This window comes from Porites lutea, chromosome 2 (assembly GCF_958299795.1).
Source record: "Porites lutea chromosome 2, jaPorLute2.1, whole genome shotgun sequence".
NCBI classification, from domain to species: domain Eukaryota; kingdom Metazoa; phylum Cnidaria; class Anthozoa; order Scleractinia; family Poritidae; genus Porites; species Porites lutea.
The window spans coordinates 34,488,557-34,631,158 of record NC_133202.1 but is presented as its reverse complement, the minus strand read 5'-3'; the positions used below and the strand labels follow the sequence as shown (position 1 = coordinate 34,631,158).

At 39.8% G+C, this 142,602-nt stretch overlaps 11 protein-coding genes across 12 annotated transcripts in view; 6 read left to right on the top strand and 5 right to left on the bottom strand.

The window, feature by feature from the left end:
* Positions 1-10,841, bottom strand: part of LOC140928452 (uncharacterized) — a 24,611-nt gene extending 13,770 nt beyond the window's left edge. Inside the window, exons 1-9 of the mRNA XM_073378205.1 lie at positions 10,287-10,841; positions 7,764-7,850; positions 6,726-6,865; positions 5,944-6,069; positions 5,279-5,401; positions 4,407-4,575; positions 3,809-3,904; positions 2,094-2,206; positions 1,270-1,324 (exon numbers count right to left, since the gene is read on the bottom strand). Coding sequence (XP_073234306.1) covers positions 1,270-1,324; positions 2,094-2,206; positions 3,809-3,904; positions 4,407-4,575; positions 5,279-5,401; positions 5,944-6,069; positions 6,726-6,865; positions 7,764-7,850; positions 10,287-10,683 — 1,306 coding nt within the window. The 5' untranslated portion in view covers positions 10,684-10,841. The remainder of the gene's footprint in view (positions 1-1,269; positions 1,325-2,093; positions 2,207-3,808; positions 3,905-4,406; positions 4,576-5,278; positions 5,402-5,943; positions 6,070-6,725; positions 6,866-7,763; positions 7,851-10,286) is intronic.
* A 22,558-nt stretch (positions 10,842-33,399) lies between these two features.
* LOC140926098 (protein C19orf12-like) lies at positions 33,400-33,825 on the top strand. The gene has a single exon (XM_073375894.1). It carries the CDS (start codon positions 33,400-33,402, stop codon positions 33,823-33,825), a length of 426 nt encoding a protein of 141 aa, XP_073231995.1.
* Positions 33,826-70,386: 36,561 nt separating this feature from the next.
* On the top strand, positions 70,387-70,812 carry LOC140926097 (protein C19orf12-like). The gene has a single exon (XM_073375893.1). The coding sequence runs from the start codon at positions 70,387-70,389 to the stop codon at positions 70,810-70,812; it is 426 nt and encodes a 141-aa protein (XP_073231994.1).
* Positions 70,813-73,488: 2,676 nt separating this feature from the next.
* LOC140928446 (protein C19orf12 homolog) lies at positions 73,489-74,587 on the top strand. Its single transcript, XM_073378199.1, has one exon. The coding sequence runs from the start codon at positions 73,563-73,565 to the stop codon at positions 73,983-73,985; it is 423 nt and encodes a 140-aa protein (XP_073234300.1). The 5' UTR covers positions 73,489-73,562; the 3' UTR covers positions 73,986-74,587.
* A 2,629-nt stretch (positions 74,588-77,216) lies between these two features.
* On the bottom strand, positions 77,217-86,253 carry LOC140928445 (N-acetylglucosamine-1-phosphodiester alpha-N-acetylglucosaminidase-like). The gene is made up of 8 exons (XM_073378198.1): positions 85,371-86,253; positions 83,707-83,835; positions 82,374-82,573; positions 81,754-81,801; positions 81,186-81,296; positions 80,907-81,038; positions 78,641-78,743; positions 77,217-77,539 (listed from the first exon to the last, which is right to left on the bottom strand). Exons 1-8 carry the CDS (start codon positions 86,183-86,185, stop codon positions 77,371-77,373), a joined length of 1,707 nt encoding a protein of 568 aa, XP_073234299.1. The 5' UTR covers positions 86,186-86,253; the 3' UTR covers positions 77,217-77,370.
* Positions 86,254-86,319: 66 nt separating this feature from the next.
* Positions 86,320-100,570, top strand: LOC140928444 (E3 ubiquitin-protein ligase TRAF7-like). Its single transcript, XM_073378197.1, has 12 exons — positions 86,320-86,870; positions 87,366-87,469; positions 90,564-90,667; positions 92,255-92,530; positions 92,809-92,953; positions 93,418-93,522; positions 94,721-94,798; positions 95,664-95,750; positions 96,720-96,855; positions 98,570-98,718; positions 99,864-99,983; positions 100,278-100,570. Exons 1-12 carry the CDS (start codon positions 86,393-86,395, stop codon positions 100,302-100,304), a joined length of 1,809 nt encoding a protein of 602 aa, XP_073234298.1. The 5' UTR covers positions 86,320-86,392; the 3' UTR covers positions 100,305-100,570.
* A 2,216-nt stretch (positions 100,571-102,786) lies between these two features.
* LOC140928443 (tubulin beta-4 chain-like) lies at positions 102,787-105,581 on the top strand. The gene is made up of 6 exons (XM_073378195.1): positions 102,787-102,858; positions 102,955-103,063; positions 103,170-103,280; positions 103,636-104,093; positions 104,560-105,054; positions 105,433-105,581. The coding sequence occupies exons 1-6, from the start codon at positions 102,802-102,804 to the stop codon at positions 105,541-105,543; spliced, it is 1,341 nt and encodes a 446-aa protein (XP_073234296.1). The 5' UTR covers positions 102,787-102,801; the 3' UTR covers positions 105,544-105,581.
* A 2,572-nt stretch (positions 105,582-108,153) lies between these two features.
* LOC140928442 (tubulin beta-2A chain-like) lies at positions 108,154-115,093 on the bottom strand. Of its 2 annotated transcripts, XM_073378193.1 has the most exons (6): positions 114,659-115,091; positions 114,409-114,517; positions 114,161-114,271; positions 110,760-111,217; positions 109,735-110,232; positions 108,154-108,380 (listed from the first exon to the last, which is right to left on the bottom strand). In XM_073378193.1, exons 1-6 carry the CDS (start codon positions 114,713-114,715, stop codon positions 108,189-108,191), a joined length of 1,425 nt encoding a protein of 474 aa, XP_073234294.1. In that variant the 5' UTR covers positions 114,716-115,091; the 3' UTR covers positions 108,154-108,188. The 2 variants fall into 2 exon arrangements, with proteins under 2 accessions (XP_073234294.1, XP_073234295.1); XM_073378194.1 differs by lacking the exon at positions 114,161-114,271 and having other exon boundaries at positions 114,659-115,093.
* Positions 115,094-116,447: 1,354 nt separating this feature from the next.
* Positions 116,448-121,417, bottom strand: LOC140928440 (tubulin beta-4B chain). The gene is made up of 6 exons (XM_073378192.1): positions 121,281-121,417; positions 121,103-121,211; positions 120,889-120,999; positions 118,754-119,211; positions 117,153-117,647; positions 116,448-116,650 (listed from the first exon to the last, which is right to left on the bottom strand). Exons 1-6 carry the CDS (start codon positions 121,335-121,337, stop codon positions 116,540-116,542), a joined length of 1,341 nt encoding a protein of 446 aa, XP_073234293.1. The 5' UTR covers positions 121,338-121,417; the 3' UTR covers positions 116,448-116,539.
* Positions 121,418-125,353: 3,936 nt separating this feature from the next.
* Positions 125,354-129,175, bottom strand: LOC140928439 (tubulin beta chain-like). Its single transcript, XM_073378191.1, has 6 exons — positions 129,014-129,175; positions 128,829-128,937; positions 128,584-128,694; positions 128,014-128,471; positions 125,907-126,401; positions 125,354-125,744 (listed from the first exon to the last, which is right to left on the bottom strand). The coding sequence occupies exons 1-6, from the start codon at positions 129,068-129,070 to the stop codon at positions 125,631-125,633; spliced, it is 1,344 nt and encodes a 447-aa protein (XP_073234292.1). The 5' UTR covers positions 129,071-129,175; the 3' UTR covers positions 125,354-125,630.
* A 2,232-nt stretch (positions 129,176-131,407) lies between these two features.
* On the top strand, positions 131,408-139,543 carry LOC140928438 (nudC domain-containing protein 1-like). The gene is made up of 6 exons (XM_073378190.1): positions 131,408-131,722; positions 132,583-133,087; positions 133,547-133,817; positions 134,115-134,268; positions 137,697-137,822; positions 138,784-139,543. The coding sequence occupies exons 1-6, from the start codon at positions 131,453-131,455 to the stop codon at positions 139,192-139,194; spliced, it is 1,737 nt and encodes a 578-aa protein (XP_073234291.1). The 5' UTR covers positions 131,408-131,452; the 3' UTR covers positions 139,195-139,543.
* The last annotated feature ends 3,059 nt before the right edge of the window (positions 139,544-142,602 follow it).

Below are 142,602 nucleotides of genomic sequence, written 5' to 3'. Positions count from 1 at the left end.
TTCAAGAGAAACAGTTAAGAGAATCAGAAAAATAATCACTAAAGGGAAAATGCGTTGACCTTTGAAAAAATTCCCTCGACCAACTGCTTAAGGAAATATATAGAGATCAGTCGGTAGAATTTGTATGGTATTGGAGCTTTTAAAGAGGGTTAAGTGCCTTCACAGAAAAGCTACGTCATGCAGGCGTAACCTGGGGGGGAGGGGAGGCACTTCCTTATAAGAGGCTAAAAGGGATGTGCTGCTGGATTGGGTTGCATTTTCACAACTGGATTGACTATAATAGGGTTGCATTTTCAATAGAGTTTCTAGAATGGGGTTGCACATTTTCAGATTTTTGGGGTAAGAAAGTTCTTCATACTTTCCGTTAGCAAACGTACCACAATATTTGTACTGTAGGTGAAAAGTGTTCTTCATTCAATTTATTAAAAAATGGGCCAATTCATCTTAGGATGACCTATTTAAAGGATTGATAAGGTAGATACATAAATAACAAGTGACTAAGTCAGGATCGCAAAAATTACATTTTTACCCAAAAGTGACTAAGATGGGGTGTACAATTGGCCACAAAATAGACTATAATGGGGTAGGGGTTGTGAGAGGCCAGCGGCACATACCCAGCAAAAATTAACCAAGAAGCCCACCCCCCACACTGGGAGGTGTTACCAGACGAGTATAATTTTAGAAATTTATGTGAATCAGGGATTAGCTTGGAATACTGATAGTAAGATTCAGAATTTCTGACAGAATTTTCTTATTTGATTGGAAATATATAACAGTGATACATTAATTTACATAAAAAATTCAAGCTGTTCTGTATCTAGTGAAGTCAATGGTAGTGTCTACAAGATGTGAATAAAATAACCCTTTTAAGCCCTAAGAGTAATCAGTATGCATATTTCCCCTTGTTAGCAATGCTTTTTAGAGCGGTTTTCATTTGAGTGTCGAAAAGTAATTGGTTTTGCACTTTCTACACGATGCGATTGGCTTAAAAGATTCGCGCCACCTTTTCATCCAATCAGAAGTAAGACCAAAGCCAATTGTGACGCGCTTGCATGCATTTTCCCGCGCTTTGCGTCAGCCACATGTAATTACTTCGAGTTTTGATTGGTTGAATGTATTGTCTGTGTCCTATGTGATTGGCCAGAGTAATTACTTTGGTTTTGGTTTTACGACACTCAAACGAAAACCACTCTATCACACCCATTACAAGAATTGAGGACATGGTCACACAAGATTAATTAAACTGATACATCAACAACTCTAAAATACCTGTAAGTTCTAAGACCACTAACACATCTGCCATAGGAAGAATGGCTGCAAGGTCCTAAAACAGTATAGAAATGTAGTGATAATTCAACTCATGATTTTATTGTATCTGTACTTTTCATTATACTTTTAGTTTTATTTTCTTACATACCGATTAGATATGAAAGGGAATAAACAAAATTTCATAGTTAGAACAGGGGAAGAAAAAAGTCCGGAAGCCCTCCATAATGACAATGTCATGAGTGGATGAGAAGACCCAAGAACAATGAGGGCAAAGGAACAGCAAAGAAACACTGTAATGAGCAAAATGTCCATCCAATAGCTGAACTGAGTCAACAAAGTACGAACAGTGAACTGATCTCACCCAGCTATGCAAGGCAAAGGCAACTAGGTCAATTGCTGTATCTATAACAAAAAAGGCAGAAAGCCAAAAGGCCAAAGATAAATAAATATTCTAAGAAATATGCTGAGCCCACAATCTAGGGCAAATAATGGTGTTTCTTATGGTTGTTGACTTGGTTAGGCAGGGATGTCATTAAGGACCAGGGGCTGGGGATTTTCCCCTGCTATTATGAACGTGACCCCCCCCCCCCCCCCGGGCTACTTTTGTAGGAAAATAGAAGAAAAATAGAACCAAACAAAATCCCTGGTTGTTGGATTCCCTGTTGACTTGCATAATTAGCCCGGCAGGTTGAAATTTTAACGACAGCCCTGGTTAGGCAAATTCAATCTTGTCTTTTGTGCCTGATCATGTACTGTATCTCGGCTTGCTCTTACCAACAGAATAAACAAACACCTTATCTGATTGAAAAGTAAAAACAAGTTACCTTCATTTTAAATTTTCCAGGAGGATGTAATGTATCTGAGCGTAGAGTTCCAGAATTTAAGATCACACAATCAACTTCTGTGACATTATGTATGATATCTGTTATAAAGTTTCCTGTAACACATAAAGGAAAACTTGGTTTTAAATGTAAAACTAAAACATGAATATAAATAATATTAAAAAGAGGCGACTTTTTAAAACATTTAGCTATAAAGAACTAGATAAAAACTTTTCTTCAAAAACATTTTACTTGATAATGACGTCCAAGAATGTTGAAACATCGTACATTTTTTTTACTTTTTTAAAATTTCTTTAAATGTTTTTAGCAAAAGATCCTTTAAGGTATCTGCACAGGCAAATTTTGCACATTTTTGCATCATTTTTAGTGGTTGTTTTATGGATAATATCTATATGTCACTCCATTGACAGTATTCCTCAGTTCTTGAGGAACTAGAATATATCAAAATAAGCTATGTTATGTCACCCAAAAGGTGTTAATTTAATTACCCCCTAGGGTGGCACGGAAAGAGAAAAATCAAAATTTCAGAAGAATCCTTAGAGTTATTGTTAAAAAAGAAATGTAACACAAATAAGGACGTAAGATAGAATAATTCTGTGTTTGACCACGACACAGCTCCAATTAATCCAGCCTCTAGGGCACAATTTGCTATTTTGTAATTTGACCCATATTTTGACATCAATAACTCAGCTGTACGGCAATTCTAACCTTTAGTCAAACACAGATCTGTTCACTAACATGCTGTTTGTGTATTTGCCAAATTTCACGAAGTAATAATGATCCATTCCTCCAAAAAACTGGTTCCCGTAAGTCAAGGTAAATCAGTCACGCGGTAATTAACGCTTTTCCAGTGTGAAAAAGCTTATTTTCTTCTCAAAATCAACTGTTTTTCCTCGATACTACCATCACAGACCTTCTTGCCCGCCATTTTGAATCACCGCTGTGTAAAATGCTTGTGGAAGCCTTGATACGTGACCAGTTGCTAGGTGTGACGCATTTCCAGAAGAGGCGTTACTCAGTGTCAGCTTTAATGCAGTGAAGCGCGCCGAAGTATGAAGATTGAAGAAGAGTTTTATTCAAAATTGAAAAGAATTGCTTCTGTAAAGTGAAAGAAATTGGCAGAAAAACAGACCAGAGGATTAGGGGCCAAGAAAACGTTTTACTCTCCCGGCAAAATTGTCAGAAAATATCAGGTGAGAAGACACACCGATGTAAAAAAACAATAATAAGCCCTGGAAAACGGAGTGTATTTCAAGAACATAACAAATTTTGACAAGAAGCAAGTAATATTAGTCACCACAGCTTTAACAGAAGCAAGAAAAGTCAAGTTGGACACACAGCGGCTGTAGTTTGTCAATGAATCCAAGCAGTGAATAGATTTTGTTCAGCCAATCAATAGAACTTGATGCTGGAAAGAGGAGTCAAATTGCGCTCCTGCCGTCCTTTTCCGTAGTAACGGAAATGAAAATTTTTCTTTAACTTCCGGTAAATCAGTCAACTTTTGAGTAGATTTTCTCTTAAATGCCAAGGTATATTCAAAAAAGAACACCAGATATGCATATTACATCATCTGAACTTACTGTAGAAAGATTTTGAGGGCAAAATAAAATGTTGAAAATTTGCCTGTGCAAATACCTTAAGGAAGTAAATGTACGGCCAATAAACTACCATAATAAGACAGGAAAATGTATGTTTACCTAGATTTGTTTCTTTATTTCTTATACTGGAAAATCTGCCATCTAGTTCAACCTCTAGTTCACCAATAACTTCTTCCATCATCTCATTCATTACACCTAATTGAATCAAAGAATAATGAAGCCTGAGTAAAATTTATCATGCATAGTCACTTTGCAACAATGAATAATCACCCAAATTTGGGACACACTGTTAATGTTAGGTTTCCCGTGTACTAGGCCCAGTCTGCGCTGAGGTTTTGTCATTCGACATTAGGTCAAACCTCGGAATACACGTGCTTTTATCGCTTGTTATTTTCGCCCTTATTTTTCGCATAAGGATCATTTAACTAGACTCACAATGAAGGAATAGAACATTACGAAATCATTACAGATATTGCAGCAATTTTCAAGGTTACGGACACGGACACTTGCTTGTTTGTAAGGACTTCTTGTACGGTATTGTATCATTTCGAACAGTGTGCTGAGCATAGTTGATCAGATCAAATTATACATGGAATTGACACTTAATTGACGGCTGTTACATGCACATTTTAGTCAAGAGCAAAAAAACAAAAACTCAGAATACAGCAATGTAATAATAATATCATTTCCAACTTACCAACAAACTTGTCAACAGTCAGTTTAACTTCTGGGTCTTCTTGTATATCACTAGTTATTTCAATTCGCTGTACATCTAAACCAAAAGTGTTGTCATCATTAAAGGAGACGGTAATGCAGCTTAGTTCTCTGAAGTCTGTACCACTCTTTATGACCTGAACACCACTGATCTTTGATTAAAAATAAGAAACAGGAACAATTAACAAAACTAAGAGACACCGCTTACCATGCAGTTTTTCACAAATTAGTACAAATTCAATTGTAACTGAGAGTGCATGAAAAAGGGAATTTCCTGCATTTGAGCGGATATGAATTAACCAGAAATAATAAAAATATTTTTGCCGCACAGGAGCAGTGGGGACTGTGGCGGTTTCAGTTGAAGTGCAGCATTGGTAGAATGGAGTGCTGTAAACAGGACGCTTATGACATGGGAAAGCATTCTAGGCTAACACGTTTACCCCACATAATTTTTCATTTATTTACTTTTTATGTATTTAATTTATCAAGTGTCAGATTGAGTTTCACCAGGGTTTAAGCTTGTTTTCGTTTGTTTACGAATAATTGTTTTGAGTTTACCGTGCTTTGTTGGTATACATGCTTAGAAAATGTGAGCAGAGACGTTCGAGCTGTGCAGCCTTTATAGGCTTTTCGGAGCATGAGCCATGGATCCCAATCAGATTTCCTGCCATGTTTTTTCCCCACTGGGTTTTTTTTGTCCGGGAGATTTTTTCTGGCCTCTGTTCTTACAGTATTTTTTGTAAAATTTCTACACTCTGAATCAAGAAGTCCCTACCTGGCCACCTTTACTGGTGCAATTTGCATACAGTGGATGCAAGCGTTTGGAGAGGGAAACAAAGTTTTCTAAGTCAATACCTCCTGTGAAAAGTAGTCATGATCATGTCCACCAAGTATAAGATCAATTCCAGTAGCTTGCTCAGCTAAACGACGATCATTTGGTCCTCTCATATGTGTTAGGGCCACTACAAACTCAGCACCCTAAAAGACAAAAAAATATATTAGCAGTTGCCCATCATTATTGTCCACTTAACTATGTTACTTCCAAATTCGTTGCTTTGCTGGGTTTAAGCCAGACATTGAAAACTAGCCATCCAGAAGGCAATATTTCCCATTAAATTATAAGAGATTAAGTGAATTTTCCTTGTATTTCTTCCAAGAATGGGCGTCCATACGATGGCTGGACACCCTTCTGGCTAAAATCTTGTGTAAATGGGGACAAATTACATGAACAGGACAAAGAGTTGATCCAAAAATGAAGACAAAAGTCAATGCAGTTGTTGATATTTCATCCTTTTAATTATCATTAGGGTAGCAAGTACTACACTCAAAAAACATGATTATTGCAAAATAGACACCATTATCTGGCTGTGGTGCATTTTGGGTCCCAAAAGTAGTTTTTAATAAGCCATATGTGCATCACATAGCCTTCCCACCCTCTGTACTCAGCACCAAGAAAAACAACTGACATTAAAAATTGTAACTTCCAAAGAACTTAAAAAAAATTAGAGCCTTTTTCTTACCTCTTCTCTTAACTCCTTTGCCAGTTTTGTCCCCTCTGTTACAAAATCCATGTAAGTAACTTCTTCTCTATCAACTGTTGCTAAGGTAACAAGCCATTCCTCTTCAACCAAACCAATAAAACCAATCTGAACAAAAAGTAGTAAATGTTTTGTAAATGGGAGTGATGTTACAAAACCAAATCCACCATATAGCAAGGGCAAATCTGATTGTGAATAATCATACTATATTAATCATAACTATGAAAACTGTGGATGAAACAAGGTATAAAGTAAGCTAATCAAACCATCTTGAGTATGTAAACATTAAACTTGCTTGGTTCAATCCGTACTGTTTGAACCAAGAAGTGTGTGGATCAAATGCTAACTTCACACAACACATCCTTGACATTTACTAGAAACATCACAAAGTTAAAAGCAAAGCCTCGTTTGTGGGGTCTTTCATGTACATAGCTAAACCAGTAAGGGAACAATAAGAGGGAGGGGTGACAAACAATAATTTAGTTAATTGTTTTTTGCGAACAATATGTTACTATACTATGCTATAATACATTTGTCTCACCACAAGTATTAACAGTGAACTTATGCAACAGGATGGCAGAAAAGAGAGGATAGGAAAATGTCTATGTGCGACAACATGACATGATTTTCTCAATCTTCATTTACAACCTTGTATTGGATTTTACAAAAACATTTGTTTAAAGCACAAAACAAAACTATTGTCACACTTGTCACACAAGTGTCCTATTGCATGACTTCACTAGTAACAATTATGCTGAACCCACCTTTCTCCCACCCCACTCAATAATCCGTTTGACCTCACCATTGGCCAACTGCCTTCCGGTCATATTGTCAATTACATTACTTAATAGCCATGGACATTTGGTAGCATTACGAAACTCCACAAGCTCATCAACACCAAAATCTGTCAAAAAAGTAACACCAATAAGAAAATAGAAGGATGAAGACTGCAAAACAGTCTGTCCTTTTACGTATTCGAGTAGGTGTGAACAGTAAAACAAAAGGTCCGGAGCAGGCTTAAAATAGAGAGTGAGACTGGGGTTCTCTTGCCTCAAATGTGCCCTGAGTGAGACTGGGGTTCATGGCAGTGCGAGAGGCTAATCCACACTTTGTGTTCAGGAGACTCTGATGCTACCCTAAAATGATTTCAAGAAAAAACCCCAACTGTTTTGCACGCTATGAATGATGTGGCTTTAAGCAGCAGCACATCAGAGAGTGCGGTAATAGAGCAACCAGGGTCCAGTTGTTTGATGGCCGAATAGCACTAACCCAGGGTTAACCCCGTAGACAAAAAGAATTAACCTGAATTTGCTTTTTAAGCTTTCATATCTAATTTCAAATTTCAAACTAACCCTGGGTTATCTTAACCAGCTTTGTTAACCCGGGGCAGGTTCTTTACTTTTGATTGCAGGGTACCATACATTTGATCACTGTCTTCTAGATTACAAATCTTAGGTCTAAAGACATTGTTACACAAGCAATGTTCTGTGCAGCTAGTCCCACAATTTTGTTGTACCATTGCAAGACCAGTGATGCAAGAAGTTGTCAGTAAAACACGCTCTAAAATGAACATGTTTCAGAACAATGTTATAGCAGTGCACAGTGCAAACAGTATTCTATTCTGTGCAACAGCTGCTGTATAAAAAATACTGCAAGACAGGTTCATTTCAAGAAGTGTTTCACCAACCACTATTTTGTGCAACTTTTGTGACAACATGAATGGTGAGACAAGCTCAGGAAATTGCCAAGTATTAAGAGCATTAACTCTCAAGACTTATAGAACTTGACTCGCTTTGACTTACCAAAGTCATGATTACCAAACACAGCAATATTCACATCTAGAGCATTTAAGATTGGAATCATCTGCTTGCCACTAGTCACACTGCTCACTGATGAAAAAACAGATGAAGAGAGACACGGTGTTCAGGAAACAACATGACAGAAAGGCTTAAACCTGGACCAATAGATCCAAAGTTTGAGTTCTTCATGGTTCTGCCACCAGATGCCATCTCTCCAGATGGGAAGAAAGTCTAAGCAGGGTCAGAATTGGGTGAGTAATCAAGTTTTTATTGAGTAAGTCGTGGTAAGATTCACTTTATTGTTTTTTGTTTTTTTTTTTTAACTAGAAGTGAAACCCCTTATATTCCCTAACAAATTTTCTTTTTAAAACATGGAGAAAGCAGAGGTCTTAGGTGGGAATTTTCTACCCATATCTCCAAATGTTTTAGTGCAAACTTGCTTTTTTAAATGATATGGGCCAATCATAATTTTCAATACCCTATTGTAGAACACTCTCATCCCAGAGCTTCCAGGGGTTTTATTAAGGCCTGGTTAAGACAACAAACTACTCATGAGCCAAACCTAAACATTGGATTAAGAACAGCAAAAGTTTGGCGCCTGAATCAATTAGGAATGCTTGTTTCAATATTTGGAATGGCTCAGCTGTTCTTTCCATCTAGCCTAGCCAGGAATTTCAACTAGGAACAGCTTTAATTCAGACGCCAACCTTTTCCTGTAATGAACCTAATGCATAACTAATTTATAACATATTTTGCAACCAGTTTCACTGAAAAGAGCATTTTTCTCCTTTTGAATTTTTCTTCAGCTGGAATTAACTACCATTATTATTCATTCAAAATATTTCCCAAATTCTGATTGGCTAAAAGCACACGCATAATTCACCATAACCAGCTACTGATGACCAAATTTGGAAGAATTATGTGATTACTGAACCGATGACATCAAAAGTGCAGCTTTCTTGCAGGTTAATGCAACTTCGTCCCCGGGTCTTCTCAGTTAACAGTGAATTGTTTTTGGTTGTGAAAACAAAAATGGCGGACATGTCACTCGTTTCAAGAGTAAGAACTAAACAAAATAATAGCTAAAAACATGACAAGAACAGCAAGAAGAAAACTCAAAGGGTGACATATTCTATTTGGAGAATATTTGTGGAACTGAACAACCCTAAACGTGCACTACCGAAGATGAACTTAACATCGATGGAGGTAAGCATGTTTTAACCATGTTTTTAAACTAGGAATTATTTTGAATGAGTAATAAAACTACTGAATTTGGTTTTCGTATCATATGAATAATAATGGAGATCTTGGAGGGTGTTATCTGCATAATTAGTATTAACAGCGCTATATAAATGAATTTTATTATTATTATTATTATTATTATTATTACAGCCTACGGCCTCGATGGGTAACATTCTCCTCGATCTCCATAATTCTTCATAAGATGCTCAGCCTCATTCATTATTATTTGTTATTATTCATTCAAAATATTTCCCCGATTCTGATTGGCTAAAAGCACATGTTTAATTCACCATAACCAGTTATTGATGACCATATTTAGAAGAATTTTGTGTTTACTGAGGGAATGACGTCAAAAATGCAGTGTTCTTGCAGGTTAATGCAACGTTAACTGAGAAGACCTGGGGCCAAGGTTGAGTTGTTTTGGTTGTGAACTTGAAAAATGGCTGGTATTTCACTTCTTTCAGGAGTAAGAACAAGGCAAAAAAATAACTAAAAACATGACAAGAACAGCAAGAAGACAACTCGAAGGGCGATATGTGCTATTTGGAGAATATTTGCGGAGCTAAACAACCCTAAACGGGCACTATCGAAGATGAACTTAACATCAATGGAGGTAAGCATGTGTTAGCCATGTTTTTAAACTAGGAATTATTTTGAATGAATAATAAAACAATTATTGAATTCAGCTTTCATATCATATGAAGAATTATGTAGATCTCGGAAGGTGTGATAACACCCTCCTCGATCTCCATAATTCTTCATAAGATACTCAGCCTCATTCATTAATTGTTAATTAATTAACATCAGCTTCTGAATCAGTTCAGCCAGTCTAAATAATTTTGGTCAGTTCATGAAAATTCCGGCACCTGATATATAGCCTCCCCCACAGACATTCTTAGGCGTGCGTGACGCACGCCTAAGAATGTCTGCGGGGGAGGCTAACACCTGAACAGCACCTAAGATGTTATATCCTGTTCTACGAAACTGTGGAAAATGGATAGCTCCAGACAGGGAGTCCTGGAATCACTTCCCCTTTTATGGCCGGCACACACATACCCAGGGAGAAATGACCGCCATTTGTGAGTTGGAGAAAGTAAAAGGAGGAATTATTTCATTTTCATAAGCACTAAAAGCAAAGGTTAAGCTTTACAATATTGCAAAGCAAATGTGCATTTTCTCATCCACTTCGACCAATTTACTTCTCATGTAATGTATTATGTAAGACTTTATTGACTTATAATTTGTACAGCTACGCATGAAAATTTGTCAACAAACGATACTCACTTGTTGAAGGGTTCAAACAGTCCCCGCTGAATACAATCAAGGGATTGAGATATCTCAGGCTCGCCACCTTAGTAGCAAATCTAGCCGCTCCTCCAACAGGCTCTTTATCCCGGGGCTCAATGTTATAAACATCATTGAAATGCAAAATGGTCAGCTGTCGCGATTTCGACCCTGTAGTCCTTTCCGTCCCACTAACACAGCTGTTCTTCTGCACACTAGCTGTTCTTTTATCGACAACCGCTTCTTCAGATTCTTGAGAGGCACTATGTGGTTGTTCCTCTGATATTTTCTTGCTTGGGACCTTCGACGTGTAGTTGTTGTCAACAGGCGAAGGATCCACATGTGCATGGCGATTCTGTTCGGTGGCTGACGCCGTGTTACTTGAGCCGCAACCCATTTCTTTTGCATTAGATGAAATCGTGGAACAGCAGATGAATCATTGTCTGTCAAAAAACACATTTAATTTGCCAAAGCTCCATGGCAAAGTTTCCTCTTCCTGTCAGCCAGGTTTTCAAGCCTCTCCCGGTAAAACCTGTCCCGTCTTTCCCTTTTTGACGGAGGTTACAGAGCGCGCGTAGTTCAAATATGCCAGTCATTACTGTGTCTCCATAGCAACCACTTGGGAAGAGGTCAAACATCTCCCTCAATTTTTTGTCGTAAAACAAACTTTTTAAAAATACTGGACCCTTTCAGTGAGGTAATAAGACTTTTACAGCAACTATGATAAAATATGTGGGTTCCTGGTATCTCCACCTAAGCACAGCCCAATGACCAATTTGAAGAAATAACACACTGCACTACCAAAATCGAATACACCACACGGAATAAATATACCGACTCTTGGAGCCTCTTGTTTCAGGGGCACCCAACGAGAATATAGTTCAAAACCACTTAAACATTTAACTTAAATATAGCATTGTTAAACGTGTTTTAGTATTTAAACGGTGGATATGGGCATATTTTTATCCCCTATAAACTTTTCATCTGTTCGGATTTCCTAGCTGAAAGTCTAGTGATCCGAAAATTATAGGGATCAAAACTTACCTGTTCGAAAATTTCAGCCAGAAAAAAGGCTCCCGAAAATTCTAGGTGACCTTTTTAGGGTAAAAATCCGTTGAAAATGGGCAATTTTACCATTTTTTAGATGTTCGAAAATCCTAGGAGAAGCAGGCAAACAAGAAATTTTACAACAAATGTTCCGAAAATTCTAGATCTCAAATCGTCTTCCGAACAGATATTTTTCCGAAAATTGTCGTTGGGTGCCCCTGTTGTTTTGTAAAGACCCTTTTTTATCAGCATTTTGGGGCTCCACATTTAAAGAACATACTAAGAACACATGAGAGTCACTAGAGAAAGTATATATTTTGACAACATTCTTTAAAAACAGAACGAACTCTGGTAAGATTTTAAAATCACTGCACGAAAAATTGGATTTACACCAAATTTACTCAGTGCAAATTTGGTGCAAAAAAGTGCAAACTGATGTTAAATAAAAGGCAAAGATGGTAAATACCGCATTTGCCCTAAAATTTACACCCCCATGTAAAGTGGCAAGCAAATGCGGTGTTTACCATCTTTGCTTTCAACTTCCCCCTAGTTTGCACCTTTTTGCACCATATTTACACTGAGTAAATTTGTGTAAATCCAATTTTTCGTGCCGTGAATTGAGTCTGGGAAGACTCTCCGCAGTCGTTAAGGGTTCGTTCGTCACGCATTCATTTCTAACGAACCCCTAAGGACGTCAGGAAGGCTAGAGTCTTAGCCTCCCACGCAGGCGTTTTTAGGAGAGCTCGTGGGAGGCTACTAGAGTCTGGGCAGATCCAAAAAAATTTAGACGGGCCTCAACAGGTCCCCTGTTGTTCGTACACTTACCCAGCTAGCAGAGGTTTCCTTCCGGCATGGTTTTTAGCCTTTACGGAAAAGAAGTTGGCGTCCCTGACATTCGCGTGATTGACCAGCTACGCGTTCGACGTCGCGAACTTCGTAACTAGGCCTTTCCAGATTCTGCTCGGCAACTTTTTGGCAACTTTTAGGATTTTGAGCAACTTTTTTGTCAAAGAGCATCTTCTAGCAACTTCTTTTCGGAAAACTAGCACTTTTTTTGATAACTTTTGGGCTATTTTGGGCAAAATGCTGAATAACCCCTTTTCTTAAATCAACAAGCTAAAATTCTCTTGGTTAAAATTCTTAACATCTTTCTAGTAAAACTCATATTTTTACCCTTTGAAAGGGTATCATGTGGAGGTGGTAATTAATTTGGGTGAATTTGGGTAGCCTCAACCTCGTTCCCAGGGCTTCCCTTCTCGTGAGGGGCGCCCCCAACGAGAAGGGAAAAGCCCCGGGAACGGAACCTGTGGACTGTGTGTAAACAAAATGGCGGACGACACGTTGTCTTCCGAAGACGAAGCAGCTTTTCGTTTCTGGTAGATCCAGACTGTGAATCTGTGATTACATTGTTAATTGTTATCGCGCGAAAACAACAGTTAGCTAGATTTGTAAACCAGATTGTTAAACTTACTGTCTAACTTTCTGTAACTAGCCACTTAGATTCAACTAAAGGTTGCCTAATTTGTTGTAACTAGTTACTTAGTTGTACCTTAATGTTGGTTACAAAGCAATTGTTACTAAAATTAGACATGCTGTCTTAAAAATACTCGAGCAACTTTACAAAATTTTTGAGCAACTTTTGAGCAACTTTTTGGTATATTTCTCAGCAACTTTTTAGCTTTTTCGGAGCAGAATCTGGAAAGGCCTATTCGTATACGTCAGAAAGCTGACTTTCCAACATATTCTTCGGGGGGCGTTCTTAAAGACACCCTAACCGCTTATAGGAAAGAACACAATACCACCACAGTGCTATTGGCCATGAGCAAGATACTATAAAAGCTGAGAAAGGTCTAGAAACAACGTCTTAAATAAACTCTGAAAATTCCACTGCCCACTAGCAGAACACTTTTAACACTTTAACTTCCACCCAACAAAGCAAAAATGTTTAGGGCCATGTTTATCATCCATCATTGTTGCAACTATATTAAGAAATACTTTTATTTCCTTTCTCTTGAAACACGATATCTTTATATGCGTGTTATAATATTTTTTTTAAAGTTCATATTGCTCATGTTTTTCGCGCTGTTAAGTTATTTATAACTATCGATCTATCTCGTCATGAGATTATCAAAAAAACAACCGTGAGCCGTGAGGCTTGAGATCTGTAAAGGCCGGGGTAGCCGGGACACACTAGCCGACTAGTCGCTGCGACGCTGCGACACGTCGCGGGGACAAGTCGCCGCAACAATTCGCCTTGTGTGACACGGTTAATTTTATGAAAATCATTGTCGCTGCGGCAAAATTTTGTCGCCGCGATCAGTCGCACTAATCGCGGCGACAAAATTAGCGAAAGCAGCGTTGTCGCACCGTGTGTACACTTCCGGCAACAAGTCGCTGCGACAAAATATAAATGAAACAATGAGAGAACATCATATGGTCAGCCATGTTGAATTAGAAAGCTAGTTCACATTCCTCTTCACACGAGATTATAGCCTGCGTAGCAAGCGTTTCTGTGCGCTTTAGCAGAAAAGAACGAGAGTCAAGGACCGCGTAGCCTGCATGGCAGGCGCAAAAAGGGGAGGGGAGGGGGAGAAAAGCACCTACCCCTTTCGACGCCTGCTACGCAGGCTGAAGACCGCGAGAAAAGTGGCGCAAGTAAAAGAGCGGGTCTCGTTTCATTTCTCGCGCGGCCAAAACCGAAAGTCCCCTTCCTAGGTTTTTCTTTGCTCCGAAACTAAACGGAAACGCTTGCTACGCAGGCTAACGAGATTACTGCGTGTGCACCGAACAGACGTCGTGTCGCAGCGACTTGTTTTGCAAGTAGTACACACGGAGCAACTTGTCGCTGAGACCTGTCGCTGCGACTTGTCGCCTAGTGTGTCCCGGCCTTCAAAGACATTTCATAAACAAAGCACTTCTGAACATTTAGGCGAGATCCCTCAACGGGTTGTGATTTCGGGCTAAAACCGGAAGACGTCTGTTTTATGTCCTTTCTAGAAAAGGAAATCAGCCAGAAGGGCAATAGAAAGCAGGAGGGGAGGATTTTTTTAAAAATCAGAATATTCTCGAAATCAATTTACACTACGGTTCTCGGAAAGATCGAATTTTTGGGTGAAAATATCAATTGCGGGGTCATCACCTATATCCTGTTTATTTTAGTCTTGTGACTCACTCTTAAAATACTGGTTATTTATTGTAATTGTGTTTAAAGCTATACATACAAACGAAGCTGAAGCCAGATGGCAAAGAGAATAAAACGCTATTACAAGCTGGTCGTGTTTTGGTTCTGCATTGCTACAGGTATGTAATAAGTAAGCTAAAGTTGCTGTCATATGTGAATTTAAGTCTTTAAAACGAATAGGATTGCTAACTGGTAGGTAAACAACTGTCTTTACTCGAAATTATTAAGAACGGCCGCCGATCTTTCACGGAAATATTAAGTCATGTATCCAACCTGACTTAGTGTGTGCCAAACTTTGAGGAAACTTGAAAATTGTCACCGATTGTCAAGCTGATTCCAACCACGGAGATTGAATTGTTTCGATGAAATTGCCCCTAATGCAACTTATGAATTTTCAAATGGTGGTATCGATATTCCAGTTCGTGGATTGATTTACAATGAAGTTCAAGAAAACAAAACTTTTCCCGGAAAATTAAGATGACTAGGTTAGCCTTTGATTCCTAGACATGTCTGAGCAATTTTCATTTTAACTTACTAGTACAACCAGCGTTTCATTCAAAATTGATCAATTACCAAACTGAAATCGTGCAGTGGAATTTTGCGAATTTTCTGAAAGCACCCTACAATGTCGAAACCCTACTCAAAACAAAGTTTTCAGTAAATTAAGAACACAGATTTCGTGGAAAGAAACAGAGGCCGAAAACAATATTGGACTAATGCAAAAAGCTGTATCACAACTGCTATAACAGAAACTTCAAGCGCTTGGATGACTTATTCAGCCTTTCATTGCCGAAGAAAAAGAATTAGTATATAATTTGCGTAGGAGAAGGTGTCACCTTCCTCAGATAAAAACGGAGAGATACAAGAAAACTTTTGTAAATAGACTTGTTTTTAAATATAATTTAGCTTAGTATTATTCTATCTTATATTACTATTGTATTTTATCGTGTATCTTTTAATACATTTTCACGGTAACTTAGAATATGTATTTTTATCCTTTGATTGAATAAAGACTATTATTATTAAACGGATTGCAGCTGGAGTCTAAAAATTTGCTTTTAATGAACAAACTAGCATAAATCGTAGATTATAGTGCGTCGCCTCCGGGCCTCCCATACATTACCTATACGGGTATGTGCCGCGCAACAGGGTCGTGATTTTGGTATCCATTTCAGAGGCGTTTTCTAGAACGGGGTATAAAAAATTGTGGATCACGGCTTTATCTTCTGCTTAAAATTGTTGCTGATTATGAAGAAGCATTTATTTTATGTACAAGTCGAACAAATAAAGAAATATCTTTTTAAAAAACAGGGCTATTTCAATTGACAAACTTTCTAGAACGGAGTATAAAAAATTGGCCCATTTCTAGAACGGGGTATCAGTTTTAGGGCGAATTTCTAGAACGGGGTATAAAAAATTGGCCATTTCTAGAACAGGGTATCAATTTTAGAGGAATTTTTGTTTTAGAACGGGGTGCCAATTTGGAGTCCCGGGCGGCACATACCCACCCAAAAAATACCCAAGTGGCTCCCCCCGGGGGCCATAGGAACTGTAGAGAGACTTTAGAGACTTTATTTTATGAGGGTAACACGTGACAGTAACTAACATTACTGATGAACTTGTGGGGTATGGGGAGTTGATTTCTCACTCTAAATAATTACTTGTGGACGAAATCCTGTGGTGTTTTCATTGAAATGAAACTTCTGATTCTTTCTCTATTCGTTAGCAATTATCCTTTCAAATTTTAGAAAAAGCGACCGATCCGCGAATATTTTAAGGTTTTGTTTTAGCAACGTGACGAAAGGTAAACAGATTACGGGTAAGTTTGGGCCTTGCGTTACGCAATGATAGATGTCAAACAGATTCTTTTCACAAAATTCCTCCGAATTGCAAAGTATCCTCTCAGAAAACAAGAACATCATTCTAAAAGCTTATCCCACGCAAAAAGTAGGTTCTGGGGGTAATTTTGAGAGTGGAAAACACGTCTCCGACCGAAGGTTTGATCACGCCACGTAGAATACTAATATGATCACACAACAACTGAGACGCTAACCTTTATTTATATGAGACATTGGTGTCACCAGCTCGATTTTGATTGGCTATAAGAACGCAGATAATTCATGCTTGCTTTGTTTCTCTTACGTCATACCTACAGACAATAGTTTTATGCATGCAGAAGTGACGTCACCTAACACACTAACCAGCAGTTTGATCAGTTTTGTCTCTGGGGTTTTGTCATGGCGGAGCTCAGCTCAGGAAAATTGCATGATAAAACAATTACTGGATTCAGTTTTCGCATGATAGCGATGATTATCAAGGCCTCAGTTTGTGTTATCCGCCTCAGCCTTTGGCTTTGGCAGGTATCACAAACTTTGGCCTTGATAATTATCGCTACCATGCTCAACCTCATCCAATAGTTGTTTATTATTTGACGTGGATACCCTTCACAATTGCCATATAAGCCATCCAGATGTCTTCGCTTGGCTCTAAAGAAGCTCTCTATATAATTCCCTGTTTTTCACCCTCCAGCATGGACGCCATTTCGGTCTCGCTCGACGGTGATCTTCGGCAAATCAGAGAATGATATCATTTCAACCGATGCCGATAAAAACTGGCCAGTGATTGGCTAATTGCCATATCTCGTTCCTGACCAAGTTTCGTGTCAATCAGAAATGCCTCCGATTTTTCCAACCTCGTTTCCAGGGTTTCCCTTATCGTTGAGAAAGGGAGGCAGAGAAGAGAGACCCTGGAAACGAGGTTGCGATTTGTCCCCGAATGATTAATCGGCATATGTTATTGTGACGTTTCAAAATGGCGAAAAACAACCGCTCGGCATGCTGGATGCTATTGAGACGCGAAGATTTGGAACCGACTGACGACCTCTTTTCTCGAGTTCTCACGCTTGGAACATGAACACAAACAGAACTCCCAACCACTCACTTAGGAAGCGTCTCCTACGTCGACGCAATAAAGAAGCCTCGCCTGTGATCTGTTCTGTGTAAAGCACGCAGGAAGAGAATAGAGCACCGAGTGTAGGGGAAACACGAGACGCAGTGGCGAGGATCCACAAGATTGTCGGAACTATCGACCAACAACTGTCCTTCCAGTGGTTAGTAAGGTGATCGAGCAGCTACTTAGCGACCAGATTTCTAAGCAATTCGACAGCCGTCTGGATCCCCGAATTACGGCATATCGTAAACGCCACAGTTGTGAAACAACATTGATAAGTCTTATTGAAGCGTGGAAATCAGCACGTGATAACCAGCAAATTGTTAAAATCTTATCTACCGACTTGAGTAAGGCTTTTGATTCGCTTCATCCGTCCTTAATGATCAGCAAATTAAAAGCGTATGGTTTTAATGACGAACTATGTGATCTACTTCGATCTTACCTGTGTAATCGATTGAACCGAGTGAAACTGGGAGCTTTCAGAAGTGAATGGAAGCGTACAGATAGGGGTTGTCCACAAGGATCGGCCCTTGGCCCATTGTTATGGAACATCTTTCAAAACGATCTGACATACGTAATAACTTCGCATCTCTCTATATACGCGGATGACCATCAAATGTTTGAAATAGCGGGGAACCTGAAAATGGCTGACACCAATCTTATGAGGAATGCCAATAGGGCCTCCGAATGGTACGCTAGCAATCTGCTACAAGGAAACCTGAGCAAATATCAAACTATGACTTTAAAGCATAACAAAACAGAAAGTGACACTCCATTACACTTTCAAGGAAACACCATCGAATCCTCTGACTGTCTTAAGTTGCTAGGGGTCACCATAGATGAACAGTTGAATTTTAACACTCACATTAATGAAATATGTAAGAAGGCGAGTCAAAGAGTAGGTGTAATGTTAAGGCTTAAAAAACTTGTCCCTACCAATGTTAAATTAACTCTGTATAAATCAGCCATATTGCCTTACTTAACCTATTGCCACCTGACTTGGCATTTCTGTAGTGCTACCGACAAACGAAAGCTTGAACGGGTCCAAGAAAGAGCACTACGCGCAGTTTTCCTAGATAAGCAATCAAGCTACCAAGCATTGCTGGACAAAAGTGACCTAACGACTCTTCAGAACAGAAGACTGCAAGATATTGCTATCCTTATGTATAAGGTGAAACACAAACTATGCCCCATCAAAATATCCGAGCTATTTCACGCGCATTGCTCACCCTACAACTTGAGGACGGCAGAGTTCGCCATTCCCAGATTTAGGACCAGTAAATATGGTAAACACTCGCTCACCTACCTGGGACCAAAGTTGTGGAATAAGCTGCCAAGCGAAATCAGAACTCTCCCATCATTATTTAGTTTCAAAAATTGTATTCGTAAATTTGATCTAGGTGTAATGATAGACGACGACAATTGCTCCAATTGCGTCCTTTGTAATTCTTAATCTTTATAAATCAATTATTTCATTAGTTGATAGTTAGTAGGTTTTTTAACTATATTATATTGTTAGGTAACTATAATTGCACCCTTTGTAATTCTTAATCCTTTGTAATTCTTAATCTTTTTAAATCAATTGTTTCATTAGTAGATAGTTAGTAGGATTTTAACTATATTATATTGTTAGGTAACTATATTATATTGTTAGGTGTCCCCAATTAGCAGAGGGGTTCTTAACCCCATCGGCTAGACATTCCAAGACACATTAATAAAGTTTATGTATGTGTTTTCCCTACTTCTTGAGTGCTCTGTCCGCTTCCTGCGTGCTTTACAACAGAACAGATTACAGGCGATGCTTCTTTATTTGTTTTATGATAAAGAATTGATTAATTTCATCACGTATTGGGCTAAAATATTTTCGCTAAACTTTATTGTCCAAATCATGTGAGTGGCGTCGGTCGTTCATCACGGCTGTACTCTCATAAAGCACGCTGTTTTAACCATTCAGAGTGCGCGTTATATCGAAACTTTACAATAAATGTAAGCTATTTTCTCTGCCAAAGCATTCTGTAACTTCCAAGAAGGCCAACATAATGGATGACAGACACTACAGAATTCGAGGGTACAGCCGATCCGATCCAGTGTTACTGCAGCAACAACACGGCTTGATTTATCGCAAGAAACAAACCCGAAAAAAGAAACAAAAAAGTGTCTTTAATTTACTTAAGTGGGATAATCAACCGACTTTCTAGTAACTTGATAAATCTGAACGCTGGAAAAATGAAACATTCTTTCTTTCTGCCTAATTTGAGAGAAATACTTGAAAATTAAGGGAGGGCAGAAGACATCATTTCGTTGTACTCCACAAGACACCCACCCTGCCAGCAGGGCCTCCCTAAAATTCGCCAAAGAGCGAACAAGAAGAGGCTCGGCAGAAATAGTGTCGAGTCTTTTACAGTGCAACAAGCCTTACCGTGGTCACCCAACAAACTTTCACATTTGACAACCTACGTGTAAATACAAGGAAGGGTTACGTTTTTACAAACGTTGGCCGTGTAGCACTTATATTTCAACAGACTTAACTGATTAGAGTGTAATGCGAAGTGTAACTCTTCCTTATACTTGTACATGTTCATTGCCGTAACATCCTCAGTTCCCGCGGCCGGCTCCCGTCTGACCTTGTAGCTCAGTCGGTAGAGCAGCGGTGATCTAACCCGAAGGTCGTGGGTTCATCAAGGCGACCGTTGCTGCGTGGGGTGCCTCAGGGGTCTGTACTGGGCCCACTGCTGTACCTTGTCTACACTGCGCCGATTGCTGATATCGTCAAAAAGCATGACTTATTATACCATCTGTACGCTGATGACAAGCAACCATATATTTCCAATTGTTGTGCTGATCTTGATGAGGCAAAGTTGCGTATTGAGTGCTGTGTTGAAGAAATCGACCACTGGATGTGCAAAAACCTATTGAAACTTAACCAAGATAAAACTTAACTTGTTGTTATTAGCTCCAAATTTCGAAATAGACCAACTCTTGAATATGTTCGGGTCGGTGATGAGTTCATTGCTCCTAATTTGTATGTACGTAACTTATGACGCGCCATAGGGGACAAAAATACTTGTGTGAATTTGTGTACAACTTGTGTGAATTTATACAACTTATCCTTGTCGAAGATAACTTCCTACAATACATTTACAACTTTGCTGTTAGGTCTACGACTTTCAGCTTCATTTACTTTACTTCTGACAAAATATGTACAACTTGTTTGTCACACAAACCAGTTATCGATCTATTCACACAACTTTAACTTGTAGACATCAAGGTTGTTTTGCAATTTAATTACGACGTGTTGTTTACATGTTTGACTTACGGCAGTTTTTATAACTCACCTACGAAATACACGACTTAGCATTGTTTGAGTACAACTTACTCTATGAAATATAAAACTTCTTCCACATTTTCTTCCTACTTGTTAACGATTTCAATTAATCGTCACGATCGATTGGTTTCATCAAATCCCAACATTCTTTGCGCGACTTACAGAAAAAGAAAATGGCGGCTGAGGCGGAACTGGAAAGGGCTATTTTCACTCTCCCATCTTTGCTGTGTGAAATGGAACGCCATCATTTAACTGACAACATCAATATGTGTGGATTGTTTGCAAGAAGAGGGGAGGACTTTGTAGGCTTACTGAGAGTGTGTGCGTCGTTGCTAGCAGTAAAAGGGGGCGGTAGGCCTACACGACTTTTACCTCATGCCAAAATGTTGCTTATTCCAATAAAGTTTTTTCTCTCTGCTGGGTAGATTATGCTCTGGAAGGTTCTACATTTTCACCGGGCAAATGTGATTTTACCCGAATGTTTCACAAGGTCATGACAAACATATCGATTTACTGTAGTTATTATTTCTGGTCGGCAGGATTTGCCCTCTGATATAAGCGCATTTTCCTTGACCTCTTTTGAAGCGTAAAGCTTTTTTTCTTACGGCTGAATAAGGTTTCCAATTTTCTCAAATGTGCCTTCTGGATCTGAATAACTAAGCGATTTTCGTTAGTCGTGAGTGTAATGTTTTTCTGCAACGCTGTATCACGCTGGGCCCAGCTCGTTAGTTTTCTCTACAGAATGTTATATTATCACGAATAGTGATTTGCAGATCCCAAATTATAAAAATGAAGTGCAGCTTAAACTGAAGCTACATCAACTTACTATGGATAACTGAATTGTGACTCAGTAAACTCCAGCTTAGTGTTTTTCTAAAGATAGTGTGAGTCTTTTGACTGGAGCGCGTAGTTCCTCCCTTGGTAATAGCTTTGAATAAGCTTAACAGTCTTTAAACTGTTTTCTTATTTGTCCCCTATGGCGCGTCATAGTAACTTAGGAGTCATTATGGACAATTGCTTTTGCATGGAACAACATGTAAAAAAGATATGTAGTGAGGCAAACTACCATCTCAGGAATATATCAAAGATCCGCAAATATCTCACCCAGGACTCTGCTCAAATTCGCATCCATGCTTTCACTAGTTCTAAGCTTGACTATTGCAACTCACTTTTATATGGTATTCCAAAATACTTAGTTTGTAGATTACAGCGTGTTCAGAATACGGCGGCTCGCATTGTCACGTTAACAAGGAAGTACGATTCGATTACCCCAAAAATGTTCAAGCTACACTGGCTCCCCGTTCATTCACGTATTATTTTTAAGCTCCTGTTATTGGTCTATAAAGCACTCAATGGCAAAGCACCTTCTTACATTTCTAGTCTCCTGAGCCATCGTAAGTGCTCTCGGTCTTTACGCTCTAGTGGGCAAGAATTGCTCACTGTGCCAATGGCTAAACTAAAGACGTATGCAGATCGGGCGTTCAGCATTGCTCCGCCAAGGCAATGGAATAATTTGCCTCTTAGCATCCGTAAATCTCCATCAATCGCTATCTTTAAGAGACATTTGAAGACTTATCTTTTTAAAGAAGCCTATGGTTTTTAATTCTTTTCTTTTTTTTTTTTAACTTTCATTTTTTGTATAATGTATATATAAGCTCTGTAACTATTTATCTCGGTATTTTATTATATTTTTTTAGTTTTTAAGTTCTCTGTTAATCTGATCATTGTAAAGCGCTATGAAAGAGTATCTGAATAGCGCTATATAAATTATTGTTATTATTATTATTATTATTATTATTATTATTATTATTATTATTATTATTATTCAATTCCCACCCTGGTCAGAGTTTTTCTCTGTCCTGGTGTGGGCCCATTTCCATTAGTAGGGCTAACGCTCACATGGTTCATATGAGGTACAAAACTAGCACTTCACATTACACTCTAATCAGTTAAGTCTACGTGTAAATACGTCAACTCAACAACCCATGCAACGGCGATCAACTTACAACCGTACGAACTTTGCAAGGAGGCGTGACTGACAATGAAATTCGCACACCCTCATTGGCGGATAATTTGTAAAGAACTTTGTTTGATGGCCACGGTAAGGCGCGTCGCACTGTAAGTCGCCGTAGCCCAAGTTTCTGGGATATAGTCACCTCGGTCAAACCGGTAAAGGCAGCGCACGGATCATATTTTTGACAAGGCGAAGGTCAAAATCGAGCCTTCAGTACGAAAATCAATATGGCGTCGAGGAGTGCGAGCGAGAGTTGGCCTGGCTTTGAAACGTCTCCAAGCAACGGCTTGCGCATACTCAATAAAGACTTTACGTGATTTCTGTAGAGTCCTTTCCTCCTCGTCCAGTTAAGAAAGGATCTGCTGGCAGGGTGCGAGACACCCAACATCTGTTTCGACTTTCGAATTGCTGGACTATCCCTATAACTCTTAAGGGTGTTGATGTCGCTCTTCGAAACTCGATCCTTGCGTCTGTAGGGTCGAGACCTCCTCGAAAGAGCTTGGTCGCAGGCTAGCATTGGACCCGGCTTTTTCAGGCATCTTTCGCAACTGTACCACTTACTCATTTCTCTGTGTTGATATTTCTGACCTCCGCAGTTAAAATGTGTGATATTTCACATCAAGAGAATAGGGGAAAATCCCCCAACATTGGCCCTGTCCCGATGAGAATTACTTAAATTCAATTTTTTGTTAGCATACTTCGAAGTTATTTCAAGGACGACACCTCACAGGTCGCTTGGTGTAAGAGTTGACCACGTGGCCATGGGAACAAAATGACCTTCGCAGCATGGGCGCAATCTAAAAATAAATTTCAATTAATTGTCAAGGGGAGAAGGGAATCGCTCCCTTACCTCATATTCTCAACCTCGTTCCCAGGGCTTTTCTCTGCCGAGAGTAGGGCGGGCTGGAAAAGACCCTGGCATCGGCTGACAGCTGGTTACGTGTTATCAATGAATATTTGGAAGGGTACTAATTTATCTGATCCGCTTGATCCTTGTTGGCTGTTGGAATTCAGGGCAACATACATTATCATGACCATTTGGATGTTGTACGGATATTCCAATTTTTCTGTTATTCGAAAGGGCCTGCTAATATTTTCGATGGCGCAGTCTACTCCCAAAAACATGTATATAAGAAATTCAGTGTGCCGTCTTTGTAGTGGTGCGTACAAAGGTCCCCATATGCTTCGTATTCTGGGCAAAACTGGCATCAACATCGGTGACAACATCAATACCTTAAAGCATATATTCGAAGCACTTAAACTGAAGAGGCTTCAAACAAAACGGAGGAAATTTACCGAGGTTAATAACCTATCCAAGCCGACAATTATTCGAATCTCGAATTTCATATAAAACTTATGACACCCAAGAACTTGGTCAACACCAGGACCTCCCTGTTCGAGAGAGACCGAGGTTGTCACCGTTATTGAAAAGTAACCGTGTTAAAATGGGTGCTGAGACGTAAATACTGTTCTCTCAGCGCTACTTGTAGGCAGTCTGCAAATGTCGAACACCGGTCTTTTGGCAAGTCTTTGCAATGTCCTGCTTGTATTCGGAAAAGCTACTGTTAGGTCTACTTAGGCCTAAAACGTTATTTAATCTCAAAACCCAACCTTTGTCGGTTAGTGTTCAATGTATAATGGACTACTAACCCCGAAAATCTTCTGTTACGAGTTAAAAATCGACTCCAGTCTTTCTCGAACAAGATGGTCCCGGTGGATGGAATGTAATGTCGACCCAAGATTTTCGGGTGTCGAAGGAACACGTGACCAGGCGATGCCAGGGTCTTTTCCCGCGTGCCCTACTCTCGGCAGAGAAAAGCCCTGGGAACGAGGTTTCTCATATTCTCTCGTTCATATGTATTCTCTGCTTTTGCAGGATATGTCACCGAGGGAAGGAACTTGTACCTTTCACGAACGGGCGAGGACAACGGGTCATGTGATCAGAAGAATCCCTGTAACACTATTCGATGGGCTGTTACTTTGGCAACATATGATGATCTAATTTACTTAGACGGCACAAACACCAGTAAAAATCCATACACGTGTGATTCAGGAACGTCGCATCCGGGTATTTACATAAATAAGAGTCTGTCTCTGATTGGATTTGGCGATCCATTGCCTCGGATACGATGTTCTGGTGGATCATTTTTGGCATTCAACGGCTCTGTTGATGCCCTACACGAGATCAGAGCAAACATATCAGGTATTATCTTCGGCGGAAGTTTTTTGACTTTCCTGGAGTCTTCCGCTTACATCCAAAATTGTAAATTTAATGACAGACAAGAAGGTGTGAAGTTTACAATACATAAAATGATAGATTCGAGCCTTCATATCAAAGATACGATCTTCTCTGAAAACATGGCCGGCATCTCTGTTGACTTGGCTCACACCAATCAGGATATAAGCTTTGATTTAACTTTGGAAAATGTTACACTTATTCATAACCAGTTCAGTTCCAAAGGTCTTATATCCCTGAACATGAAAAATGGCAACCACATCATCCACTTTAAGGATGTGACATTTATTGACAACTCTGCATCGGGATACCAAAATGAACCACCTACTGAATGCATTGTTCAAAGCACACGGGCTGCTGTAACAATTTTCATCGATTCCAGCCATTTTCAAGGTCAACAAACAAGGTTATTCGCTATCAGTGGATCGAACATTTCACTGTTCATCCATAACTCCAGTTTTGTTGGATACGAAGTTGGGCCGGCATATGGAAATGGCGGAGTCGTATATCTAAGCGGAGAAGACCATCCTGAACAAAGGGCCATGTTCCATGTAGGCGTATCCAATTCAACCTTCGTTAACACGAGCGCGACTCAGGGTGGTGCTATCGCTGTTGACTCCATCAACGCTTGCAATATCAGCTTTCGAGATAGCATTTTCACCGGAAACACAGCTTGGGCAGGAGAAGGCGGAGCCGTGTTTATTGGCTCCTCAGGGTCGGTCTTTCATGATAATAAAAATCCAACCAACCGCACATTTGGCGAAGCTCTGAGTGTGATAGAACCAGATGGCTGCTATATCACAATAGAACGCTCTACGTTTTCAAATAACGGCGCATCCTCCAATGGCGGTGCAATCTCCGTTTTTGCAAACAGCCCAGCAACTATCATCCTTCAAAACGTGACAATGGAATCAAACAAGGCAGAGAATTTCGGAGGAGCTATATACGTCAGTGACGCTGGAGATGGTAAAGGCGAAACATTTGGCAGCAAGGAATTATCAAATCTCTGCAACATCACGGTATTACTCTCAGTATTTTCGAAAAACTATGCGCGCAGCATAGGCGGTGCCATTTCGATATCTGGGGAAAAACCTATTGTTCTAATCCTTGGAAATGTGACCATGGAAGCGAATAGCGCCAGTTATTCCGGCGGAGCTGTTTACGTCGACACTATTCTCTCGCTGAAGGTTCACAAGTCTTTCTTCTATAATAATACCGCACTTGGTTCTGACGTCACCGTTGGAGGAGCAATAAGCATAAAAAACGTGAAACCTTGCAATGGAACGTCCAACCTTACCATAGAACACTCAACGTTTTCAAATAACAAAGCAAACCATAGCGGTGGTGCTGTTTACCTTCGAGCTAACGCTCAAAGTGTTCTAACACTTTTAAACTTAACCATGGAATCTAATACAGTGCACTTCTATGGAGGAGCCGTCGCCGTCAACGTAGGAGGAACAAAAAGCAAGTTTGTTCCAGCCATTGTCATAAATAACTCAACGTTTTTCAATTGTTCTGCTAAACAAGTCGGAGGTGCGTTTTATATGCGGGCTGATGGCATGACAACAGTAGAAGTTAAGAGATCTCGGTTTGTGGAAAACCACGCCTCCAAATACTATGGAGGAGCCGCAGCTATTTTCGTAAATCAAGAAAACAGTGGAGGGGCAAGTCCCTTGTTGTTTGAAGACACGACATTTGAAAAAAACGCTGCGGTTTTTGGTGGCGCCGTGCATTTGAGCAACGGAAATGCAACATTTCAGAATTGCACTTTTCTCAACAATTTAGTACAGGTTTTAGGCGGGCATATACACACGGACGTCCAATCAACAAACCTATTCATTTGGGATTGTGTTTTCAACCAAACTTTATTTCAACTAGGAAATGAAAATTACTCTGCAGGGGCTTTTTTTATTGACACACAGAGCAAAGGATCGCTGAGTATATCTAATACTTCCCTGACCGCCAACTATCCTGCAAATCACGATGTTCTGATAAGAAAAACAAATGGCAGAGAAGTCAGTCTCGACAATCTGACAACGTTGACTTGTCCTGTAGGAAGTCAAATAAATGTACTTTATTTTCAAATTAAACTCGAAGGTCAAAGTTCTGTCACCATACTTGAGGTTCAATGTTTAGCATGCGAAGGGAATACCTACAGTCTGAATCGCGGCCGCGCCTTTGGCCTTCACGAAGGACCAGAATTTCCCTGTCTTTCTTGCCCATATGGAGCAAATTGCACCCAAAATATAGTTGCTGAACCTAACTTTTGGGGTTTTAGAGAAAAATACAATCCATCGACGCTGAATTTCATCACGTGCCCCCATGGTTATTGCAGCTCTCCCCAGAAAGCAGACTTTCCCAAATACGACAGTTGCCAGGGTAACCGTTCTGGTATCCTGTGCGGACACTGTAAAGAGTCTCACACGGAGACACTTTACTCCACAAGCTGCGCACCATCAAACGAGTGTAGGGATCACTGGATTTGGCCCGTGGAATTGGTTTATGTATCAATTATGGCATTGCTCTTTACATTTAAGCCTCCTATAGTGCCCTGGATCAAGCGCCAGATCCTGTGGTTTAAAAAATATGAACCAGCCAACCAGGATGAAGATTTTGACCGTGGTTATTTAAAGATCGCTTTCTACTTTTATCAGGCAGCAAACCTTTTACTCGTCTCCGATACAACCCTGCACATTCTCAAAACTGAAGTTTGGGAGCTTCATCGGATTGTTTAACTTTCAGCACAATGTCTCACCAGTGTCAACTACAGGAGTGATCTGTCCCTTTCCTGGACTCAATGCGGTAACTAAACGGTTACTTTTGGCTTCTCCTGTCTTTGGGACAATGCTTATGATAGGTGTCTTCTACATGTTGCATTGGGGTAGTAAAAAGATTCAAGGCCGAGAAGCACCGCCTGTTGGTCCCTATATCGGCGGTATTTTACAAACCATACTGCTAGGTTACGCAACTTTGGCGTCCATGAGCTTTGACCTGCTAACCTGTGTTCCCATTCGCTCAGAGAAACGATTGTTTTACGACGGAAACATTGCCTGTTTTCAGCCTTGGCAATTCCTTTTTGTGGCATTTGACTGTGTGTTTTTTGTGCCATTTTTGTTTGTCTTGATGTGGGGCTCCTTCAAGCTGTACAGAGGAACCGTTTCCGTGGCAAATTTCCTCCTTGCTTGTTGTTTACCTCTACCGATTTTGCTTTACTGGGCATACATCGCCCTTATTTATAGAGCGCGACCATTAGTCAGAGTCGGAGAACAGCCAGCAGGCCAGGCGTCAACCGAGATTTCCGTGGAAAGGGTTCTTTACGACCCTTTCAAGAGGCCAGAAGAGGGAAGCAAGCTTTCCTTGAGCTGGGAAGGGGTTATGATCGGCTGGCGGCTGATTCTTATTGTGTTAAATGCTTTTATCGATGATCCTCTGTCCCGTCTTCTCGTCATGACTTCGTTTTGTGTACTGTTTCTTCTGCACCATTGCATCGCTCAGCCGTTTCGTGATGATGTTGCTAACACAGTGGAAACCATTTCTTTGCTGTGTGTTGTGCAGTTGGGTTTAATTAACACGTTTTTCGCATCTTTCCACTCGCTTGGTGTCCCTCTGCAGGGCTCGAATCCCTTGACCTCTTGGACGAGTGCCTTTCAAGTAGTAGAAATGATAATTCTCGGTTTTGTACCAGCGGTTGCCTGCCTTTTTGTAGTTGCTGCTATTTTGTCGCAGGGTGGTCGCCTTCTTGTTGTGCTTTATCAAACAATCCGTCACTTAGCGAAACTTTGCTACAGCAGGCTATTTAGGAAACAGGAAAACGAAGAGTCCCCTCTCTTGGTCTAGCAAGCAACGATTTGCAAGCAACAGTATAGAGCCTACCATAACGAGAGTGCTGTCTATGTCCTCTTAAAGTCAAAATGCATATTCTCTCAGCCGTCTTTCTATGCATTAATTTTGTTTCGGTACCAATAAGGAGAATCTGTTCCCAAATAAAAAAATTCATTTCACTTGACCGTTTATAATTGTCATGAAGGGTATGTTTGATTAAACGGTGATATTGTGAAAAGAAATTAGATACCAGACACTCTAATTATAAGTTGTTAAGTGAACAACGATTAGCTTTACAGCCTTTATTCAAAAAGGCGTTTTTTTGCGATGGAGAGGTGATTACACTCGACTATTCGACAAAATATAATTTTTTTTTCGGTGCCATCGTTAATTCTTACCGTTCAAGGAATTCTCAGTGGAAACAAAGTAGCTATTCCTATATCCTATTGTGAGAGTTTAAGAATGCCCATGGACACACAAAAAGTAAGTAATGTATTGATTTATTCCCCAAAACAAGCGGACGTCCGAAATCATCTTAGAGAAAGAACTTTTAGCCGCCATGAGACTTTGTGATGTGTGCGGTGTATAAATCCTAGTTTTCAAGTAATAAGCCGATGGACAGACAGACAGTGCCAAAATAGTTACCTATCTATGAATTGTATTTTCTACGTGAATGTTTAATGAAGTGTAGTGTTTGTTTAAATTTCTGATCCAACTGGTTAAGTTTAAATCAATTTGAAATCTTTAAATCTACACGTTTTTTTTTTCAACTCGCGAGATCATGCAGTCAAACTTCAATATGATTGGTTAATTTCGTTACACCTGTACCAATTGGTTGGAATTTAGCAGCAATAATGTACAGTATTATTCACACAAGCAATAAAGATTGGATTTCCCTCGGCACAGATGCACAGTAGTTTGTGTAAGTGGTTTTTTCTTTAAAATGGGGGGACGGTTTTTTCCTTTCGGAGTTGCCGTCAATGTTCGAGAAATCGCCTTAACATAAGTTTCAGTGAAGCCTCAAAAGCCATTTTGGCAATTGACCACTCCAGAAAACACTATAACATACCATAATGTTCTTTGTTTGTCAGCCCAAAATATTGCATAAGGATTGTTTTTAGTTTCTCTTGGGGCCATTTTAACTCCCAAGAGAAACTGAAGACAAAGCTTATGCAAAATTATGGGGTGACAAACAAAAAGTATTATGGTATGTTATTGTATCTTCTGGAGTGGTCAATTACTGGGACTATTCATTTACATACTTCTTGGCAACTGTGGTAGATCGCCCAAGAAAATGACGGTGGCAGCGTACAAACAGGAAAACCCCAGTCAACCAACTCTCATAGCAAAACATGACTAGGTACATTTTTTATACAAGAAACTTTTCATTTAGCAACTTAAAAAGAAAACTTCAGTTCATTTGAAATGTCTCACATTTTTTGTCATACTCGTTCATTTCCATCAATGTTGCAGTAAACAATCCTACAGGCTACCTAACAATCCTACAGAAAATGGTTAAATCACTGTTGCACTATAAACACAGGAAGCCCAAATGTATTCTAAGAGTCACCAAGATGAAACAGGGTGACAAAGATAAATTAAATGTAAGTAATGTATTGATCTATCCCCCAAAATAAGATTTTAAAGTCTTGCTGCAGCAACATTAGTGTTAACACTTCTGTGAGGAACACAACTGACTCTTGAAATGCAAGTTTAGCCTGCCTGTACATCCCTCAAAGATTGATGGCAAGATTGCAATAAGTCTCTCATCATAGCTTCACAGAAGGGTTTAGTGCAATTCCACTGTCAGCATCAGCATTGATGTTCCCCTCTTTCTTCTCATGCAGGTTCTCATTAACTTCTCGTTAGTCTTCTTTCTGCAAGATAAAAGAAATGTTTACGGTGCTTGTATTCCAAAACTTAGTCCATCGCTTTCCTGGGGCGGCAAGCATCTGCATCTTACAACATTTGACTTAAATAATATTGTGTGGGAAAAAGAATATACACTTTATGACCCCAATAGACCACTTTCGATATATTAAAATTCAGCTTGATTTTGAGGCTTAGAGGACACAAACAAGAGAAATGAATAATCATGTTCATTCAGTTTCCTTTGTTTGTGTCCTCTAGGCCTCGTTGCCAAGCTGAATTTTAATATATCGAAAGTGGTCTATTGCTCAAAGGGTGAGCAAGACTATCCAGTGGTCAAGTGAAGCTATGATCCTCACAGTTATGAATGCAATTTTAGCAATTGCAGGGAGAAGCCTGAAAAATTCAGGACTTTAACGGGGTTTGAACCCATGCCCTCACGATGCCGATGCGGCGCTGTAACCCACTGACCTATGAAGCCACTGATGTTGGGAGTGGGTCAATTGTCGATAAGTCACAATCAGTGGATAGCATTGAAGGCGCACTCTGATTGGCTACTCAAACTCCGAATATCCTTTGCTATTCACCTCCGAACAACTTGCACAGGATTTGCGCCTAAAACTGTTGTAATTGTTGCAGGAATAAAAGAGTTAAAATCACCTTTTTGTGCAACTATTCACCTCAATGTCAGGTGGCTAGTGGTGGGTGGATATTTACCAAGCCGCAAACTGGCCCTCTCAGATAGTACGTGCGCTGTGATTGGCTGATTCAGCGGGCCGTATTCTACAGTACGGCCCGCTAAATTTGAAATTTTTGATAAAACATTCTCTAGCGAGTTTTTCATGTCATTTATGTTTCGTAAACTTGTAAAACTGTTTCAGTCTTGAAAGCAACTATTTTTAAATAAATTTTTTTAAAAAAGCCAAGAAGATTTATTCATTTTTCAGATTTTGACGCGTAATCCTTGTGGCAGAGTTGACCCTTCCGCTTGACTAAAGTAGTTTCCTTTCCCAAAATCCTGATTACCTCAGAGATGTAACAAATATCTTACTAACTCGTATATTCATCCCTTCCCGGGAGGGATGAAAGACGAGCTCCCCTAAAAGCGCCGGTTTTAGGAGGCTAGGGTAGCTTCCCCTAAGAACGTCTGCGGAAAGGCTAGAGTCTGGGCATATCAAAAAAAATTTGACGGGCCTCAACAGGTCTCCCGTTGTTCGTACACTTGCCCAGCTAGCAGAGGTTTCCTTCCGGCATGGTTTTTAACCTTTACGGTAAAGAAGTTGGCGTCCCTGACATTCGCGTGATTGACCAGCTACGCGTGTGATGTCGCGAACAACTTCGTAACTACTGAACTAACAGGGTAATATTCCCTGTACGTCAGACAGCTGACGAACCAACAGAGGGTGCTGGACGTTGAAATAGGATCTTTCACTACCCCAGTTTTTGAAACCAACGGCGGGATGGGAGCCGACTGCAACTGCTTTCTCAAACGCCTAGCCGAGAAGCTCTTAGAAAAGCATGAGGAACCTTATCACATTACTATTTCTTGGATTAGAACATTGCTTTCTTTTGAGATGTTAAGGTCGGTACACGCATGCGTAAGAGGTTCCAGGACGCCTTTCCGCAAAATTCCACAAGGGGATTTCATTGAAGACTGCCGCTTAAACGTTAGCCAAGCGTGTGTCCGCTAATTTTAGAAAGTGATAATGGCGTTAGCTTGTAAATTAGTTTGCGGATCTTTTTAATATTTTTATTTCATCAAAATTTTAGTTTACTATAGTGGAATGTAAATTGGTCACATGTTAATAAAGATTTTTGTTTATTATTATTATTATTAATCTAGGCTATTCCTTTATGGCTGCCGGTAAAGCTCAGTGTGGAGGGGTGCAGGGGGGGGGGGGGGGGGGGCTGCGGTGGCGACGCGTCTGTACACAGGCTGAATTTGATAATAAGCGAGCCGAGATTCGCTCTGACTGTGTTGGTAAGTTCCTGGTCATCTCTACTCTTCATAATATTTCATGCTCAAATTGAGAATAGTAAACAAACTTGAAAATTTCAGTCCCAATACGAAAATCAGTCTTTATAAATGGAAAAAAGAGTGTACCCGTTTGTTCAATTTTGGCAGTCTAGTCCCGGCTGGGGTTATACTTCTTGTTACAATACTTAAAGAAATTTTCCTGCTTATTGATCACGAACTACTGCCTTGAAAGTATAGGACAATAAAAATACCGTTCGTAATGATGAAGCAAATTTTTTCTCAATGAATCAAGCACAATTTTTCAGGTGCTTACACCTGGGCACCAAGTGATGGAGACTATCGAAGCTGGGAAAGGTTTAGAAACAACGTCTTAAATAAACTCTAAAAATTCTAACATAAATCTACGAGGTCAGAATATTTTAAGTTAGCTGTGACTCCAAAATATATTGGTACACCTGTGACAAAAACCCAGAAGACTCTGGGTACGAGGCAAAGCATGTTTGACAAACCGCCCTACACAAAACCTGCCGTCACGTGTCACTTGTAAGTGCTCTCCAATCAGTCAATGAAAACGCATGACGATTATCCGTCATTCAATGACGTGAGAAGCAACAACCAGAGACTGTCAAATTACAGCCAGAACAGAAGTTTAATACTTCAACGGACTACTCGGCCGTTTTAGGAAAATCACCATGCCCGTCTCACAAGAGGACTTGGTGAGTCTTTTGGCCATAATAACAAGCGAACATAAGTATAAAGTAACAAACAGCAGTAGTAGAGTCAAAGGAGGGCTGATGACGGGGATAGGGGCTACAGTTGGTGGAGTATGCGGAGGGCCTGTTGGTCTTGTCGTCGGAGGTCTTGTTGGGGGATCTCTAGCCGCGTGGAGGGGAAAGTCTACCCCGATACCACTGGATCAATATTTGATGGATATAAACAAGGAGCAAAGGCAGGAGATGTTCACCTACATGAAATATCTGATCGAAGAGTGTAAGGTACAGAATTTTGTTGCTTTAAACGCCAAGGTTGCGACGGATCCCGAGCTGAAGAGACGTTTTTTGGATGTGCTTTTGTGTTACTTGAAGGTGGAACTAAAATTGAATGTCACGGGTGGTTGAGAGGAAGTCCTGAATGAAGATGCAAAAGCTTTTATTAAAAGCCTTTACTAAAAACGAGCGACAACTGGCTGAACCTTGAAGGAAAAGCGACAAATGTGAAGCTACTGAAGTTTTAGGAAGTAGCCATATATATGCGTACGAGAATTTATATAGCAAAGAAAGCTGAGTGGCATTTTCCCGAAAAAAATAATGGTTTCTCAGTTATTTTGTTGTTGTTTACAAAAGCTAAAATAAAACACTGGCGTTCTTCTCTTGGTGGTCTTAGGAGAAAACAGGAACATGTGGCAGATTTAAATACGCAATCTAAAGTTAGTATTAACTTTCTGTCGTAGACAAAATAATAATGAATTATCTTCATTTAAAGCTAAGATCGTTCCAGATAAATTTAAAGCCATTAGATTATGACGAATCTTTTGTCTCCCTAAATTTTGAATACGTCAAGTTCTTCCCTTTATTTCAATTTAAAATCTTATTTTCAAACGCAGCAATATTAATTTACATGTGGTTCTATTAGAGAACATATCACAAAGGGATCTATCTTTGCCGGTAACTTTTCATTTCCATGACATCTCAGGGCATCAGTACCTGGCCATTTACTTTGAAGCGTACGCAGTGACAGCCATTTTCACATTGAAATCTATTCATTGGTAAAAGAAGCATAAAGCGAACAAAATGTGGATAAGGAATTGACTCCTGCCGGCATGCTGCACGGAAGGGGACGATAAAACGTAGTAATGTTGAGAAGGGCTTTAACGAGGGGTGATATGATCCAGACAGTATTTCTGCTGAAATTTAAAATGATTGGTCGTTTTAATTATATATCTTCTTATGTTAAAATAACAAGTTTGCCGCTTTATAAGCAAAGAAAATTACAAATATTATAACACACATCAGAAAAGAGCTGGTGAAAATGATCCGAGAGTATCGTTGCAATAGAAAATAAATTCACAAGGAAATAACTGATTAAGGAAACAAACTGCCTCCTTCACATCATGTTATGAAGAATAAGTCTATTTTCAACAAACCGCGGAGTTATGTATAGAACTAGTTATGATTAGAACTGGGTCAAAACTTAATGCTTAAGTTTCGTTTACAAATACAGCAGCTCAGTCAACGTAACTAGCTAAGCTAAATATAAACTGAAATATTTAGCCAAATAAAAAAGCGTTTCCACTGTTTTTAAAAAAGAACAATCATTTAGAATCATTAGAATGTCTCTAAATTGACAAAGAAATCAGGAAGTGGGGATTTTTATAGAGAAAGAAGGGCTAATGCAGACGGGAAGATACCATTTCCAAATTCTCTGGACCCTCACCTTTCAGTTTTTAAAAGACATTTTTGACAAAACAACAAAAAGCCCAGTCAAAACTCTGAGGGGTACTTAAGTTGAATTAAAAATTGATTCCAACATTCATTCATTTTGATGTACTGTTAAAGAAAAGTATGAAAAAATCTTGAACAAATACATTGACCTGATGGGCAACCTTTCCCAAAAAATAACTTGTAGATATCTTATATATGAAGACTGCATAGTATCAATGGCTTCCAACCAAAGTGCATTTTCACTTGCAACCTTAATCAAATTATATTACAAAGTATAAAATAAATAAGTCTAAATAAATAAATGAAAAATTACACAATATTTTAAAATAAATAGCAATATTGATCCTTCTCCTCAAATATGAAATACAAGTATGGCGATTTTTACACCGAGTCTACACTGTACATGTATTCAATAAGGAAAGTGATAATGAATATTGTCACCTAGCCTGGTGATCTGGGGCCACTCAAAGGATGTTATTCAGTAACATATACTGACAGGTCCTTTACCCCGCGGAGCAAGAAGAGGAATGAAACTTCAAAACATCCCTTAAACGGAGACAGTGACATCTTCTTGTTTGAATCAATCGAGGGATGATAGAAAAAGCAAGACAAGACCTCGAAACAAACATCAGATCATCAGACAAATCAGAGTATACGATCGAAGCAGAAGAAGTCACAAGTAAATATATCCCACGAAGCGAGCGTGACGTCATACGTTTACGAAATCCGACCGAAGATTAAAGGGCCTTTCGACGGATGTTAACGAGTGCTGACCCGCTGCGACACGTCGCGGTGACAAGTCGCTGCAACAATTCGCCTTGTGTGACACGGTTAATTTTATGAAAAACATTGTCGCTGCGGCAAAATTTTGTCGCCGCGATCAGTCGCACGAATTCAAAGTGGTTTGAATTCGTGCGACTAATTGCGGCGACAAAATTAGCGAAAGCAGCGTTGTCGCAGCGTGTGTACACTTCCGGCAACAAGTCGCTGCGACAAAATATAAATGAACCAATGAGAGAACGTCATATGGTCAGCCATGTTGAATTAGAAAGCTAGTTCACATTCCCCTTCACACAAGATTACTCCGTGTGCACCGAACAGACGTCGTGTCGCAGCGACTTGTTACTTCGGCGGAGGGCGAACTAAAGGATTCGCGATGTTCAGGAATGTATCAAAGTTGCCATTTTTTGACAAGATTGGGCAAGCAAAGTCTGTAGGTTTTCGGTTGTATTCGGCTATTTGACGAAGCGAGAGCCGAATTAGTTCGAGATATCTAGAGATCACTTCGATTTCTTTGATATATTCTTTAACTTTTTCGAGGAAGAAAGAATTATTATTTTGGCTTTCCCGGGGTTTGAACCGACTCACCTGTGTGACCCGTCAGATCAGAGGAGACTCTAAGGGCGCTTTCCAAAAGTTACAACTGGCCGGCCGGACCATAGCCGGACCAGTCATTTTGACAATGAAAAACGTGCTTTTTCTCCAAGAGTTGTTGTTGAAACACCATCTTCTTCATGCATTCTATTAAGGATTTGACTGATCTGGCTGGATAGTCTTGATTAAAGGTGAAATTCTCATTATGACTGGAATGGTCAGACCGGTCAGTTCTGACAAATGGAAAGCGCCCTAAGTTGAGGGATTAGCCGATTGCGCTACTGCGACCCAAGGTAGTTTGGGACTAGTTTCGGGACAAGATTGGGCGTGCAAGTTGGGGTTAGGGTTTGGGTCATCCCTGCGTGGTTTTATTCAAAACTGCAAAATCATCTTATCAATAGTAAAATATGAAATAATGTGTACGAATTTATCGGTCTAGCAAAGGTGAGGGCCAGAAGAAAAAGGCAACTAAACCACAAGAAATACTTAAAGCAAGTAAGAAAGGTGGAAGATTGGGGCGAAGGCGGGTCGATTGCTTGTTCAAAGGATAAGCGGGGCAGCTATCGAAGATTCGGCTTGATGTCAGCTTTCAGACCGAGAGGATTAACAAAAGGTTACACCCTCTTATGAAGGGTCTCCGCGAGATAATGAGATCGAGGCCAAGCAAATTTACTGCGAGTGGCCTTATCATAGGAGCTCGTGATTATTACCCAAAAGTAATTTTACTTTTCGTCTTGTGATTCTCATGCGATCGTAAACCATTGTGAGATAATTCAAAGTTCACATTCGAGAACCTCTAAGCCTTTGACGCCGCAATCGACCCCCCCCCCCCCCCCCCCCCCGCGAAAAAAAAAAATCCATGCATTGAAGAAATTGGAAGGGGAGACATAAAATTTTTTATTTGGTTCCAAATAAACTCATTTCATAAACAAAGCACTTCTGAACATTTAGGGAAGTTCCCTCAACGGGTTGTGATTTCGGGCTAAAACCGGAAGACGTCTGTTTTGTCCTTTCTAGAAAAGGAAATCAGTCAGAAGAGAGGCAATAGAAAGCGGAAAGGTAGGGTTTTTAAATCAGAATATTCTCGAAATCAATTTACACTACGTTTCTCGGAAACATCGAATTTTTGGGTGAAAATATCAATTGCGGGGTCATCAGTAGTCTGCTACACAGCCGTTTTTAGTGTCGTCACGCAACGCTGCATTGCGCGACGACACTAAAAACGGCTGTGTGATTCATCAGCTATATTTTTAGCCTACGGTATGTCCTGTTTATTTTAGTCTTGTGACTAACTCTTATAAATACTGGTTATTTATTGTAATTGTGTTCAAAGCTATATATACAAACGAAGCTGAACCCAGATGGCAAAGAGAATAAAAAGCTATTACAAGCTGGTCGTGTTTTGGTTCTGCATTGCTGCAGGTATGTAATAAGTAAGCTAAACTTGCTGTATTAAATATGTGAATTTAAGTCTTCAAAACGAATAGGATTGCTAACTGGTAGGTAAACAACTGTCTTTACTCGAAATTATTAAGAACGGCTGCCGGTCTTTCACGGAAATATTAAGTAATGTATCCAACCTGACTTAGTGTGTGCCAAGCTTTGTCGAGAATTGGTACAGTCTGCATGCAGAAATACGCTGTTTAAAGTTAAACGCCATGCCGTGCTTTTGAATGGCCGACCACGAGGAAACTTGAAAACTGTCACTGATTTTCAAGCTGATTCCAACCACGGAGATCGAATTGTTTCGATGAAATTGCCCCTAATGCAACTTATGAATTTTCAAATGTTGGTATTTTCAAATGTTGGTTTTCATATTCCAGTTCGTGGATTGATTTACAATGCGGTCAGTATAAAACACGGACTGCGGACTGCGGACTGCGGACTACGGACTGCGGACTGGGTATAAAATACGGACTAGGTATAAAACGCGGACTGGAAAACACGGACTGGGTATAAAACACGGACAAAGTATAAAACGCGGACTGCGGACTGTGGACTGGGTATAAAATACGGACTACGGACTACTTTGGTAAAAACGGTGCTAATTGGTTCTAGGTAAGGAAAAATAAGATCAAAAGATCGCTAAATAGCAAGACACGTGAATTAAAGTTGTAAATACTCCTATAAATCAGTCTTGGTGGAGGTGTGTCGCTCGGTTCTCTGAATCATGAGCCGGGTCAAAATGCTATTTTCTTCACCCATTTTTAGACCTTGTCTCGGTCTCTAACAATCATGAAAGGGGTCAGGATCGGGGGTGGTACTTCCTTATATAATGAAAGGGTAGGAGTTTTGGGCCTTTTTGGTCTGAAAACACTTTGCCCGTTTTGGTGTGGAATCGGGTATGGTTTTCGAGGGAACAACGGGAGCGTACATGAATGGACGGATTTATCGTTTCAATTCCAAATGAATAAGAACGAAATAGAAATGTGCCAATTCGAAATGTATTTGGAGAATTTTTTTGTTTCCGCTCTAACTTGGTAATGATGACATAATTTCTGCCTAATTAGACCTAAACCGTTACAGGCTCTGAGATAGTTGGGTCCGCTGAAATGAGAAAGCGAAAACACGAAAATAAAACGAGTGAGAACTGGCGAGTCTCCCCAACTATCTGAGAGCCTGGAACAGACTAAATTAGGCCAGGTCCGAAAATGGGTATGGATTTTAGAGATGTGGTCTGAAAACGGATGTGGAAAATGGCATTTTTTGGTCTGCAATAACGTCAGGATTCGGAGAACCGGGCACCACACCCCCACCAAGAATTCCCAGTGGTACCACCTTCCGGGAATCAGGAGCAGGGTGTAAATCATGTCATCATAATCATCGCTTAGAACATAACGTTGTATGACTCATTTCGGTTATTGTTCACGTATGTGAGTAATCCCTCCCCCCCCCCCCCCCCCCCCCAATACTGCTTTTGTGCATCGTGGAATGCCCTACATTGACCTTCTCGTCTGAGTTCTTCATTCAGTCCTCATATTCCCAAGCCTTTATTTGAAACGGAATTGTGACATCCGATAAGAATTTTACTGATCTGACTTACATCAATACTATTTTTTTTAAATTCGCTGCTTCTTATTGGTTTAAAACTGCAAATTGAAATCTCTTCTAACTCCCTCCTTTTATAAAATTCAGAGATTAATTTCAGTTGCCTTGAGGAATGGGCATGACCTTCCTTCTCCGTGGGAAGAATAGACTTCGTGAGGAATGTTAAAGCTGGGACTACTGTTTTTGCTAGTCCGCTTTCCATTTCTCTCGGTTTTACCTTTCTAAAGTCGTTTTTATATACATAGTCTGTAGTCCGCGTTTTATACCTAGTCCGTGTTTTATACTCAGTCCGGAGTCCGCATTTTATACCTAGTCCGTATTTTATACCCAGTCCGCAGTCCGTGGTCCGCAGTCCGCAGTCCGTGTTTTATACTGACCGATTTACAATGAAGTTCAAGAAAAAAAAACTTTTCCCGAAAATTAAGATGACTAGGTTAGCCTTTGATTGCTAGACATGTCTGAGCAATTTTCATTTTAACTTACTAGTACAACCAGCGTTTCATTCAAAATTGATCAATTACCAAACTGAAATTGTGCGGTGGAATTTTGCGAATTTTCTGAACAGTTGTCTGAAAGCAGCCTACAGTGTCGAAACCCTACTCAAAACAAAGTTTTCAGTAAATTAAGAACACAGATTTCCTGGAAAGAAACAGAGGCCGAATGCAATATTGGGCTGATGCAAAAAGCTGTATCACAACTGTTATAACAGCAGCTTCTAACGCTTGGATGACTTATTCAGCCTTTCATTGCCAAACGGATTGCAGCTAGAGTCTAAAAATTTGCTTTTAACAAGAATACGCCCGAAGGCGTTAACGCGGGATGTGTTGGTGTAAGCAAGAATTACCGGTATGTTGAATGGCAATAGAAAGTTGAGAATTGTATCAACAACAAATGTGTGCAGGAGAGTCGGAGATGTTCTCTTAAGGACTAATACACTAGAAGACGAGTTACATACAAGGGTTCCTTTGCTACTCAAAACAAAACGTACATCAATAGTACCAACATATATGTTAAGAGTATGGGTAGTTCGGCTAGAATTTGCGTTCCCTTTACTGATGTTGTCCAAAAAATGCACTTCCACATTTAACAATAGCATGTAATGTATCATACTTCCAATAACTACAGGGCTGCAAGGCTGTGCTCTTGGGAAAATTTCAGGGATTCGGGCTCCCAAGCATTTTAGCTGGGGTGCCCAGGCCTAAAAGATCTAGATGGTCGCCCAAATAAAATTTTCAGGAAGCCCTGCGTTATCCCAAACAAATTATTACCTAAACAAGTCAAGCAGAATTTTGTGAATATTTTCTTCATGAAAAATCACATCCTTTGACCTCCTGAGCGTGCGAAAAAAAAAAAAAACCCGCAGAACACAAGTATTTTCTTTCTATATTATCGGTGAAATGTTCAAGACAAATGAGCTTTTTGTGGATAGCTATACTTTGACCGCTAAATTTAGCTTTTGCGTGTTTAATTTATTTTTAGTACGGAATACGCAATGACTTGTCACGAGACGAAAGACAATCCGAGACTTGTAGATTTGTACCCGTTTCTAAAACATCACAACAATAGTGGTATCTTTTCTTTTTTGTGCATCGGATTTTACTGGAATAACAATCTCAAGTTATGTTTTAACCTCGCAGACACAGCAGTAAAAAACAGGTAAAAATATATTTACTGAAAGGGGCTGTGTCATGGCAGTCCAGTTCTTTTTGTTCAATTTTGCCAATTACTCGCCCTCAATCGCTATGGAACTTAAAGTAAGCAAATAAATTACATATAAATGACAAAATCAGAGATCCGAGACAAACAAGTATGTCTTCTGTGTTTTATTTTTGAAGTTGGAAGCAGCAGGGATCAACTTTGAAAAACTGTTAGGCTAAACAGTTTTCAAAATCGCTAATTCCGTGGGATGCCTGTGGCGCTCCCACGGTAAAAATCCGGTTCCGTTGTACCCAAAATTGCAAAGCCAGCCAATAGGATTGCCTAAAATCTTTATCGATTATCTCTTCTTCCAAGCCGACCAATCAGATTGTACAAAATCTGTATCGATTTTTAATCGATTTGCTTCCTCTGAGAACGTTGACATCAGCACGTTCCTTGCCAAATTTGTCGCGCTAGAGTTTTCCCACTCGTGGTTTAGGATGGCCTGTTAACCAGCGAAATCCTTCGGGATACTGGCAAGTCACGAAAGGCGACCTAAACCAAATTATTTCTTTCCTTCATGATTCTTTTTTGTTTGGGTCTAGCTTTTTCATAAGGTTTTAGTAGCGTCTGGTTGCGGGCCGTGATTTCCAATAGATAACAATTATTCACCGAAGTGGAGGTGGCTAGTCCTGGATATTTACCGAACTGCGAAGCAGTGAGGTAAATATCCACGACTAGCCACCGACACTGAGGTGAATAATTGTTTTAGTATATACTAAAACAGTGAGATCATTGAGCACAAAAATGATGATTTTTAACTCAAATACTGTTGCCAACGATTACAATTTTGGCGCGTAATGACCGGGCGGCTGCGGCCGTCGCTTTATTCTTGCCGACAATTAAAACTTTTCAAGGCATTTGTTTAGCTCTTGCGGGGAAATTTCTTCAAAAGGAGTTGTGAATTCTTTCTGTATTTAAAATCATTCTATAAAAAAAGATTATTAAATTTAGTTTGAAGCTTATTTATGAACAACTCAACTAAATAAAGTAAGCAAGACTTAAACTTAATTTGCATTTGTAAACAAAAACTTTTTCACCAGTTTTATCGATAAATTAGTGTCAAAAAGACAAAGCTTTACCTGTTAAAACTTCCAATCCGAACTTCGTCACCTTCTTCGTGTATTTCAGGAACAGCTTGCTTGATTAGTTGTGAAATTTGTTTGTTTGTTTACGGCAGAAAACCGGGAAGGCATTTTGCTCGCAACTTACGCGAGTTTGGCGTTGCTTGCTCGGAGGAACTGGAGGTGAATCAGTGAATAGTGCAGGATATTCACTGATTGGGTAGCCAATCAGAGCGCTCGAAAAACACTATCCACTGTTTTAGTATATACTAAATTTTTTTATTCGGAGTTCGCCAGTTTTTGCGGAGCACAGCTAGAATTCAGTTTTTTTCTTTTCTTATCGAAAACACCTTGACGATGGGAGCTTAAATCGCGTAAATTTCAACTCGTACCCTCGACGATTGGCGGTGAAATCGCGAAATAATGTCCTCGTCGATCGACGACTCGCTCTCGGCATGGATTGGACTTCCGGATGGGACACGGATCAGGAGTGGACCTTAGTAAACTTATTATACCTTGGAATCAGGGATAATCATTGGAACTACGTTACTTTGAGACCTTGGGAACACATTGCAATTAATTTTTAACCGTATCAAGAGCATCTTGCAATATTAAACTTTATCTTGGATTAAAACATTGTAACTTTATCGAACTTTGTAACCCTCGGTTCGACCCTGGACAAAGCAAGCGGATGTTTTGTTTTGTTTTGTTCCATTAACCTAAAACTACAATGTTTATTTCTCTTTGAAAAAGTTACCTGTGGCAACTTACTACCAAGATATGACGTATCTTTATACATATAGTTCCTGTTCAGGTTAATCAGAGAGCATTATGCCATGTTCTCCATTACTTGTTTCCGTTAACATTCCAATTTAAGTTACACTGGTAAACCTTGTTTTGATGCAAAATAACTTCTTTTTCTTATCCAAATCGTGCTATGAAAATAACTACATAGCGATAGATCAAAACAAGATCAACTCCATCCTTGCGACCACTGACAACTATAAACAGCTTGCGTAGCAGGTGTCGAAAGGGGTAGGGGATAGGGAGGAAGCAAAAAGGGGATGTGGATTGGGGAAAAATTGTAGCCTGCCACGCAGGCTACTATAAATCAGTCATAAGCACATTAAACCAACCTATACAGGTAATCTACTCATCGATGCTCATAACATGACACATCTTTCCGGTTTCCCTAATTTTTCCAAATTCAGATTGAACGCCATTATGCTTCCATAGACCAACGCATTCCACGGAAACGACCTTAGGCGTCTTGTTTCAATCCGTTTCAGTCTTCTTCAGTTTTGCCCATCCGTGGCATCTGTTGTTTCTGTTATGTTATTTTAACCTTCCTTAAAAGTTTTAAGCGGTTATTTTTATGTTTCTCTTAATTTAACAGTCATTTTGTAATTTCCTAATTTGGCTGAATTTCGTGACACAGCTCCTTTAACCTCAGAGAGGGACTCCCGTGTTTATTCAGCGATTTTTTAAAATACAAAACTATTGTTTCGGGTCGCCGACCGTACTTTACGCCTGTCAGAGCAAAAGTAACAATTTTTTTTTGAAAACTAACTAATGAACCTTCCTAATTTGAAGAAAAAATGTTAATGTTCTTTTGAAAAGTTGTTTAAAGGGCCTTTTTACATGGAGTGGGGGACCCCGGTCTAGTGGGGTAGGTTTCTTTGGTTTTCACGCTCTGGGGGACACAAAACAAAAGAAACTTACCCCACTAGACCGGGGTCCCCCACTCCATGTAAACAGGGTCTTAAAATCGAAAACTGTGCAGCTTGTCACGTTCATGGTCAAGGATTATATTATTTTACATGTGAATTCACGTGCAACGACCTTCGAAAACTCTTTGAACATCAACGCGCGCCCGCCGCCCGATTTAACAACATTTTCTTAAAGTTTTTTTGATAGACATGCTACAAACAAGTCGACCTCAAGAGTTTCTTAGCGAGCGGAGCGTCCTTTTTAGGCCGCGAAGTGACCGAGCGAGCTACGTTTTCGCAAGTAATAAATTCTAACTTTTTGACTGTAAGAGCATTTCGCCCCGACTGGGCGACCTGGACAATGTTTTCAGTCGCCCGAGGCCAAGTCTTGCGCCGTATTAAGAGCACGGCCTTGAGTCTTCGTCCTCCTATACACAGTGAGCTTACTTTTCCCTCCTTTGCTGACGCAGTATCTTTTTTCGGCTTGTGCAATCCAGCCTGACTTGCACGTGCTTCGACGTTGCAGCTAATAAAAATCCACACAATTTTTCGGGACGGGCACGGGATACGGGAAAGTTAAAAAAGCAAGGCAATTTTTGACTCCCAAGAAAACGAAAGGAATGCGCTACCGAATTTAAGACGCTGGCTGACTACGTCATCCCGTGTAATGAACAAACTAGCAGAAATCGTAGATTATAGTGCGTCGCCTCCGGGCCTTAGGCAACTGTAGAGAGACTTGAGAGACTTTATTTTATGAGGGTAACACGTGACAGTAACCAACATTACTGATGAACTTGTGGCCCACTGTATAGGTTCCGAGTTATGGGCAGTTGATTTCTCACTCTAATTACTTGTGGACGAAATCCTGTGGTGTTTTCATTGAAATGAAACTTCTTATTCTTCCTCCCTTCGTTAGCAATTATCCGTTCAAATTTTAGAAAGAGCGACCGATCCGCGAATATTTTAAGGTTTTGTTTTAGCAACGTGACGAAAGGTAAACAGATTACGGGCAAGTTTGGGCATTTGGGCAGTTACGCAATGATAGATGTCAAACAGATTCTTTTCACAAAATTCCTCCGAATTGCAAAGTATCCTCTCAGAAAACAAGAACTTCATTCTAGAAGCTTATTCCACGCAAAAAGTAGGTTCTGGGGGTAATTTTGAGAGTGGAAAACACGTCTCCGACCGAAGGTTTGATCACGCCACGTAGAATACTAATATGATCACACAACAACTGAGACGCTAACCTTTATTTATATTAGACATTGGTGTCACCAGCTCGATTTTGATTGGCTATAAGCAAGCAGCTAATTCATGCTTGCTCTGTTTCTCTTACACCATACCTACAGACAATAGTTTTATGCATGCAGAGGTGACGTCACCTACTGACACTAACCAGCAGTTTGATCAGTTATGCATAATAAAACAATTTCTGGATTCGGTTTTCGCATGATAGCGATAATTATCAAGGCCTCAGTTTGTGTTTTCCGCCTCAGCCTTTGGCTTTGGCAGGTATCACAAACTTTGGCCTTGATAATTATCGCTATCATGCTCAACGTCATCCAATAGTTGTTAATTATTATTTGAGCGCGGCCCAAATAGAGTAATGGAAACGGCTTGTTTTGATGCAAATGTGCAATAGGCACGCAATTCGTGCTAACGTAAACAAACAAGTAAACAAGCGAGGCGAGGCGAATGTCTGCAATGCGAACGTCATTCAACACTACATATTCTCCTGTATCGTTTTCGTAAAGTAAACCAAAATCCATAAAACCTGTCTTCGGAATTTCACGCAAACTGTAGTTTTTTTAAATCCTCAACACTCCCTGGCGGATTCATAAAAAAAACCACTCTTCTAGTATCTCCAATTTGGAGTGTAGCTAAATGTCGTGGGTCGTGGGCCGTGGGTGTGGGTGTGGGTAAATGTCGTGGGTAAAAAAAGTATAGAAAAAAAGTGATAAAGTAAAGTAGTTGAAAAAAAGAAAAGAATAGAAAAAAGGTGTAAAATATTAATTTGTGAAACGAATATCTCCAACTCCTTGATTGCCTTTTTCGTCACGGCTTCTTCGTCCTCTTCCTGTGGGACTTGGCTCCCCTTTCATAACATCACTGTATAAAAGACATTTTGCCGATGACGATCTATCCATACCTGAGCTATCCCCGCGAAATAAACGAAACAGACGTAAATATGCCTGCAGTTTGCAGGAAGTATGGGACAGCTCTGACTCGCTGAATGGAAATACCGTATTTATTCGAATAAGCGCCCAACCTCGAATAATTGCCCACCTCGAATAAGCGCCCATTCTCAAGGTCCAAAAATTTAATAAGCGCCCAGGGCGGTTAATCGAATAAATACGGTAGCTGCTCACTATTTATCTTTATTCGATCTACAATTCCAATGATCAGTGGAGATTTTTTAATATGATGGAATGCGATCACCGTGAGAAAGGGAAGGGAAAAGGACAATTTTTAGGTATTTCACATTTTTGGATAGAAGTTTTAGGTCTCTTACCTTACGACGGAACGACCTTCATTCCCAACCTTTCAAGTTAAGGCGAGACTGTATGTATATTTTATTGCCGTACGGAAATACAATTTTCTCGATTACTTTTTGTTTTGTTTTGTGTACAAACTCTTTGCTGTAACGATTCGAAATTTCACTCCTTAAACTGAAAGGACGTTACAGTCACGAATGTTGACATCTTTGAGAAAAAGCAGTTCAGTCTCCAGTTTTTGTATAGCCTGTTTCAGGTTTACATAGTGCACAGAGTTTCTTTTATTTTTCACCTAAATGTCTTTGTAGTGTCCGTTTTTACTAGAGGATTCACTTATTTGCTTTGCTGACCGCGGGGAAGGGGAATAGGACTGGTATGTACGGGGAGATTTTCGCTTCATGAATTTTACAACTTTTTGCTATTTATTTTTTTAATTTTAATCTTTTTTTGGAAGACTTTATTTTTTACCCACGACATTTACCCACACCCACACCCACGACCCACGACCTCTACCCACTACCCACGACCCACGACATTTAGCTACACTCTCCAATTTGAACTTGAATTTGCATTGCCATATTGACACAGGCGGAGTTTAAAAATAGAATACGCTCCCACGAAAATCCTGAAACTTAGACAGCACGTGATCAAAACATGTTCGTACGGCGCCAAAAACGTTGTCAATTCCACGACAGAGACTAACCGACAACGTTTCAGTGGCCAAATCTGACAGGTTGAAATGTCAAACTACGAGCAGAATTCGTCGCGCTTCAGGGATGGTAGGCAGGTCCAATGATTTTGATCATTTGGCGACGGTGGTTCGAGGAACGTATTGTTGAAGTATGTCGTCGAGGGTTAAACTTACAAATGCACACACTGTTCGCGGTAGGCCCACACGGAAATAACACTGAGTGTTTTCATAATGGCTGGTCCGCGAACTCAAAGAAAAACAAAGGAAATTGTCAAGACATTTAAAGACCATGGACCTCATAGACGCAATAACAAATCAGAATTTCAAGAGTGTACGTGTAAAATCGATAAGAGTTTGAACAGAAGAATGTGTATCAAGTTTGAGAGTCGCAAGATTTGTGTAGCTGGTAATCAGTGTGACAAAAGTGATTTTGATTTTCACAATGCGGAACACAAGGAGTTGCCTGTGATAAAAATCTCTTCCGATGAAGGAAGAGAAGATTGTCAACAATTGAAACCAAAAGGGACTCGGGCTTCTTTGGGAACTACTGTGATAACGGTAACAATTCTTCTTATTCTTTCAATTTTATTTAGCAGAGTGACTGTTAATGTACTTTTTTTTGTTTTGCGCGTTGTGTTTTTCATGTAATTGTGTATATTGTTATGCGGTACCTGTACGATGCTCGGCGTCGGGATTTTGCATTGTCAGCAAGTTTTGTGTTAAGTGTTTTGATGCCAGTGAGGTGACGACAAGAAAAGGTAATGAGTCAATTGTACAGAAGGAAAATTGTCTTGTGGAGGAAATAAAAGAAGTTAAATTGAGATCTCGTCGTGGGAAATTTATTGATAACAGAACTTACAATCCAGTTGAATTAACAGCGACGGTTAGGAAATATCGACCATTGAGTAGCAAGTGATGAAAAATCGATTTCTTTCATTTTTTGTCCGTAGATAGCTTTTAAGTAGATAAGTTATCTGATGTAAGTTGTTCTCGCAAAAAGCCTTTTATTTTCGTGGTCGTAGTCTCAAAATGGCCGTATTTTCAACCCGAAATTTGCTAACATCAACTCTCCTCGCGTTCGCAAATGAAGGCGCAAGGAGAAATTTGGACACTTTTCATCAATAGAACAACTCTTCTTCTTTCAATAGAAGGTATATAGAAGCAATATCGAGACTCGTTGAACTGACATAATTCAAAAACGAACAACAGGTTTTACGGTGACAAAAACTTTAATTTAGTAGTTGTTTTCTGCGACATCATTCTTCATGTTCAGTATAGCTCCAAATCTTCCCAGTCCTCGTTTATTCACACATTTAGACATTCATCTAAAACATACCTGAGAATTCGCTTGGGTTCCCAAAAGCAGCCTCCAAACGAAAGCATCGAAGTCGGGTAAATATAGTGAAGCGTGACCAAAACAACTTACTTAACGGCTCCAAGCAGTTCCTCGATCGGAAAGTAACAAGACGAAATATCTTCCAGTTCCGTCATCCTTAGCGAATTACTACTGTTAAAGTCTTTATTTTTCGTTAAAAAGTGAGTACCAGATTACTAGCGCGTTTGATATTTTTCTTCTTCAAAATACTGTTGGCACCGAAAATGTTACTCTTTCAAGAATTGCGGTGCGTTACTACCGTGATTCCGTGACTGTCATTTTGACGGCACCGTCTCTTCAAACGTACGTTTATGTCAGGTGTTGTTACGGAAGAGATTGTCACGCGGAGTCGCCGGCTGGTAGGGTTCAGTGTTTCAAAATGGCTAAAATGGACCCAGTTTCACCTTTTTACTCCACTCTTTGATTGAAATAAGCAACTTTGCAATGGGGAAACCTACAAGAACTACGAAAAACGAGCCTTTAGGCTGTAAGTTTCTACTTTTGTGCATTTCGAAATTTGAAGTGTTTACGCAATTACCTTCGGCCTACCATGAAAATTCCTGAACTTCGATGGTGTCTTACAGAGATTTCCTTCAATAACCCAAGCGAATTCCCAGGTATGTTTTTAATGAATGTCTAAATGTGTGATTTAAATAGCATGAAGAGAATTTGGAGTTATACCACATGTTAAATATTGCCGTCGATAATGAGTAACGAACTTAAGTTTTTGTTATCCTGAAAACCTATCCCTCATTTTTGAATTATTTCACCACGACGAGCTTCGCTATTACCCTGAAAGTATGTTCTAGTGGAAGAAAAAGAATTTTTCTGTTCGTGGAAAGTGTCCAAATTTCTCCAAACGGCTTCGTTTGCGAACGCGAGGAAAGTTGATGTTAGCGAATTTCAGGTTAAAAATTAGGGCAGTCTGAGACTCCGACATCGAAAACCGATCTTCTAGTTTTTCTTACAAATAAGAGGCTTTTGGAGGAAACAATCTACATTAGGTTTCTTATCTACCTAAAAGCTTTCTATGAAGAAAAAATGAAAGAAATTCATTTTTCAACTCTTGCCACGAAATTAAGATTTTGGTCGATTTTTCCTGACCGTCGCTCTTAAATAAGGTTAGTCATTTTTCTCGACGCGGTCGTGCACCTAGCAGACTACCGATGAAGAAATTGAAAATCTTTGTCAAAGAAAACACGTTAAGTGAGAATTCTGAAAAATACACCATTGTCTAAAATTCATTGTTACGTTAAAAATAGAAATGGTTTATACTTAAACCGGAACAGGAGTAACTGTAAGAGCTTGTAAGAGTGTGAGGTATGTTTTTTCGATTTTTTACTAAGAGCAAGTTCAAAAACAAGGGAAGGTTTATCTGTCGTCTAAGCATAAAAGAAGAGGCTATTTAGGTGGGGTGTCAAGGTATCAAAGTAGGGTTTGTCCCTCTGTACATGCAACTATCCATTTTATAGTGCTTACAAGAGTTTGATTCACGGGGTTAATTTTGGCCAATTTAAGCTTCTACTGATATCGAGAAGAATCCAGGACCTTCATGTGGCGTAGATGCTACAAAAACGATTCATGTTGCATACTGTCAAGGAAACGTTGTAGTATTTGGGGAAAATGCGGAACAACAATGTGTTGCAATGAGTTTGTGCGCTTTAATTTACAGTAAGATAAGAAGGATTACTTCAGTCAATGATATGATTCAACAAGAATCGCCGAAAGGCGATTTTAACTGGGCTGCATAGGGGCTATTTTTTCTGAGGGGAGGGGGCGGCTATACACACTCAGGCTACCATAAAACCTTGTCGGCAACCATTGCATGCAACAGAATCTCATGTGAGACTGAAACATAAACTCATTCAGAACATTGTACCCTTTTGAAAGACTTTCGTAACCAAAAAAAAAGAGTACCATTTTTAAGTGGGGGCTGTATAATAACTTTTAAATTCCACCATTATGAATAAAAATAAACAAGTTAGCCATTAATTCTAAGCAGGAAACAATTTGCATTGTTTCCACGCACCCCTCCCCCAATCCCTCTGTGCCCCAAAATATAGCGTGACAGTATAACGTGACTAATTTGACGTAACCGGAAATTCCAAAAATTGTTGTCCTTCTACGAGCATAAAATGCGACAGACTGAGCTGATTTACACTAGACAGAAATATTGTATTGTATGAAAACCAGAAGTATACTAAAACAGACAGTTAACTGCCCATTGATCCCGCCTGATCCAGGGGCCTCACTGACTGCACGGAGACTTTACTGCGCTTTTCACAAACATGCGAACTCTAAAGTTCAAAAGCCACCTTCACAATTGTGTTTATCGCTGCCGTCAATCATAATTACGATCACAAGCAACGAACCTTGAAACAGAGAAACACACAAAACGGATCGAAATCCACAAATCACAAACCATGACCTTTTGAACCCGTGAAGTAAAGTTTTGTTTCCTAAGAGGTCCGTTAAGATGATTGACAGCAGCGAAAAGCGCAATCGTCGGTTGGCTTCTGAACTTCAGAATTCGCATGTTTGTGAAAAGTGCGATCCTAATTTGCGGTCCACAGTCTACAAGAAAACGCACTATTTTTTCCACAAGATGAAAAATGTTCAGTTTTAAGATTTTCCTCATGGTATTTTTCTCTAACTTAAGGGGAAAAAATCAGGGGGGGCTAGCAACGGCCTTTGATCTTGCCGCTTTTCGGCTTTCCATGATCGCCCCAGTTAAGAAATTTGTCAATCATCCGAAAACTGTAACGAGCATGCGCGGAACGGGTTGGGAAAACAAGTTCGTCTTAGCAGCTTCTTCGCAGCGATTCTGCAGTGTGAAGTGAAGTTGCTTTTGGTCCCGTTGGTCATTGGTTTCTTCGTTTTGTTCCGCGGTAATGTGGAGCTTACGTTTTCCTTTCTTCTGGTCTTGCGTTTGTCATTAAATGCGGCCCGGTTTACTACGGTAGGAACGAGACCAGTGAACATGTTTCTCGATGCCCGACCTTTTGATGATTTGTTTCTGTTTAGACGACCCACGAATCGCAAGAGTAAAAGAAGGACCAACCCTCCAATACGTATGTAGAAGAGTTTATATTTTCAATCGAAAGGCTCAAAATTAATTCTTCGTGGTATTAAAAAAAGTGCGGTGACTGGCATGTGGTTGAGAATAAGAGTTGTCAGAGTTCGGCTGAGAGTTGTTTACGGCTTCCCGCCTTTAACTTTTAAGACGACAAGAAATGATGATTGAGATTCTCAGTTCTACATCCTTGATTGTGAACTTATCCTGGCAGAGTTGCGTTGGATGATTGAGTGGCATGGTCAAATCTCGTAGTTCATGTATTTCTTTATGTACTAGAAGCTAAATAAATTTTGCCAAGAGATCATTCTCTCTTGATTTTGCACATGTTGATATGCTTAAGTTCTTTTCTTCGTGCGATTTAATTTAAACTTTACCGTAGTTTCTAACAAATGAATCTTAGGCAGATGAAAGAGTAATTATCTTGTGTGTTTGGAATTCTCTTTTCATGACAGCAGTTATTACACTGCCTTCAGTTTGAGTCCTAATTCAAGTGTGTTTTGTTGCAAAAAAAAGAGGGAAAAATTATAAATTTTAAAAACTACACTACCCCTTGGACAAGATGATGGTTTAAAAAAAGATTAGCTAAGTTCAGAAAATAAATCTTCAAGTTTGCATGTTTTGACAAGGACTACATCAGGCTAAATATGCTTCCAAGGGAATGTATAAAGTCAGGAAAATGGTGACATTTCTATTTTTGCCTTTCCTTTGGCCACGATGATCAGTTTTTGCCATACAGTTGCAGGTACTTTTTTACACTTTTGGACATCAACCTGCCAGGTTAGTTTGTGTCTGTATAAAAATGTAGTTAATGAAATCAAACCCTCTCAACTTAAAAATTACTTTGTACTAGTGGATATGCAAAACACCAAAGGATGTCTTGGGAAAAAATGTAAAATGATTATTAAGATAATATTATTAATTTTGTAGTCAACAATAACAGTTAGAAACTTGTGTTGAGGAAGGCAAAAACATTTTTCAGAGACCATAGACCTTCACTGACTTTGCAGTTAAAACAAGTGGTAAAAGGGTATTAAAATGATAAAAGGTCAATTTTACCTTGTTTATTTTACTTGTAAATCAGATTCATAACTTACACAAACAATTGAAGTTGTACATTTTTCAAGGTCCTTCTGATTCTCTTTATAAACTTTGCAAAACATTCAATTTTATTTTTTCTGTTTCTTGTACTTCATTCCTTTGAGGGATTTTCTCAATGTATACTGAGTATACCCCTCTCTGATGTACTCACTCTTATTAGCAACTGGATTAACCTCTTGTCCCCACACTCAGATTCAAGTATAATTCAAAACTATCGGGTAATTTTTGTACAAACAATTTCAAGGAAGTACTTAAAACCGAAGTCACTATCTAATATAAAACTACTAAATACGGTATTGCTGTTGGAGCTATTTATTGATTATCACTCAAACGATATTCCAGTGAAGGTTTTGAAGATTCAATAAGCCCTTCCCTGCAGCCTTTTGATATTAAAAGTAGCTTATACTGACAGACCCGGTGTATGTGAAGCAAAGTGATTGGAACCTTTAACCTGGCTTTTACTAAATTAGCCCTGTATTCAGTATTTACGCCCACAAATATTTGTTGTGGCTCCCGGTGTACAAACAAACTTACGAACAGCGAAGTACAAAATTGGTTTAATGAACATTCCCATTTGACTGTTGCAATACTCATACTATAATGAGCTCGTAGTAATGTTTAGGATAAGGGAGAGAGTTCTTAATACCACCGTAGGTGAAAAAATATATAAGAGATGGAGCAGGCTGCCCTGAGGCTGGTCGCTCGAAAATTCACGAAGCTTATAAATAACTGAACTTGCCAAGGTGCCGAATCACTATGAGCGAAGTCACTCATGAACTGTTCATACATCACGCCTCCTGATGTCCAAAAATTTCATGAAAAAAGTTCATGAAAACCTTTTCTTGATGTTTGGACGCCGTAAAACGTAAAACCGAGCAAAAACTCATCATCTTTCCATGTCCGCATTCTCCGCCTTATACCACTACATGAGAAATTTCTGCAATTTGATTGGCTTAGAGCAGTGGTATTTCAGCTTAATTTGAAATACCTACATGTGGAAATTACAAACCTTCTGTGGCTAGTAGTATAAACAAATAATAGCATGATTTGTACGTGATATTAGGCATAAATACTACTTGTGATATTTCAAAATTGTCTCAAATTTCACTCGCCTAAAGGCTCGTGAAATTTCGTATAACAATTTTGAAATATCACTCGTGGTATTTATGCCAAATATCACTACAAATCATGCTATTACCTATACATATTTGTTTTGAAGGAAAATTGGTACTCAGTCTCACTCGGCCAAATTTCTTAACTGGGGCGATCATGTAAACTCGGTTCCAGACCTCGCTGCCAGCCCCCCCCCTGGATAAAATCCTTTGCATTTTGAGACCTAAAAAAGTTTAAAGATTTCTCGCTCGCATGTTGCGTTCACCAGCACGCACTTCAAACAATGTAAATAGATGAAACGATCGATAACATATTTTTTACCTGATACCGATGTGAGTTAAAAATTCGCTCCAGTTCTGTTTGTCTTACCCAAGACTAACTTTTCTTCATGGAAGATAACTATGCCGCTTTATAACTCGTCCGAAGTTTTTGTGCCAGCTAAACAATATGGAAACACTATTCACTGTGACTCCTTGGATATTAAAAAGACTGAACGTGACGCACTATTATGCCTTTGTTTACTTCTGATCACATCTTCAAGCGAAGTCTCTCTTTTCAAGCGATTCATCTCAATGCACAATAATTGACCCTTATATCAGTTAAAACCCTATGGCTCATTTATGTTAATGCTGTTTTTGCCCCTCACATTGACTGTGTTCGTTCGTATTCAAAACACCTTTACGAAAATAAAGGTCGTATAAGTCATGTGTGTTATGTTTCGAGATAAATGGATTATACGCCTTTTTAAGTTTCCATTTTGTAGTGGCTTCAGTTTACATCTCCATAAAATGGTAAAAGAAATATCAAGAAACATCACGAGAGCTGAAAACTTTCAAAGGCATGTTTCTGAAACTCGCTAATGCTGACATCAATATAGCGTGCTTGCTGAATGGGCGAAAACGCAGAATTGTGATCACAAGATCATGTACAAATTTAATGATAAAAGCTTAGCAAGATATAGATACAAACAAAAGCAAACCCCCTGAAACCTCGACGTGGGCTACACTTGTATGCTCTACTCAGTCACCAAACCTTGTCATTAATAGCTCCCATTTTCCTCAAGTCGCTCTCTGTGAAGCTCCCGGACGGGATGTCCCGGTGAAGCTTTAAACTTGTGTGCGAAATTCTCAGAGTCCCTATTTTTGTCCGTGCTTTCTTTATCCTCAGTATCCGAAATTTAGACCTCCAAAGTGGCGTGTGTTGCATTAAATAGAAGGAAATATTTAAAGGAAAAGCCAGTCTTCTAACATGGTAAAGTTGTCACGTCCCTCGCTCATGGGCGTGCGTAACATCAGGATTTATCTGCCATTTATCGGCAACTGAGTTGTTCGCTTCACTGACTACGAAGGCTTACAATCAAGTCTTCAGCCATAGTGTCGTCATCTGGTGAAATACTTTGCTCATAAATTGTGCTTCTTAATTGCTCATGTACTACATCGATCGATAATTCTCTCTTTGAGTTCACTAAGCAGCCACGGCGTTCCAAACCTGACGCTCACAGTCATCTTTTAGTGTGAACCTACCGTGAACGGCGTGTCGGTTTGAATGCAACGCGAGCATCTCTCTGAGTTTCCCAGGGCCAACATAATCTAACTGACTTAAATTCGAAAAATAAAAAAAATTATAGAGTGACTCCCATGATCGAATCACTTCGAACAACGCAAATAGCTTTCTTCAGGTTCGCAACACCTTGTGGGTTTTTCAGGGGGAGCGGAGGCGAGGTACAAATAGTATCCGTGTAAGCCTCCGTGCAAGAGAAACTCATATGAAACCATTTGTGAGAACATCGTTTCTCGGTACCAGACCCTCGTGTCTTCCCTCCCCCGGGAGGCCGTTTTTCGCCGCAGACGACCGAAAACCCATTTTATGACTGGGCCGTACAGGCAGCCCATTAAATAATGACTGTTGGTAGCCATATTCTAGTCTACCATTGCTCACAAGACAATCTATGTTAATGTTAACAGAATTGCCAGAAATGTTTACAGTGTTGAGCGATTTTTCCAGCTTGAATACAGTGAAAGTTATACTTGTAACATGCATGGTGATGTCAGAATTGAGGGGTATCACTACTGTATGCCACTTGAAACACTCTTGGCTCTGAACTACAACTCATTCATTTTAACTGTCGGAATTATTGGTGTTGATTCTCATGCTAGAGATGTGTACTGTTAACAGTCATAGTCAAGGTACATGTGTATTGTTGGAAAAACCTTCCATGCATAAATTAATACAATATTTTCAGAGTCTATATACATGTAGAAATGAGGGTATATATGAGCTTAAACGTGTACATATTGCCAACATTGAAGATGATCTTTGTTCAAGCAGTGTTGAATACAGTAGCATATCAAATGTTAATAGTTTGTACAAATGTTGTTGTAAACAGCACTGTGCTATAGCAGTTTATACAATGTGATACTCTGTTATTAATTCATGTGGACTCTGGACTTCAGGAACTTTATCTGCCTTTGCTAGTATTGGGAATACACAGTACAATGTGATGGGTGTGAAAATACATATTATGCCAGTTGATCTTCCACATTTTTAACAAAAGAGAATATTCGTGTCAAAATTTTTTCAATGTGCAGTCTTCATTTGATGGAAAACAGTACGTTTGTAAAACATGTCACTTAATACAGACATTTTCTATCAACACCTCAGTGCCACTATTAACAGAGTTTGACTCTATTACCAACATCCAATAAAAACAACCTCATAGAAACCTAGTAACTACCTCACAAACTAGACCCACCATCTTAGCAATCAATTTCCAATATAGATCCATGCCTACTACTTAACACTTCTCAACTAACCCCTCAAATACACAATACCACTGCACTACCCACATATCCCTCACACACATAACAAACTTCACATACGCGAACAACAACTACGCCCAAATGTACGCTCCCACAGCGTCTTGTTTGTCTTGGATACCCTTCACAATTGCCGTATAAGCCATCCAGATGTCTTCGCTTGGCTCTAAAGAAGCTCTCTATATAATTTTTTCTGCGATTTCGAGAAAAATTCCCTTTTTTTAACCCTCCTGCATAGACGCCATTTCGGTCTCGCTCGACGGTGATCTTCGGCAAATCAGAGAATGATGTCATTTCAACCGATGCTGATAAAAACTGGCCAGTGATTGGCTAATTGTCATATCTCGTTCCTGACCAAGTTTCGTGTCAATCAGAAATGCCTCCGATTTTTCCAACCTCGTTTCCAGGGTTTCCCTTATCGTTTAGGAAAGGGAGGCAGAGAAGAGAGACCCTGGAAACGAGGTTGCGATTTTTCCCGAATGATTAATCGGCATATGTTATTGTGACGTTTCAAAATGGCAAAAAACAACCGCTCGGCATGCTGGATGCTATTCTGACGCGCAGATTTAGAACCGACTGACGACCACTTTTCTCGAGTTCTCGCGCTTGGAACATGCACACAAACAGAACTCCAAACCACTCACTTAGGAAGCGTCTCCTACGTCGACGCAATAAAGAAGCCTCGCCTGTGATCTGTTCTGTGTAAAGCACGAAGGAATAGAATAGAGCACCGAGTGTAGGGGAAACACGAGACGCAGTGGCGTGTTTTCCTTACTTCTTGAGTGCTCTGGCCGCTTCCCCGGGCCTCTTCCTATGTGCTTTACAACAGAAAAGATTACAGGCGATGCTTCTTTATTTGTTTTATGATAAAGAATTGATTAATTTCATCACGTATTCGGCTAAAATATTTTCGGAAAACTTTATTTTCCAAATCATGTGAGTGGCGTCGGCCGTTCATCACGGCTGTACTCTCATAAAGCGCGCTGTTTTAACCATTCAGAGTGCGCGTTATATCGAAACTTTACAATAAATGTAGGCTATTGTCTCTGCCAAAGCATTCTGTAACTTCCAAGAAGGCCAACATACGATAATATATTCAAGATCTCTGACTTTCCTACAGCCGATCCGACCCAGTGTTACTGCAGCAACAACACGGCTTGATTTATCGCGACAAACAAACCCGAAAAAAGAAACAAAAAAGTGTCTTTAATTTACTTAAGTGGGATAATGAACTGACTTACTAGTAACTCGATAAATCTGAATGCTGGAAAAATGAAGCATTCTTTCTTTCTGCCTAATTTGAGTGAAATACTTGGAAATAAGGGAGGGTAGAAGACATCATTTCGTTGTACCCCACAAGACACCCACCCTGCCAGCAGAGCCTCCCTAAAATTCGCCAAAGAGCGAACAAGAAGAGGCTCGGCAGAAATAGTGTCAAGTCTTTTACAGTGAAACGCGCCTTACCGTGGCCACCCAACGAACTTTCACATTTGACAACCTACGTGTAAATACAAGGAAGGGTTACGTTTTTACAAACGTTGGCCGTGTAGCACTTATATTTCAACAGACTTAACTGATTAGAGTGTAATGTGAAGTGCTAGTTTTGTACCCCATATGAACCATGTGAGCGTTAGCCCTACTAATAGAAATGGGCCCACACAAGGACAATGGCAAAGCACCCTCTTACATTTCTAGTCTCCTGAACCATCGTAAGTGCTCTAGTGGACAAGAATTGCTCACTGTGCCAATAGCTAAACTAAACACGTATGGAGATCGGGCGTTCAGCATTGCTGCGCCAAGGCAATGGAATAATTTGCCTCTTAGCATCCGTAAATCTCCATCAATCGCTATCTTTAAAAGACATTTGAAGACTTATCTTTTTAAACAAGCCTATGGTTTTTAATTCTTTTCTTTTTTTAACTTTCATTTTTTTATAATGTATATATAAGCTCTGTAACTATTTATCTCGGTATTTTATTATATTTTTTTCGTTTTTAAGTTCCATGTTAATCTGATCATTGTAAAGCGCTATGAAAGAGTAGCTGAATAGCGCTATATAAATTATTGTTCTTCTTATTATTATTCAATTCTACACCCTGGTCAGAGTTTTTCTCTGTCCTGGTGTGGGCCCATTTCCATTAGTAGGGCTAACGCTCACATAGTTCATATGGGGTACAAAACTAGCACTTCACATTACATTCTAATCAGTTAAGTCTACGTGTAAATACGTCAACTCAACAACCCATGCAACGGTGATCAACTTACAACCGTACGAACTTTGCAAGGAGGCATGACGCACACCCTCATTGGCGGATAATTTGTAAAGAACTTTGTTTGGTGGCCACGGTAAGGCGCGTCGCACTGTATGTCGCCGTAACCCAAGTTTCTGGGCTAGTCACTCCGGTCAAACCGGTTAAGGCAGCGCGCGGATCATATTTTTGACAAGGCGAAGGTCAAAATCGAGCCTTCAGTGTGAAAATCAATATGGCGTCTAGGAGTGCGAGCGAGAGTTGGCCTGGCTTTGAAACGTCTCCAAGCAACGGCTTGCGCATACTCAATAAAGACTTTACGTGATTTCTGTAGAGTCCTTTCCTCTTCGTCGAGTTAAGAAAGGATCTGCTGGCAGGGTGCAAGACACCCAACATCTGTTTCGACTTTCGAATTGGTGGACTATCCCTATAACTCGTAAGGGTGTTGATGTCGCTCTTCGAAACTCGATCCTTGCGTCTGTAAGGTCGAGACCTCCTCGAAAGAGCTTGGTCGCGGGCTAGCATTGGACCCGGCTTTTTCAGGCATCTTTCGCAACTGTACCACTTACTCATTTCACTGTCTTGATATTTCTGACCTCCGCAGATAAAATGTGTGATATTTCACATCAAGAGAATAGGGAAAATCCCCCAACTTTGGCCCTGGTCCGATGAGAATTACTTAAATTCAATTTTTTGTTAGCATACTTCGAAGTTATTTCAAGGACGACACCTCACAGGTCGCTTGGTGTAAGAGTTGACCACGTGGCCATGGGAACAAAATGATCTTTGCAACATGGGTGCAATCTAAAAGTAAATCTCAATTAATTGTCAAGGAGAGAAGGGAATCGCTCCCTTACCTCATATTCTCAACCTCGTTCCCAGGGCTTTTCTCTGCCGAGAGTACGCCGGGCTGGAAAAGACCCTGGCATCGGCTGACAGCTGGTTACGTGTTATCAATGAATATTTCGAAAGGTAATAATTTATCTGATCCGCTTGATCCTTGTTGGCTGTTGGAATTCAGGGCAACATACATTATCATGATCATTTGGATGTTGTACGGATATTTCAATTTTTCTGTTATTCGAAAGGGCCTGCTAATATTGTCGATGGCGCAGTCTACTCCCAAAAATATATATATAAGAAATTCCGTGTTCAGTCTTTGTAGTGGTGCGTACAAAAGTCCCCATATGCTTCGTATTCTGGGCAAAACTGGCATCAACATCGGTGACAACATCAATACCTTAAAGCTTATATTCGAAGCACTTAAACTGAAGAAGAGACTTCAAGCAAAACGGAGGAAATTTACAGAGGTTAAGAGCCCATCCAAGCCGACAATTATTCGAATCTCGAATTTCATATAAAACCTATGACACCCAAGATTTTGGTCAACACCAGGACCTCCCTGTTCGAGAGAGACCGAGGTTGTCACCGTTATTGAAAAGTAACCGTATTGAAATGGGTGCTTAGACTTAAATACTCTTCTCTCAGCGCTATTTGTAGGCAATCTGCAAATGTCGAACAGCAGTCTTTTGGCAAGTCTTTGCAATGTCCTGCTTGTATTCGGAAAAGCTACTCTTAGGTCTAATTAGGCCTAAAACGTTATTTAATCTCAAAACCCAACCTTTGTCGGTTAGTATTTAATGTATGATGGACTACTAACCCCGAAAATCTTCTGTTACGAGTTAAAAATCGACTCCAGTCTTTCTCGAACAAGATGGTCCCGGTGGATGGAATGTAATGTCGACCCAAGATTCTTGGGTGTCGAAGGAACACGTGACCAGCCGATGCCAGGGTCTTTTTCCGCGTGCCCTACTCTCGGCAGAGAAAAGCCCTGGGAACGAGGTTTCTCATATTCTCTCGTTCATATGTATTCTCTGCTTTGCAGGATATGTCACCAAGGGAAGGAACTTATACCTTTCTCGAACGGGCAAGGACAACGGGTCATGTGATCAGAAGAGTCCCTGTAACACTATTGGATGGGCTGTTACTTTGGCAACAGATGATGATCTAATTTACTTAGACGGCACAAACACCGGTAAAAATCCATACACGTGTGATTCAGGAACGTTGCATCCGGGTATTTACATAAATAAGAGTCTGTCTCTGATTGGATTTGGCAATCCATTGCCTCGGATACGATGTTCTGGTGGATCATTTTTGGCATTCAATGGCTCTGTTGATGCCCTACACGAGATCAGAGCAAACATATCAGGTATTATCTTCAGCGGAAGTTCTTTGACTTTCCTGGAGTCTTCCGCTTACATCCAAAATTGTAAATTTAATGACAGCCAAGAAGGTGTGAAGTTTACAATACATAAAATGATAGATTCGAGCCTTCATATCAAAGATACGATCTTCTCTGAAAACATGGCCGGCATCTCTGTTGACTTGGCTCACACCAATCAGGATATAAGCTTTGATTTAACTTTGGAAAATGTTACCCTTATTCATAACCAGTTCAGTCCCAAAGGTCTTATATCCCTGAACATGAAAAATGGCAACCACATCATCCACTTTCAGGATGTGACATTTATTGATAACTGTGCATCGGGATGCCAAAATGAACCATCTACTGAATGCATTGTTCAAAGCACACGGGCTGCTGTGACAATTTTCATCGATTCCAGCCGTTTTCAAGGTCAACAAACAAGGTTATTCGCTATCAGTGGATCGAACATTTCACTGTTCATCCATAACTCCAGTTTTGTTGGATACAAAGTTGGGCCGGCATATGGAAATGGCGGAGTCGTATATCTAAGCGGAGAAGACCATCATGAACAAAGGGCCATGTTCCATGTAGGCGTGTCCAATTCAACCTTCGTTAACACGAGCGCGGCTCGTGGTGGTGCTATCGATGTTGACTCCATCAACGCTTGCAATATCAGCTTTCGAGATAGCATTTTCACCGGAAACACAGCTTGGGCAGGAGAAGGCGGAGCCGTGTTTATTGGCTTCTCAGGGTCGGTCTTTCATGATAAAAAAAATCCAGCCAACCGCACATTTGGCGAAGCTCTGAGTGTGAGAGAACCAGATGGCTGCTATATCACAATAGAACGCTCTACGTTTTCAGATAACGGCGCATTCTCCAATGGCGGTGCGGTCTCCGTTTCTGCAAACAGTCCAGCAACTATCATCCTTCAAAACGTGACAATGGAATCAAACAAGGCAGAGAATTTCGGAGGAGCTATATACGTCAGTGACGCTGGAGATGGTGAAGGCGAAAGATTTGGCAGCAAGGAATTATCAAATCTCTGCAACATCACGGTATTACTCTCAGTATTTTCGAAAAATTATGTGCGCACCACTGGCGGTGCCATTTCGATATCTGGGGGAAAACCAGTTGTTCTAATCCTTGGAAATGTGACCATGGAAGCGAATAGCGCCGATTATTCCGACGGAGCTGTTTACGTCGACACTATTCTCTCGCTGAAGGTTTACAAGTCTTTCTTCTATAACAATACCGCACTTGGTTCTAACAACGCCACTGGAGGAGCAATAAGTTGCAATGGAACGTCCAACCTTACCATAGAACACTCAACGTTTTCAAATAACAAAGCAAGCTATGGTGGTGCTGTTTACCTTAAAGATAACGCGCAAAGTGTTCTAACACTTTCAAACTTAACCATGGAATGTAATACAGTGCACTTCAATGGAGGAGCCGTCAGTGACGCTGGAGATGGTGAAGGCGAAACATTTGGCAGCAAGGAATTATCAAATCTCTGCAACATCACGGTATTACTCTCAGTATTTTCGAAAAACTATGCGCGCACCGCTGGCGGTGCCATTTCGATATCTGGGGAAAAACCTATTGTTCTAATCCTTGGAAATGTGACCATGGAAGCGAATAGCGCCAATTCTTCCGGCGGAGCTGTTGACGTCGTCACTAATCTCTCGCTGAAGCTGAAGCTGAAGGTTTACAAGTCTTTTTTCTATAATAATACCGCACTTGGTTTTGACAACGCCACTGGAGGAGCAATAAGCATACTAAACGTGAAACCTTGCAATGGAACGTCCAACTTTACCATAGAACACTCAACGTTTTCAAATAACAAAGCAAACTATGGCGGTGGTGCTGTTTTCCTTCAAGCTGTTGCGCAAAGTGTTCTATTTGTTCCAGCCATTGTCATAAGTAACTCAACGTTTCTCAATTGTTTTGCTCAACAAGTCGGAGGTGCGTTTTATATGTGGGCTGGTGGCATGGCAACAGTAGAAGTTAAGAGAGCTCGGTTTGTGGAAAACTACGCGTTCAAATACTACGGAGGAGCCGCAGCTATTTTCGTGAATCAAAAAAAAAAAAGTGGAGGGGCAAGTCCCTTGTTGTTTGAAGATACGACATTTGAAAAAAACGCTGCGGTTTTTGGTGGCGCCGTGCATTTGAGCAACGGAGATGCAACATTCCAGAATTGCACTTTTCTCAACAATTTAGTAAAGAATTTAGGCGGGCATATACACACGGACGTCCAATCAACAAACCTATTCATTTGGGATTGTGTTTTCAAACAAACTTTATTTCAACTAGGAAATGAAAGTTACTCTGCAGGGGCTTTTTTCATTGACACACAGAGCAAAGGATCGCTGAATATATCTAATACCTCCCTGACCGCCAACTATCCTGAAAATCACGATGTTCTGATAAGAAAAACAAATGGCAGAGAAGTCAGTCTCGACAATCTGACAACGTTGACTTGTCCTGTAGGAAGTCAAATAAATGTACTTTATTTTCAAATTAAACTCGAAGGTCAAAGTTCTGTCACCATATTTGGGGTTCAATGTTTAGCATGCGCAGGGAATACCTACAGTCTGAATCGCGGCCGCGCCTTTGGCCTTCAAAAAGGACCAGAATTTCCCTGTCTTTCTTGCCCATATGGAGCAAAGTGCACCCAAAATATAGTTGCTGAACCTAACTTTTGGGGTTTTAGAGAAAAACACAATCCATCGACGCTGAATTTCATCACATGCCCCCATGGTTATTGCAGCTCTCCCCAGAAAGCAGACTTTCCTGAATACGACAGTTGCCAGGGTAACCGTTCTGGTACCCTGTGCGGACACTGTAAAGAATCTCACACGGAGACACTTTACTCCACAAGCTGCGCACCATCAAACGAGTGTAAGGATTTCTGGATTTGGCCCGTGGGTTTGGTTTATGTATCAATTATGGCATTGCTCTTTACATTTAAGCCTCCTATAGTGCCCTGGATCAAGCGCCAGATCCTGTGGTTTAAAAAAAATGAGACAGCCAACCAGGATGAAGATTTTGACCGCGGTTATTTAAAGATCGTTTTCTACTTTTATCAGGCAGCAAACCTTTTACTCGTCTCCGATACAACCCTGCATATTTTCAAAACTGAAGTTTGGGAGCCTATCATCGGATTGTTTAACTTTCAGCAAAATGTCTCACCAGTGTCAACTACAGGAGTGATCTGTCCCTTTCCTGGACTCAATGCGGTAACTAAACGGTTACTTTTGGCTTCTCCTGTCTTTGGGACGATGCTTATGATAGGTGTCCTCTACATGTTGCATTGGGGAAGTAAAAAGATTCAAGGCCGAGAAGCACCGCCTGTTGGTCCCTATATCGGCGGTATTTTACAAACCATACTGCTGGGTTACGCAACTTTGGCGTCCATGAGCTTTGACCTGCTAACCTGTGTTCCCATTCGCTCAGAGAAACGATTGTTTTACGACGGAAACATTGCTTGTTTTCAGCCTTGGCAATTCCTTTTTGTGGCATTTGACTGTGTGTTTTTTGTGCCATTTTTGTTTGTCTTGATGTGGGGCTCTTTCAAGCTGTACAGAGGAACCGTTTCCGTGGCAAATTTCCTCCTTGCTTGTTGTTTACCTCTACCGATTTTGCTTTACTGGGCATACATCGCCCTTATTTATACAGCGCGACCATTAGTCAGGGTCGGAGAACAGCCAGCTGGCCAGGCGTCAACCAAGATTTCCGTGGAAAAGGTTCTTTACGACCCTTTTAAGAGGCCACAAGAGGGAAGCAAGCTTTCCTTGAGCTGGGAAGGGGTTATGATCAGCTGGCGGTTGATTCTTATTGTGTTAAATGCTTTTATCAATGATCCTCTGTCCCGTCTTGTCGTCATGACTTCGTTTTGTGTACTGTTTCTTCTGCATCATTGCATCACTCAGCCGTTTCGTGATGATATTGCCAACACAGTGGAAACCATTTCTTTGCTGTGTGTTGTGCAGTTGGGTATAATTAACACGTTTTTCGCATCTTTCTACTCGCTTGGTGTCCCTCTGCAGGGCTCGAATCCCTTGGTTTCTTGGGCGAGTGCCTTTCAAGTAGTAGAAATGATAATTCTCGGTTTTGTACCAGCGGTTGCCTGCCTTTTTGTAGTTGCTGCTGTTTTGTCGCAGGGTGGTCGCCTTCTTGTTGTGCTTTATCAAACAATTCGTCACTTGTCGAAACTTTGCTACAGCAGGCTTTTTAGGAAACAGGAAAACGAAGAGACCCCTCTCTTGGTCTAGCAAGCAACGATTTGCAAGCAACAGTATAGAGCCTACCATAACGAGAGTGCTGTCTATGTCCTCTTAAAGTCAAAATGCATATTCTCTCAGCCGTCTTTCTATGCGTTAATTTTGTTTCGGTACCAATAAGGAGAATCTGTTCCCAAATAAAAAAAAATCATTTCACTTGACCGTTTATAATTTTCATGAAGGGTATGTCTGATTAAACGGTGATATTGTGAAAAGAAATTAGATACCGGACACTCTAATTATAAGTTGTTAAGTGAACAACGATTAGCGTTACAGCCTTTTTTTTCAAAAAGGCGTTTTTTTGCGATGGAAAGGTGATTACACTCGACTATTCGACAAATACATAATTTTTTGGGGGGGTGTCATCGTTACTTCTTACCGTTCAAGGAATTCTCATTGGAAACAAAGTAGCTATTCCTATATCCTATTGTGAGAGTTTAAGAATGTCCATGGATACACAAAAAGTAAGAATGTATTGATTTATTCCCCAAAACAAGCTGACGTCCGAAATCATCTTAGAGAAAGAACTGTTTGCCGCCATGAGACTTTGTGATATGTGCGGTGTATAAATCCTAAACCATAAACCATAACGCAAGACGCTAGGATTCCTTTACATGAAAAGTTTTGAGAGTGATTTTAGAACAAATTTGGGTCTTACAGTTTTATATTATGAAGTTTTAGTCAGCAGCCTTGTTATTGCTTTAAACTCGAGTGCTTTGAAATTATAGTTTAGGCAGATTTGTAGTTTTCAGTAATAAGCCGATGGACAGACAGACAGTGCCAAAATAGTTACCTATCTATGAATTGTATTTTCCACGTGAATGTTTAATGAAGTGTAGTGTTCGTTTAAATGTCTGATCCAACTGGTTAAGTTTAAATCAATTTGAAATCTTTAAATCTACACGTTTTTTTTTCAACTCACGAGATCATGCAGTCAAACTTCAATATGACTGGTTAATTTCGCTACACCTGTACCAATTGGTTGGAATTTAGCAGCAATAATGTACAGTATCGTTCACACAAGGAATAAAGATTGGATTTTCCTCGGCACAAATGCACAGTGGTTTGTGTAAGTGTTTTTTTTTTTTAAATGGGGGGAGGGTTTTTTCCTTTCGGAGTTGCCGTCAATGTTCGAGAAATCGCCTTAACATAAGTTTCAGTGAAGCCTCAAAAGCCATTTTGGCAATTGACCACTCCAGAAAACACCATAACATACCATAATGTTCTTTGTTTGTCAGCCCAAAATATTGCATAAGCATTGTATTCAGTTTCTCTTGGGGCCATTTTAACTCCCAAGAGAAACTGAAGACAAAGCTTATGCAAAATTATGGGGTGATAAACAAAAAGTATCATGGTATGTTATGGTATTTTCTGGAGTGGTCAATTACTGGGACTAGTCATTTACATACTTCTTGGCAACTGTGGTAGATCGCCCAAGAAAATGACGGTGGCAGCGTACAAACAGGAAAAACCCAGTCAACCAACTCTCACAGCAAAATATGACTACGTACATTTTTTATACAAGAAAATTTTCATTTAGCAACTTAAAAAGAAAACTTCAGTTCATTTGAAATGTCTCACATTTTTTGTCATACTCGTACATTTCCATCAATGTTGCGGTAAACAATCCTACAGGCTGAACAATTGCAACAACAAATGGTGAAATCACTGTTGCACTATAAACACAGGAAGCCCAAACTTATTCTAAGAGTCACCAAGATGAAACAGGGTGATAAAAATAAATTAAATGTAAGTAATGTATTGATTTATTACAGAGATAAAGGGAGAGGGCATAATCGCAGGCTATTTATCCCCCAAAATAAGATTTTTAAGTCTTGCTGCAGCAACATTAGTGTTAACACTTCTGTGAGGAACACAACTGACCCTTGAAATGCAAGTTTAGCCTGCCTGTGCATTCCTCAAAGATTGATGGCAAGATTGCAATAAGTCTCACATCATAGCTTCACAGAATGGTTTAGTGCAATCCCACTGGCAACAACAGGAACAATAAGCTTTGTTTGCATGACCATAACAAAGTTTTACAGTATTGCAAACGCTACTTGAAATTAATCATTGATTCCTTGTAAATTAAATATTTAAAATAATTTGAAACTTATTAATAATTGTTTACTTCTAACCATCAGTAGGATTAATTATTCCGGAGATAAGTTTGTCTCTCAATTCAAAGCAAGTTGATATAAATGAAATTAACTGGATGTTAATAAAATAGTCAGTAGAATTCATCAGATGTGATAATAAGGACTCATGTGATTGTAGTCGTAGCAACGGTATTTTAGGTTCTAGTTTAGAGAAGAACTGGCAGGATCAGCATTGATGTTCCCCTCTTTCTTCTCATGCAGGTTCTCATTTACTTCTCGTTAGTCTTCTTTCTGCAAGATAAAAGAAATGCTTATGGTGCTTGTATTCCAAAACTTAGTCCATCGTTTTCCTAGGGTGGCAAGCATCTGCATCTTACAACATTTGACTTAATTAAATAATATTGTGAGGGGAAAGGAATATACACTTTATGGCCCCAATAGACCACTTCGATATATTAAAATTCAGCTTGATAGTGAGGCTTAGAGGACTCAAACAAAAGAAATGAATAATTATGTTCTTTCAGTTTCCTTTGTTTGTGTCCTCTAGGCCTCGCTGCCAAGTTGAATTTAATATATCGAAAGTGGTCTGTTGCTCAAAGGGTGAACAAGACTATCCAGTGGTCAAGTGGAGCTATGATCCTCACAGTTATGAATGCAATTTTAGCAATTGCAAAGAGAAGCCTGAAAAATTCAGGACTTCACCGGGGTTTGAACCCATGCCCTCACGATGCCGATGCGGCGCTGTAACCCACTGACCTATGAAGCCACTGATGTTGGGAGTGGGTCAATTGTCGATAAGTCACAATCAGTGGATAGCATTGAAGGCCACTCTGATTGGCTACTCAATCTCCGAATATCCTTTGTTATTCACCTCCGAGCAACTTGCACAGGATTTGCGCCTAAAACTGTTGTAATTGTTGCAGGAATAAAATAGTTGAAATCACCTTTTTGTGCAACTATTCACCTCAATGTCAGGTGGCTAGTGGTTTTACCAAGCTGCAAAGTGGCCCTCTCAGATAGTACGTGCGCTGTGATTGGCTGATTCAGCGGGCCGTATTCTACAGTGCGGCCTGGTAAATTTGAAATTTTTCATAAAACATTCTCTAGCGAGTTTTTCATGTCATTTATGTTACGTAAACTTCTAAAACTGTTTCAATCTTGAAAGCAACTATTTAAAAAAGCCAAGAAGATTTGACTAAAGTAGTTTCCTTTCCCACTATCCTGATTACCTCAGAGATGTAACAAATATCTTACTAATTCGTATTTCATCCCTTCCCGGGAGGGATGAAAGACGAGCTCCCCTAAAAGCGCCGGTTTTAGGAGGCTAGGGTAGCTTCCCCTAAGAACGTCTGCGGGAAGGCTAGAGTCTGGGCAGATCAAAAAAAATTTGACGGGCCTCAACAGGTCTCCCGTTGTTCGTACACTTACCCAGCTAGCAGAGGTTTCCTTCCGGCATGGTTTTTAGCCTTTACGGTAAAGAAGTTGGCGTCCCTGACATTCGCGTGATTGACCAGCTACGCGTGTGATGTCGCGAACAACTTCGTAACTACTGAACTAACAGGTTAATATTCCCTGTACGTCAGAAAGCTGACCAACCAACAGAGGGTGCTGGACGTTGAAGTAGGATCTTTCACTACCCCAGTTTTTGAAACCAACGGTGGGATGGGAGCCGACTGCAACTGCTTTCTCAAACGCCTAGCCGAGAAGCTCTCAGAAAAGAATGAGGAACCTTATCACATTACTATTTGTTGGATTAAAACATTGCTTTCTTTTGAGATGTTAAGGTCGGTACACGCATGCGTAAGAGGTTCCAGGACGCCTTTCCGCAAAATTCCACAAGGGGATTTCATTGACGACTGCCGCTTAAACGCTAGCCAAGCGTGTGTCCGCTAATTTTAGAAAGTGATAATGGTGTTAGCTTGTAAATTAGTATTTTCGGATCTTTTTAATTTGCTTATTTCATCAAAATTTTAGTTTACTATAGTGGAATGTAAATTGGTCACATGTTAATAAAGATTTTTGTTTATTATTATTATTATTATTATTAATCTAGGCTATTCCTTTATGGCTGCCGGTAAAGCTCAGTGTGGAGGGGTGGAGGGGGGCGACGCGTCTGTACACAGGCTTAATTTGATAATAAGCGAACCGAGATTCGCTCTGACTGTGTTGGTAAGTTCCTGGTCATCTCTACTCTTCATAATATTTCATGCTCAAATTGAGAATAGTAAACAAACTTGAAAATTTCAGTCCCAATACGAAAATCAGTCTTTATAAATACAAAATACAGTGTACCCGTTTGTTCAATTTTGGCAGTCTAGTCCGGGTTGGGGTTATGCTTTTTGTTACAATACTTAAAGAAATTTTCCTGCTTATTGATCACGAACTACTGCCTTGAAAGTATAGGACAATAAAAATCCCCTTCGTAATAATGAAACAAATTTTTTCTCAATGAATCAAGCACAATTTTCCAGGTGCTAACACCTGGGCACCAAGTGATGGATATATAAAAGCTGAGAAAGGTTTAGAAACGACGTCTTAAATAAACTCTGAAAATTCCAACATAAATCTGAGAGGTCAGAATATTTTAAGTTAGCTGTGACTCCAAAATATATTGGTACACCTGTGTCAAAAACCCAGAAGACTCTGGGTACGAGGCAAAGCATGTTTGACAAACCGCCCTACACAAAACCTGCTGTCACGTGTCACTTGTAAGTGCTTTCCCATCAGTCAATGAAATCCGTCATTCAATGACGTGAGAAGCAGCAACCAGAGACTGTCAAACTACAGCCACAACAAAAGTTTAATACTTCAACGGACTACTTGGCCGTTTTTAGAAAAATCACCATGCCCGTCTCACAAGAGGACTTGGTGAGTCTTTTGGCCATAATAACAAGCGAACATAAGTATAAAGTAACAAACAGCAGTAGTCGAGTCAAAGGAGGGCTGATGACGGGGATAGGGGCCACAGTTGGTGGAGTATGCGGAGGGCCTGTTGGTCTTGTCGTCGGAGGTCTTGTTGGGGGATCTCTAGCCGCGTGGAGGGGAAAATCTACCCCGATACCACTGGATCAATATTTGATGGATATTAACAAGGAGCAAAGGCAGGAGATGTTCACCTACATGAAATATCTGATCGAAGAGTGTAAGGTACAGAATTTTGTTGCTTTAAACGCCAAGGTTGCGACGGATCCCGAGCTGAAGAGACGTTTTTTGGATGTGCTTTTGTGTTACTTGAAGGTGGAACTAAAATTGAATGTCACGGGTGGTTGAGAGGAAGTCCTGAATGAAGATGCAAAAGCTTTTATTAAAAGCGTTTACTAGAAACGAGCGACAACTGGCTGAACCTTGAAGGAAAAGCGACAAATGTGAAGCTACTGAAGTTTTAGGAAGTAGCTACATATAAGCGTACGAGAATTTATACAGCAGAGAAAGCTGAGTGGCATTTTCCCGAAAAAAATAATGGTTTCTCAGTTATTTTGTTGTTGTTTACAAAAGCTAAAATAAAACACTGGCGTACTTCTCTTGGTGGTCGTAGGAGAAAACAGGAACATGTGGCAGATTTAAATACGCAATCTAAAGTTAGTATTAACTTTCTGTCGTAGATCAGTAATAAAGAATTATCTTCATTTAAAGCTAAGATCTTTCCAGATAAATTTAAAGCCATTAGATTATGACGAACCTTTTGTTTCCCTAAATTTTGAATACGTCAAGTTTTTTCCTCTATTTCAATTTAAAATCTTATTTTCAAACGAAGCAATATTAATTTACATGTGGTTCTATTAAAGAACATGTCACAAAGGGATGCATTTTTGTCGGTAACTTTTCATTTCCATGACATTTCAAGGCATCAGTACCTGGCCGTTTACTTTGAAACGTATGGAGTGACCGGCATTGTCACATTGAAATCTATTCATAGATAAAAGAAGACCTTAAGTTTACCTAAAGTATAAAGCGAACAAAATATGGATAAGGAATTGACTCCTGCCGGCATGCTGCACTGAAGGGGACGATTAAAAAAATGTTGAGAAGGGCTTTTACGAGGGGTAATATGATCCAGACAGTTTTTGTTTTGACATTTACGATGATTGGTCGTTTTTAATTATATATCTTCTTATGTTAAAAAACAAGTTTGCCGCTTTATGAGCAAAGAAAATTACAAATTAAAATATTAACACACATCAGGAAAGAGCTAGTGAAAATGATCCGAGAGTATCGTTGCAATTCCTTAGAAAATAAATTCACAAGGAAAAAACTGATTAAGGAAACAAACCGCCCCCTTCATATCATGTTATGAAGAATAAGTCTATTTTCAACAAACTGCAGAGTTATGTATGGAGCTAGTTATGATTACAACTAGGTCAAAACGTAATGCTTAAGTTTCGTTTACAAATACAACAGCTCAGTCAACGTAACTAGCTAAGCTAAATATCAGGTGAAACATTTAGCCAAATAAAAAAGCGTTTCCACAGTTTTTAAAAAAGAAGAATCATTTAGAATCATTGGAATGTCTCTAGATTGACAGATACGCTGACACTATGAAATATAGCTGTATGCGTCTCCTAGTGATAACTGCAAACAAAAAAAAATTCTAAGCAAGTACTCTGTCACTTAGTTTGTTCAGGATGGTATGCCCTGAATGAATATAATTCTTGGCCATAATTATCACTCAGGGCTTTGCATAGAGAAATATCCATACAAGAAAGGGCAAATGCCGTTATACTACGCTAGAGTAGGGTCTTCTTAATCAAGTCTCAGCCATGCCCAGAATGTTTAAATCCTATAGGGGTTTGATTCTAACTTGTTCGTGGGATTAGCCAACCCAGTAATGAACGTGACGGACTCCGTTGAACAACATGATGCGACTGATTTGCCATCTCAATGGTCTAATAAATTATAACAATAATGGTCAATAACATTGGACTCTGGCTGTTCAAGAATGGAAAAGACCCAGGAAAAACAGCCATCGAGCCTCACTCATGCAAGCTCTTTAAAGAGATGCTCTCCCGCCTCCGTATTCTACGAAATTGTTAAAACTCAGGGGCACCCAACGAGAATATAGTTCAAAACCATTATAGCATTGTTGATCGTATTTTAGTATTTAAACGGCAGATATGGGCATATTTTTATCCCCTAAAAATTTTTCATCTGTTCGGATTTCCTAGCTAAAAAATTTGGTGATCCGAAAATTATAGGGATCAAAACTTACCTTTTCGAAAATTTCAACCAGACAAAAGGGTCCCGAAAATTCTAGGTGACCTTTTTACGGTAAAAATCCGTTAAAAATGGGCAATTATACCATCTTTTAGATGTTCCAAAATCCCAGGAGAGGCAGGCAAGGAAGAGATTTTACAAAAAATGTTCCGAAAATTCTAGATCTCAAATCTTCTTCCGAACATATATTTTCCGAAAATTGACGTTGGGTGCCCCTGAAAACTTGTTTCCTTTGTCCCCTCCAAGGAGCTACAAAGCTTGTCCCAAGCTGCGATGCTACTTCCCCACACAGTAGACTTCCTATAAGTCGATCTCACGAGTTTGTTAGCGAGCGGTACGAGCTTTGTTAGGTCGCGAATCGACCGAGCGAGCGACGAAGTGTCCGCGTCCACTCCACGCAAACGCCACAGCAGCAGTCCCTTCCCTCAACCTGGCCACTCGATCGCAGACATGGAACTTATTCCGCTTGAATTTCAACCCACTTTCAGCATGTCACGCCGAAAGGCAAGAGAAGCGTACCTCATAGAGATAGAGGCTGTCACCAGACGGTCTGAACCGAAGGAATGAATATTGAACTTTTTCTATTGCCATTCTTATTGTATAATCATTTACCTGTATATTATTCTATCTAGTATTTATATAAATCCAAGCTGCTAGTCGGTAGGGGGGCTTATCACGTGTTACCGGAAGTACTGTGATAGAAGGCCAGGTGGCATGATTCATCAGGGGAATACCCGGAAGATCTTTTCGTTTTCGCGGAAGGTGACGTCGTGCTTCTGTTTCTGAACACACTGCTATCTCCAACAAACATGCCTGTGTCCGCGGTTGAGCTACAGCGAGTTATGGCCATTTTGGCCGACGAAGATGAGCTAAAAGTCACCGTGAAGAACGCTGCGTATGGTGGAGTTGTAGCTGGTATAACAACTACAGTCGGCGGCCTTTTGGCTGGCCCACCCGGGCTTATGATCGGTGGTGCTGTTGGTGGACTCTTGGCTTACAACACTACAGGAAATTTCAAGCCAGTCTCTGCTGTTATTAAAGACATGAATGCCCACGAAAGACAGCTTCTCTACGACACCATGAAGGATATTATCGACAATTTACATATTGATGATTACTTGGCGCTCATAGCTTTTCTGAGCGGCGGCCCTGGATTGCTTGTGCGAGAACAGCTAATGGCTAGAATGGCGTCGTTTTTACGCGATCAGATGCGCCTTCAGATGGCTACATAATGAACCGAAATTCAATACGGGGAATTCAGCTTTACCCCTAGAAAGTTTTCTGTTAACCTGTTTACTAGAGAGTAGTGGAAACCATATTGAATTTTAGTAGAAGTAGCGAGACAGACCGTTTATATGGCAGAGATCCTTATTTCCTGTGTCACCTTGCGACCCAGACATCAGTGGACTTTGCCTGAAGACAGACCAAGGTTGGGTGACTCTGGTGGATTGTGTTTCGGTTTAAAGAACTCCGGAAAGAACTACAATTTTTGACGACGTAGGGATTTAACAATTAAATGAAACTTGATAATCAATCTCTTTACAGCACTGTAGCTTTCCTATTGTTCTTAAGGGAACATTTGGTTTACGTTTGAAAACACGGCTGTATCGAAAGGAAAACAAATACTTTTTATCGGCCTTAAATAATGTAGATTTCCTGTGATGTCGTAATATTTACATTGTGTATTTTTTTAAATGCATTTTGAAATATCAACGATGTCTTCATAGTAATATATTCACTTTCAAGAAATACTTTGTTGTAATGTAGACAATGTACAAAATAGGCCAAATTTTACTACTTTCAAGTTTATCTAATAAAATCTTTTAAGACAGCAGCTGTCAGAAATAATTTAACTGACAAATAATTATATATGTATGGGTCATTGCCGTAAAATTTCAACCAAGCGTTGTCATTTCTTTAAAGCTGGCACATCTCTAAGGTCTATACACAGTCATGCTTTTAATGCGGGCTTCACATTATGGTGAAGCTATCACAGGCATAGAGTGAGATTTTGAAGGTGTACTGCAGTACTCACAGGAAAAAGACTAAGGGGGGTTCCCGGGACATGGTCTCCCAGGAAATTTTAAAATGTAGGGTCTTGGAAATGCTATTTCCTCCTTTTTCCGCAGGAAATTTTCAGTTATTAAATAAAATTATGACAAAAAGCAGTAGTTGTTTATTTAACCCATCTTAAGCAAGGGTTATCCTTAAGGTACAGTTGTTACTGCAATTAAAAAAAAAAAACAGGAAAAAAGGGTAAAACACCATCAAGGAGGTTACAAGCAAAGGGCGAGACATCTCAGGAAATACTTACCCAAAGACACCAATCTAATGCAAAAAATTTATCAATCATTCTGATTTAATGATAAAAATACTTTCAGGAAATAATAAAAAAAAATTGTAGGTGTACCGGTACGTGCATAAATGGATGCTATGCTTGTGGCTATACACATGGGCATAAAGACCAGATCCTGAACTTAGGTTAATGTAAGTATGTAAGTGTATAATAGGGAAATAGTCTGTAAAGGATTTTTTTTTACCGTGGCACATTCACTCACTTTATGCAACAGATACCAATAATGCCTCATCAAATTCTGCAGAGGAGAAAGACCAAGAAGAGAATAGGAAAGGTCACATTCACTTGATTCCCATTCTCCACTATAAAAAGCTTATTTGAAAGAAGGACTGGTGGCTAAGCAGTTAACACCTTAAGCTTCGGATATGGAAGTCTGGGTTCAAGCCTTACTGTTGCATTGTTTCTTCAGACAAGATCCTTTTCTCCATGACGTCTCTTTTCACCCAGGGCCCAGTTTTTCGAAAGGTGGATAACACTATCCAGTGGATAACACAGTTGGTTTCCCTAACACTTATCTGCTAGATAGTTATATATCCAGTGGATAGTGCTATCTAGCATTTAAACAACTGGGACCAGGTGTATAAATATTGTGTACTGTTGAGGGTATCACTGCGATGGACTCGGATCCCATCCAGGGGAGAGTCTGTATAGGTGCTTCATGCTACAGTCACCAGGATAAGCTCCTGGGCCCAGTTGTTCGAAGGCCAATTAGCGCTTAACCCAGGGTTAAATTTAACCTGGGTTTCTCTTTCTTGTGTTCAAAAGGATTTTCTCGGATAATTTTCTCTGTTATATTTAGAGCTTTCACTCATCAAGTTTTAGACAAAAAGAATTAAAATTGAAATGCTTTTTAAGCTTTCAAATCTGAATTCAAATCTCGCACTAACCCTGGGTTATCTTAACCTGGCTTTGAACAACTCGGCCCTGCTGTGTGGGCCCACTGATGGCCCAATGACTCTTAGTGCCTTCACCTTACCTTTTGATTATAAATTTTATTATCATTCCTCAGTTTAAAATACCTTGTCAAATCAATACAGGTAACTTACCAATGGGAATTAATGATGTTTCTACTTAAAAGTAGAAATATAAATATCACAGATTTACTCTTACTACTGGTATACAATGGTTACTATAGCAATTTAAAAATTCTACCCTAACTAATACAATTCCAACAATGACACTACGTTTGATGCAAAAAGCACTGTACTCTCTTCAAAAATGTGAAAATTAAATACAAATTAATGTAAACCCAGTTTAAATAATGAATTCGGGTTTCTTCTTTTAATTTAACTTAGTTTATCATTAAAAATGTACCCAACTATGTGCTGCATTTGAGACTTCTCAATTAGAAGCTAAATACCATTAATTCTTCCCTGTTCTCTCGACTTATGGAATGTAAACAGTTTTAGGTGATAAACTGTTCCCTGTGAAACAATGTTGATTGTCTTTCTTGTATGTTTGTATGTTATTTTCATGTGTTATTTTATCCTGATGAAGGTAAACATGTATGAAGAAGGAGGAGGCAAAAATTTCTGCCAGTGTATACCGCCTGTGGCAATTATAATGAAACTAATCTGCAATGAAAAAATTAAACCCTGCTGTTTTTCTGTTCAGTCACTAGTATATAGATATGTTACAGGTCAAACTAAATATTCCTGAGTTGATTCTCATTTTTGTTTGTCTCCTAGCCCTCATTCTTGAATAATTAGGCCTAGGACACCAAGAAAATTAAATCAACCTAGGTTAAAAAATTTTAACCTGAAAATAATTTTGACCTGTAACAGATACATTCAGGGAGTGATAATTCCAAGTAGTCAACTAGTGTGCGTCAGACATAAATCACAGGCCCCCAAAATGGTTGGACTGTATTGCACAACAGTTACAACAGTAGCCATAATACTGTGTTATTTTTGCAACAGTGGCTAGACTGTACTGTCCAACAGTAGCTAAACTGTACAGTCCAACAGTAGCTAAACTGTACTGTCCAACAGTAGCTAAACTGTGCTGTCCAACAGTAGCTAGACAGTAAGACTGTATCGACCAACAGTGCTAAACTGTACTGTCCAGCAGTAGCTAGACTGTATCAACCAACAGTTGGTAAACTAGCTACACTGTATCGACCAACAGTGCTAAACTGTTCTGTCCAACAGTTGCTAGACTGTATCAACCAACAGTAGCTAGACTGTATTTTCTAGTTTGTGAAACAGTATCAATTTTACAGTGTTGCAACTATCACTGGTAATGACTGCTTGTAGGGTTCTTCACAACTCATTGTCATCATCGCTGAAAAGCAGTTGTCTTTCTCCCATCCTGCTAGTCCAGACTGCACTTCTTGAGGCTTGGTTACAGGCAAGGTATATCAAAATCAAATTAGCCAACAGGCTGATACCACAGAGGCTTATCACTGCTATAAACCACACAAACAGCTTGCTAAAGGAAGGTAAATAAACAGAAGAAATCAGCTTTACTACCAAACAATTACCACAATGATCAAAGAAAACAAAGAAAAAGCTTTCAAAAAGAGGACAACTCATCAGCTTGCTTTACTAAGTAATCCCAGTAATGAAGATTTATGGAAGTGGTGTGGCTGAGCAGTTAGTGATGGTTTTGCAATCCAGAGGCCCCACTAGATTTGTTCTGGGTAGTCTCAAGTTCAAATCCTCAACCCCCCTTGTAAAATGACTACACATGTAACTGGTCTACCTCCAGCCAGTTGGCATCCTTAAAATAACAATAATTTTCATGGTCTATTTGTATCATTTTCGTTTTATCACCCCCGGAAAGCTCCACAAGAGGCAGTGGCGGGAGAGCATTTTCAAACATGAAGGGGGCGTGGGGGGGGGGGGAGCTCATCTTCCACTCAGCCATACGCATGCCCTTACTCAGATTTTCCAAAATGCCCTTTGTGTTGTTCTTTAGCACAAGCAAACCTCTTCGCCCCCTCCCTGCTCCGCCGCCTATGAGAGGAAAGAATTATCAAGTATTTTTATTGTTTATAATTCACAATTTAAGTCAGCCCATTAGGTTGAAAGTTTGTTTAGTAAAAAAAAATCTATTAACTTTAAAATCATAATAATGGAGGGACTGACAGGTCCGACTATAATCCATGGTCTAAACCTCTTCATTTAAACATTCATCTTGGTTCTCTTACATCCTCTAAAGCTAATTTTAGTTAAAATTAAAGGATCAAACGATTCTGTACTGGAGGCAATGAATGGTAAAGTCCACAACTTGCCATGACGCTGAAACCTGGCATAAAAACTCTTGAGACTTTGACTCAAAAAGTTTCATAAAAGACCAAATAAAATTCACAAAGAAAGAGAATTTGAGACCAGTTACAATATTATTAGTTACAAGAGTTTGAGATTGTGAAAAGGTTATGAGTCCAAGGATTTTCTCGGTACCATTTGCCAACCCTTGTAGTATGTCAATGATGCAATCATCTCATAAAAGTATGATCTTTAATACAGATATTTCAAAGACCCTTAAATGGGTCATCTGGCATAATAAAACAAAAAAATCCAGGAATACCTAAATTCCTTTTCCACGGTGACGACTTTTTCAGTATTGGGCTGTTTAGCATTAGATGTTGAAAGTAACTTGCTCATTCGTAAATCTAACTGGCACTGCAGCCCTGATGATAAAGGAGACATAATAATAAGTTCTTGACATACGAAAACACAAATTTTCTTGAGGATAATAATGATAATAATATTACTAATTGTATGTCTTTATTTCATAGAATAAAAAGACATATTCTGTGTTACAACAACTATTCAGAAAAGAGCCAAATGTTACAAATACGAGATAGGGGATCCATATTCCCAGTTGTCCAGTTGTCCCAGACAACTACAGTCTTGTACAGACGATTAAGATAACTTTGAAAGTCACCTTTTGGACGAGTGAGGTTTTGCTCAACCACAAAATCTTTTCAAAAATTCTTGTTTGATTTTATACACTTTCCCTGTGTTCTGATTACTTATCATCCACTTAAAACTTTTGGAATAATGGAGAACAACCAGTAGCTTTTGTCTGCAATGAAATCATAAGTTTGGGCTCTACCTTTGATGATGCAGTAGATTTTCTATGAAACTATCGCAGGCTCAGTTTTTGTGACGTACTGCACTCAGAGGCCATTCGAAAACATGACAGCACACTTCAAGATGTAGCGTTTTTTAGAAGGCGTTTCGTCGCCTTCAGTGGAAAAAAAAGGTGAAGCAGAGGCCGGTGCTTTATATGCATCAACATGTAGCGTTTTTCAGAAGACGTTTCGCTGCCTTTGATGGAAAAAAAAGGTGACACAGGAGCTGTTGCCTTATATGGGGGAAAACGTAAGTGCATCATCTTGCCTTCAAAACAAACTGACCAACCATGGCTACTTGTAATAAGTAAATAAACTGTGTTTAGCACCTGTTGTACTTAACAGTTTAGTTAAACCCTTTCTTAGTAACTATAACAGAAATAACATGCTAATCAGAAATTTTCAAGTTGCAACCAATTTTTTCACAATTCTTTTATATAATTCTGCACTTTTGCCTGGGCATCCCAAATTGTAACCAGGCAAGTATGCCATCAGGCTTACTTGCCCAGCTGACAACTGTGAGGAAAAATGAACATGGATCCCTACTTGATGTAGATAAAATGACAAAATAAAAGAATTTAAAAAATTATAAATAGCTAAAATGGTAAAATGACATCATGGTAAAAACTTTAAAAATAGATAAAGAAAAAATCTAAATAGCTAAGTTATAATTAAATATTAAACGATTAATTTTATTGTTCATAAACCTTTGGGTGTTAATTTTCAGCCTTAGAGAAGAACTACAACACAGCTGGTAATTAGTCTCCTTTGCTTTGGGAAGCATGTGATAGAGAGCATGGCCTTCCGACCAAGAAACTTTGTTGTAAATTCTTCTGTCTTATTTTTCTAGGAGCTCGCGGATGTTAACATTGCAAGAAATATAATACGCTTGAAGCGTCTATTCAGAACACATTGCACAGTTGAAAGTTCAGCCTTGGAGGCTCCAAATACTGACAAACCATGCACTAAGTTTGGCAACACTATAGCTTTAAATGGGTTGTCTATTTCTAACTGACTGTAACCTTCGTGCATAGAGATCTTAAAACACGGAGTCCTTTGTTAGCCTTAGTAAACATCTCCTTGACGTGGTAAACAAAATGTGAGTCTTCCTGGAAACACACTCTGAGGATTTGCAATTTTTTACATCGCAGTATATCTGCAGTAGGTAGATAGAAAGCATATACGTTCGAACCCTTCTTGAGAAAGGTGAGTTCTTTGCACTTTATTGGACTGCAGGTCATACAGTTGATCCGAAACCACTCCATGAACCTGGTCACCAGATCTAACGACCTGGGGCAATTATAGTTGAATCATCGGCATATTGATATAAAAAAGTAAAATTATCCTGAGAGATCTCTAAATCATTTAGAAAGATTTTAAAAAGATGAGGGCCACTAACAGTTCCCTGACCGGTGCCCTTAATGACCATTCTCCATGACCCCTTAAAAGTGTTATGTATCACTCTCTGTTGCCTGTCTTTTAGAAAATCTAAAGACAGATTTATAATATAAGGATCAGTAGGAAGCTTCTCTAATTTTGCAGCTAGGAAATGCTTAACGGAGTCAAACACTTTATTAAAGTCCATAGTGTAGAGACAGACAGCTATACAGTCTGGGTTGTCCAAATACTTCTGAATTGTGCAATAACGCGCCTGTACAATTTCCACCCTCTCTGTAAGCAAAGGATGGATATGTATGCACTAGTTTGCCGACTTACATTTCTGAGTAGCGTTGAGCAGGGTATTGTTGTGTGCAGAAAGACATTCACCAGTTTCTGGATCACAGTTGCACATGTTAGGGCAATCACAAATCATTGAACAATTCTGTCCATAACTTCCAGGAAAACAGCCTGATAAATTTAACAAAATAGCAGATTACAAATAATGATAAAAAGGACAGAGATGATGACAATGACAATGAAAAAATAATATTAATGTACAACCCATAGAGAAGGACGAACCTGCTAACATCTTTGCCATAATTGAGTCCAGCCAGCCAGTCCAGCCTAAACTACAACTACATTCTCCATTGAGGCGGTTACACGTTCCGCCATTCAGACAAAGACATTCCCTGCTGCAATTTACTCCATACAGGCCTGGAGGGCAAGCTGTAACAGAAATCAATATCATTATAATGCTCACTGACAAGAGTTTCTTAAAAAAAACAACTCCTAAAGTATAATACTGTTCTCATAATGATGCAACGATCTGATAATTCCTGGGATAAGGACTTACTAGTTCTTCATTAAATCAAGGATGCCATCTTCTAGAGATTTGAAGTCAGTCAGTTTTTTTCTTTCATAGCCTCTGTGATAAACCTATTAACCTAAGACTTCTCGGGATATGCCTTTAAGTTAATGCCCGCCACGATACAAACTTGATAAAATTTTGTGACTTTAAGGAGCAATATTTTTGTTTGCTTTAAACATATCACTTTCTAACTTGGCAAGTTTATTTAAAGTATAAGGTGCTCTTTCTGATAGTGTTAATGAATATTAGCTAACTGGTCTTTCTCCACACTTAACAAAAAAACGGGTAGAAGGGTCTATTGTTGTCAAGACTAACCTTCACTGCAATTATCCCCTCTCCAACCAGAAAAACACAAGCAGCCATCTACAAATTTAAAGAAAGAGATAACATGACTTGTAAGGTCTCATTAAGAGCAGAAAGATCATCACATTTTCACCTAGCAGCTCATTATGAATTGCTACTCTCAAAAATAGAGGCATATATAATAAATTATTATTGTCCTGCAGTAAGAGCTTTTAATCACAGCAATAACCTTACTGGCATTTTTTTAGATCTGTTGACTCCTTGACGATAATTCCTGTATTGTTTTTTACCCTCTTTTTTGTTTACAGCATCATAATACATCACAAGCATTCCAATAATTGCTTGCATTGGGCTTGTCCCTGCATAGAATTTCATTTGTTGGCAGCATTTTATTAATATATTTTTCCCTTATACACATAAGCTATATTTTTGTGTGGCAAGGCATTCCCTCTGAGAAAATCAATGATGCAGTAGATAGAAACTTCCATGCATAACGACAAAAATTACTACTACAGGAGAAATGTTTGAACATGATGCTTTCATATACCACTCAATGGAGATTGCAATAAGACACATTATTCAGGATAATTTTCAAACTGAGTCCACATAAAGTATAGCCTGTCTTGACTCACCTTGTTGAGAGCACACTCCATTTGATGAACAATTATTTTCTTTACACTTTACTACATCACAAGATTCTCCAGTCCACTGACTGTCACAAACACACCGTCCCATCACACACTGTCCATGACCATTGCAGTTTCTGGGCACACAGTCGGGCTCATGTGCACACACAATTGTGGTCACCTGTCTTGGGCAGTTGAACTTACCACTAGAGATAACAAAAAGGGAGAGCTGATTTTTTTTAAAAAAGAAAAGGTTCTTAACGAAGAAGAGAGAAGAAAGAAAGCAAGAAAGAAAAGCTAACAGAATCATTACACTTGATGGTGGAAAAGACAAGAAGTTTAGCAACCTCTCTCGTAAGCAACCAGCTCTACTTATGACCACCTTTGTGAAACCCTGTTTGAACTGTGACTTAAACTTTGTAATGAAAAGCTCTTGTAAACGTCCTCTCCCGTAAACGGCCCTGAACACTTTTGGGATTACCCAACTGGATTTTTCCTTTGTTTTTAAGCTCTCGTATGTGACCACTCAGACTTGATAAAACAGGAACTGTGAGTTTATCAAACAGCTTCAAAATCTACTGATGTAGATCAACTCATTCTTGCACTAATTTTTAGATTTGGGGTTATTAATTTTTGGTCTGAAAAATTGGACGTAACGTATAGTTGTATTTATATATCATGTATAAAGACACTCATTAAACATTAATTTTCTTTTGTTCTTTTCTATGAATTATTAATGTATTTTGAAGTTCTTGTCAGCTACCACCCTCTATTGTTTTGCCGTACGGTCGCTTATGAGAGCTCATTTTCGTAAGTGACCAGCTCTAGTTTTGAATTTCCGAGGTGGTTGCTTACGAGAGCTTCGACTGTATATAAAATCTCACAAAAATCGATCACTGATGCTTGGCATAAACAAAATCACAGCCAAAACAACAATGCTGCTCTAAATAAAAAACCTACCAACTCTCCACGTTAATAAATTTATTCTTCTTAATTTAACAAGTCACAGTTTCAAAGACAAGGGCAATTTGGTTGTTTACAATAAAGATCGTTGAAATTTTTTAACTCCAAGCAACCATGCGATCACCCGTTTTTGTACATTAATAATTTTATTTGCTGTCACTGCACGACTACGATGTGAAAGTGCCTAATTTCATATTATATGGAGAACGTGAATACAAGACAATGACCTTCTCTCTCTTTTACTGAACCTTGAGACAGTCTTTTAGAATTCAGTTCCAGAAAAATTTGCTAACATGTAACAGGTTTTACTCAGTGACCATTTTTCGCATCTGAATGATAGCAAGTAAAAAATGTAACACTTAAATGAAGCACTTACCATTGATCTGAAGGATAATTGACAACAGTTCCATTCACCACCATTGTTGAAGAGCCTCCACCATCAAGGTTTATGGCATTTACGAGACCAAATTTTAACAGAAGATCAGCAAAATTGTACAAGTCGATTCTTTCAAACAATAAAATAAAATACTTCATCAGTGCATTACGGCCATTATTGTGAACTGCTGCTTATAAACCCTGGTCTTATATATTTTTGTAAGGGTTTAGGACGGCTTCTAAACAGAGGGGCTTATATTCAATAGGGCTTTTTATACAAACTGGAATATAAAAAACACTCTGAAACAAGCTAAAACAGAGCAAATCAAAATTTATTTGCGTTAAATCAGTACTCGACAATTACTTTTTTGGACACTAGGCAATGAGCTAGCAAGTGAAATAAATCACTTGCCCAAGAGGACAAGTCACTGGTCAAAAAAAAAAAAAGCCCGGAAAAAATACACACAGGGAGTAAGGAACCACTCAACTCCTTCTGGTGTCCAGTCTATAAACTATATATTTTAAAACGAAATGCAAATGAATAAACACTTGCTGTGTTATCTTTGTTTGTTTTCAATTCTTTATTAATACATTCAATTCATTTCATGAAGGTCCAACTTTAAACTAGTAGAGACAAAAAACAGAAATTTTCTGTTTCTGTGATAAAAGCATAGTTTGAATTTCCTTATCTCTTAGCGCTACTGTTCGAGTACACACACCGCCACAAGTTCCACAAGACATTTTTTTCGCTAATGAATCCCAGCTGAGGATATGTTTCTTTCAACCTCCGGAGATCTAGAAAACGATCTAGAACGACAACCTTTTGCATCTCTTTCTCTTCAGACTGTGTGAGGTCCTCTGGCAAACAACGAAAATCTGCTTAAGAATAATTGGCCATTGAAGGATGCCTTCTCTTACATGTGCGCAAAAATTCCAAAATCAGGCGCACCTGTGATGGATTTCACCCAGCTCAGGCATAATTCCATTTCCAACATGGCATCCGTTTTGCGAGTCAATCGTACGATTAGGTTTTACATTTAACACTCAAGCTATAGAAACTAACTACTGATGAAGCGTATTAGAAAAAGAACTTCCCAAGCTACAGAACTTGTTTAAAAATTAATTTTCTCTAGTAAAGTAACTGGTCTAAGGGCTAGTAGGAGCACATGTTTACAAGCCCAGCATGAAGTTTCACTAGTCTAGTGGACTAGCGGTAGTGTCGAGCACTGCATTACCTGATTTCTTTATTATTTTTATAATTTTAAATAGTTTTTGCAGTGTTCTTCATGACCTATTCATCATACCAATCACTACCCTTTATGAACTGTATAATTATTGAAAAAAATTGAAAATAATCTCCTCCAATTATTTGGGAAAAAAATGCTAAGAAAACTGTCAATGAGTGATCATAAACTTTATTCGTTAGGGAAACTTTACCCATGCTTACTTTTTAGTTTAGAATAGTAAATGTTGATTTTCTTTCACAGCAATAAGAACATTAAGGGATTGTATTTCTGGTTTCTTGAAATTCCATGGCAACTGAACTTAGTGAAAAGAATCCCTCTAAGTCATGTGATTACCACCAGACTAGCTTCTATTCAATATTCTTTTTTCGCCAATTAAATAAAATTATACGATTATCAAGGAAGGAAAAAAAATTCTTACCCTCGCTTCTTAGTTTTTCCATCTACCTGCACCATCACCACTCGCCCTTGGCTATCATGACCAAGCGCTGTTCTGGCCGACAAAACACCCGCAAAAAGGTCCATAGGTCCTGTCTCCTCCGTGTCACGACATTCTGCCTTTTTGCTCTCGTTTACATAACTAGATCCATTTCTCAAGAGCCACAAAACACCAGAAACAAGCTGAATAAAAGGATTTTCTTTCCGAAGAACGTCTTCCTCGGACAAATATCCTACAACAAGTGTACCGTCCTGCCGGATTCCGAAATTAGCATTTTGAACGCCGCCAGAATCTTGTACTTTTCTCCCGTCACTGAAAATATTTCCATAGCACATGCCGTCCCTAGTTCTAAACATTCCTCCATTCGTAGAGACGAAACAATTTCTCTGCTTGCCAGTTTCGGCGACAGTCGCTCTCGTAAATTTACTACAGCCTCCGACTTCTTTCGGTTCTAAAACAGAGATGGTCCTTATCGGATCCTCCACCGTTACAATGCGTCCTACCACATTCAACGTTTTGCCATCTCTGTTAAATTCGTGGTAGAAATTTTTAACTTGTACAAAAGGTTTTTCGGGGTTTAGGAGTCTGGAAACATTGAATATTTCGTGGGTTGTGTTGCCACGTTCAATCGGTTGGCAGTCCCGTACAAAGCGATGTGTTCTTTTCGTTCTGTAGTAATCCTTGTATGGCGTAAGGATGTCAGCTACAAAAGGATCTTCTGCATCTCCATATAATGTAGTTCCCATGGTTAGAAAATAAAGTAAAGTAGTAACAAAATAAACGTAAAGAACTCTCATCTCCTCTGTTTGTTTGCTGTTGGAGGTAGTTCATAGTTCATGCAACTTTTGCAAGAAGTTTGCCAATATCTTTTGCGCCCGTGGAGAAAACGTCAGCGGTAAAATACACCAACAGCTGATTGGTTGTGAATGCGTAATCAACCTTCCTCGAATATTTCGACTGTCAAAATAGTGTGCAAATCCGTCTGATAAGGTTTCCGGGCGGATATGTTGCCTACAAAGTTCGTCGTTCAGCCGTCCGAGTCTCTTAAATGCCCAATTTGTAGAGAACTATTCGAGGATCCGGTTATTTCGACTCAATGTGGGCATACATTTTGTAGAAACTGCATTCGAAATGGCGTCTCACTCACCGGAAACTCGGGGACAAAATGCCCCTTGGATGGTACGATTTTACAACGGTTTCATTTGGTGTCGAATTTAGCCGTGAAAGGTCAAATAGAGGACCTGCAGATCTACTGTAGGCATGGTTTAACGAGATCTGATTCGGAAGAAGATTTTGAAATAGACTTAACTGGTTGTCAAGAAAGAATTTCTTTTGGCAAGCGAATCGAACATGAAGAAGCCTGTGGATTCGCTCTAGTACCCTGTCCTAATAGCTCAAACCAGTGTGGGAAATTTCGGCGGAAAGCTTTGGACGATCACCTTAAAGACTGTGCTCAGTACCGTTGCCTTTACAGCGTAAAGGGTACGTGATTTCATTTTATTAAGGTTGTTCCTTTGACGCTGTTCAACTCAAGTATCGTTAATTAAAATTAAATGCCGCCTTTTCATTCTGTGTTTTTTTCTTTGTGTAGAAAGTAAGCTCAACTCAGTTCATTATTTATACATTGAAAAGACATCTGCTCTTTTGAAAGGTGATTTCAGTGAACAACTCATTTTAACACTGTTGGAGAGGTTTCATTTTCATAAGCTTGTTGTATATTGTGTTATTAAAATGATTGTTCCAGTAGGTGCATTTGTGCCGATGAAATATATTAGACTGTTAATCCTCGTCTTAAAAAATATTCAGAATAAGAAATCCACGAAAACTTTTGTCTTTTAATCACTTGTCTGCCCGTTAAAGCTTTTGACATGCGAAAAAAAAGCAAGCAAACAAAACAGAAAAAGCTGTACATCATATCCCAATTTTGACAACTGATCCAAGCCGTTATAAGTTAAAAAATGGTTGTTTCTCTTGCAGGATGTGAACATGTTGGTACAAAATTGAATGTGGATGAACACTGTAATACTTGTCAATACAAAAACAGTGCAGATCCTCCAAAATGTCAAGCTCTCCATTCTGGGGTAACGTAATGAATGTTGACAATTAAGTGCAATTTTGTTGGTCTTTAACATTTATAGAGAAAGTATCCTTAGCTCAAGTCCTTTTCCATAAAGCGTGAAAAAAATCATCCTTGAATAGCCTGATTTGAGCCCAGATTACTAAGAATAAACAAACAAGAGTAAATTTCACATTATGTAGTCCTTCATGCAGTCATTCTTCACAGTATGTAACAAAAACAAAGTTAGGCATACAATCGTGGACAAAAGTCCAACGAGAAATTCACATTTGTGGCCCTTTTTTGTCTAAAAAAATTGCATTTATTTGTATTGAACTCTAGCTAGAAGGGAGGGATGACTGGCACTAGTTTCTTTCTCTGACATGCACTCTATGCAACTCATTTGCCATGTGCTGGTACAGATGGTAGCTTTGCTCGCAAAACATCCTGCCCAGCCCTAAACCCAGCAACAGGGAAGTATGTTTGCTACGATTACCAACAGCGCTAGCGTGAGGGTTGCCACTTTGCCTCTTCCTGTAAATATGATCATGTTTGCATCAAACCGCAGTGCTTGGGAACCCACTCACAATGGCAGCAACAGTCTGCCACTGCTCAAGACCCCAAATACTGAACCCACACTCAACTGCAGAGCTTTCTCCTAATAGTACTTTGACTTTAGAACTTAGCAGGAGATGTCTTGACCACATTGTTAAATGCGGGGACTGATCCCGTCTAAAGGACACCACATCCTGCAGAATCTGGGGAAAATTTACCCTACCCATGCAGAGCCCTTTTTAAATTTTAAGCAGCAGCCCCAAGCAGCCAAGGTCTCCACAGACTTAGTTTTTGAGACCCCAGCAATATAACTAACCAGTGACCTGGACATGGAATTTATCCTGCCTAGTCCCTGTACAGCCTGTCCCAGGCCTTCTTGGTCAATGCATTTTGGTTACATATCCGCGACGAACAGCCAAAAACTCCTTTGGACCACATGACCCGAAACGCATCGGCCACCCACAATAATGAGGCCTAGGGACTAGGCAAGAATCTAAGATGCTGTTAAAAATGGATTTCAGCTCCTTTCTCCTGATTCAATGATTTCATATGCATTTACTTACAACAATACGTCTGCTCTGTGGCCTGGAGTGAAAGATCAAATTAAAGCGCAATTAGTCAAGGGTCTCCAAGAAGACCACTTTTCTATAGCAGACAAGGCCAACATGCCCATCATCATTTAAATGCCTTGGAGTTGTACCAAAAAAGGACTGACCAATGAATTACAAATGATCATAGACTGTAGCCGACCCTTAATGATGAATGCTAACTCATATAATTATGGATTTAGAACACTACAAGTATGTTGCTGTTGTTGATGCAGCAAATCACTGTCAACCTGGTTGTTGGTTGACCAAAGTTGACTTAAAACATGCAGGCCTACAGAGGCGTTGGCACACAGTCCGACAGCTGGTGAGTTATAGGAATGTTGTGGTTCTTCAATGAGTCAAACACCCACCTACCTCTATGATAAGCATCTTCCTTTTGGAGACAGGGTCTCATCGCCTCACACAAATGATCTGTTGTTTGATGGCCCAGAGAGGGTTGTATACTGCGCTGGCACATCTTGATGACGTCCTCATCATCGAACCAACCCAAACTCAGTGCAAAGCAGCTTTTGACACCCTGTTAAACTTACTAGTCAGAGTCTCTCAGTTTCACTCTCAACTTGACCAAAGTTGTCTACCCTGCCCAATGTCTGATTTTTCTCGGAGTTGAAATCGACACTGTCAACTGTGAGCTCCACCTCTAACTGAGTTGTTATCCCTTCTCAAAGGAACAAGCTCAGAACATAAATGTACCTAGCTTCACCTCCAATGACTCCTTGGCAAGCTTAAATGGGCAGCACGTGTTGTTCAAGGGGGCTGCACACTTCTTAGGCATCTTGTTACCTTGGCAAACTTGGTTAAACATCCGTAACATCACGTCTATCTAAACCTAAATGTGAGAGCCAACATAATGTGGTGCGCCTGTCTCCTGATGGCACACAACTGTAAAACTTTGTTTCCCTCAGCCATCTCAGAACTTCCTAGAACAGTGCTTAGTGATGCCTCCCTGTCTGGCGGGGGTGCCTACAAGAAACAGACTGGGGCTGTGTCAACTGGGTCTTAGATTACCCATCTCTATGCTCTCACAAAGTCAATTACAAGGAGACATTTACCATTGTTTTAGCTCCACACCATTGGGCACCTTTATGGTCAGATCTTAAGGTATTCTTCATCAAGACAGAGAGTCAGGTGGCTGCAGCCATTCTAGACAAAGGCTCAAACTGTTGCCCGGTGATCATGGGCTGGATTCATTGCCTGTTTTGGCTTAAGAAGTATTACAACTTCAGTTTGTTTGTCAAGCACATCCCAGGAACAACCAACTCCCTCACAGATAGTGTTTTACCCCTTGATCATGTGTACCACTGGCCAATGTTCCAAGCGTGGCTCTCCACATCCCCTGGATAGAATGACTTTGAATCTCACATGCCGCCATTGTTTCTTGCTCTCCTTGGATCCAAGGGATCAGCAGCAACTTGGCCATGAAGTCACCAATTTCCTATGTCAAACATATGCACCAAGTCCACCTAAATGAGTCAAATGCGTTCACACCTATCCTTTTGTGTATACTACGGTTACCAACCTCTCTCAGCAGTAGCATTAACCCTTAATTGCTAGGCAGCTTTCCTAGCAAGGACACTTTCAGCATCCTCCATACCAGCTTGGCTTGCATTCTACACCTTGAACATGGTCTGACTGACCCAACCAAAAACAATTTTCAGCTGGCAACTACACTTCGAGGAATCAAGCCAGTGCCAAAGGTTTAACATTCTTCCAAAAGAAACCAATTACACCCCAGATCCTATTAGCCTTCAAGAGTCACTTAAATTTGGATAACCCTTTGCATACAACTTTCTGCACAGAAACTTACAATACTTCTGTCCCAAGGTAGTCATTTTAGAAAGATTCAACATGACTGCCAAAAATTAGCCTGTTACACTGCCAGAGCGGCTCCAGAGGGTCTAAGCTTTAGCATAAGCCATTTTGAAATAAAACTTCCTGTTGTTTATTTCTTGGCAGTCTTCTGAAGAGTTACGCTCATCAGTACAAGTTCTTTCAGAGCGAGTTTCGTGGCTAGAAAACAATCAAGATGCTCTGATGACACAAGTTGAACAATGTAACAGGTACTTTTCCATCTGTCTTTTGATGGAGAAAATTTTGCGATGTGTATAATTATTTGTATTAATAGTGATAAATATAAAAACATTCTTTTAAATTAATAGCAGCTTTAGCTACAGTATAGAAGAGGACAACAAAAACTGGGATCGAACAAAACAACTGACAGATTTCCCTATGTTGAAGTTTCTTTTGCCAACTCTTACAGCAACCCTGTTTGAAGAAATTGTTTGGGTGAATAATCTATTAAGAGCAGTAATAAGAGAGCCCCAGAGGAATATCTATGAACCTTTAAAGATAATTTACACTAATTTTGTGAATAAAATAAGTAGCCAGCGCAAGACAGCTGAAAGCTGAAACTAAAGATTTTACGAAGAAAAACTAAGGAATTGACTCCAGGTGCCATTATAGGCACAATCCATCCCATAAGGGATGCGTTGGGTTGATAAAGTGATGGAGATAATTGAATAATTTTGAGGGAGGGAGACGGTAAGATGATTTAGAAAATGTGTTTTATTGAGAGGAAAAGGGGGCTTTATTTAATCAACAAACCTAAAAATGGCCTTTTACCAACTTTTTCACCTGATTTTACATGAAATAGACAGATTTGGTTGTTTTATGCTGAAAAGTGGATTTTTTTCAAAAAGCTTGGTCCTTTGCTTAACCCATTCGCTCCTGGAGATTTTGCCGAAAAACGCGTTTTGAAGCTAGTCGAGTGGTTTTCTGGTCACTGTCGTGCTATAAAGAGCTAAAACTTACCACAAACTGGTTTACAGGTCGAACACTTCGTAGCCTTCTGATCCAGATACAAAATATCAGCTTGCAAAGTTCGGGCATGCGCAGAAAGCAAAATTTCGACATAGTTTTGGGTTTAAAAGTGACACAGCAGTCTTGACTTTTACTTTTCGCTTTCTTTCCTCCCTTCTTTTTTTGCTTTTCTTGCCTCATTTTTTTTTCTCTTGCTGGGCATTTAGTAGGCTTGATTTTGGTGGGAAGAGTTTTTAGGAAAGCTTTTAGGATCTTAGGATTAGGCGAAAGGAAAGGTAGGTGGGTAATGGAACAAGATTTTCATGGAGATTTTCAGGTCAATGTCACGTGGTTTTTTACTTGTTTCTCCGGTGCCCTTGACTGAATTGTGCTCATTCTGGTATGGTTTGAAAGATCTCTTCACTCTGCACAAGTTAGTGAAGAAATTTGTCCTTGACAGTTAAAACTGATGACGTGAAAATGGGTAGAAAGGACCTGGATCCGCACGGGCGGTTACGGGCGGTTCAGGGACGAACGGGTTAAGAGGATACTTTTTGAGGTGGTGAAACCTAGTTGGCAAGTTACTGTTTCATGGTCAAATAAATTAATTATTGTTACTTTTAATGTGGCATCCCTCACTGAGACTCTGTCCTCATTAGGGAACCCTGCTCTAATTGTGCTGCCAATGTTAAACAAAATATATGTTTTTTTTATTATTATTTCTCATGTCTGGCTCACAATTTTGTAACATTTAAGCAAACATTATAAGGAAAAAAATACAAGATCTAAGTAAGTGGTAGCCCAGTGGATCAAGGGTTAGGTAACCACAATTCTGTATTTTGCTTTAGTTCAATTTCCAGATTGTCTGAAACAGTGGAAGACTTATCGTTCCAAGTAGAACAACTTACTGTCATTCTGAAGCGATCATCACTTTATCGTGAAATGTCAGTGACATCCATTCCAGACACCATAAACAGCTCACAGAGCACAAGTCCTGATGAGACTGGCCAGCTTTCTTATTCATATGGCCATAAATCCAGACTCAAGCCTTCTAACATGGTATCATCAACGCATCATGATGCTTGGAGCATACCCTGTGTCTTCAAGTGCATTGGTACATTAAGGTATGTTTCTGGGTCTGCTTGCCCTTTGCCACACTGTTGCAGGAAGCCACTCATGCTTATATTGGAGTTACAAGAAATGCCAGCTGCTTATTGGAAAGAGAAGGGGCTTGATTAAATTTTTACAGTCTAGCTGTTAACAAAATTATAACACCTAAAAGAAATGGTTCCATAGGTAATCTGCAACAACATATACATTTTTTTCAATTTATATAAAAATGCAAAAAAGTGTGGATGACACACAAGTTTTCACAGTAGCTGACACATTGTTTATCTTTCAGAGGTCATCGTGGAAGCATATGGTCTCTGGTCTCCAGGGGCCATCGTCTTTTTAGTGCCGGGGGAGATCAAGTTATTAAAGTTTGGAACATGGAAAATGTGCGGCTGGCAAAATGTACTGAGGTCCTTGAGGGTCACAGTAATGATGTGAGTTAAGTAAAGAAATTTAAATTAAGATATATGTTTGGGAACCATCTGTTTCTCTTGTAGTTGTCTGGCAGTGGCCAGTCACTGCAAATTTAAGTTACATGTACTGTATTTCCCTTATTAAATGCTGGCCCTATAAGAGCGTGCTTATGCTGCCAATTTGCAGGCTATTCTTCATTAGGCTGATATTTCTATCGAATGGAAAGCCAACATGGAAAACAACATTAGGCTGATTTCCAAAATCTCTAGTTGTACAATAATCTTTTGAAAATCAGGCTGTTTTTTTGTATTTGTCGTATGTAATATTCCTTGTAAAATTGAGCAGAGAAATTGTACTGTGTAATGGGATTAGTGGTTATGAATTACAGGATGTATTAAACCTATATACCTCTGCAGTAGTAAGGAGATATTTTAAGTAGTATTTGCACTAACAGTAGACATAAACAGCCTTCTTTTTTCTTCAGATTCATGCCATGTGTATTGGAGGTGGAAAGCTGTACAGTGTGGCATCTGATCAGTCAATAATATCTTGGAACTTAGAAAATTTAACTCTGCATAAGAGAGTAGAGGTATTGTCAGTGGTGTTTTGACGTCCTTAGAAATGCTTTTGAATGGAAGTACAGTCCAACCTCTATATATAACTGTTTAAAAACCCAATATCCACACAAAACTCCTCATTCTGGTCTCCCTACATTTTTTATAGAATTAATCGAGAGAATTTGATATGAAATCAGAGCATTTTTCCCTTGCTGATCACATTATTAATTATTGCAACCTTTTCTCTTGATACTGTAATTTATTGAAACTGTCGGCAGGAAACTGATATTAAGGGCAAGTGACTCCTTAATAGAGGATCACCAAATGAAAGTGTTTGGCATGGAAGCATCCATGGGGTGGGGGGGGGGAGTACTTCCTTATAAGAGGCTAATGGGGATGTGCTGCTGGATGGGGTCGCATTTTCACGACTGGAGTGACTATAATGGGGTCGCATTTTCAATAGAGTTACTAGAATGGGGTCGCACATTTTCGGATTTTTGGGGGTAAGACAGTTCTTCATATTTACGGCTAGCAAACATACCAGATTGTTTGTACTGCAGGTGAAAAGTAAAGTGTTCTTTGTTCAGTTTAAAAAATGGATCAATTCATAAAAAATAGAAAGTGACTAAGTTGGTATCGCGAAAATTACATATTTGCCCAAAAGTCACTAAGATGGGGTCTACAGAGATATATCTTTGTCTTTGAAATCTCAACATCAATGTCAGAATCCTTGCTCACGGTTATTGTGTTGCCATCTTTAGTCTATCCTTACTTGTAACTTGACTAATCAAGCAAGAAACTGAAAGAATTGAATGATTTTGATAATTCCTAGTATTTTGGAGTAATTCACTTAGGGGGGCATCTATTAGACGGGGCGTTCAATAGAGAGGGGCATCTAAAACAATTTTAACAATGTATAGGGGGCGTTTATTTGGAAGTGGGCATTTATTAGGTCATTTACGGTATCCCAGTACTGTAAGTTATGAGTCACTATTGGTCACTAAATGAATATATTAATTATATTTATTAACATGTTTCTGATTGATTGTTGATAGTGATGTTGGTTTTCACCCTTGCCATGTAGGCTTTTTCACTGGGTACTTTTGTTAAAAAATCCCCTCTTCTCCAAATTAATACAATCCACTGGCTTGTTCAGAAAAAAACAAACAAACAAACAAACACACAAAATGTGTTCATTTCTGATTCCTGTTGTGTTTCTTATTTTCTCAGCATGCCCACGACAATATAATCTGTGCTATAGTTTACAACGGAAAGTTTCTCTTCACTTCCTCTCATTCTTGCATCAAGGTAAATATGCCCCAGTATTCTATTCTAGGGGGTGGTGTAGGTAAGAGTCCTTAGGGTACTCTAGAAGGTCCTGAGCAGGAATCGTTTTATCATGCTTCAATTGGAGACAAAATCAGTTGAGATACTTTGCCCTGAAGGGGCTTTATGATGTTTTACTGACTTAAAAACGGGAAAATACAGCTTTTCCTCCCCCATCCCCTCCATGCAATGTTGTGCTGCTGTTCAACCTACCTATAGAAAACAACAAACACCTTAACTTTGAATGGAGGGGAGGGGGAGGGGTGTGGATTCCTTTGTTCTCTGAAGTTACCCTTTCAGAGCTACAATCTCTGGTTGTAGGTCCTATTAATTTTGCTTTGCCTTCCATTAGCCCCAGTAGGCATTTTGGTGCTATTAAAATATATGAATAATGTGCTGTGTGCAAAGTTTATAGTCTAACGTCTCATAAGCAGGTGCCTTCAGGACCAGGCTTATAGGTGTGCTCTTATGAGACGTGTCCGTTATTTTGAATTTTGCGGAGTATAAAAAGGATGGCCACGTCCAAGAGGTGTCCATCAATGGGTGGTTAAAAAATGTAGAGTTTTGCTGGTGAAATTGCTCAAACTGAAGTTTGCTGTTTGCAAACAGTAGTTGTCTGTAAGTGGTAGCTTGACTGTATGCAATGATTTCTTGGGATGCCATGTGAAAAAATCGATTATGAAAGTAAATTTAATTTTGTTTATCCTTGTATGTGCAAAAACTAGATATCTTTATTTATTATTATGCTAATTCATTCTAATGTCATGACTTCATCAGGGCTGTTATGATGAATTAACAGACTCTTTCTTTTGAAATTTTTACTGACTTGTTAGTGTCTTATTTAAAGGTTTGGGAAGCATCTACTCTCCAGGAAGTACATAAGGTACCAGACCTTCATCACTGGGTCAGAGCACTTGCCTTAGATGTCAAAAGAGTGAGTTGATATTCAGTAAAAACAGCTGATCCTCCATTAAGCGGCCACCCTCTATTAAGCAGCCATTGATCAAAGTCCCAAAATAGAGAATGTATAGTCTCGCTTACGGCAAACAGCAAACGTCAGATTCATGTTGAGAAATTCTCAGAATAGAAAATGAGCAGATAAAACAGCCCAATACAATTCTTATGGATAAAACTGGCGTGAATCTACCAATTTTTGTGTAGTTATAATGGACAGTAAACGGTGATGTGAGGGAAAACTCGGTCCGTGGTCCGTGGTACATGTGGTAAATATGACTATAAATCTCTCTAATAATTGTAGAAAAGAATAATGTAAATTAGACCTATATTAAGCAGTCACCCTATTGCTTCTTTTTTTTCAGAATAAGCTAATTTTTCTGCTAATAATGGTTATGCTTATTTGTGAAAAACCTCTTTTGAGAGGCCAACCTTCATTAAAGGGATGCAGTCAGCTATGGTACCGTGCTGACCTGGACACTACTTTTGTCAGTTTGAAAAGAGTTTACCTCAACCCGAAATTTCCGATACCCCAGGTTCAACTGCTTACCCTCTTTGACTGTTTATGGATATAACGGTGCACGTGAACAGTTTACAGCAAAGTTAAGCATTCATCCCAGTTGCGGATCCAGACCTTTGGATAAGGGGGGAGGGGAGGGGGGTCATCCAGACCCTGAGATAAGGGGGCTGTCTCCAAAAAAATTATTTTTGGCCCTTGGGGCCTCAGTTTGGTCTAAAAATAAGGGTGCAGTGGGGCCCCCGGGCTCCTCCCCTGAATCCGCCACTGCATCCAAGAAATCCAGCCGGGTGAGCTGCCTGTAGCCGTATTAGGAAGAAGAACTTGGGGAAGAATGCATGATGGGCTAAAAGATCAAAAACTTCACAAACACTATTGCATGTGCATTATTTTTTATTTGTTATTCTGTATCTTTTTTCCAAAATACTCCAGGAAAAACTTTTCAGTGGTTCTCACAACTTAGTTCATGTATGGGATGCCACAGGATCATTTGGTCTCCGTGGAACCATTGATCATTCATTTGGCTCAGTTTACTCACTGGCTGCTACTAGACAATTTATAATAGTTGGTAAGTTTTTCCTTTTAGTAAGATGGCCTCTGTTCAGCAAAAACTGACACCGTTTGCGGATGGACTTATCAGGCATTTCCTTTCCGCAAGAAAGCAGTGTGTGTGATGACCAAAATTATGAAAACTAATGATTTGGAGGTATCACATCCACATAATTGTTCTTCGTCCACTCGACCATTCCTGATCAACTGTAAATTTGAAGCAATCCCAGCGAGAACCAACAACAAACTCAAGCCACATGTGGCAGTGCCGGATCCAGACCTAGAGATAAGGAAGGGCAAAAGGGGGGGGGGGGGGGGGTGCAGTCTCCCTGAAAATTGTTTTCGGCCCTTCGGTCCTCAGGTTTGGTCTAAAAATAAGGGGGGGCCTCCCCTGGATCCGCCACTGTGTGGTATTCCGTTTGGGATACTGAGCAAGCTTTGCTCCCTGCCTATTACCTTGTAGGGGTCTAAACACGTAGATGCATGTGTTATCAAAAGTCACGTAGTTAGTAGTTACATCCCAGGGTGAAATCAAGGTCTGAAGGAGTAGAGGTGGGGTGATCGTTTGTGCCACTTGCTCTGCGTTGTCTTTATAATGGGTACGAGTGGCGTAACAGTGAATGTAGACCCGGGACGGACTCTCACGTAAAAGTGACGGGCATGCTTGTTGTTTTGCTGAAAGATAGAAATTGCATATTTTGGTCTCCCTTAGGGTGTACAGGACCAAATGCCACTATATTTTACCGTAAAGGAATCACTTAGGGTAAAAGTTAAAAAGGAAAAATGCCGTCATACTGTGTTGGTGTATTGCCTCCTTTAGGGGTAAAATAACGACCGAACCCCTCCCAGATTGGTCTCCTCTAGGGATTTATAAAGAGCCCTTACGAAACTACGACGGCGAAGGCAAAGGGAACGTCTAAGGGCCTGTTTACATGGAGTTGGGGGACCCCAGATAGGTGATGTAACATGTGGCGGGTCACACCACCTATCATGTGATCATCATCGAATTAAAATGAGAGATTATATGGGCAGGCGGGTTACCCCACCTAAGCGGGTTACCTCACCTACCTGGGGTCTCCCAGCTCCATGTAAACAGGCCCTAAAACAGAATAGTTTTTATGAGCAAAAGAACAACTCTGCACGTGCATCACGCTTTTTGTACATTTCTTTGCCGTCCCTGCCCAACTACTACGTGAAATGACCAAATTTTGAGTTGACTTGAGAACGGGAACGGCAAGGCGATAAATTTTGCTTTCTCTCTCTAAACTCGGATGCGGTCCCCTCCCTTCAGTTCTAACTTAACTTCCCGACTTTCAAGTGACTGGGTGACTTGGTTTAAGGGCGAAAAAGTTTCAAAGGACGCGAAGTCTATTTTTCAGCGACGTTTTCATTGGTGTCGCCGTTTTCGGATCATAAGGTCCCTAATTAAGTTATCCAACGAGCATCTCTATCACTTTTACACAATGTAAGTCACCCCTTCCCCCAGGAGTGTAGCCCTGCAATGCGATGGACAAGCCTCCCGTCCAGAGGCAAGAGGGAGCACTCCTGATTGCTTGCTACTAGAGTAATTGCGCCTCCTACGAGACTCCACATTTTGCAAAAAGTTTGTAAGCTTCTTGATGCATTTTTGACATGTTTTGAATTTCAGCATCAAGGGCGTTTGTTGCTTCTCCCTCCTTAAATGAACCATATTTAGCATGATTGTTACCAATATTTTTTTATGATCTCCACAGGTACGTACAACCAGAACATTCATGTGTATGACGTCAACACGTACCAGTATGTTAAGGCGCTTGTTGGCCATATTGGTACAGTCACTTCTTTAGTACCGGCAACCACAGGAAAACTGCTCTTCTCAGCTTCTTACGACACCACAGTGCAGGTACACTCATATTTAAAAGAATGCGATTAGCTGAGACATAACGTCAATGACGACGGTGAGTGCAGATCTGAAAAACAATCTGACCAATGGGAGAGCGACAAACTAAGCACCGGAAGTGCCGTTAAGGTCTTTCTGCGCACTTTCACGTTCTCATTTGACGTTGCTGCCTAATATGTCTAATATGGTATGCGAGCACGCTTTAATCGCTCTAAGGGTGATAAAATTTATGCCAAAATAGCGTATTTTTATTTAATTTGCATGTAGCCCACCTCTTCGGTGCCCAACCACATAGAACTTGCATATCACAGGATAGTATCTCATAAGAAAACTAAACATGTGTCAAAGCTGCGCATTGAAAAATGATGTTTTCCTCAATAATTTTTTTTGTTATTTACTTCGTACAAAGGTAAAGTTTCATCACAAAGTTTATGTTTAAGCCTTTTTGCCGATGAACACAACTCCTGCTGTTCAAAATGAAATGGTATACACCATTTTCCCTCTTTCCTTGGCAGAAGGTATCATACGACATTCCATTCTTATTTGTTCGTTCATCAGCCTTCCTTTTTTTGTTTGTAAATAAGGATAATATTAGTAAATTTCTATTTGATGATTTAGGTTACCTAAAAAACATTTCTCAGCATTATTTTAGCATTTTGAAAAAAGATGGAAAAAAGACGGGAAAGATAATATACCAGGCTTAAGATAAAAGTAAAATGGCAGGAGTCGAAGTCAGATATGCTATCTAACCAAGCTGTCAAAACAAATGGCAGTGAAATGAGGTGTACGTGAAAATGTCGCCGGTAATACAGAGCTTTCTACGATACCGAATGAAGAAGGACATATGACAAAAGTCTTTCTTCTGTTACGGTCCGTTAGTAACACAAGCGACTTGAAAAAAAGTCTGAATCTCACTAGTCCTTGTGCTCTACTACTACGCTACCGGAGATTTCACTTGTGGGAGCTAAGGCTGTGGAACTAAGTTTGTATGTGAGAAACATCCTGTATACTACTTATACTGGAATGTCGATAAGTCGCACATGCGTAAGAAGGATAACTACTAATAATGGAAGGCAACCGTTTTTGAAACGAAATTGAATGGAAGGCCTGTGTACCGTCCGCGTTCTCAACGTTGTCTTTTGTTTAAGGTTTGGAATCTGGACACCATGTTACCCATGCAGACTCTTTCAAGACATGAAGGGAGTGTTAACTGTGTCGTCATTCACAAAGATTTGCTACTCTCTGGCTCTGAAGACATGGAAATCAAGGTTTCTATATTACTAAAAAATAGAATTACTATATTGCTAAATGTCTGTCTTTTCTCAAAATCCCGTTTGGATATTTTGAACGGTCGATAGCCCTCCCTCCCGAAATCCCCATTGCCAATCGAGGCAGGATATGTCTCGCCAGCGCGCGAGGGGTAGGGAGATTATAATCTTTTGTTGCTTTCGCTTTTCTTTCTGTTGGTTTTTTTGTCTTTTTAAACTCCTCCCCTGAGATGTCTGTTTTTGTTTTCTCTTGTTGGCGCGATTATAAAAATTTTTCTTGTGTCTTTCCTTCAGGTTTTCAAGTACTTCAAAGCGGAGTAAACCTAATAATTTATGAGATTCTTTCAAAAGCAACAGGAGCATGTAAGACTAAGAAAGACAATGCTTGGTGGCTGGATTATGCTTGAACAGAATAAGGTGGCAACATTTTCAAACTTCCCGCGGAATAAAGACTATTGAGTCAGACGTTGTCTTGACTTTTTTATAGCTCATTGCAGTTTAAGTTAAATGAAAAGAAATCTTATTTTAATATTTTATTTTATTTTTATAATCAAAATGAGTAACTCAATAAACACTCTATGGAATGTCTGTGAATGATGTATTTCTTAGACTACGTTCTCACGCCCACTGAACGAAGTTTCGACCGGTTGAAAATTCGGCATCCGTTTAGGTGTTCCCTTCACATGGAACCGACTTAATCGTACAAAAATTTAAACGCCTAGCTGTTCAAATTTCCCAGTGTGAACTGGGGAAAAATATTGAATGGTCCCGTGCCAACGAAGTGACCGGTCAAATTTTCTTCCGTTCGAAAATTCGTCCGGTGCTGCGTGAAAGTAGCGTTAACGTAATGTTACACGGGACCATTTGCAACGACGATTTTTAGTGCGATACAGCGTCGCAACATTGTTGCGACATTGTTTCGAAAAATTGCAACATTGATCCAACATTGCAACGCTGTGTTGCGCTAAAAATCATCAATGACGTCAATACGAATCGTCCTGTGTAACATCACCTTTAGACTGCGAGCAGTCTCTCTTTTCCTACAGATTTAGTGAGGGGAGTGCACGCCTTCAGTCACGCGCGTGGTCATTTGCATGTATCGCGCAATTTCCTCGATGGACCAAGAAAAAAGTGAGACTGCTCGTAGTCTACATCACCTTTAGAGCAAGCTGTTTATTGAGAGTAATGTGAACTATCTTCTGCTCCGAATGGGGTCACCACCTTATCGTCAGTTTGCGTGTCTCAATGACCCCTAGAGTTATGTCGGCTGGAGTCTTGTACTCCTGGCAGGGCCACCCATGCTGAAAAGGTCGAAGGGTAGAAACCAGACAAAGAGTTACCCCCTGGTCCTCCAGTTTGGGGGTTGGGCGCAGAGATAACGACCCTGCTCCATAAAAACACTAACTGTTACAGAAACCAGAAGCGTTGATAATGAGACAACACTAACTGGGATGTTGCTCAGCGGCTGGGGCTACAATAGTGCTCTCGGGACAAAGCCAGCCGGAAGGCCAATAGGCCCCATAGTATGGTATAGTTCCGATAAATTAAAGCTTTATAGCTGCAAAGTGGCATTGAAATGTCTGTGGGTTTCTCATAATGACAGCTGAATTTTTTAGCTAGCTCTCCTTCTCTTTCTTCCTGTGCCTGGTAGTGATACATCATCAGTGTAGAATTTCTGCACAAGACAGAAAGTCTTGGTCAGACAGCGTGGAGGCCTCATGCGCTAGCCTGAGAAAACAGGCCACATTTCACGACGCCACCACTTGTTTCTCCGCGAAATGACGTCTGAGAAACGAGAGCAGAAAAAAAGTAGCCAGGGTTACATAGGGTTCTGGGTACGTTGTTGGAAAAAACATTGACAGTCACTCAGGCTCGAGTCCTCTTTTACCACCGAGAATGACCGGGAATGTGGAAGGGACTGGAGTGGACTGGTACAAAGGTGATTGTCAGACAATGTTCCATTCCCGAATCGGACGATTGGTGAACAAATAAAAATTAGGTCGGTGCTAATTAAGGGAAAAACTCTTTGTTCAACTGTTGTAAAGGTTACCATTAAAGGCAAACTACACCGACACTAATAAACAATTCGATATCTTTCTCATGGATGGTTATAACTATGATACTACCTATTTTTAAGTTACAACCACGAAAATTCTCGACGTTCTTTTGGGGGAGCGCTAATTTATATACTCCACTAGTTTACACAAGAGCTGTTAATTAGTTTGCACAATCTATTGAGATCAAAGCTGTGCATTTACAAGTCTTTTTTAATACAAAGTGATTGCTAATCCTTTTACTCTTTATGTGAATTTAACATCATGGGCTCTTTTGTGTCCGTCCCATCAAGTGATATTTGATTGGCTGTTGTGACATTTACTTAGAGATATTTTGCGAGGACGCAAGAAAGTGATTGAATCTTTCTGCGTTTTGGATCTTCATTTTACTGTTAGAAACATACCTGATGCGCCAGAAGAAACCTTCTGAACGATGAAACGGAGTTTTCGCGTCATTGTGGCAGAGCACGTCTATCTAACCTGATTACTCTGCTTAATTAAAAGGGTGGTTAGTTTGTAAAGCGCTTACCAAGACAAATGTGAGAAGTTGATAAATATGCGGAACTTTACAATTCATGTCTAACAGCACACATGGGAATAAACACAACTAAACACTGCCTAAGTAGCGACGCCCATTGTTTACTTGGTAACGTAGAGTTTATGAATCGTAACCGACTCCAGGTCTTTTCAGTTCGAATCCATCAGCCATAGCGAATACGTCTCTGGTTTTAATCCTTAAAGAGGTATACTCGTAGAAAACAAAAATGCGTGAAATTGTTCATATGCAGGCTGGTCAGTGTGGAAACCAGATTGGTGCTAAAGTAAGTTATATCCTTTGCTTCGTTAATTTTTGTTTTCGAAACCCATCCAGACGTTCAATTTATGTGGTTTTTAAAAGACGTTATTTTCTATTGCAGTTCTGGGAAGTTATCTCCGACGAGCATGGCATCGATCCAACTGGCGCATATCACGGAGATTCCGACCTTCAGCTGGAAAGAATAAACGTTTATTACAATGAAGCTACAGGTATGAAAGTAAAGCGGAATTTTGTTCTGTTTTGTTATTCGTCCGACTGATTGCCCGCCATAATAACCGTTACTAAATTGATAACTATTTCATGTTTTTTTCTTAGGTGGAAAATATGTTCCTAGGGCTGTTTTGGTAGATTTAGAACCAGGAACAATGGATTCAGTTCGATCAGGACCGTTTGGGCAGATTTTTAGACCAGATAACTTTGTTTTTGGTAAGATCATTCACCATTTGTTTTGAACGTTGGACAATAGAAAAGGAGGTTAGCCTTAACAGTAAATAGAATTTAAACTTCTTCCTTGGAAACTTTAAAAAGTACGAGGCATAAAGAAGGTGTACTTGATTTCTTGTAAATTATGCTTAATTTAATGAATGCGGTAGAAACCTTAACAACAACTATTGAGTCTGGAAAATTATTCGGTGTAATTAGGCCATCAAGTAAGTATGCGTCTAATCTAATCTCCCAGGTAACCATGTTTCCGGGCCAGTTTAGGACAAGCACCGCTTAAGAGAATACAGAAAAAGAGTGTTTTTTCCTTTCCACCAATCGTCTTATGTTTCCAACTCAGGTCAATCTGGAGCAGGAAATAATTGGGCAAAGGGACATTACACTGAAGGAGCCGAGCTGATCGACTCTGTTCTAGATGTGGTTCGAAAAGAAGCTGAAAGCTGCGATTGCCTTCAAGGCTTTCAGCTTACACATTCATTGGGCGGTGGAACCGGCTCTGGTATGGGAACGCTTCTTATTTCAAAAATCAGAGAGGAGTACCCTGACAGAATGATGAACACTTTCAGTATTGTTCCATCGCCAAAAGTATCGGACACCGTTGTAGAGCCTTACAACGCTACACTGTCGGTCCATCAGTTGGTCGAAAACACTGATGAAACATACTGCATTGACAATGAAGCTCTGTACGATATCTGCTTCAGAACCCTGAAGCTCACCACACCAACTTATGGCGACTTGAACCATCTCGTGTCAGCTACAATGAGCGGTGTTACAACTTGTCTTCGTTTCCCTGGACAGGTCAGTCAGTATCTCTTGCATTGAACTTGACTTCTAGAAATTTACTATTAAACATTCACGACTGTATGAACACAATATTTTTTGTTCATGAGCCGCAAATTAGCCGCTAATTCGCTCCAGTTTAAGACATAATTTTCAGTCGCTTAAACACTTTCGCGTCCTAGGTTACTATGGAAGCATTCTTTGTGAAAAATGACGTCATACATTTTTGAAATTTTTCTGTATAATGTAATAAAAAAATTAAAGATGAAAAACGAACTAAGGAAATATCTTTCTAAAACGCTAAGAAAGAAATTGCAGTATTTTACAAGAACTCATTCAGATTAAAACTGAACTTATTCACATTTCACTTTATGTTTAACAAAGTAATCGGAACATATTCCAGTTTCAAATTAACAGCTTCCCAAGTTGTCAATTTATTGTAGGCGTGCCAAGCGTGCTAATCGGCCTTTTCTCCTTTTAACAGCTTAACGCTGACCTCAGAAAACTAGCCGTAAACATGGTTCCTTTCCCTCGTCTTCACTTCTTCATGCCTGGATTTGCCCCCCTCACCAGCAGAGGATCCCAGCAGTATCGTGCACTAACAGTGCCAGAACTAACCCAGCAGATGTTTGATGCCAAGAACATGATGGCTGCATGTGATCCAAGGCATGGTCGTTATCTGACTGTTGCAGCCATGTTCCGTGGCCGTATGTCCATGAAGGAAGTAGATGAACAGATGCTGAATGTTCAAAATAAGAACAGCTCCTACTTTGTAGAATGGATCCCCAACAACGTGAAGACAGCTGTATGTGACATCCCACCCCGTGGTCTGAAGATGTCTTCCACCTTCGTTGGCAACAGCACTGCCATCCAAGAATTGTTCAAGCGCATCAGTGAGCAGTTCACTGCTATGTTCAGGCGTAAGGCTTTCTTGCATTGGTACACTGGTGAAGGCATGGATGAAATGGAATTCACTGAGGTAAGAATGATAGTCTTCGCTTTTAAATCAACCACTGAGGAGTTGCGATACTTGCCCGATACTTGATCAACTTCAACGTCTTAAGAACAGGGGAGGAATGGTCAATGACTGGGACTTGTAAGCTTAACTAAGCTTGTATAAAGTTTACCATGAGTTTGATGAAAACATTTTGCGTCTGGGAATATAAAATAATGTTACAGCAATTTATCCTAAAGATGCTGCTTATTGCTTTTCCCAAGACAAGGTATAACTTTACTGTATTTGGACTTTGATAGATATAAAGCAGATATAAAACTGGGTAAATTGAGCATAGTTACATATAGTAGGTCTGCTGGGCTGTAATTTTCCTGACCTAGCTTTCATCATACTTTTTAACAGGCTGAATCCAACATGAACGATCTGGTGTCTGAATATCAACAATACCAGGATGCGACAGCTGAGGAGGAAGGAGAGTTTGACGAAGAAGAAGAGGAGGAGGGTGAGACATAAAATAGACAGTCGAGCGATGGAATCATCAGTGACTGACAATTTATAATATGGCCATTAAGGAATCCAATATAACGTGAGAACGGTCTGATATCTACAACTTAAGCGTAATCTGGGTACAGTTTTTCTTGCCTTAATATGTGGATATTCAAAGAGAATCAGCTGTTTGCCAGTATCATATTCATTTTACTCATATTACGATCTTGCTTTACCGAGTACTGTGATTGGCTAAAAACATGCTCCAACCCCTTTTTCAAAATATCTAAACCAAAGACTTTCTTCCCCTGTTTTGTCTGCATATTTTCCGGCCCTTGGGGGCAATACTAGGTACTTTGCTTGATTGCCTGGTTTCTTTTTTTTTTCGTTGATAGTGTTAAGTTTGTAATCTAAATTAGATTAAAAATTCAACACTGTAATAAAAAAATAACCTCTCATTTTTTTCGCAACGTAATCATGAAGCACTTGGCAAGAGCGGTGAATGGCTTTATAAATACTTTATACGCTTTTTGATGTAAATACCATTTACTTTATGGTCAAGTTGAACTTTACTTTGTACAGTTTACATATGACTGTTTTTTGATGTAAACTGAGGAAAACTGCGAAACGTTTCAAATCTTTGCGCACGTTTACTTCAATGAAACTTCATGTACGCAATAAAGTATAATCTTTTTAAACTTGTGTTGTAATTTTTATTCGCGCTGCTGATGGCTCTTTAACAAGACAGCTGTGGTGAACTAGTATATTATTTTAAACGAGTTCACTAATGCTAGCTCCTTTTTTGTTAGGGGGCCTAGGGTAATATTACACTAATGACGATTAAGACTAATAATGTTGGAACAATGTTGTCAAAATTAGAAACAGCATCGCAACGATGTTAAGGTACGTAAAAACGGGCAACAAAAAACATTGTTTTGCAACATTGATGCAAAACGAGTTGAATAGCGATGTTGCGCGTTTTACCACCCACATCAAACCTGTCTTGCAACAAATCAGGTTGTTAGCAGGTTTAAACACGGGTGGTAAAACGCGCAACATCGCTATTCAACTCGTTTTGCAGAAATGTTGTAAAACAAGTTGCACGTTTTTTGTTGCCCGTTTTCCCGTACCTTTAGAACGCTCTGTTCCGCTGAGAATCGTCGTTGTGAATTGTTCCCGACCGAGTAACATCGCCTTCAGAGAACCATGACAACAACGACAAAAAAACGTAAGAAAAAGAAACAATATGTCACATGAACAAAACAAAAGCAGTCTGCATCTGCATCATGCTCTTTGAAGTGCACTTTTTAAACTACGACGTGAAATGTCCTAAAACGTTTTATGGAGTACTTGAACACACGACGACTATTTCTCCTTTCTCTTTTAGAACTTGGATAGAGTCCTTGAAAACTGTATAAATTCTAGGAAAATTCGCCCGTGCCTTTGGCCAAAAACAGCGTACTTACGCAACAGGACGGAAGAGGAACGGAGACGGCAAACCTTGTGTGCCAAGCGTGACAATAATTTTGTTTGAAATAACTTTTCGCCAAACTTCATTTTCCTTTAAAAGAATCTTTTTGTAAAGACCAGAAGACATTAATGTCAACTGAAGATCACGACAAAACTCGCAAGTAATAGCCCTGTCACGTTTGCTGTCACACACAAGCGTTTTGCCGTCCTCTTGCGTTAAGCATAACGTTTACGTCAAATTAAACCACGTGACCAAGTTTCCCCTTTTCTTCTCGTTTACGGTTCGTTATTTCTACCCGTAATTTAGTAGTTTCACGCAATTTTTTAATCCAGAAGAATAGTTTTGAGCTGTTTTTATCTCCTTATTTTCTATTTTGAGACATTTTTAACACCGACGTTTGCAGTATACATGAAGATTTAAAAATTCACCAAGGTGTCTGTTTGCACGCGAGACAAAACTCTCTGGTACCCCCCAGGGTAAGCTGCCGTCGTCGCCAAGGTTGCTTAAGCTCCCTATTTTCCGTGGTCGACGACAACAAACAGCAACAGAGATATCAGTGGGAAGTATATAAAGCCAGACCAACCTAAAAGCGCATTCGGCCAGTCTTAACAAAAATTGGTTTATCAAAGCGGGGCAGGAGCCCATCATTTGATGGGCTCCAGTGAGCGGGAGCCTAGTATGGAGTTTTGTCCCAAAACAAATAACGCGGGGGCTAATAAAGCGCGTTTCAAGTGTGTAAAATTTAAAGGATAAGACTAAATACTAAGCCAATCGTAAAACGATGAAACAACTGATTACGAATGAGATTTTCCTTTGACAGGTGACCTCACCTCTGAAATCACCGAGGACGAGTGGGAACGAGGCTGATGTTTCTCAGGATACGTTCACCCTATACCAGAAAGCTTTTCGCGCCGACACGAGAAGCTGTCCGGCGGTATAGTATCAGTGAACATCTATCTGATATGTGACTCTTCACGTAAGAGATCGGCGTGGCGTAGCTTCGTTCTGTCACAGAAACTGGGCTGAAATCACAATTCTTATGTGTGAACACAAGTCCAATCCGGGTTGCTGCCTCTCTAACATAGTCAACTAAGGCGGCAACTTAAATTCCAGTTTGGAAAATCCAGTTTTACACTGTTCCAGTCCAGTTCAATGAAACGAGCAAAACTATATAGTACTTTTGAGTTTGTGAAAATGCACATCAGCTTTCTGAGGATAGAGTGTGGCCATTTACATGTCCTTCCACGTGATTATCCACACAGTCCCAGGTCTCCAGTGAGTCCTCGAACTCCTCAAGGTCCTTTATTTCTATATCACTAACACTATAATTATCCACTTGAAGGTCCTGACACTGTTGATAAGTTGAAATCAGATCCAACATGTCTGACTCAGCCTATAATGAAAAATAGCATTAATCTAGTCAGATGCTAAAGATCAGGTTTTGTTTTTAACCTGACGGCATCTTCATATCATAACAGTCCTCCTTACAATCGTTAACGTTTCAACCACCCATTCGGTAAGAAAACAATATATAATGAAATTAGAGTGTAATACTGCGTTTCACTCAAGAGCGCGTAGCAAGCGTAAGGTCCATAGTGGGGGCAATGGGAGAAATCTAGAAAAGTGAAACTCTTCTACCTTAATCAAACAGAAACGTTTGGCAAGAATTATAAATTTCGGTGAAAACTGAAACCAACCGTGACTTAATCCACGGATTCCGCACTTGGAAATGATTGCTAGTCTTCTCAATCGCGAAGGTGCACACACAGGACGCGGTCGCCGTAGTGCTGCTTATTTTGGCGCCAAATTTAAACAAGGAAAGGCAGATGTGTTACTGCTCGAGCTTAGCGTCATGCTTTTGTTAAAAGGGACCTTACGATCCGACAACGGGGACGTCCATGAAAACGTCGCTGAAAAATAGACTTCGGATCCTTTCAGACGTTTTCGCGATTATCCCAATTTGCCCTGTTGCTTAAAAGAAGGGAATTTTGGTTGGAGCTGAAGACTAGGGGGCCGCGCCCGAGTTTAGACAGAGATGGTAGAATTTATGGCCTTGCCGTTCCCGTACTCAAGTAAACTTAAAATGTGGTCATTTCACGTCGTTCTTGTGCAGGGACAGCAAAGAAATGTACAAAAAAGCGTGATGCACGTGCAGGGTTGTTGTTTTGCTCATTAAACCTATGGCTTTTTTGACGTTCTCCTTGCCGTCGCCGTCGTAGTTTCGTAAGGTCCCTAAAGAGTTTCAGCAACGGCGACGGCGACGAATTTTCAGTTATGAGACAACTTCGCGTTTTTTCAAACTTTGTTGCGATAATTCAAGCTCGCTTAAAATGTCAAACGTAGGTGAATTTCTTCTGGATTAGATTTTTAGGGACCACACCCTAGTTTTCTAGGGATCAAAAAATTATTGTGGTCTTAAAGTGGTCATTAAAGTCGTATAATGGAGTTTTACGTGGTAGTCTTACAGTGACGGCAAAAAAGTGTACTAAAAAGTGAAGTACGTGCAGAGCTGTTGTTTGTATTATTGAAAATTCCTTTTTTTTGAATTTCTCGCGTTCCTGTCGCCGTCGTTGTTGCGGCTTATTTACTCCCCAGGTGCAAAACCAAAAGTAAAAAGGGAATTAAAACGTCAAACGTTCCATATTCGCTTGCAGCCACAACACTTTCGCCCAACTGGCTCGTGACTGAGGTGTTTCGCGCTAAAAGCAAAAAGTTGTGCTTGTAGATCAGCACCAATAAACCCTTACCTGTGTAAACTGTTGTACGTCCATTCCCTCTTCAGTGAACCAGTGAAGAAAAGCTCTTCTCCTGTACATGACCCTAAACTGGAGGTTAAGCCGTTTAAACAGTTCTTGTATGGCTGTGTTGTTAGCAATGAATGTAGCCGACATTTTCATTCCATGCGGTGGAACATTACAAACTGCAACTTTGGCATTGTGCGGGATCCATTCAACGAAATGTCCGGAGTTTTTGTCTTGGACTCTCGCCATTTGATCTTCGACTTCCTTCATTGATAATTTCTGACCGCGAAACATTGCGGCGTACGTCAGGTACTTGCCATTTCTGGGGTTACAAGCAATCATGACATTTCTGGCGTCAAAAATTTGCTGAGTTAACTCCTGTACTGTGAGAGTACGAAATGTTTGTGACCGCCTACTGGTCAGCGGTGCAAAGCCCGGCATAAAGAAGTGAAGCCGTGGATAAGGAATCATGTTGACAGCAAGCTTACGCAAGTCTGCGTTTAACTGAAAAAAGAAACATTTCATTTCACATTTCATTTCATTCAATCATTCTCCCCGCAGGTAGCGAGACCCTTAGTAGTGTCAGGTGCGTAGCTCAAAATTTTTCAGAGGTATGCTCAGTTTTCTCAATTTCCCCTTCTCCCTAATCGCTTTTGCGCGGGTCTTATGTTATTCATAGTTTTCTCCATGACTGAGCAATAACGGCTTTCGGATATCGCAAAATCGGGGAGAACGTAGCCTTTTGTTTTGAAAAAATTGCCTGCGGGAAGTCTAAGCAAATTAGTATGAAGGCATTCACACCTTTTTTAGCTTTCTCTACCGGCTTACTATTTTTTCTTTGCTTAGGATGCTTTCCTATACTGTTTTTTCAAGTTTTTTAAAAATTCATCTTGGACAGGCAAAAACTCATAATTTCTGCACCCACTGAGGGTAATTTAACCTGTGAAACTTTATTTGCGGCAAAATTTTGCTGTTACCGCGCTTAAAGAAATTTTCAGGCTAAGTAAGTTGTATAATCAGGACTAACTCACCTGTCCAGGAAAACGGAGACAGGTAGTGACACCGCTTAAAGTGGTCGATATTACATGATTCAAATCCGAATAAGTTGTGGTATCAAGTCTAAGCGTTCTAAAGCAGATATCATACAGCGCTTCATTGTCGAAAGAGAACACTTCATCTGTAGTTTCTATCAACTGATGAACAGCCAGAGTTGCATTGTAAGGCTCAATGACAATCTCGGAAACTTTCGGGGATGGAAATACGCTGGCGGCGCTCAGAATCCGATCTGGAAACTCCTCTCTTAAGTAATACAGTATCAAAGTTCCAAGCCCAGACCCAGTGCCACCCCCCAGTGAGTGCGCCAACTGAAAGCCCTGGATCGAGTCGCATCCCTCAGCTTCTTTCCTAACTGCGTCCATAACTTGTTCAAGTAGATTACATCCATTTGTGTAAAAGCCTTTCGCCCAGTTGTTTCCCGCGCCGCATTCACCTAGGAGAATAGGAAAAAAAAAAATCAGTCTGAAGTATAACTGAATTTCTCATAAAACGTACCTTTGGTTGTATCGAATGAAACTGTGAATGCTAGCTATGGAATCTTTGGTAACAATTCAGCGATCTACAGTTAATAAAACACCAACAATGGAACCGTTGGTATTCAAATACGACATTCGTCAATGTAGCTAAGGAGTGAGGTAACTTTTAAACGAAAGAATAGTAATGTTAAAGAGGAGAAAGCACTGGGGATGAGATGGATTGTGACACGTGATACACATGTAGGTTAACATGTAGGTTGCGCATATTGGTTGCGCAAGTGTTTCCGCTCTTTGCAGTTTCCTGTCTTGCTTTGCCTCGAACTCGAACTCATTGTATTATTTGATTATTTGAGCGAGAAGGCACTTGAATAAACGAGATATAGGGAGAGATGATTTAAAAACTCTCTCTCTCTCTTAGCCTGAGCGGCGGCGAAGAGGAAGGGAAAGAGGAAATTAAGGCGCGTCCCTTAGCATGATTCTTCCTTTCCGTTCAAACGCCTTAAACGCCTTCCGCGCCGGCAGGATTACTCTCCCTTTTGGAGTCATCGGTTTATTGCCCTTCATCTTGTCACCTTTGTTCTCGATCTTGAGTTTACTCTGCAGCAGAGAGTTTTAAGATAAAACTTTGGCCAGGTATCCAGCTGTCCAAATTTCAAACTTTCAGAATCACAAAGTTCTTGGCCTGGCTTTTAAACCTGTACTAATGCAAATATGTAGTTGTTTTGCAAGTCCCAGAAGGAGTGCGACTCGTTGAAATCATGTTTTTTTCCCGAATCCCTGGTACACGTAGGGGGTAGAGAAACATAGCTTTCTCGTGGGAGTTTTAATCACAGACAGGCCGCCCTTTAAACAAACGTTATTCAATTTACCAAAGCAACCACTCAATTACAAGACATTTATCTTTTCTTTGTTACGTTGTTTTAAGGCTTTAACCATTAGACTCCTTCACGGTTGACGAAACTGTATTACAGGCTTAAGGTGATTCCCTAGTTTTGCACTGCGCATCTCTTACTGCGCATAACAAGATGGCCGCCGTAAAAAAGAGCATGTGAAGTAATATTATTAAAATGAAGTTGACTGATGAGAAACACTATTGGAATTTTTGCTTGCTGTTGTTTCTTGCCGAGGTGAGACTCAATGTGTTGGGAATCTGCATAACGTAAGCAGTACGTGTTTGACCTCCTCTCGGAGAACCTCGATAGTGGATGTTTAACTTGTGCTTACTCACTTTGATTTTCATTTAAACACTTTCTGCATCAAATTGTGTCCTAAATGTGATATCTCGATGTAAATTCTGTAAAAACGGATTTTTTAATACTTTCTTCCCCCTTTCACATACATTCTATTTTGAAACTCGCCCCAGTCCTCTCTCAAAAATCGGAGAAAATGCGTTTGGTGCGCACTTTCTGCAGCTCTACCGCAAAAACGAGTACGGTGACCCCCATTTTTTATTTCATGATTATAATAAGGACAGTGCTTCCTTTCGATGAGAAAAAAATTGGCACAAATCTATGTTCAGTTTTTTGGCAATTTTACTAAATTGTACGGATTGAGCCATCACGGGTCGAAAAGCGCGCGTCCAATTTAATTCTACTTTGGAGCGCAAAGTAAAAACAAGGGCATTAAAAGGCATTTTTCTGGTACGTAAGTGGATAAACAATACATTAAAGTCAAATTCTGTGTGATGTCACATGCATCATCGAAAAAATCTCTCCTTTTTGTCTAGTTTTGCGCCGCCCGCAGTTTTTGTAAAAGGGTCCTAAATAGCCGTATTTGTCAGCTTTGTGACGTCAAAACGAGCACGGTGACCCCCACTTTTTATTACTTTTTAATCATCTTCTTGACTTGTTACATCAGTGTACCAAGTTTAAGCTAAAATCTATGTTAGGTTCTTTTACTATGGAATCACCTTAATTCATTAGGGGAGGACGCACCTTAAACAAACTTATACAAGAATGCATTTTAATATCTATTAAGACGTCAGTATACGCGTCGGCATTTAAAAAGAAAAAGTATGCCAGCAGGAAATGTTACTGTCGTATAAAAAGATATTCTCTTTGGAAGTTCAGCTGGCAGTGAGAAGTCGAGCAAAGCAATTAAAAAGGTTGTTGTATGTTTTGCTCTTTGGATCAATTCCCACTGTGTGAAAGATGAAATACACGCTTTCGGGCATGACTTTTCTGTGGTGCAATATATTAAGAAATATTTGGCAAATTCCGCATAGTCACTATATGCAAGAGTTTAAATTTTATATTCCATTTCGCACGTACTAGAAATTTCTGTTTTGAAAGCTTCGGGTGACACGCCACACTAGGCACAATGCAAAATTGGTGAATGAGCTACATTCTGAAAGCTGGGTGAAGCATTCATTCTTCTGTCTATGAAATTTTTATTTCGTCATTAAAACGGAGCTCAAGAAGAGGATAACACCTATTGGCAATTTTGACTGCAACGTTTTCTCTGATGAAAATTTCTAAAGAAAAGATGTACACGGTTTAGTGACGCCGGATATGATGAGCAATGAGGGAAATCTCGAGAACCCACGAAAGTGATTCAGTGTAACTGAGTAAAACAGAAATTACCGAAACAAAAACAGTCTTGGGAGAAAAACAATTTAATAATTCATTGTTTATCTACCAAAAACGTTCCTTGGAATCTGAGACACTTAGGTAGTCTAAAAGATAACAAACAATTTTACGATGTATAACTGATAAAGTTCTATAAACTTCGTAAAAGTGATCGAAAAGTCTTGAAACTGCACCCATTTCCCGAAATAGCGTTTCAAAGTCATTAGACTGTATAAATTTAAATAGCTTATACACGTGAAAGTAGAGGCACTTAAGCTGTACCTAAATATATTCGTTATTTACATGACCGTACCAGCCACACTACGGACTTACCAAAAATAAAATTGTCAGGTCGAAAGACCTTTCCAAACGGCGCGGAACGAAGTGAATCCATCGTGCCCGACTCCAAGTCGACAAGGACCGAACGCGGTACATATCTATTGCCTGCAGCAAGCAAAAACATTATAACACTCCAATTAAACGCAGTTTTACTGCATTCTTAACATTAAGCTTCACAGTTAGAATTAAGAGCGGTTTTCAGATATTATAAATAACTACTGCTGTTCTCTGTCATTACCTACCAGCACCCTCGGCGAAGTAAACATTGATTTTCTCCAACTGCGAGTTACAACTTCCATTGTAGCACCCCTCTTCGTCTATTCCATGTTCCGCGCAAAGAATTTCCCAAAACTGCCACAACAATAATGGACATTTAAAATCACAGTTTCCGCTACGTGTAAATTGAACGGCAAACAAAGAAATTATCTCACTCAGTAATGTTTTTGTAGCTACACGCAAGTGGGGATTTAAAGTGGTAAATTGTTAAAGCACCTTATAACCAATTTGGTTTCCGCATTGTCCAACTTGAACATTTATAATTTCCCGCATCACACAGGCGACCAAAGGGAGTTGTTTTCTTGTTCCATTGCACAGCCCGACATAATTTCTCTTTCGCCAAGCGGTGTGCTGTCCACTCTGTTATAATAAATCTGCGACTCGAGCAAAAGCATCAATAATTCATAGCATTACTGTGGATCCTTTCAAAAAGCTTACATGAACCAAAACAGGAACCAGAAACCGGTAGAGTTGTCGAAGTTTTCAATAACCTCGTTTTCGCGCCAAAAGCGCTTCCGGCAGCTGGTCGTTGGCACCTAGCAAAAACCACATACATATTCTCAGCAGGCCTGTATTCTCAGTTAATTTGTTTATTTCAAAATAGCCTGCTGGAACCGGCGTTGCCATCGTTTCAAAGGATATTTATGCTAGAAATAAAGGAATTTTGAATCAAAAATTGCTGAAAATTAAAAAATAGAAATCAACTTCGCATTTGCAGGGTCTATTCTCTTTGCAGAGGCTTTTTTTTTAGGAATAGGGTTATTGGCAATAACGCCCCGAGAATTTTTATCAATATCGTTTTTGACAAGGCGCCTAGGGCCAGTAAAGCTGGCCAAATGAAATCTTATCACCCAAAAATGCCAGTCTTTCACCAAAGAGACTTTTGGCAAGTAAGGCCTTTGCCAAATAAAACTTCGGTTTCTTTTTAAGGAGTTGGTTGATTTGCGTTCATGCGTTTTTTGGCACTTTCAACCAGTCCATTCTTTTAAAGGAACAAAAATGGAAGGTGATGCTTTTTTGCTCTCTGACACAACAGTTATGCACTATGCACCGTGTTTTCAGCCAATTTCTTTACGAACTGAGAAAGGCGCTCCATCAAATTTTCTAAAATTGCTGCTCCTCTCCAGAGCGTTTATGATCTTTGCATGTGCTTACTCTAGCAGAGGCATCTTCCTATTACGCTGTGGAGTTGTAGTTTGTAAAAACCTGCCTGTTCAGCTTCGGAGCACCTTAGGTCAGAAAATCTGGTTATCTATATGCATCCAAGAAATTTTGATTCCTACAAAATTGTCCAACTGAGTCTTTCTCTTGACTAAATTGTAGTGTCTATGTTAACGTGGAAAACAGGGAAAGAGCTAGTCAAAGAGATAAAAAGCAACGGAGACCAATTTGGTTGGAAGAAAAACATGAAAATTTTTATAGCGGCGGTTAGATAATGTTTTTCGCTGTAAGATTTATCTGGTGTGTACCTCTGGTTGCAGCTGTCCAGCTGTCTGTGCATGTATACTTTAATAAATTCTCACAACAGTGTAAAATGAAAACCAGTAGACAGACTAGTAAAAAGCAGCAAAATGCGTTTACGCCAACACTCGGCATGGCGAGGGAGTACTCAAAAGTTTGTGTGGAATGAACATGGATAGAAGAAAGACTGCCAGTCTTTCTATTATCCATGGAATGAGTGAGTGACAAGGTCCATATTCTTCTTATACCAGTTTTCATGTGTCCCCTTCGATTTGAAACCTGCATAACTGTAATCATAAATTTTGCTATAAAACCTGAGGATCTCGGCGTTTCTCACGTTCAACTTTGTCGTTGCAAAAAGGTAGCATTACATACCAGGTATTTTTCACTGACAGAGCGCAAATGTGCGTTATCTGAGCATTCAAGGGAAGGTCATTAAGCCGGGGAAAGTTGTTAGCAACAAGCAGAGTATGCAGAAGGCTGACGGAAAAGGTCCCGACATGAACATGATTACACCGCGTTTTCCAAAATTTATAAGCCAGTATACATGCAAAGGAAAAGCAAGATTTTATTAACCATTTTCAGGTCAAATAGATACATTTTCAAAAAGGTTTAAGCAAAAAAAGTGAGGCAGCCTTAGGCAGCTTCTCCTTCTTCTTCTTCCTCATCAAACTCTCCTTCCTCCTCAGCTGTAGCATCCTGGTATTGTTGGTACTCAGACACAAGATCATTCATGTTAGATTCAGCCTGTGTAAAGAATTAATTAGTTAGCAGCTTTAGTAATTTCTAAAATGAACTTCTCTTTTAGATAACCTTCCTTAAACAAACTATCCTCTTTCAGGCGTTTAGTTAGAATGGACGGCTCGAAGAAGAGAACGGACCCTTAACCAACCAACAGCCACGCTCGTTTGTATCCGTTCGATAAACCAATCAAATCGCCTTATTTCCGTTCGTTTGTTGTTCCTGCTTTGTTCGCGCTTTTTCATTTCAAGGTCATACGAAAATCGCTATTAGGGAAGCACTATCTTAACAAAGACTGCGAGCACAGGGATAAAATACATTTATGAATACACCTTTTTGGGGACCTGCCTAAGGTAAGTATAGTCTAACGTAATAGCGAGTGAAGCTCTGCAGTTGGAATATCGCATGAATCAGTCCTTAGTCTTACAGTTACCCAAGTAGCAATTACAATTGATTCGACAGTGGTGAGAACTATACTGAACAGGTGCATAGCATCAACAGTCCTTACCTCTGTGAATTCCATTTCATCCATGCCTTCACCAGTGTACCAATGCAAGAAAGCCTTACGCCTGAACATAGCAGTGAACTGCTCACTGATGCGCTTGAACAGCTCTTGGATGGCAGTGCTGTTGCCAACGAAGGTAGCAGACATCTTCAGACCACGGGGTGGGATGTCACATACAGCTGTCTTCACGTTGTTGGGGATCCACTCAACGAAGTAGGAACTGTTCTTGTTCTGAACGTTCAACATCTGTTCATCTACTTCCTTCATGGACATACGGCCACGGAACATGGCTGCAACAGTCAGATAACGACCATGCCTTGGATCACATGCAGCCATCATGTTCTTGGCATCAAACATCTGCTGGGTTAGTTCTGGTACTGTTAGTGCACGATACTGCTGGGATCCTCTGCTGGTGAGGGGGGCAAATCCAGGCATGAAAAAGTGAAGACGAGGGAAAGGAACCATGTTCACGGCTAGTTTCCTGAGGTCAGCGTTCAGCTAAACAAAAGAGGTATTTAGGCGTTAATGACAACCTTGCAGGAGGGAAATAAGCGTTCATTTGCTTTTCCCTTTTAAGGTGATTCCCTGGTTTTGCACTGCGCATCTCTTACTGCGCATAACAAGATGGCCTCCGTAAAAAAGAGCATGTGAAGTAACATTATTAAAATGAAGTTGACCGAAGAGAAACGCTATTGCAATTTTTGCTTGCGGTTGTTTCTTGCCGAGGTGTGACTCAATGTGGTGGGAATGTGCATAACGTAAGCAGTACGCGTGTTGCTGAGTTCGACTTCCCCACGGAGAACCTCGATAGTGGATGTTTAATTTGTGCTTATTCACTTTGATTTTCATTTGAACGCTTTCTTTATCACATTGTGTCCTAAATGTGATATCTCGATGTAAATTCTGTAAAAACGGATTTTTTAATACTTTCTTCTCCCTTTCGCATACATGCTATTTTGAAACTCGCCCCAGTCCTCTCTCAAAAATCAAGGAAAAATGCATTTGGTGCGCACTTTCTACAGCTCTACCGCAAAAACGAGTACGGTGACCCCCAATTTTTATTTCATGATTTTAATAAGGACAGTGCTTCCTTTCAGTGAGAAAAAAATTGGCACAAATCTATGTTCAGTTTTTCGGCAATTTATTCTAAATTGTACGGATTGAGCTACACGTGTCGAATAGCGCGTGTCCAATTTAATTCTACTTTGGAGTGTAAAGCAAAAACAAGGGCATTAAAAGGCATTTTTCTGGTACGTAAGTGGATAAACAATACATTAAAGTCAAATTCTGTGCGATACCACATGCATAATTGAAAAAATCTTTCCTTTTTGTCTAGTTTTGGGCTGCGGGCGGTTTTTGTCACAGGGTCCAAAATAGCCGTATTTGTCAGCATTGTGACGTCAAAACGAGCACGGTGACCTCCACTTATCATCTTCTTGACTTGTTACATCACTGTACCAAGTTTCGTCAACAATCTATGTTAGGCTCTTTTTCTAGGGAATCACCTTAAATAGGATGCACTGCGTTCACCATAGGAACCCATTGGTCCATGTTATTTGTTTGGTTTAATTCTTTATCATAGTTGTAAAGTAATGTTTTATTACCTGTCCAGGGAAACGAAGGCAAGTTGTAACACCGCTCATCGTGGCTGACACGAGATGGTTCAAGTCGCCATAAGTTGGTGTGGTGAGCTTCAGGGTTCTGAAGCAGATATCGTACAGAGCTTCATTGTCAATGCAATATGTTTCATCAGTGTTTTCGACCAACTGATGGACAGACAGTGTAGCGTTGTAAGGCTCTACAACGGTGTCCGATACTTTTGGTGACGGCACAACACTGAATGTGTTCATGATTCTGTCGGGATATTCTTCTCTGATCTTCGAAATAAGAAGCGTTCCCATTCCAGAGCCGGTTCCACCGCCAAGAGAGTGCGTGAGCTGAAAGCCTTGAAGGCAATCGCAGCTCTCTGCTTCTTTACGAACTACATCAAGCACAGAATCTACCAATTCAGCTCCTTCAGTGTAATGTCCTTTTGCCCAGTTGTTTCCGGCACCACTCTGACCTGATGAATATATGAAATCTCCTCCATATCATTAATGTTACAGAAAAAACAAATAGGCCATAGTTTTTGTTTTTGCGAACATTTTTCACACTTGTTGGCTGCATGGTTTGAATCAGCAGCTGTAGTGTGCTTAGACTGTTCCAGGCTTCATGGTAGTAATGTGCAAAGATCGTTAAAACCGATACGAAAAACGTGCGGGGACTGGTGAGAGAGAAGGCGCCGCCCCTTACCAGATCACGCGCGTCCTATTCCTTGACCTTGTTTTCGCGACGTTCCTACTATGAGGTCTACTAGTTCCAAAGGTTGTAATAGCAGTAAAAGTGTCTTTGAGGGTTGTCAAAAAGATGTTTTTCTTAAGAAAAGACTCGACATGCTTTCTTCAAGGATTTTTTTTTTTCGACACAGCTTTCAAATCAAGAAATGATACATTCGTGGTTCAGGTTTATTCTTTATTGATCAGTTATGCTTTCAACTCGGAGGATATTCCCACATATAAGAAACTACTGATTTTATAGGAAATGTAAGTGACGAACAGAGATGTCGCATTGTGAGCCCCTGTTTCAAGTTAAACTCAGAATCTTACACAAGTCACTTCTAGGAGAAGCAGAAAAAATAAAAAAGTAAAACAAAAATCATTTAAAGAGGAAAACATTTAGAGGAGCGTGCTTGCTCGCAGTCGGGGAATCATTTTTTAAGATAACAACAAGTTTATTATGAAAGAGACCGCACCTATATTCTTAACATAGAACAGGCTGGTATTAAACAATTATTGGATGAGGTTTTTGTGATATCTGGAATAATCAAGGTCGAGGTAAGTGTTATGAGCCGAAGCCGAAGGCTGAGGCTGATAACACTAACCGAGACCTTGATTATTCCGGATATCACAAAAACCGAATCTAATAATTGTTTTATTATACAAGCCATTCTTATTTTTTTATTATAGAAGCCATTCTTACTTCGCTGTCCGCGAACTTGACATTGCTGTCCGTGTACTTGACATTGCTCTTGGAAATCATACATTGCGCGCGCAACCTACAGATTATTCGCTAATCTGTAGATACCGATTAGTGAATAATCTGTAGGTTGCGCTGTTTCCCAGAATTAACTGTAGGCTTTTAGCCAATGAGAAGACAGATGGTGACTACAATGTATAATAAAGTAAATTAACAGCCGACTCAGTGTCTACTGTATGAGCTGGTAGTTTCTATGGTTTTTCTGAAAGAACCCAAGACCTTCTGTAAAAAGAGCTACTGATAAAGATGAAAAAAAGTGGAAGGAGTCAGGGATATTTGATTGCGGTGGGAATACCTGTCAAAGATATGTCTGTGGCATCATAACAAATAATGGTAAGCGGCAATTTCCCGCCACCTTTTCCCATAAATGTTTGAAAGATATTTTGGATGATGTCAGTATAATATGAGGAAAAGCGCTTTGACAAAAGACTTCAAATCAGTTAAGTCATTTTCTCTTGACCGTATAGCGTCTTTGCAATGAGCTTATGTTTCGTTGAAATGTTTACGTACTGGATGGGCAAAAGCAACTGTAACTTTATATGACCGCAAATACTGGTGTTGCGGCAAAATGGAGAGCAAGAATGGTTTTCTGAGCTAATAAATTTTTCATACTTAACACTCCCCGCGTCAAATAATTAAGTGAAGAGACCGCACTATCACTTACCAAAAACAAAATTGTCGGGTCGGAAAATTTGTCCAAATGGCCCCGAGCGAACAGAATCCATTGTCCCGGGCTCAAGATCGACAAGAACCGCTCTTGGAACGTATTTGCCGCCTGAAAGTTAGAGAAAAACAAGAAAATGCGCAGGGAAAAAGATTTCTTTCAGACGTACAATAGGAAGGCAGATTTAACCTGTACAAAGAGAAAGACAATTTACCGGTAGCTTCATTGTAATAGACGTTTATTCTTTCCAGCTGAAGGTCGGAATCTCCGTGATATGTGCCAGTCGGATCGATGCCATGCTCGTCCGAGATAACTTCCCAGAACTGAAATGAATGGAAATACGCTTAATACTTCGTGAGATCCTAAATTGAACTTAACTGATTGCCTCTTACCTTGGCCCCAATTTGGTTGCCGCATTGGCCAGCTTGAAGATGAACAATTTCACGCATTTTTCTACTTTTACGTGGCAAAAATTTAGAAAAAGTCTCCCGCAGCAACTTCAACTGAACAACTTTCGTTTTGATTTGTACTCGCGTCAACTCATTGTGACGTATTTAGTGTAACCAAGACGACGTCAGATCAGTAACCAATCATAGCCTTTTCTTCCGGAGACTTCTCAAAACGCCTAAAATTTGCATATCCTGTTCCAGGCTCCAAGATAGTGGGGAGAACCAGGGGAGAACGGATCGAAAAAAAATTGCGAAAAAGGCACGGGCTATTTTTTACATCGCGATAATAGATATAATATATGCTTTTTATTTACAGCTTTTTATCCTTTCACCTACTATTCTTATAGTGCATCAGTGGAATATGAACTAAGTATTTAGTTAGGAAAAAGGGACGTGGGATATTCGGAGAAAACGAACAGTCAGTCTGTACGACGAGATCTCTTAAAGTGCCGTGTATATTTTGGTCTTTAAATCTCCACACAAACATAAATGGTTTCATGCCAGTTTCCTATGACTTCGACTGAATTTTTCTGGACAGTTTTTATCTGCTCATTTATTTTTCATTAGAAGAATTATTAACTAGCTGACATCTGTTCTTGATATTGAGCACTAACTCAAACTAGTATTGACACGTGAAAAATAAGAAGCGTTGATAAATATCAGGGGCACCCATCGAGAATATAGTTCAAAACCGCTTAAACATAGCATTGTGGAACGTATTTTACTCTTTAAACGGTAGATATAGGGATATTTATATCCCCTAAAAATTTTTCATCTGTTCGGATTTCTAGCTGAAAGGCAAGTGATCCGAAAATTATAGGGATCAAAACTTACCTTTTCGAAAATTTCAGCCAGAAAAAAGGCTCCCGAAAATCCCAGGTGACCTTTTTAGGGTAAAAATCCGTTAAAATGGGCAATTACATCATTTTTTAGATGTTCGAAAATCCTAGGAGAGGCAGGCAAGCAAGAAATTTTACAACAAATGGTCCGAAAATTCTAGATCTCAAATCGTCTTCCAAGCAGATTTTTTTCCGAAAATTGACGTTGGGTGCCCCTGAAATATGAGCAAGAGAACGGTAATGCAAGTAATAATGTTTGTAATTGACTGCATTGGCCCTCTTGAGTCTTCTGATGACTCGCCGAATTACTATCCTGCACGTAGCGAGTAACGGTGACCTTGAATTTTTAGGGAGATTTGTTCTATCAACTGAGTTGAAATCGGCAGCGGTCAAGAAATTTTCAAAAGCCAACGTTTCGAGTGTTAGCCCTTAAAGAGGGTGAACAGCTTCTGTGAATCGCTGCGATCTCGGGCCTTGCACTGGAAGCTTTCGAATCTCGGTTTACGGTGGCCAAATTTAGTTTCATCAACTTCGGTAGCCAGATGAAAAGCCAAGTCAAAAATTTGTTCAGCCAAATTTTTGTCTTGCAAGTCGCAATACCAGTTTCTTCAGACACCAACTTTAGCTAACACGGGAACACACTTTTAGCAGGGGCACCCAACGTCAATTTTCGGAAAATATCTGTTCGGAAGACGATTTGAGATCTAGAATTTTCGGAACATTTTTTGTAAAATCTCTTGCTTGCCTACCTCTCCTAGGATTTTCGAACATCTAAAAATTGTAATTGCCCATTTTTTAATGGATTTTTACCCTAAAAAGCTCACATAGAATTTTCGGGAGGCTTTTTTCTAACTGAAATTTTCGAAAAGGTAAGTTTTGATCCCTATGATTTTCGGATCTCGAGACTTTCAGCTAGGAAATCCGAACAGATGAAAAATTTTTAGGGGATAAAAATATGCCTTTATCTACCGTTTAAATACTAAAATACGTTTAACAATGCTATGTTTAAGTGGTTTTGAACTATATTCTCATTGGGTGCCCCTGTTTTAGGTATGTAAGTAAAGGTGGAATAACTAGCTCGTTTTTGAATGAAACTCGCGAAGGGGGCACCCAACAGTCCGTTGACTGCAAATATGACACGCCTGAGAGTTAACGACGATAACTGCTGTCTTATCTTATTTAGGAATCCTTTTAATAAAACTTTTACGAGTGTCACAATTGCCTTCGGACCGTGAGAGCATTAGACAATGGCTGCGCTTGTAAAGTTTTTACTCAGTCGACACCGGTGGGGCTCAGACAAATCACTGACAAATGTGTTTCATACAGTAGGTTGAGCCTCAGAATGAGTGTCTGCTAACGTCGTTTTCCCACAAAACGTCAGTTTTTCAGGCGAAATCGTTGCGCGTGTGGTAACGCTACTAACGAGCTCAGCGCAACCATAACGACGACGGGAACGAGAAAATGAGCAAAACAAAAACTCTAAACGCGTGGCACACTTTTTGACAGGTTTCCCCGAGTAACGTTATCAAACTTGCAGGGTGTCAAGCACTTTAGGGGTCCAAAAATATAGGAATATAGGACTCAACAACCTGAAAATATAGGACAAAACCCACCAAAACTGCAAAAATATAGGACTAATCTGACAGTCACTTTTAGGCCCAACGTAAGGTTCTTTAGTTTTAAGACAATTTAATATCATTATTTATATGTTGCCAATTGAAAGTCAATAAAAGAAAGACACTTTTTCGGTTTCAAAAATCTCTTTATTTTTTTTTTTTCTGGAATCATTACCTCATCTTACTAACAATACGTTCTTCGGCTTGTGAGATCAATAAGAAGGGCAATCTGACATCCCTTTCAGTTCAACAATATAAACAATATAAACTGGTTCGAGTTCAAAACTCAGTACTGACACTTTTGTGAATGCAAGTAACAAGCAAGGAAATTTATATGCTACAAGGCCAAATAACTCAACACAAGTCACAGTTCTGGATGAACTTTCAAATAAGCTGAAGCATTCGGAAATTCTTCTATAAACAAGGCCTTCACCACTGCTTTTAGGTCGCTGTGGTTGTCTTAACATTGGATTTCTTTTTTCTCTTCTTCTTTGATGCTTGCTTTGGTACCGAGGCACATGGCAGCCAGAAAGACCCCCCACAGTCAACCCACAATGCATTGCAAGAGTGCAAATTGGGCAATTTGCTTTCTAAGCTGTTTCTAACAGATATTTGTGACAAAAAATCTCCTGGATTGTGGATTTTAAACGCCAATACAACTTTTACATTTCTTGAATATTCTTTTTTTTACAAGAAGGCTTAAAATATAGGAAAATATAGGATTTACCTCAATTTATAGGAGTTTATAGGACAAGTCTGAAAAAATAGGACTTTATAGGATTTTATAGGAATATATAGGACGCTTGACACCCTGAACTTGGTTGAAATCGCAAAGGGATCGTCGCTTTAATCTCAAAGGTGGTAGTTTCGTCGGAAATTCACACCAGCATGTATGGGCTTCAGTCCGGTCCTACCTGGCGACTCGAGCACAAGTACTAATAAGAAGAGTTTGGGCTGTTGTATCCAGACCAATGGCCGTCATTTCTGGCATCTAAGCAACCGTAGAGTGTGCAAACGGGAGGACCCTGGGAATAAGGTTGGCACATCGCCCATACATTGCTTCGCCATTGATGACCGAACTAAGCACCGTACTTCGGTTCTAGAGCTTGGAATCGACCCTTTCCTTTGCACAATATAAAGATCTATAAAATCTAGACTCTACCCCAGTGGAGCACATTGGCTCTCAATGATTTTCACATGTTCAAGTCGAACGGTTCTCTTCTGAGTTTATTGCATTGCATAATATACGTCATGTGTCCAACAAGTCTGGGGTCTCCATCCTAGCCTCTGTCTTTTCATATAAATGATCAAAAACTTGTTACACGACTATCTTAGTGGATGGGGACGGTTGGAATACTAGGGCACACTGATCAGTTGATCTGAAAACACCTTTTTCTCCGCTGATCAATATCAGACTAGCCAAATAACAAGGGTATCTAAAATATAATATAACACTGTTAAGTATGGAAGCAAAAGACTTATTGCTTGCAAAGGCATGGCTGTCTATCTGTACAAGAATCCTTTCGAGATACAGTGGGGGAGGTAAGTAAACTAGACACCATTTTGACAAGTTCAGACACATTTATTCTTGCAGGAATCTGTCTTTATTACTGATAAATTTTAATATCATTCCATGGTAAAAAGGGCAGACTGTCAGATTGTTTCTATCACAGGATTTTCCTTTTCTTTTCAAGAAAAAAAGTAACTGTTTACTTAGTTACTCAAGTTTTAGTATCTACTGAATTTATTATTACACAGTTTGGAGTGAATCAAGAAACTTCATTATCAGTTATCCTGCAATTTATTATTTTGTTTCAAGAGACTTGAAGATCTAGACTTTATGCGACTTCGCCCTCCTCTTCTTCTTCCTCATCAAACTCTCCTTCCTCTTCAGCTGTCGCATCCTGGTATTGTTGGTACTCAGACACAAGATCGTTCATGTTGGATTCAGCCTGCAAACAGAGGTATAAAAAAACAATCAGTTTAAAGTAATTTATAGTCACATCAGCTTATCTTTGTCAAAAGCAAAAAAATATACTGTTCAAAAAGGAAAGTTTTTCTTAGCTAATCACAACAGTTTCTTGATGGTTTCATATTAAGGAAAAGGTGCTCACCTCAGTGAATTCCATTTCATCCATGCCTTCACCAGTGTACCAATGCAAGAAAGCCTTACGCCTGAACATAGCAGTGAACTGCTCACTGATACGCTTGAATAGTTCCTGGATGGCAGTGCTGTTGCCAACGAAGGTGGAGGACATCTTCAGACCACGGGGTGGGATGTCACAAACAGCTGTCTTCACGTTGTTGGGGATCCACTCAACGAAGTAGGAGCTGTTCTTGTTCTGAACGTTCAACATCTGTTCATCTACTTCCTTCATGGACATACGACCACGGAACATGGCTGCAACAGTCAGATAACGACCATGCCTTGGATCACATGCAGCCATCATGTTCTTGGCATCAAACATCTGCTGGGTAAGTTCTGGTACTGTTAGTGCACGATACTGCTGGGATCCTCTGCTGGTGAGGGGGGCAAATCCAGGCATGAAAAAGTGAAGACGAGGGAAAGGAACCATGTTTACAGCAAGTTTCCTGAGGTCAGCATTCAGCTGTAAGAAAGAACAAAGATGGAGTTTAAGTCTAATAAGATGTTGCCATATACAATTTGTCTTCATCAAACTAGTCCACTGCCTACAGGTGATTCTTAGAGAGGTATACACACACAACTCCAAACAAAGTGTACAATCAAGGACATTATATAACTTTAAAGTTTCATAGAAAGTAAACATTGAAAAGAGCTTTTTATGTCAGTACGATAATGTAACAGCTGAGAAAAAAAACAGTAATTGCAGTGTTATGGGAAATTTTCACATTGCTGTGTTTTGGCTTTTAATTCCATTAGATCTTTAAATCAATTTCAAGAGATTAGTGCATTTAACTGATGCCCCGTTGAGTTTCACATGGTTGTTTATGGATAAAGTGATGTTAACAGTAATGAAAATAGAAAATTAGTTTATCTTTCTATCCATCCTGCTGATTTAATACCACTGTTCCTCAAGTTAAAGGGCTTGTTGCTTAAAAAAACCGAAGATAATCTGAGAAAACCGACATGGGAAAAAATTTTAATAACTCTTAAACAACAAAGATAAGTAAGGAACTGCAAGCAAGAACTATTTTTCATTATTGTGGCAACAAAAAAATTGGGACGTGTTAATTGTGTCTGCAGAAAAATCCGTTGTCATGTTAACAAATGGAATGTTTACAGCTCACTGCATAATTTTGATTCGTTATGATCACGGCGGGGGTTTGAGAATTCGCAACCGCCCTTCTTCTACGAGTGATTTGATAAAATAGAGTACGCTTTTCAGAAATTCTTGTCGAGAAAACCAACTGTTTTTCAGTTAAACAAAGCTCCCTCGTATTGAAGTTGCCGAAATGTAAATTTCACGCATCGTCTACTTCCGATCTTCGATCAACATTGTGGAAGACGCGAATTTACATTTAAAGCTAGCTGGTCACACGTATTAATAATTGAAAGCAATCTCCATAAGATGAAGTGTTGCTTTCTCTTTCAATTCATTTCACCCAATAAAGGTTAACGCCTCACAACTGCTAATCTATACCTCCGAGCTCAACGAAAGGCGACAACGCGAAAAAAATTCACCTTCTTTTCGTGCTAACGTAGACTGTCTATTAAAAAAAATTAACTCAAGGATTGATAAAAGCGAGCAGACGTATTTTAATTTTTTTCTTGCGTCGCCAGAATCGAAAAAAAAACCCCCAAATTCTCCCTAGCAATAGTTTCAAGGGTGTTTGATAGAAAATCGCCTTCCACTTAGAGGAGAAGTGTATAAATTAATAACTACGGCACTTAATTTAGATGGTTCTCCTTCATCAATCAAAGCTTTGCCAGCGACAACCCATTTTCTGTGGCAAGGGAAATTCAAATATATTTTTATATCCTCCCCCCCAAGCAAAGATAATTTTCTTGAGTCACACTATTGAAGGCAGAAACTTTCCAAAAACACCGAAATCAATTTTTTTAAGCTTGATCATGAAATACCACAGTTACAATCATACACGCGCAAGAGGCCTCCGATGATTGACAACGTATTTTGCGCGCCATTATTCTTAACCGTTAGTCAACAACACGTTTGTCCCTCATGACTGTTGCAAATATCATCTTTTGTTCTCCCCTAAAATTCTCGAAATCAAAGTTACCTGTCCAGGGAAACGAAGACAAGTTGTAACACCGCTCATCGTAGCTGACACGAGATGGTTCAAGTCGCCATAAGTTGGTGTAGTGAGCTTCAGGGTTCTAAAGCAGATATCGTACAGAGCTTCATTGTCGATGCAGTATGTTTCATCAGTGTTTTCGACCAACTGATGGACCGACAGTGTAGCGTTGTAAGGCTCTACAACGGTGTCCGATACTTTTGGTGACGGTACAACGCTGAATGTGTTCATGATTCTGTCGGGATATTCTTCTCTGATCTTCGAAATAAGAAGCGTTCCCATACCAGAGCCGGTTCCACCGCCAAGAGAGTGCGTGAGCTGAAAGCCTTGAAGGCAATCGCAGCTCTCTGCTTCTTTACGAACCACATCAAGCACAGAATCTACCAATTCAGCTCCTTCAGTGTAATGTCCTTTCGCCCAGTTGTTTCCAGCACCACTCTGACCTAGAGTGAAATAGGCGGCACATGCGTCAACTCATCAGGGCGATAGTTGGGGTGTTGCCGGACGTTTCAACATAATAATTTTGATTTTAAAATTTTGACACGTCGTACTTACCGAAAACGAAGTTGTCGGGCCTAAAGATCTGTCCAAATGGTCCGGATCGGACGGAGTCCATCGTACCGGGTTCCAAATCGACAAGAACTGCTCTTGGTACATATTTTCCACCTGAAAAATTTGTCGAGTCGACAACAATGAGCTTTCGGTAATGGTGGCTTGAAGCAACTTTCAGATCGAAGAGAATGCACGAAATGCAACAAGAACACGCGATATAAAGTGTTTTAAAGCGCAACAAGCAATACCTGTAGCTTCATTGTAGTACACGTTGATTCTTTCCAACTGAAGGTCGGAATCACCGTGGTATGTTCCAGTTGGATCGATGCCATGCTCGTCGGAGATTACTTCCCAGAACTGAAAGACGAAGATTGCGAAATATGAGTGTTTCGAACCAAAAATCACACATATTTATGATCGAGGTACACCATACCTTGGCGCCGATCTGGTTTCCGCACTGTCCGGCCTGAAGATGTACGATTTCGCGCATTTTGATAAATTATTTAGCGAACAGATAAAACTTCTACTTTCCCTGTTGTCTTGAGTTTGTGGTATGGTCGTTCGTAGAGACGGCGCGGTTTTTATCGCATGAAATAATTTATGCGATAATTTCAGGGAGACAATAGGCTTATTTCCTTTTACGGTCAATGGAGGTGACGTCATGTATAGAAAGCGTTGAATTTTGTTGATTGTTTATTGGTGGTTAGTGGAGATGAATAGGCATAACGCAACACCTGACAACCTTTGTCCGAAAGACAAAGCTCTACGACCAAAAGCCAATCAAGGTCCGCGAATAATAACTATGCGATCTCGTTCTTTTGAAAAGAAAAGATATATTTGAATGTAATTTGATATAAGCGGTTTATTGTAAACACTTTGGTAAACAATTCTTGAAAGTTTTTGAAATAAATTTTTCCTGCCGATTTCGCACAAGTACGTGAGCCTGCCCGCAGGCTAGCATTTGCGAAAAGCGTAGAACTGTCACGTCACAAGGGCCTGTTCAAATGTCACTCTAAAATGTAATGTAACTTAACCCTGGTGATTATCATTTTCGTTTTCGTTCATGTTTTAAAAATTTTAATTCGTAAAAATGAACAACCTCTACAAAATAATCGCATCGTAAAAGGGCGCGTCCTTTGAAACACTCCTAGATTTTGAGGTCCAAGAAGATCGATACAAAGAACGAGTTGAGGGAGTTGAAATGACTTGGAACAGAATTTGACAATTTCTGTTATCTTTGCAAAAAATATTGCCCGTCCCTGCTCCCAGTTCTTCGAAGGCCTATTAACCCTCAGACCTACCTCCTTGAGTCTTTAAAAAATGAGTACACGACTTTACTATTTAGCGCCTTGAACAGGGTGTCTGTTTGGACCGGAATCCTTTAAAAGGGAGTACGAAGGTTGCAACCTCGTCCCCAGGGCTTTTGGGGACGAGGTTGCGAAGGTTGGCGATAAGCGTTCTTGAAATTTGTAGAACCAACAATTTTTTCCTGAAAAACGCATTTCATGAACGTTTAGTTTGCGAAACTACTTGATTACGTTTGCATACTGAAACATGTCAGGATCATAATACCTCACCCAAACTAGCCCCTTGGGTGCCCAGCCGTGAGTAACAATTTCAGCTCTAGTCCTCAAGGCCCTGAGAACGATATACCCTGTTCATTAGCACATACCAGAGTAGGCCACATAAGGCCGTGGGAGAGCCCCACGAGACTCCAACTAATAAACTACTTTTTTTGCGACGCATCCTATTTAGCAAATAAGACTCTCTAAGAACCTGCCGACACCTTTGGCACAGACGCTAATATAAGTTACGTCTTAGAAGGATGTCCGTCTTATAGAGACCATAGAGAGTCAAATAAAGGGACTAAAGAAAGGCAAGGACCAATTCTAGGTGTCCGTTTCACAGAGGTGTCCGTTAAGAGAGAGTCGACTGAGTTGATTGTATTGCATTGCTCGACCGGGATCCGCTTTTCGTTTTTAATTGTTAGTCCTTACTACTCATCATTACCAGTGTTTGTCTTTAATGATTTCTGCTACAGTTTTTGAGAATTTTGAGAGAAAGACCTAAAAACAACTATAAAGCATGAGTATAATAAAGCTTTCTTAAGCCAGTTTAAGCATTTTGGGAGATTGCTGGGAAAAATTTATCTGTTCCTCACTCCCAGCAAGACTGATGGAAGAGTTCTTAGCCAGCAAGGAGTACCTACAACCTGCAACCTGACTTACTGGGAAGTTTCCCAGCAGACGTATGTCCAGACATTACTAGCCAGTTTGGGTCTGGTCACAGAGGGCGAATAAATACCACATAGCAGGTACTCTAGAGAACAAATCCCCTTAAACACCCCGCACTGTCTCTTTCCCCGCAACACGTTCCTTCCAAGGACATATCATTTTTCCCAAATGTTCAAGCCAACAAAAATTTGCGTGCAGAACTGATATGAGCCGAACAGATCCATCGGGTGCCCCTGTGACAAGATACATCCAATTCCCAACCGATCTGGTTTCAGTTCCGTCACTGGTCTTGCTATTGTAACGGGCAGGTTTCCGTGTTTAACTACCAGCTAAAAATAAAGTTCTAATAATAGACAGGAAGACTCTTAAAAGAGTCTTCCTGTCATTGCGGATAATTGACCCATATCTAATCAGTCAAGGCCGAGGCGGACACTAGCTGGCTTAAGGCAGTTGTTTTGCCCAATTTATTGGTGGGGAATTGTGATACGAAATTCTTTGCGAGATATCAGAAATACCGTCTTCAATCTACGTAGTTTACCACCTCTCATTTGTTTTCGTCCCTTTTGGTTTCTGGAAGACTGGAACTGGCGCGTCCGAGAGGTTCGTGATGATCCTGGTACCTAGTGGATTGAAGAAAGATGGAGTCGCTTCGCCCTGATCGAACCCTTTTAAATCCCAGTTTTGAAGGCTACAAACTTTCTGTTGACGCTTTGAATGTCTCTTCTACAACCTTGCCGTCTGCAGTGACTGAGTTACCTCTAGGAGACGAACTTTTGATTTCATTTCAGCACATGCGAGCCTTTGGAAATTTGAATCACTTGGTGTTTGATTCATGGACTGATGGCGGGAAAAACGAGGCTGTTTATTTTGTGAATGAAAATTATGAAGTGCAAAGAGCCGCGGTCAAAGTGAGTTTTTGTTTGGTATTGTTTAGAAAAAAACAATACCCTTAAAAGTGAAGGTTTCATACCGTACATTTGTGAAATATGATGTGCTCCTGAATCAGTGCACGTGTTGTTCTTATAATTTGTTTGTTTAAGGCCTTGTTTGTATGGAGGAAATCGTCCCTGGTGGGTGGGAAGGGTCACCCTCCCAGCCTAGTCAACTTCAGTGAGCGTTTATATGAGAAAAAATTTGACCCCTTTTCCCCAAGCACTAGCATATGCTATGAGTGTCTAAAACAGCTGTTGCGCATGCTCTAATTGCCTCGATGGCTTTCACAGAGTTAACCCGGCTGGGCGAGCCAAAGGTGAAAAGGAGGGTAGGGGGGTGACCTTACCGTCACAAAAGAATGACCTGGCCAGGTGGGTCACCCTTCTAGCCAAGCCAACTCGTTCGTTTTGTAAGGAAATGTATGAAAAGTCAGCTCTTTCAGGGTAGCTCAGGTAGGTGGCGGGTGACCCATCTACCTGTAACAACTTTCCTCTATAGAAACAGGACCTTAGATCACCCAGTCAGTGATACATCGTTTTACAAACCAATAACATGACTGAGAAGCGAAGCAAACGATTCCAGAAACGCTTAATGCTGTGCAAGAGAGAAACCTGTGCTCGAAAGTGGAAAAATATTTGATGAGGAGTTACTTAGCTTTGAAGTCCCTACCATCTTTTCCTAATTACCCATCCTGCACTCTGCAAGAGTGTGAATTTATCTATACCCAAAGGATACAGTTCCCTGTTATCGCTGCTCTTGGGCTGAAATGATTGATAACATTGTAATAATATTGATTCACTAGAGGGTATTCTCTTGTATCCTAAATTTTGTGTAGGACAAAGACATTTCATCTGTGGATACAGTATTCAAAATTCCTACTACGGAGAAACTTAAAGGAAGCTTGAACACAACACTGTTTTTTCCATCACCCTCACTAGCTTGCTTATCAGATGGGTGTGGGAAGCTGTTCTTGCTTCAAACAGATGGCAGGACAAAGGAAGACTCTCAGAATGTGCCTTGGAAAGTAGCAATGGTGTATCAATTCAATCGTCCATCACTTATCCTTCACACCACTCATTGTAAAGAAACAGGATCTGTAAGCTGTTTGTTATTGAGTATCACTGATAATGATACTTCCACCTCAGTCAAAGATACCCATGTTGTTCATTTGGAGTTGATTACATTATCTCAAGTGAAGTGTTTGTCATCAGGGTCCATCAATTACATCTGTGAGGAGATACAACATTTCACAGGTTACACTGCACCCATGTATGCTGCTATTGAGCCTGGTCGTACTGCCATCTTGGTGGCTAGTGAAAAGCCTTTCTCCCTCGTAAAAGGTATTGTTAGACTTTTGTATTGTTCGGAGCAGAAAAACACTCTGAAACAACTTGCCCACTGGGCTAGTCACTTTGAATTTTTCCTTGCCCCAACCTAAATTCTACTTGCCTTATTGCTGTAGCCTTACTGTGAATCAGATTAGGTGATTCTAAAAAATTTCCATACCATACTGGTAACAGCTTTCTTTTCAGAATTTCCAGGGCTAGTGGGTGTACCTTAAACTGGAAATTTGAAAGCATGGAGATACTTATGATTGGAATTCTGAAGTCATTGAGGGTGGGGGTTAATATCTGGAATTTCCACAAGGGATCGACTAAGGTGTACTCCTTGACAACGTTTACTTTATGGACTTAATTAGTTCACAAATAAGAATTTGTGAAAATTTTTGGACCTTCTAGTAAACAACACTCTTGGAAATTCAAGTAAAGGAAAATGCATCATCTTTTAAAATCTTTCAGCTTATGAAGAACTGCCTCCAGCTCAAGATGCTGAGGAGAAAGCAAATAATCAGGAAAACAATTCAAGGATCCAGGCATACAAGTGGTCGCAGGATAATGAAGACGTAACCCTAAAATTTGAAGTCGCTGATGGGACTACAAAAGAATCAATAGTCTGTGAAATAAAGACTGATTCCATGAGTATTCGGATAGGTGAAGATATCTTGTTAAGTGGTATGCTATTTGCAAAGGTGAAATCCGCGGAAAGCACATGGACTTTGGACAAGAACAGGTACTTGGGGCTTTTGATATTATTTCTTCGTCTTTTTTCTGTATGAGCTTTGCACTTTGAAAGTGTGTTTGTGTGTAACAACTTTTCAGTTGGCGTACTACCTTTGGTGTTTGAGGTAAGTTTGACGTTGTTTTTCAAATAGATGTGTCTCGCAGTAGCATTCTTTTCAGTTTTGAAACCATTGGTTTCTTGAGTCCCCTGATCATTAGTAGCCTATACAGTGTAGACTGTTTATTTTTTGCTGACCCTTTGGGTTTTGAGAGATTTTAATCACAACCTCTTCTGTGCTGCTATTAGTTTGGAGGTAGTCCTTGTGAAACAAGCTGAGGAGCATCACTGGAGCAGTGTTGTTAAGGGTGATGACAGAGGAGAGTATGTGCTGATTGGAGAAGAAGCAGAGAGGGTGAAAGAGATTCACAGCCGGCTGGAGCACCTTACATCAGATAAACTGGTAACTAATAGTATTGGCTGATTTCAAACTGAGAGTGACTGGGATTATCAACACGAGACCCAAATAGCAGAAAGAGCTAGTGACATCAAGGTTTACAAAATACTCAACATTGATGATAATTGGGTTCAATAATGAAGATTTACCAATAATTATATCAGGGGCACCCAATGACTGTTTTTGTAAATATCTGTTCGGAGAAGCAAATATTGCCTAGAATTTTCTTTTACTTGAGGACAACTAATAATTTCTAGATGACCGTTCAATTCATGAAGAATTTTCGAAGCTTATCTTATAAATTCCCTATGATTTTCTGAAGTTCAATTTTTCTGACATATTATGACTGCCCAGGTTAGGCTGTATTTTGTTCAAAAAATGAAACGTAGTATTTTTGGATTAAAAAATGGGATGGAGAGAGGAGTGAGAAAAATTCTCACTTTTGTAGTACATTAAATTGCATCCAAAATTTTTGGGAAAACAATACTGAAGGCCTTGTAGTATTCGAAGAGAGTCAAGTTCCCATAGGATGACCGAACAGGTACAAATTTTACATAGCCACTTAGAATGCTTTTCTAGAGATCTAAAAGTACTCTGGATAGCCTAAAAAGTGTTTTTGATACATTAGGAGGAAACCGTCATTCAACCTTGTTCGCAGGGTTTTCTCCTACCTGCCCTACGGAGCGAGAGAGAGAGACCCTGGAAAATGCTGGTCACGTGTCTCCCAGAATCTGGGAGATTACAAACAAACGATTTGGGGGAGGGGCAGGCAAGTGTGAGATTTGTCTCCACAGAGCGTAGACAGGTCAGTGCAGCCATGAAACTGTGTACCTGACCTGATCTTGAACGCCGAAAATAATGCACAAAATCGTTTGACAGCGAAAGCGTAACTTTCTGCAGAATATCTGGATGTTAGTCACATGTTTATCAGCGACGCTTTCATTTGGCACATGCAACAGAAATCGCGGAGGATTCACCGTTTGTGCAGTCAAAAATAATTTAGGTATCCTGGTCTGCCTGGTATAGTAGCATTCATACCGAGACCCAAATAGCAGAAAGAGCTAGTGACATCAAGGTTTACAAAATACTCAACATTGATGATAATTGGGTTCAATAATGAAGATTTACCAATAATTATATCAGGGGCACCCAATGACTGTTTTTGTAAATATCTGTTCGGAGAAGCAAATATTGCCTAGAATTTTCTTTTACTTGAGGACAACTAATAATTTCTAGATGACAGTTCAATTCATGAAGAATTTTCGAAGCTTATCTTATAAATTCCCTATGATTTTCTGAAGTTCAATTTTTCTGACATATTATGACTGCCCAGGTTAGGCTGTATTTTGTTCAAAAAATGAAACGTAGTATTTTTGGATTAAAAAATGGGATGGAGAGAGGAGTGAGAAAAATTCTCACTTTTGTAGTACATTAAATTGCATCCAAAATTTTTGGGAAAACAATACTGAAGGCCTTGTAGTATTCGAAGAGAGTCAAGTTCCCATAGGATGACCGAACAGGTACAAATTTTATATAGCCACTTAGAATGCTTTTCTAGAGATCTAAAAGTACTCTGGATAGCCTAAAAAGTGTTTTTGATGCATTAGGAGGAAACCGTCATTCAACCTCGTTCCCAGGGTTTTCTCCTACCTGCCCTACGGAGCGAGAGAGAGACCCTGGAAAATGCTGGTCACGTGTCTCCCAGAATCTGGGAGATTACAAACAAACGATTTGGGGGAGGGGCAGGCAAGTGTGAGATTTGTCTCCACAGAGCGTAGACAGGTCAGTGCAGCCATGAAACTGTGTACCTGACCTGATCTTGAATGCCGAAAATAATGCACAAAATCGTTTGACAGCAAAAGCGTAACTTTCTGCAGAATATCTGGATGTTAGTCACATGTTTATCAGCGACGCTTTCATTTGGCACATGCAACAGAAATCGCGGAGGATTCACCGTTTGTGCAGTCAAAAATAATTTAGGTATCCTGGTCTGCCTGGTATAGTAGCATTCATACCGAAACGCACTAGATTTGAATTGCCGTATCTATGTTGTGGAGGCCACTTTAGAAAACAAATGTACAGTAGCTGTATGTGTTCTCAAGACTATTATTACGCAGGTTATGTTGTCTGTTTTGTCTCTGTTTTTACTAGTTCCTGTTGTCTTCCATGTCGCGTTGGTATATAATTATCTTTATCTTTGATCTATTTACCACTTTTCTATTGGCGCATCATGACAAAGGTTAGGGGGAGGATAAAGCTCACATTTTAGGCTATAGCTTTCCGTGAAGTCACTAGATCTAAAATAGAGCGGTTTTCACTTGACTGTCGTAAAACCAAAACCAAAGTAAATACACTAGCCAACCAAAGGGCATAGTAAAACCAAAACCAAAACCAAAACCAATCCCTTTCGACAGTCAAGTGAAAACCGCTCTATTACTTTGATCGTAAATGTATTAACTGAATTCCTTGCTCTCAATGTAACTGCCATGTTTTGTCCCAGGGGTTTGTCACGCCAAACCGCTAAGATCGCAAATGGTGTAGGTTTATTTGGCCCGATTACCAGCCGCTGTCAGACAAACATTGAAAATATTAATATAGAAGTTCAACATACAGGGATTTTACCTTCAAAAAATTAACTCGCTTGTGTATAACTCAAGATCATAGATTTTTAGCGATTGGTTTCCTTGGTTAAACCGGCGACAACACTAGTTTTTGATTCCTTCGCTGGTAATTCACATGTTTATCTGATAGTTCTGTTTAGGCAGAAATTTCCCTTAGTTTCAGTTATAGTTGTAGTAGGGTCAGCAAATCTATCTTGCTGTTGGGGTCACTGCGTGAACATTGCGAATAAACCAGACAAAAACAATGTGAGACAAAGGACTCCTCCCTCAGAATTAATTTTGTTCCGGAGCCTCGTGACCAGCGTTTTCCAGGGTCTCTCTCTCTCTCGCTCTGTAGGGCGGGTAGTAGATAAGCCTAGGAACGAGGGTGACCGTCATTGGGTACCCCTGATTATTTGATGTCGGAACAATTGTCAGGCATATATTTCTTTGTAAATTTTCAAGTTATTGAAAGGTTGTATTTTGTTCAATATTGGCCTAATTAACACCAAAGGTAAGGATTTCGCAAACCTTGGTGTCCCTCTTTCTATGTTAACCTTGTGTTCAAAGGGGACAGACGGTAAATTGTTGTTGTTGCTTGCAGGTAGTCCCCTTAAGTTTGAAACCAGGCAATTTAGCACACTGAAGAAGGGCAGTAGGGAAACAAAAACAACAAAGTTAGGGGGTACAGACAAGGGTGTTGTTTCAAATTGAGTTATGAAGTGTGTAGCTGAATTTGATGAACTAAACTAATATATGTATAATTATAATTACCCTAAATGGATGATTTGAGACATACTAAAAAATCAATTTTTTTGCTTGATCAATCTTCAGGTGGAGGATTCACGAGAGAACAAGATGTCTTTTACAGATCAACAGTTAGAAGAATGTGATGCATTTCCAGAGGATGTCGAGTACATATTCAGACTGGACGTCAAGACTGGAGAAGTAACTCATAAGGTAAGTCAATAAACTTTAATCTCTGATATTATTATTATTATAAATCATTGTCTATTTAGTTTTGAGCTCTGGCTGTTCTCCTGCCAACCTACATCCCAAGAGAGCGAGTCATAGTCAATGACCAGGGGTCCCTTGGGGACACTCTCCTATAGCCTGTTCCAGGCTCTTAGGTAGTGGGGAAGACGCGAAAGTAAAAGGCATGTGAAAAGTTGGCGGGGCGAAAAAGAGGAAAAGGAAGGGAGAGAGCCGCCCCTGCTCTCCCCAGTTTCCTTCCGTTTTATTTTCATATTCGCGCTTTCTCAATTCAGCGGGCACGACTATCTCGGAGCCTGGAACAGGCTAACTCTCCTGGTACTTTGAAGTCAAGCACCCTCCTCAGCATCCTGGTCGTTCCTAATAGCGTAGTTTTCTGTAGCAGTCCAATCCTAACCCTGATCCCCAGTTTTTTATCCATTGCCCAAGTTTCTTCGTAACACTTCCAAGGACCCCTACAACAACAGGTACCACTTCCACGTTTTTCACATGCCACATTTGCCTAATTTATCTCTACAATTCCAGATATTTTTTAACTTCTTCCAATCATTATACTAGAAAAAACCAAAGGTTACGGAATGCGGGCGACAACGATTGAAAGTCAAAATGCTTTTGCTCCATCGTTGTGCGTTGCAGAAGTTTCACGTGACAGATAGTCTAAAAGCGTTGATCAAATTGCATTCTGTGCATTCCATTCATTCTTAGTGGAAATCCAAATGAATGCTGGCTACATACATGCGACACATGTGTAATAACAACCTGGAGATTAGGATTGCGGGCTCCCGGAGTCACCCGCAATTATTATTGTTGTTATTATTATTATTTTATTACTATCATGGATAGCAATGTAATGTTTATTGAAATGTTGCCAGCTTCAAAGATATTAAAGGTTTGCATCTCTAATATTTCAAACTTTATTTCACATTAGGTTTGCCTAGCAATTCACCAGTGGATCTTCAATGCCTCACTAGACCCAAACCTTCCTCCAGCTTTCTGTATACGCCATGATGTTGATGCTCTTCTCTGGCAGCCCAAGTCTCACTCCAGCAATGAGGACAACTGGATGCACACTGGAACATTTAATGCGCTCGGTTACGTACAGGCAGCTAAACGTGATAGAAAGTTCTCTACTTGTGCTCCAGATATGTCCTTTGCAACACTGTGTGATTGTACCAGGCACGTGTACATTTACCGACAACCTGAACAAGGAGCTAAGCATGCCAGCCAACATGTAGTGACACTAACAACTTCTGATAACGAAATCTTGGGGCTTCAAGCCTCAAATGGAAAAGTTTTTGTATTGACTAAACAAAGTTTGCATGTTATTACTGTTAACTAAAAACAAACTCTTTTAGGTAGCTTTGCAACTGTTAGGAAACATCCAATCCCCAGCGGTGAGGTTAAGTTGCAACTTAATTAAGTTTCTTTTTAGTAAGAAAAAACAACATCAACAACATCAACAACAGCAACAAAACTCTTCTGGTCACTTTGTAATACTTCTTTAGAAAGAAAACAAGATTGACTTTCAAAACCTGAAATCTGAAGTTAGCAAGACTGAAACCAATGGCCATTTTATTGCTATGATGTGGGGAATTCGTTTCTTTTTTTATATACCTTTTATATGGTAGGGTAGTAAAAAAAAACATGTTTATAAATATACATATGATAATAAAATTGTCTATAGCTAATTGTTCATGTCCCTATGTTTTTATGCAATGTGGAAATAGAATGTGATAAGGTTGGGCTGTCACTAAATGCACAAAAAACCAAAGTTATGTATTTTCAACATGGAAAATGATGAAATGGAGACAATGTTAAGAAAATCAAGCAAGCCGTTGTGGAAGAGACGGGGAGTAAGATTTCAAATACCTGGGGCCAATTTAATAAAACTTTTACAATAATTAATGTAATTTTCAAATGTTGCCATTGTTTTAGAGTCTGAAAACAATAGCTACACTTGTAAATTAAACTTGTAAAAAAATTTTATTAAATTGGCCACTGGGTAGTTGAATATGCTCTAAGGAAAGAACCATAAATGTTTGCAAAGCACTGGCCTGCAGGGATTTTGCTACCTGTGCCTCCTGGGTCCCTGACACATAAAAATCCCCAAAGGCGCAAAAGAATTTGTGGCATGCATCCTGTAGGATGTAAGGATCGATTGATCGATCTGAAGATGTTTTTGTACAATATAATGTTTGTGATTTCTGTGGCTGTTCTTGTGGCTTTTGTTAAATGATTCTTATTTCTTTTAGTCTTTGTTGTTCTTTACAATAGAAGGAGTATATTTATAAATTCAGTAAACTGTAATACAGAGTTTTGGAGTCTGTCTTCAGATTAACTGTGTGGTTACAAAAGATCCAGGGACTCATTGTTTTCTTTTTTTAACTGGGACTCAATGGTTCTGGACTGGTACTCATGATTTTCGACAAGATGAGTCCCAGGACGGACCATAACTATTTGCAACAAAATCACCGGGCCTGGCGATCACCGAACCAACAGGGACCGCGGAGCAAGGTGAAAAGTGGGAGGGCTGACAATTGAAAATAATTTTTTCATATTGAAAATCGAAAAAAGGAATAAAATCATAGCATTTGATTTGTTTCTGTCGCGTGACTTTGCATACTTTATCCAGTATTTGTTGCTCTTTATAGGTCGGCATTAGTGAAGATACCGAAATTCTTCATACGATTTTCATTCCGTCCAGCAAATGTGTTTGCGATCTGAATCACGTCCAAGCTTTCCGTTAATTTCTCATGACAATTAATACTGTAAAGTTGCTGAATCGCTGCTGTTTCATGTTCGATCTCAGCCATGTCTTTCAGATTCAATGCAAGAAAAGACGCGATTAAAATTTTAGTATAGAAAATACTACACTGAAGTGATCTGAAAAATTTCTAACTATGGCCGTTCACTGTTCAAGTAATGTAATTCTTCTTGCCATCGAATATTTCATTGATTCGAAAGGAGAAAGACAAAATGTAAAACTTTTATCAACTCAAAACAACTACTCACCTTCGTTTGGCTTGAAAAAGCTAGTAAGTTTCTTCATTTCGCCTGATAAAACTGATAAAAAACTCTGCCGGAGCTGGAAGTACAAAACGCGCTGCCGAACGAAGAGAAGGGGTGGCCAAGGCATGGCGTTTGACAGGAGCCCATAACCCGGAGCGTCTAACTTCCATACTGCTCCTATGCAACGGCGTTTTCACAAGTAGGTTTATTTTTAGATAAGCCTTTCCCGTGAATTGCTTTCGAAAAGCCAATCACAAGCACGTGCATCATCAAAAATAAACTTTTAACACGCAACCAGGACAACTCCTTCACATTGAAAAAAAAAGCGTGGCGGACGCACGTGAGGAATCTTGAGAGGATTCTTCTGACAGTACTTCAAGCGACAATTTCAGTATTTACAATGAAACTAGCAGTTCAGTGGAAGATCTGCAAAACGTAGAAGAGCCTGGGACGTCTACTTCATCGGCGATAACGCATAATACACGGAAAAAGGGAAATCGAAATCATCTTCGAAACAGCCGACTGTGAAAAGGTCCAAGCGACAACAGTCATTTTTCGCAGGAAAAGCTTATCTAAAAATAAACTCACTTGTAAATACGCCGTTGCACGAATTTATGGCAGTTACACGCTCCACGTTATGGGCTCCTGCGTTTGATCAAGGGGCAAGTCGGCCCCAGGGCACAATTACCGCGAAAAGCACAGGAGCACCACAAAATGCCTGGCGTTTGAAATTAAAGAAAATACAGAGAATATAGCAGAATATAGACGGAAAAAAACTTGTTTCAAGTCGTTTTTTAATTTTAATTATTTTTCTTTTTAGCGCAAAAAGTGGGGGCGGGGACGCAAAAAAGTGGTGGGGCCGCGGCCCTACCAGCCCCTCCCCCTCCGCGGTCCCTGAACAAAATGAAGAACATCTGGAAGAGTGATTCGGCAGAAAAGATCAAACTGAAGTTATTCACAGGAACTATGGAGATAACTTTCCTTTATATGAGTATCACTTGGTCCTTGACAAAAGCCAAAGAAAAGGGTCTGAATGGAACTTATACAAGAATGCTGTGAATGGTAAAAAGCATAGCTTGGAAGGACAAGGTTAAAAATAGCGAGCTTAATGGTAGTTTAGAAAGGTGACCTTTACCATTCAAGATAGAAGACAGTGGTGTTGTAGGCCTGGCTGACTTTCATTTCCATATATCCTGAAAATCGCACGCATGACTTGTACTCACTGAGCTCTCCAACACGTTGACCTCTTAAGCTTTTTAGCTCACCCCAACAATGCATAATTTATTACAAGTGGTAGAGTGATCAAACCAAACATTTGTAGGCCTGGGCCTACAGGTCTATGGGCTGGCTATGCCCCAGGAAGAATATTGCTCTTGGACATATTTATAGTGATGAGAGCTCTCCAGTGCAACAGCTGATAACATGGTGCCTACACATGAGATGGCAAAAAGAGGATGTCCTTTAACTACATATATTAATACACTACTGACGGATACTCTGCGGTAGCTAGGACGATTGAGATCAGCTGTCCATAGCTGACACTGCCACAGAAGACTTTGGCAGTGTGCTCTTCTTACTAAATTTTAGTGATATTTGGATAGAAGTTCATATCTGGCAATAATCTTCACTTACACTAAAAGGCTAGTGCCTGGCATATCTTTATATAGGCTATACATGTGTAGCAGTACCCTTTTCCATGAGGAAGAAATACCTTAACCTATGTTCTTGACTATGCAGC

Coding starts and splice junctions, on each gene's coding strand:
- LOC140926098 (XM_073375894.1), top strand. CDS start 33,400: ATGCCCGTCTCACAAGAGGACTTGGTGAGTCTTTTGGCCATAATAACA.
- LOC140926097 (XM_073375893.1), top strand. CDS start 70,387: ATGCCCGTCTCACAAGAGGACTTGGTGAGTCTTTTGGCCATAATAACA.
- LOC140928446 (XM_073378199.1), top strand. CDS start 73,563: ATGCCTGTGTCCGCGGTTGAGCTACAGCGAGTTATGGCCATTTTGGCC.
- LOC140928445 (XM_073378198.1), bottom strand. CDS start 86,185: ATGAGAGTTCTTTACGTTTATTTTGTTACTACTTTACTTTATTTTCTA. Junction 81,297..81,753: donor AGGGGATAATTGCAGTGAAG/GTTAGTCTTGAC, acceptor TTTCTGTTACAG/CTTGCCCTCCAGGCCTGTAT. Junction 81,039..81,185: donor TTGTAGTTTAGGCTGGACTG/GCTGGCTGGACT, acceptor TAAATTTATCAG/GCTGTTTTCCTGGAAGTTAT.
- LOC140928444 (XM_073378197.1), top strand. CDS start 86,393: ATGTTGCCTACAAAGTTCGTCGTTCAGCCGTCCGAGTCTCTTAAATGC. Junction 92,531..92,808: donor AAGTGCATTGGTACATTAAG/GTATGTTTCTGG, acceptor TTTATCTTTCAG/AGGTCATCGTGGAAGCATAT. Junction 92,954..93,417: donor TTGAGGGTCACAGTAATGAT/GTGAGTTAAGTA, acceptor TTTTTTCTTCAG/ATTCATGCCATGTGTATTGG.
- LOC140928443 (XM_073378195.1), top strand. CDS start 102,802: ATGCGTGAAATTGTTCATATGCAGGCTGGTCAGTGTGGAAACCAGATT. Junction 102,859..102,954: donor GAAACCAGATTGGTGCTAAA/GTAAGTTATATC, acceptor TTTCTATTGCAG/TTCTGGGAAGTTATCTCCGA. Junction 104,094..104,559: donor GTCTTCGTTTCCCTGGACAG/GTCAGTCAGTAT, acceptor TCCTTTTAACAG/CTTAACGCTGACCTCAGAAA.
- LOC140928442 (XM_073378193.1), bottom strand. CDS start 114,715: ATGCGGGAAATTATAAATGTTCAAGTTGGACAATGCGGAAACCAAATT. Junction 114,518..114,658: donor GAAACCAAATTGGTTATAAG/GTGCTTTAACAA, acceptor TTGTTGTGGCAG/TTTTGGGAAATTCTTTGCGC. Junction 114,272..114,408: donor TTACTTCGCCGAGGGTGCTG/GTAGGTAATGAC, acceptor TGCTTGCTGCAG/GCAATAGATATGTACCGCGT.
- LOC140928440 (XM_073378192.1), bottom strand. CDS start 121,337: ATGCGTGAAATTGTTCATCTTCAAGCTGGCCAATGCGGCAACCAAATT. Junction 121,000..121,102: donor CTATTACAATGAAGCTACCG/GTAAATTGTCTT, acceptor TCTAACTTTCAG/GCGGCAAATACGTTCCAAGA. Junction 116,651..117,152: donor ATGAAATGGAATTCACAGAG/GTAAGGACTGTT, acceptor TTCTTTACACAG/GCTGAATCTAACATGAATGA.
- LOC140928439 (XM_073378191.1), bottom strand. CDS start 129,070: ATGCGCGAAATCGTACATCTTCAGGCCGGACAGTGCGGAAACCAGATC. Junction 128,472..128,583: donor GCCCGACAACTTCGTTTTCG/GTAAGTACGACG, acceptor ATTTCACTCTAG/GTCAGAGTGGTGCTGGAAAC. Junction 126,402..128,013: donor GTCTTCGTTTCCCTGGACAG/GTAACTTTGATT, acceptor TCTTTCTTACAG/CTGAATGCTGACCTCAGGAA.
- LOC140928438 (XM_073378190.1), top strand. CDS start 131,453: ATGGAGTCGCTTCGCCCTGATCGAACCCTTTTAAATCCCAGTTTTGAA. Junction 133,088..133,546: donor GCCTTTCTCCCTCGTAAAAG/GTATTGTTAGAC, acceptor AAAATCTTTCAG/CTTATGAAGAACTGCCTCCA. Junction 134,269..137,696: donor ACCTTACATCAGATAAACTG/GTAACTAATAGT, acceptor ATCAATCTTCAG/GTGGAGGATTCACGAGAGAA.